Below are 144,179 nucleotides of genomic sequence, written 5' to 3' on the forward strand. Positions count from 1 at the left end.
ACAGAGGTCAGTTAATTCTCAGCACATAGAGACTTTTTCACCTAGATATCACACTATAGAGACTGTGTCTGTTCCCCGAACTAGAAAATACAAAAAACGTCCAAACCAAGTTAATATTAACAATTTAATTGAGGTTCAACAAATAAAAAACAGAAGCAATATGGATAAACAAATGATAAAGCTTGACTTATTGAATATCAGATCCCTTTCTCCAAAAACACTTTTTGTAAATAATATGATCACTGATCATAATATAGATGTACTCTGTTTGACAGAAACCCGGCTAAAACCTGATGATTACATTATTTTAAATGAGTCCACCCCCCAAGATTACTGTTATAAACATGAGCCACGTCTAAAAGGCAAAGGTGGAGGTGTTGCTTCAATTTATAACAACGTTTTCAGGATTTCTCAGAGGGCAGGCTACAAGTATAACTCGTTTGAAGTAATGGTACTTCATATAACATTATCCAAAGAAACAAATGTTAATGATAAATCCCCTGTTATGTTTGTACTGGCTACTGTATACAGGCCACCAGGGCACCATACAGACTTTATTAAAGAGTTTGGTGATTTTACATCCGAGTTAGTTCTGGCTGCAGATAAAGTCTTAATAGTTGGTGATTTTAATATCCATGTTGATAATGAAAACGATGCATTGGGATCAGCATTTATAGACATTCTGAACTCTATTGGTGTTAGACAACACGTTTCAGGACCTACTCATTGTCGAAATCATACTCTAGATTTAATACTGTCACATGGAATTGATGTTGATGGTGTTGAAATTATTCAGCCAAGTGATGATATCTCAGATCATTATTTAGTTCTTTGCAAAATTCATATAGCCAAAATTGTAAATTCTACTTCTTGTTACAAGTTTGGAAGAACCATCACTTCTAACACAAAAGACTGCTTTTTAAGTTATCTTCCTGATGTATCCAAATTCCTTAGCATATCCAAAACCTCAGAACAACTTGATGATGTAACAGAAACTACGGACTCTCTCTTTTCTAGCACTTTAAATAAAGTTGCCCTTTTACGCTTAAGGAAGGTTAAGGAAAACAGTTTGACACCATGGTATAATGAGCATACTCGCACCCTAAAGAGAGCAGCCCGAAAAATGGAGCGCAGCTGGAGGAAAACAAAACTAGAGGTATTTCGTATTGCTTGGCGGGAAAGTAACATATCCTACAGAAAAGCATTAAAAACTGCTAGATCCGATTACTTTTCTTCTCTTTTAGAAGAAAACAAACATAACCCCAGGTATTTATTCAATACAGTGGCTAAATTAACGAAAAATAAAACCTCAACAAGTGTTGACATTTCCCAACACCACAGCAGTAATGACTTTATGAACTACTTTACTTCTAAAATCGATACTATTAGAGATAAAATTGCAACCATTCAGCCGTCAGCTACAGTATCACATCAGACAGTGCACTATAGACCCCCTGAGGAACAGTTCCACTCATTCTCTACCATAGGAGAGGAAGAATTGTATAAACTTGTTAAATCATCTAAACCAACAACATGTATGTTAGACCCTATATCATCTAAGCTCCTGAAAGAGGTGCTTCCAGAAGTCATAGATCCTCTTCTGACTATTATTAATTCCTCATTGTCATTAGGACATGTCCCCAAAACCTTCAAACTGGCTGTTATTAAGCCTCTCATCAAAAAACCACAACTTGACCCCAAAGAACTAGTTAATTATAGACCAATCTCGAATCTCCCTTTTCTGTCCAAGATACTAGAAAAGGTGGTATCCACACAATTATATTCCTTCTTAGAGAAAAATGGTATATGTGAGGATTTCCAGTCAGGATTTAGACCGTATCATAGTACTGAGACTGCTCTCCTTAGAGTTACAAATGATCTGCTCTTATCATCTGATCGTGGGTGTATCTCTCTATTAGTTTTATTGGATCTTAGTGCTGCGTTTGACACAATTGACCACAACATTCTTTTGCATAGACTTGAATACTTTGTTGGCATCAGTGGAAGTGCATTAGCATGGTTTAAATCGTACTTATATGACCGCCATCAGTTCGTAGCAGTGAATGAAGATGTATCCTATCGATCACAAGTGCAGTATGGAGTACCTCAAGGCTCAGTACTAGGGCCGCTACTCTTCACGCTTTATATGTTACCCTTGGGAGATATCATCAGGAAACATGGTGTTAGCTTTCACTGTTATGCTGATGATACTCAGCTCTATATTTCTTCGCAGCCCGGTGAAACACACCAATTTGAAAAACTAATGGATTGCATAGTCGATATAAAAAACTGGATGACGAGTAATTTCTTACTGCTAAATTCTGAAAAAACAGAGGTGTTAATTATAGGACCTAAAAACTCCGCTTGTAATAACCTAGAACACTGTCTAAGACTTGATGGTTGCTCTGTCAATTCTTCGTCATCAGTTAGGAACCTAGGTGTGCTACTTGATCGCAATCTTTCCTTAGAAAGCCACGTTTCTAGCATTTGTAAAACTGCATTTTTCCATCTCAAAAATATATCTAAATTACGGCCTATGCTCTCAATGTCAAATGCAGAAATGTTAATCCATGCATTTATGACCTCAAGGTTAGATTATTGTAATGCTTTATTGGGTGGTTGTTCTGCACGCTTAGTAAACAAACTACAGCTAGTCCAAAATGCAGCAGCAAGAGTTCTTACTAGAACCAGGAAGTATGACCATATTAGCCCGGTTCTGTCAACACTGCACTGGCTCCCTATCAAGCATCGCATAGATTTTAAAATATTGCTTATTACTTATAAAGCCCTGAATGGTTTAGCACCTCAGTATTTGAATGAGCTCCTTTTACATTATAATCCTCTACGTCCGCTACGTTCTCAAAACTCAGGCAATTTGATAATACCTAGAATATCAAAATCAACTGCAGGCGGCAGATCCTTTTCCTATTTGGCGCCTAAACTCTGGAATAACCTACCTAACATTGTTCGGGAGGCAGACACACTCTTGCAGTTTAAATCTAGATTAAAGACCCATCTCTTTAACCTGGCATACACATAACATACTAATATGCTTTTATTATCCAAATCCGTTAAAGGATTTTTAGGCTGCATTAATTAGGTAAACCGGAACCGGAAACACTTCCCATAACAACCTATGTACTTGCTACATCATTAGAAGAATGGCATCTACGCTAATATTTGTCTGTTTCTCTCTTGTTCCGAGGTCACCGTGGCCACCAGATCCAGTCTGTATCCAGATCAGAGGGTCACTGCAGTCACCCAGATCCAGTAATTATCCAGACCAGATGCTGGATCAGCACCTAGAAAGGACCTCTACATCCCTGAAAGACAGCGGAGACCAGGACAACTAGAGCCCCAGATACAGATCCCCTGTAAAGACCTTGTCTCAGAGGAGCACCAGGACAAGACCACAGGAAACAGATGATTTTTCTGCACAATCTGACTTTGCTGCAGTCTGGAATTGAACGACTGGTTTCGTCTGGTCAGAGGAGAACTGGCCCCCCAACTGAGCCTGGTTTCTCCCAAGGTTTTTTTCTCCATTCTCTCACCGATGGAGTTTCGGTTCCTTGCCGCTGTCGCCTCTGGCTTGCTTAGTTGGGGACACTTCATCTACAGCGATATCGTTGACTTGATTGCAAATAAATGCACAGACACTATTTAACTGAACAGAGATGACATAACTGAATCCAATGATGAACTGCCTTTAACTCTCATTTTTTGCATTATTGACACTGTTTTCCTAATGAATGTTGTTCAGTTGCTTTGACGCAATGTATTTTGTTTAAAGCGCTATATAAATAAAGGTGACATTGACATATATGGAATAAACGTTGATATATTCCACTTATATTTATGAGTTTAAATGCATATTTCTCACAGTTCACCTATTTACTAAAGCCACTCGCTGCCGGTGAGCCCGGGTGCGAGGGCCCGTTCATCGCTGCTTGCAGCTTTAATTATTATTATTATTATTATTATTATTATTATTATTATTATTATTATTATTATTATTATTATTATTATTATTATTATTAGGGCCCGAGCACCGATGGTGTGAGGACCCTCTTGGAATTGATCCGTTTATTATTATTATTATTATTATTATTAGGGCCCGAGCACCGATGGTGTGAGGACCCTCTTGGAATTGCTCCGTTTATTATTATTATTATTATTATTATTAGGGCCCGAGCACCGATGGTGTGAGGACCCTCTTGGAATTGCTCCGTTTATTATTATTATTATTAGGGCCCGAGCACCGATGGTGTGAGGACCCTCTTGGAATTGCTCCGTTATTATTATTATTATTATTATTATTATTATTATTATTATTATTATTATTATTATTATTATTATTATTATTATTATTATTATTCTCTAAGATGAATCGCATTTTTGAGAGCCTAAACATGCTCGAAAAGTCATGAAACTTTGCACACACCTCAGAACTGGCGAAAATTTACGTCTGATATGGGTTTCAGAAGTGGGTGTGGCAAAATGGCTCGACAGCGCCACCTATACACGTTCAACGGGGTGCGCCTCGAGCTACGTTTCACGTACATGTATGAAAATTGGTAAACACATGTATCTCTCCAATACCTACAAAAAAGTCTCTTGGAGCAAAATCCGAAACCCAACAGGAAGTCAGTTATTTTTAATTTTATGAGCAAATTTTGTGTCATTTTTGTCATTTCCATGCGTTGTATTTTAATGAACTCCTCCTAGAGATTAATTCAGATCAACACCAAAGTTGGTATGCCTAATCTAAAGGCCTTTGCAATGTTAAATTGCGAAGATTTTGAGTTTTCGTTAAAGGGCGTGTCCGTGGCGGCCTGGCGAATTTCGATGATTCGCCATGAAAAATGAAGTTGCTATAACTCAGACATACAATGTCCAATCTGCCCCACACTTCACATGTTTGATGAGACTCCGAACCTGAACATATTTACATGCCTATATTTAGTTATAGTCATAGCGCCACCTATAGGCAACAGGAAGTGACATATTTTACACTTCGACACACTACTCCTAGAAATTTTTTGACATCAATGTCTTTTTTGTGGTCAGTCTAATCTAAAGGCCTGTGCGATGTTAAGTTGTGAAGATCTTGAGTTTTCGTTAAGGGGCGTGTCCATGGCGCCGTGACAAAATTCAAAGTCTCGCCATGGGAATAAAAGATGTTATAACTCAGGCATAAAATGTCCGATCTTCCCCAAACTTCACATGTTTGATAAAAGTCCTGTCCTGAACAGATCTGTAGGCCAATATTCCATCGGGTGTGGCAAAATGGCTCGACAGCGCCACCTATACACGTTCAACGGTGTGCGCCTCGAGCTACGTTTCACGTACATGTATGAAAATTGGTATACACATGTATCTCTCCAATACCTACAAAAAGTATCTTGGAGCAAAATCCGAAACCCAACAGGAAGTCGGTTATTTTTAATTTTATGAGCAAATTTTGTGTCATTTTTGTCATTTCCATGCGTTGTATTTTAACGAACTCCTCCTAGATATTAATTCAGATCAACACCAAAGTTGGTATGCCTAATCTAAAGGCCTTTGCGATGTTAAATTGCGAAGATTTTGAGTTTTCGTTAAAGGGCGTGTCCGTGGCGGCCTGGCGGATTTCGATGATTCGCCATGAAAATTGAAGTTGCTATAACTCAGACATACAATGTCCAATCTGCCCCAAATTTCACATGTTTGATGAGACTCCGAACCTGAACAGATTGACATGCCCATATTCAGTTATAGTCATAGCGCCACCTATTGGCATCAGGAAGTGACATATTTTACACTGAGACTAACTACTCCTAGAAATTTTATGACATCAATGTCTTTTTTGTGGTCAGTCTAATCTAAAGGCCTGTGCGATGTTAAGTTGTGAAGATCTTGAGTTTTCGTTAAGGGGCGTGTCCATGGCGCCGTGACAAAATTCAAAGTCCCGCCATGGGAATAAAAGATGTTATAACTCAGGCATAAAATGTCCGATCTTCCCCAAACTTCACATGTTTGATAAAAGTCCTGGCCTGAACAGATCTGAAGGCCAATATTCCATCGGGTGTGGCAAAATGGCTCGATAGCGCCACCTATACACTTTCAACGGAGTGCGCATCAATCTATGTTTCACGTACAGGTACAAAAATTGGTACACACATGTAACACACCAATACCTACAAAAAAGTCTCTTGGTACGAAATCCTAATCCCAACAGGAAGTCGATTATTTTGAATTTTCCCTGCAAAATTGGTGTTGTTTTTGCCATTTTCAGGGGTTGTACTTTAACGAACTCCTCCTAGAGATTTATTCAGATGAACACCAAACTTGGTCAGTGTAATCTAAAGGCCTTTGCGAAGTTAAATTGGGAAGATCTTGAGATTTCGTTAAAGGGAGTGTCCATGGCGGCCTGACAAATTTTGATGTTTCACCATGAAAAAAGAAGTTGCTGTAACTCAGACATACAATGTCCAATCTGCCCCAAACTTCGCATGTAAGATAAGACTTCTGCCCTTAACAGATCTACATGCCCATTTTCAATTATAGTCATAGTGCCACCTGCTGGCAACAGGAAGTGACATATTTTACGCTGAGACAAACTACTCCTAGAGATTTTTTGACATTAATGTATTTTTGTGGTCAGTCTAATCTAAAGGCCTGTGTAATGTTAAATTGTGGCAATCTTGAGTTTTTGTTAAAGAGCGTGTCCATGGCAAAAATGACAAAATTTTATGTCTCGCCACAGCAATAGAAGTTGTTGTAACTCAGGCATAAAATGTTTGATCTTCCCCAAACTTCACATGTTCGATAAGAGTGCAGCCCTGAACACATCTGAAGGCCAATATTCCATTATAATGATAGCGCCACCTGCTGGCAAAAGAAAGATTGGCACATATATGGAATATACTTTGATATATTCCACTTATATTTATGAGTTTAAATGCATATTTCTCACCGTTGACCTATTTACTAGAGCCACTCGCTGCCGGTGAGCCCGGGTGCGAGGGCCCGTTCATCGCTGCTTGCAGATTTAATTATTATTATTATTATTATTATTATTAGGGCCCGAGCACCGATGGTGTGAGGACCCTCTTGGAATTGCTCCGTTTATTATTATTATTATTATTAGGGCCCGAGCACCGATGGTGTGAGGACCCTCTTGGAATTGCTCCGTTTATTATTATTATTATTATTATTAGGGCCCGAGCACCGATGGTGTGAGGACCCTCTTGGAATTGCTCCGTTTATTATTATTATTATTATTATTATTATTATTAGGGCCCGAGCACCGATGGTGTGAGGACCCTCTTGGAATTGCTCCGTTTATTATTATTATTATTATTATTATTATTATTATTATTATTCTTCTCTAAGATGAATCGCATTTTTAAGAGCCTAAACATGCTCGAAAAGTCATGAACCTTTGCACACACCTCAGAACTGGCGAAAATTTACGTCTGATATGGGTTTCAGAAGTGGGTGTGGCAAAATGGCTCGACAGCGCCACCTATACACGTTCAACGGTGTGCGCCTCGAGCTTCGTTTCACGTACATATATGAAAATTGGTATACACATGTATCTCTCCAATACCTACAAAAAAGTCTCTTGGAGCAAAATCCGAAACCCATCAGGAAGTCGGTTATTTTTAATTTTATGAGCAAATTTTGTGTCATTTTTGTCATTTCCATGCGTTGTATTTTAACGAACTCCTCCTAGAGATTAATTCAGATCAACACCAAAGTTGGTATGCCTAATCTAAAGGCCTTTGCGATGTTAAATTGCGAAGATTTTGAGTTTTCGTTAAAGGGCATGTCCATGGCGGCCTGGCGAATTTCGATGATTCGCCATGAAAAATGAAGTTGCTATAACTCAGACATACAATGTCCAATGTGTCCAAAACTTCACATGTTTAATAAGACTCCTGAACTGAACAGATTGACAAGCCCATATTCAGTTATAGTCATAGCGCCACCTATAGGCAACAGGAAGTGACATATTTTACACTGCGACTAACTACTCCTAGAAATTTTATGACATCAATTTCTTTTTTGTGGTCAGTCTAATCTAAAGGCCTGTGCGATGTTAAATTGTGAAGATCTTGAGTTTCGTTAAAAGGCGTGTCCATGGCGCCATGACGAAGTTCGATATCTCTCCAAGGGAATAAAATATGTTATAACTCAGGCATAAAATGTCCGATCTTCCCCAAACTTCACATGTGTGATAATAGTCCTGGCCTGAACAGATCTGTAGGCCAATATTCCATCGGGTGTGGCAAAATGGCTCGATAGCGCCACCTATACACTTTCAACATAGCGCGCCTCGAGCTCCGTTTCAAGTACATGTACAAAAATCGGTACACACATGTAACACACCAGTACCTACAAAAAAGTCTCTTGGTACGAAATCCTAATCCCAACAGGAAGTCGGTTATTTTGAAATTTCCCTGCAAAATTGGCGTTGTTTTTGCCATTTTCAGGGGTTGTACTTTAACGAACTCCTCCTAGAGATTTATTTGGATGAACACCAAACTTGGTCAGTGTAATCTAAAGCCATTTGTGATGTTAAATTGCGAAGGACTTGAGGTTTCGTTAAAGGGCGTGTCCATGGCGGCCTGACAAATTTCGATGTTTCGCCATGAAAAAGGAAGTTGCTGTAACTCAGACATACAATGTCCAATCTGCCCCAAACTTCACATGTTGGATAAGACTCTTGACCTGAACAGATCTACATGCCAATATTCAGTTATAGTCATAGCGCCACCTATTGGCAACAGGAAGTGAAATATTTTACACTGCGACAAACTACTCCTAGAAATTTTATGACATCAATGTTATTTTTGTGGTCAGTCTAATCTAAAGACCTGTGTGATGTTTAGTTGTGAAGATCTTGAGTTTTCGTTAAAAGGCGTGTCCATGGCGCCGTGACGAAGTTTGATGTGTCGCCATGGGAATAAAAGATGTTATAACTCAGGCATAAAATGTCCGATCTTGCCCAAACTTCACATGTGTGATAAGGGTCCTGGCCTGAACAGATCTGAAGGCCAATATTCAATTGGGTGTGGCAAAATGGCTCGATAGCGCCACCTATACATTTTCAATAGAGTGCATATACACTTTTAACAGAGTGCGCCTCAAGCTATGTTTCACGTACATGTACAAAAATCGGTACACACATGTAACACACCAATATCTACGAAAAAGTCTCTTGGTACAAAATCCGAATCCAAACAGGAAGTCAGTTATTTAGAATTTTCTCTGCAAAATTGGTGTTGTTTTTGGCATTTTCAGGGGTTGTACTTTAACGAACTCCTCCTAGAGATTTATTCAGATCAACATCAAACTTGGTCAGTTAAATCTAAAGGCCTTTGCGAAGTTAAATTGGGAAGATCTTGAGGTTTCGTTAAAGGGAGTGTCCATGGCGGCCTGACAAATTTCGATGTTTCGCCATGAAAAAGGAAGTTGCTGTAACTCAGACATACAATGTCCAATCTGCCCCAAACTTTGAATGTTAGATAAGACTTCTGCCCTTAACAGATCTACATGCCCATATTCAATTATAGTCATAGCGCCACCTGCTGGCAACAGGAAGTAACATATTTTACGCTGAGACAAACTACTCCTAGAGATTTTTTGACATTAATGTATTTTTGTGGTCAGTCTAATCTAAAGGCCTGTGTACTGTTAAATTGTGGCAATCTTGAGTTTTTGTTAAAGAGCGTGTCCATTGCAAAAATGACAAAATTTGATTTGAAGTCAGTTATTTAGAATGTTCTCTGCAAAATTGGTGTTGTTTTTGGCATTTTCAGAGGTTGTACTTTAACGAACTATATATATTTTAACGATGTCACATGTTTTTTAGGCCAAAACATTTTTTTTTCACATCCAGCAAACATCTCCTCACTATCCGCTAGCTGGCTTTCCCCTGAACACACTGTAAAAAAACGCGGTCTCTCTAGACACCACAGGCTCCACAAACAACAAGAAAAACAAACTGGGCTCACCCGCGTCACGAAACATAACAAACTGTTACAGCCAATAACCGACAAGAAAGATTTGGGGGTGGGGTTTGTGGGGTTAGTGCGTGGATGAGGAGGAGGGAGGGTCTAGCTAGCCTTTGTTTTGTTTGACAACAATTCGAACGTCAACAGGAAGTTACGACTCCCGGCATCGCTTAGAGCACCTTTAACATGCTCAAAAACTCTTGAAAATTGACACACACATTGGAACCTGCGGCCATCAAAACGCCACAGAGGCTGGGTCCCAGGCGTGGCACAGGGGCTCTACAGCGCACCCTGGAACACAGTCAGAAATCTTGAACCATAGCTCACACACACTTGCATGTATTTATATGAAACTCAGTACACTTATAGATCTCATTGAGCCGAACAAATTTCATGCTCTATGTCATAGGCTCCGCCCAACATGAAGTCAGCTATTCAGGGCTGTTTAAAAAAAGCATGTTTTGGAATTTGAAATACTCCTCTGAGGGTTTCCACCCGTTCGCCACGAAACTCTGTGAACATGATCTCAAGACATTGGGGATGCAAAATTGCCAGGGGATTTTTGATATCTCGAACGGTTTGCCCGTGGCAAGGCGTTGAAATTAGGTTGAAAAATGAGAATCAGGAAATGCCTAATGACATCCACATACATTACCTGAGGTTGATCAAACTTCATCAGTTTGTTCAATGTATGATACCGATCGTATATATCTAACTATTAGGAGTCAAAGTTATAGCGTCACCAACTGGCAGCAGGAAGTGTGTCATTTTCAAAATGCTTTGAATACATCATCTTATTTTTACTCTATTTGCTTCAAACTTCATCAGAACATTGACAAAACATGGCCGATGTAAATCTGTTGTGGGGATATTGATATCTAATATAGTGTTGCCATGGCAACATGTCAAACTTGAATATTCTGTTATGGTGATTTTGAGGCAGATAACAAGCTCAGATTTACATTAAAGTCAGAACACATATCAGTATTAATGATAGCTAGACAATGGCAAAAGCTTTTAAAAGGTCGTGAAGGAGGCACTCTATAGCGCCACCTTTTGTCAAAAGTGTGGGGGGGGGGTAGTTTTAGCACCAAACTTGGTAAATAAATTGTTCTTATCAAGACGGACAACTTTCTAATTCACAGTCATAAGCTACAACCAATAGGAAGTCAGCTATTTTGATTTGAATATGTATTTTTGGGAAAATACAGCTGTGAATTAATGCATACTTCTCACAGGGGTAGTACACTATACACACCAAACTTTGTCTACATGATGAAAAAACATTGAGGAACTTAAATTGCGAGTGGATTTTGGATAGCTTGAACGGTTTTGCCGTGGTGATTTTTTGAAATAACAGTAAAAAGGGAAACATTAATTGTCTTGTATTTTTAAATTTCAGCTTCCAAACATTTCAAAACCATTTTTAATTTAGAGAACAAGTGATTCTGAGGAAATATGCATAGTTTCACGACTTTACAACACTGTATGATTAAAAGAAAATTAAGAAACTGTCAGACATCTGATCTCACTCTGTGAGTGCTGACTGAGTGAATATGTGTGTGTGTGTGTGTGAGTGGGGGATGGGCATGAGCTGAGTGGCAGACAGACAGAGAGAGAGAGAGAGAGAGAGAGAGAGAGGGAGAGACTTAAACATCTCTTTATCACCAGAAAAAAAACTATTTTAAATTGGTATTTTTTTTTGTTGCTGTTGCTAATTGTGCTGTTTTCATTACAGCTTAAGAAATCTCTTAGGCCTTATCCTTTTCTGACAGTTTCAGGAATTAAATAAAATTCTAAAAATACTTATTTGTGCTGCAAATAATAATTTCAAACTCATTTGATACTGACCTCAGACACCCTGTGACATGACATTTATCTGAATTTACATAATCTTATGGATGTAACAGTAAAACTGTTCAGCTCACAGATGACGACTAAGCTGTAATGCAAGCAGAACTATTTTACAAATGCTTATAGGTCAATAAAATCATAACAAAACACTTTAAAATTATTTAAGGATTTGGTAACACTTTAAAATAATGTCTCATTTGTTAACATTGGTAAATGCATTGGTAACACTTCATAATAGCTGCACTCATTAGCTAAGCATTAGTAAATAGTCAGTTCATGCATTATATATAGCCTTCTCCCAAAATTAATAGTCATTAGTAAGCATTTTATAAATACAGCTATAATTAAATTGTTCATGGTTTATATGCACATTTATTTTGAGGACATTAAAGGCTGTAATCTTCCTAAAAATAAAGAAAGAAAGAAAAATAAACAAACACAACACTGTACAGAACTCAGAAATATTTATTTCAAGATGCTATAAAAGAAAACTGTACACTTGAATTTATATATATATATATAAAGTAGTTAAGGTTTTGTCCACTGGGTGGTGCTGTGGCTATGTTTAATTAGAGAACCTGAGCAACAAGTGTGTGTGTGTTGGTAATTGGGAAGCACAGTTTTGAGCGCACTGCAGAGTATCGGTCCATAAGGTATGGGTTTGTGTACATGTGAACAAGGAGAGGCCACAAGAAGTTTATATATATATATATATATAAAATTGCATAAGTTTATATTTCATTTCTTTATCAAGTGTACAGCTGTACAGTTCCATTTTTTGCATCTTGAAAAAATATTTCTGTGTTCTTTATCCCTCTGTGTTGTGTTTAACTTTTCAGTTTGGAAGATCAATGATTCTTTAAATCTCCTTTGTGAATGCTTTAAATGTATAAATAGTACTCACTTTAGATAAGCTCACAAAAATAGCTGGCAATTACTAAATGTTTTATAAAAACATGACTTTATCATGAATTACAGCTGGAATATATGTCAATAAAGCAGTTATTAACAAACTGGCCAACTATGATCATTTGTCTAAATAATAAGATTTATATATTTACACTAAAATAGTTCATCATTTAATTTCACTTTCTTAATGATCTCATGAACCACTGACAACTCTTAAATAACTGGTTTGTAAATAATGTAACAATTTATAAATGATAAATTGATCCTTAAAGTATGAAAATGCAATGATTGAACTTTATCAAGAAAAAAACATTTATAGCTGTATTTATGAACAGTTACAAAGTTACAAAGCTCAACGTACAATTCAAAAGGCAAAATTTTATTTAACAAAAATCACTTTTTAAAAACTACAATGAACAAATTGTTTGGACTACAACAAATATTTTCCGGGATTTGTGATATCACAAATATTGACAAATGGGATGAGACTTGGTTGAGCTGCACTAGAGAAGGCAACGAGTGTAATATATATGTAGTTGACCATGAAGGCTGGGAAAGAAAAAAAAACTCCTTATATTCAGGTGTGAAGATTTATTAGGGATTTTTTTCCTTTACTGATGAAATGGGCCAAAAAAAGAGATTTAACTCAGACTGAAAAATCCAAAATTACTAGATCCCCATGAGAAATATTCAAAATTAGAGCAGTACAGTAATTTCAAATTAAAGACATGACTACTGGACAGCAAAATGCTAACTGGGTCAGAAAGGTCAGAAAAAAAAACCGGTGGAGAAGACCAAAAACACGTTAAATGCAAAAGAATTAAGAATTTAAGTGAAGAATTAGGTGTGAAATTATCATGGAGCATTTAGTCTACAGTGCCACCATTTTCCAGAACTGCAACTTTCCTGGACTCTCCAGAATTACAAAGTGTCAGGTTCTGAGAGACTTAAAGATCCCAAAAAATGACTTAATTAGAATACCATGTATTCTGTATTGTGAAACACTCTTGAAGGACTAGCATCACCTCCTCTTGTACGACAGTTTGAGGAATATATCTTCCAGTTCCAGAATTTAAGAGCTCATTTTTATTCCATCTCTTATCCTGAAATAGTTATTAATTCTTAATACTTTTTTGTCGTTTCTTCTTCACTTGTTTTTTTTTTTCTGACACCGCTGACCCAGTCAGCATTTTTTGTTCATTCACTCCCTCCCACCAACAAATCCTACCAGCACCGAGACTTGAACCTGCGACCTTCAGGTTACAAGTCCAAGTCTCTAACCTAGGGCTGTAGTACTCGAGTCCGGTCTTGTTGCATTTGCACTCAAACTTGTCTCGGACTTGTCCATTGGACTCACCAAGTCTTCTAGTTAGTCTCGACCGAGTCCAGCATGTCTCCTTCAAAACAAAACTACATTTGCATGATGTCGCGACTGAAAACGTGTGGAAAACGCTAGGCGCGGCGCTCTCCTTATTTCCAAAGCACTCTGTAGCCTGCGCTTGCGCTCCAGTGGCGTTTGCTGTTGCTGGGCAACCATGACCCACCATCCATGAAGACGCAGAAGTTTCAGCAAAGAATAAATGGATTTCCAGCACTAAACATCCCTTGCAGTAGCTCTGCTAATAGATTCATTTAAAAAATGGCTATCCGTGTACAGCTATGATCATCTGTTCTTAGCTTTCAGTATTGTTCCGGGAAAGGATGTGCATGACCAGCGGTGCACTTACTGCGACCTGAAAAGTTTAGATGTTTCTAATTTAATTTTCTAACGTTACCTGTTAGATTGTGTTTTATTTACGTCTACACCTAGAAAGCCTTAAACGTACCCTTTACAATAATGAAATACTAATTATTGTTGTACAGTATAGGGGTTGCAAGACTACTGATTTCTACTAGTCAATTTTTTTAATGAAAAATGCTTGAGTTACTCGACTACTCATGGTCCATGCTATTGTAAATGAAAACACATTTCGTTTTTTTATCAATAAACGCTTATTAATGTATAGCCTTATGCAACAATTACATATGTAAATTTTAAAAACTTTATAATTATGACATTACATATTTAAATTTTCATGTAACAGCCAGTATTTGTATCTGTAACAATCACAACATTTTTCGTATCTGCATTCGGATACAACATCGTACAGTTACTTGATAAGACCGTTATGACTTTTTTTTTTTCGTAGTTATCACTGAACAAGTATGTCGTGTTAAACTAAAATAATTATTAATTTCTAAAATAATATTTATCATGCAAGCAGAGAGATGTCATGACAAACGTTTAGTGATCAATTGAACACGACTGAATCCATTCAATGCGCACATTTTCATTACGCAGAACACTTTAAGTGAGTCTTAATGTTAATGAACTTCACTAAACAGATGTGTGTGTGCCGCGCAAACCAGCAAAAGGTGAAGATGCAAACATGTAGGACAAGTAGACAATGTATCCGTATCTAAGCTGATTATTACCCTAGTCTTGAGAGAGAACTGATTTGGTTTTTGAGAAACTGAGACGCGCAGCGCTGCTGTTTGATTGGTGAGCACGCTGTACTTATTCCATTCATTCGTTTCATATCGTAGCCTAAGCTTTAAATCATTGCCTTTTAAATATATACAAATACTATAACGTGTATGATATATTAGGTAAATAGGTCAAATTACTCTTGCAACGCTTTGATTTCTGAGAGATGCACAGAGAGGCGACAACAATGCGGTGTTTGATTTGCGCTCTTTTCACTCATAAAGTTTAAATTCATTCATTTCTGGCACTGATCCCCTGGCTAACCTGTTATCTAGCAAACACTAGACTGTGTCAGCTTCAGTCGAGTATCCAGGCAGAATTATTCCTTGTCCGTTATTCGTTTTTTAAGCCATTATCCTTGCCATTCCGAATAAGGTATTCGGCTTCAGGCACAACCCTAATTATTACATTACATATTTTATTTTTACATGCAACATAGATAAGGTCATATAGTAACAGCTCCACGCAATATTGTAATTCTAAAATTCACATCGTACTTGCAAACAGTTTCTATGCATTATGGTTAATGCATGCTGGAGTGGTTGATTGTTTTCGACAGCGCCGAGTAGTCTATGCACTAGTACAGTATGACAAAAATTTCGCTGTATTTATGTGCGCATGCCCAGTAGAGCCAAACGTATCCCTTCTAGCCTTGCTGCGCGCATTTGTCATATTCCAAGCTTTGCGTGTGTCTGTGCACTGTGCCAAGGCATCACTCATATACATTTTTGACCACAGACATAATGTCAGCAAAAGCAGCATTATTAAGAAAATAAAATGCAAATAAAGTACATAAAAATAATTTGACCTTACAGCTCCAAACTCTGTTCTAGAGGGCCAGTGTCCTTTATAGTTTAGCTCCCAGGGTCAGACTGGGGGTAAAACCAGTACTCATTACCAGGGCCCCAAAGGAAGAGAGGGCCCTTGAAAAGTATGAATCTGAAATATATTTTATTTTACCTGGATATTTTCATGGGTGGGAGGCATGGGGGCCCATCAGGACTGCCTATGCATAGGGCCCGGGATCTTGTGTAACGCCCCTGTTAGCTTTAACCCTAATTATGAACACTTGAACCAGCTAATCAAGCTCTTACTAGACACACTAATCTTCCAGGTGTGTTAAGGCCAGTTGGAGCTAAACTTTTCAAGACATTGGCCATCCAGGATCTAGTTTGGAGACCCCTGTCCTACAGAGTTGTTACTTTGCACATGCGTTTTGATCATTACAAATAATAATGTAAAATAATTTTCTTAGAATAGGAGATATGCTGTCTCTCGCATCACATACATTATCAGTAGTTAAGTATGTGGTCTAGAAGAGGACCCTTTTTTCTCTCATTTGGACTCGGTCTTGACTTGGACTCGAAACTTTTGGACTTGGACTTGAACCTCTTTGGACTCGGTCTTGACTCGGTCTCGACTAGTCCTAAACTTGGACTTGACTTGGACTCGACAAAGATGGACTTGACTACAGCTCTACTCTAACCATTAGGCCACAGCTGACCCAATCATCATCTTTTGTCCAATGGTCATGTCTTAACTTTGCAAATCCTGTATTACATTAGTTTTTGATATTTCTCATGGTGATTAAATAATTTTTGACTTTAGTTTGAGTTAAAACTCGTTTTTGGCTTATTTCATCTGTAAAAGAAAACATGCCTAATAATTATGCACACCTGAATATAAGGAGTTTTTCTCTTCCAGCTTTCACGGACAATCATATATGACTCATAAATGATTAAATAAAAAATTAATGGTAGTTATTAAGATTGATATGGTTTGGAAATGTGCTTGGAAAGAATTCACAATAAAACAATGTTTTAATGTTTAAGTTTGAAATATTAACTGACATTAATGGATGCTATATAATTATTGTTCATGTTAACATAGTTAATGTTAATAACGAAACCTTATTGTAAAGTGTTTCTAAAGTTATATATATATTGTTCTGTGTATGTGATTTCAAAGTCTGGATGGTTCGAATTAACCCTTTAACTTCCGTATCCCTTAAAACTGACTGCCTTGACTGCCAGAGGGTTACTGTAAATGCATGTGCCCGCTGGGCACAGTTTACCTGATGCTACAAGGGTGGCATTCGCACTGATGGCTTGAGCCCGCCATCGGATGGTTCGACTAGAGCCCCAGATACAGATCCCCTGAAAAGACCTTGTCTCAGAGGAGCACCAGGACAAGACCACAGGAAACAGATGATTCTTCTGCACAATCTGACTTTGCTGCAGCCTGGAATTGAACTACTGGTTTTGTCTGGTCAGAGGAGAACTGGCCCCCCAACTGAGCCTGGTTTCTCCCAAGGTTTTTTTCTCCATTCTGTCACCGATGGAGTTTCGGTTCCTTGCCGCTGTCGCCTCTGGCTTGCTTAGTTGGGGACACTTCATCTACAGTGATATCGTTGACTTGATTGCAAATAAATGCACAGACACTATTTAACTGAACAGAGATGACATAACTGAATCCAATGATGAACTGCCTTTAACTATCATTTTTGCATTATTGACACTGTTTTCCTAATGAATGTTGTTCAGTTGCTTTGACGCAATGTATTTTGTTTAAAGCGCTATATAAATAAAGGTGACATTGACATTGACATTGACATCGCTGCGTGCAGCTATATTTAGGGCTCAAGCCCGAAGGGGCTTATTCTTATTCTTTTTTTTTCTTTCGGTTTTTGGGGCCCTTAACATGTTAAAAAATTCTTGAAAATTGGCATACACGTTGGAATCTGCGGTCATCAGGACGCCACAGAGATTGGGACCCTGGCATGGCACAGGGGCTCTACAGCGCACCCTGGAACACAGGCAGAAATCTTGAACCATAGCTCACACACACTTGCATGTATTTATATGAAACTGAGTACACTTATAGATCTCATTGAGCCAAACAACTTTTGCACTCTATGCCATAGGCTCCGCCCAACAGGAAGTGAGCTATTCAGGGCTGTTTAAAAAAAGCATGCTCTGGAATTTGAAATACTCCTCTGAGGTTTTCCACCCGTTCGCCACGAAACAAGGTGAACATGATCTCAAGACATTGAGAATGAAAAATTGTGAGGGGATTTTTGATATCTCGAACGGTTTGCCCGTGGCGAGGCGTTGAAATTAGGGCAAAAAATGAGTAACAGGAAATGCCTAATAACATCCACATACATTACCTGAGTTTGATCAAACTTCATCAGTTTGTTCGTTGTATGATACAGATCGTATATATGTGACTATTAAGATTCAACGTTATAGCGCCACCAACTGGCAGCAGGAAGTGTGTTCCTGACACACACAAGCATTTTCAAAATGCTTTGAATTCAGCATCTTATTTTTACTCGATTTGCTTCAAACTTCATCAGAATAATGACAAAACACGGCCAATGTAAATATGTTGTGGGTATATTGATATCTAATATAGTTTTGCCATGTCAACGTGTCAAACTTGAATATTCTGTTATGGTGATTTTGAGGCAGATAACAAGCTCAGATTTACATGAAATTCAGAACACATATCAGTATTAGTGATAGCTAGACAATGGCAAAAGCTTTTAAAAGGGCGTGAAGGAGGCACTCTATAGCGCCACCTTTTGTCAAAAGTGGGGGGGTTAGTTTTAGCTACAGACACCAAGCTCAGTACATATATTGGTCTTATCAAGATGGACAACTTTCTAATTTACAGTCATCAGCTACGACCAACAGGAAGTTGGCTATTTTGACTTGAATATGGATTTTTGGGAAAATCCAGCTGTGAATTAATGCATACTGCTCAGAGGAGAAGTACACTTGACACACCAAACTTTGTCTACATGTTGTAAAAACATTGAGGAACTTAAATTGCGAATGGATTTTGGATAGCTTGAATGGTTTTGCCATGGTGATTTTTTTTAAAATGACCGTAAAAAGGGAATCATTAATTGTATTGTATTTTTAAATTGCAGCTTCCAAACACGTCAAAGATTTTTTTCATACAGATGAAAAAGTCATTCTGAGGAAATATGCATAGTTTCACGACTTTACAACACTGTATGGATAACAGAAAATAAAAAAACTGTCAGATATCTCACCTCACTCTGTCCCTCTGTTTGAGTATATGTGCTTAGACTTCCATTGTCTGAGAGAAATAGCGCCCCTACAGGTGCAATTCCCGGACTGAAAGGGAGCAGACTCTCTTTTAGTTTCACTTTTAAATCGGTTAAAAATACAAATAAATACTTAGATTTAATTCACACTGACAAACTAAACCAATATATATGATTATTACCGGGTCAGGGCTCATTAATAATTGATGTGTGGTCAGTGATACGTGAGAAATATGAGAGATGTATCACCGCTCTGAGCACAAGCGTGTGGAATGACGAGCTCAAAAAAAAACGAGTTTATTCTTCTTTTATAGCTATTAAAAATAAAATATTACAGCGATATCACACAATTCACCAATTAGAACACACCAAGAGCTAAATTCAGATGTTTTTGAACATGTTTGATGTTTAGATGTTTGTGTGAAAATGAAATATTTGTGGCTGCCTATCTGAAATCACCGCCTCCGATCAGCGTGTGTCACGAGCTCAAAACTAATTTATTCTTGTTTAAGAGACCCGTTTAAGTGTGAAAGACTATTTGAAAGCGCGACTGGCAGAATAACATATATCTCTCTCTCGAGCTGCAGGATTCTGCCTTTCGTCGTACGAACGAACACATCACGGACAAGATTATTTCAATATACATAATAGCTTGGCGAATATAAACGAAAACAGCCACGTGAACATAAACTGTTGAGAAATAAATCTGAAGTGGATCTTCTGGATTTGAATATTAAAGTGACCACATTTACCAGCTGCTTCTGTCTTAAATTTGAATCTATATATAGAAAAAGGAAACTCATTCGTCTTGGCTGCTTTTTTTATGTGTGTACGTATTTATTTATTTATTTATTTATTTATTTTTATACATTTTGTATAATTTCATAGTTTATGTATTATAATTATAAAGGGGGCCTTAACATGCTCAAAAACTCTTGAAAACTGGCACACACATTGGAATCTGCGGCCATCAGGAGGCCCCAGAGACTGGGACCCGGGCGTGGCACAGGGGCTCTACAGCGCCCCCCTGGAGTTTTGCCTGAGTTTTGAGAACGTAGCGGACGTAGAGGATTATAATGTAAAAGGAGCTCATTCAAATACTGAGGTGCTAAACCATTCAGGGCTTTATAAGTAATAAGCAATATTTTAAAATCTATGCGATGCTTGATAGGGAGCCAGTGCAGTGTTGAAAGGACCGGGCTAATATGGTCATACTTCCTGGTTCTAGTAAGTACTCTTGCTGCTGCATTTTGGACTAGCTGTAGTTTGTTTACTAAGCGTGCAGAACAACCACCCAATAAAGCATTACAATAATCTAACCTTGAGGTCATAAATGCATGGATTAACATTTCTGCATTTGCCATTGAGAGCATAGGCCGTAATTTAGATATATTTTTGAGATGGAAAAATGCAGTTTTACAAATGCTAGAAACGTGGCTTTCTAAGGAAAGATTGCGATCAAATAGCACACCTAGGTTCCTAACTGATGACGAAGAATTGACAGAGCAACCATCAAGTCTTAAACAGTGGTCTAGGTTATTACAAGCAGAGTTTTTAGGTCCTATAATTAACACCTCTGTTTTTTCAGAATTTCAAGAATCATCTGTTTCCTGTGCACTATAGACCCGCTGAGTGCACTATAGACTACAGACTGTAGTCTGTAGACTACTAGACTACAGACAATGCACTATAGACCCCCTGAGGAACAGTTCCACTCATTCTCTACCATAGGAGAGGAAGAATTGTATAAACTTGTTAAATCATCTAAACCAACAACATGTATGTTAGACCCTATACCATCTAAGCTCCTAAAAGAGGTGCTTCCAGAAGTCATAGATCCTCTTCTGACTATTATTAATTCCTCATTGTCATTATCTGTTGACAATGCGTCAACAGAATCAAGAATCATCTGTTTACAAGCGTAAAGGAGCAACTTTATTTAAAGTGCTAGAAAAGAGAGAGTCCATAGTTTCTGTTACATCATCAAGTTGTTCTGAGGTTTTGGATATGCTAAGGAATTTGGTTACATCAGGAAGATAACTTAAAAAGCAGTCTTTTGTGTTAGAAGTGATGGTTCTTCCATACTTGTAACAAGAAGTAGAATTTACAATTTTGGCTATATGAATTTTGCACAAAACTAAATAATGATCTGAGATATCATCGCTTGGCTGAATAATTTCAACACCATCAACATCAATTCCATGTGACAGTATTAAATCTAGAGTATGATTTCGACAATGAGTAGGTCCTGAAACGTGTTGTCTAACACCAATAGAGTTCAGAATGTCTATAAATGCTGATCCCAATGCATCGTTTTCATTATCAACATGGATATTAAAATCACCAACTATTAAAACTGTATCTGCAGCCAGAACTAACTCAGATGTAAAATCACCAAACTCTTTAATAAAGTCTGTATGGTGCCCTGGTGGCCTGTATACAGTAGCCAGTACAAACATAACAGGGGATTTATCATTAACATTTGTTTCTCTGGATAATGTTATATGAAGCACCATTACTTCAAACGAGTTATACTTGCATGTATTTATATGAAACTCAGTACACTTATAGATCTCATTAAGATGAACAACTTTCGCGCTCTATGTCATAGGCTCCGCCCAACAGGAAGTCAGCTATTCAGGGCTGTTTAAAAAAAGCATGCTCTGGATAATTTTTGGATAAGGTTTTCAAGATAATTCGATATACTTGTCATAGGTTTTTTACTTGACTGCCACCAAACTCGGTCAACATGATCTCAAGACATTGGGGATGAAAAATTGCCAGGGGATGTATGTGTGCTGACTGAGTGTGTGTGTGTGTGTGTGTGTGTGAGTGGGGGATGGGCATGAGCTGAGTGGCAGACAGACAGAGAGAGAGAAAGAGAGAGAGAGAGAGACTTAAACATCTCTTTAATCACCAGAAAAAAACCTGTATTTTAAATTGTAATTTTTTTGTTGTTGTTGCTAATTGTGCTGTTTTCATTACATCTTAAGAAATCCCTTAGGCCTTATCCTTTTCTGACAGTTTCAGGAATAAAAAAAAAATAAAAAAAAAAAAAATTATTTGTGCTGCAAATAATAATTTCAAACTCATTTGATACTGACCTCTGACACCCTGTGACATGACATTTATCTGAATTTACATAATCTCATGGATGTTACAGTAAAACTGTTCAGCTCACAGATGAAGACTAAGCTGTAATGCAAGCAAAACTATTTCACAAATGCTTATAGGTCAATAAAATCATAAACAAAACACTTTTAAAATATTTATTGATTTGGTAACACTTTAAAATAATGTATCATTTGTTAACATTAGTAAATGCATTGGTAACACTTTATAATAGCTGCACTCATTAGCTAAGCATTAGTAAATATTCAGTTCATGCTTTATATAGCCTTCTCCCAAAATTAATAGTCATTAGTAAGCATTTTATAAATACAGCTATAATTAAATTTTTCATGGTTTTTATGCACATTTATTTTGAGGAGATTAAAGGCTGTAATCTTCCTAAAAAAATAAATAAATAAAAGTAAAATGAAAATAAACAAACACAGAACTCAAGATGCAATAAAAGAAAACTGTACACTTGAATATATATATATATATATATATATATATATATATATATATATATATATATATATATATATATAAATTGCATAAGTTTATATTAAAAATTTTTATCAAGTGTACAGCTGTACAGTTTCATTTTTGCCTCTTGAAAAAAGATTTCTCTGTTCTTTATCCCTCTGTGTTGTGTTTAACTTTTCAGTTTGAAAGATCAATGATTCTTTAAATCTCCTTTGTGAATGCTTTAAATGTATAAATAGTCCTCACTTTAGATGAGCTCACAAAAATAGATAGCTGGCAATTACTAAATGTTTTATAAAAACCTGACTTTATCATGAATTACAGCTGGAATATATGTCAATAAAGCAGTTATTAACAAACTGACCAACTATTATCATGTGTGTCAGAGATTAGGAGAGAGGGCCCAAAAGCAGAAGGCGATTTTGACAGTTTAATGAAGATTCTCAATAAGCAGAAGGTAACACAGGTAGCCGTCGAGGCAGTATGATCAAACACAAAGGCTTTGGGTAATAACTCCAACTGATAATAGTCTCAGCCCCACAGGAACAGAGAGTCTTTCAGCTGAGTAGCAACATCAGGCAATAATCTGACAAAGAACAGATGAAGGGAAAGTCTAGAAATAGAGCGTCTAATCAGTGAAGGTAGGAGACAGGTGCGGGGAGAGAGTTGGAATGAGATGATGGAGAGCAGCTGAAGGTGAGTAGGATAATGAGCTAGAGTGTGAGAGCGAGTAATGAGAGGCTAATGAGAGAGAGAGAGAATACCAGGATCATGACAGTACCCTCCCCTCAAGGAGCACCTCCTGGCGCGATGGAGGAGGGCTGACGGGAGCGGTAGAAGTCATCAATCAGCAAGTGGTCCAGGATGTCCCGGGATGGAATGCAACTTCTCTCCTCAGGACCGTATCCCTCCCAATCGACCAGGAACTGGTGGCCACGGAGCGGAATTGTGCGCATACTCTGCCCAGGGGAGCTGTTCTGACCAGGAAGCGGGGTTACGGAAAGCAAGACTACGGAGGATAGGCCCGACTATCTGGTTGGTCCGCTCGGCCTGGCCGTTAGTCTGCGGATGGAAGCCGGAGGAGAGACTAACCGACGCTCCTATTAGGTGACAGAACTCCCTCCAAAAGAGAGAGGAAAATTGGGGACCCCTATCGGAGACGATGTTGGTGAATCTTAAAAATCTGGTTGACGACGATCTGGGCTCTCTCCTTAGCGGACGGGAGCTTGGGTGGCGGGATAAAGCGGGCAGCCTTAGAGAACCGGTCAACGACAGTAAGTATCACAGAGTTTCCCTCAGAGGAAGGAAGACCAGTGATAAAGTCCATGGCGATGTGTGACCATGGACGCGACGGTAAAGGAAGGGGGCGTAGTAAACCCGCAGGGGGCGAATTACCTGACTTAGTCTGGGCGCAAATAGAGCATGAAGCGATAAAACGGCGTATGTCACGTTCACGAGAGGGCCACCAGAACCTTTGGCGGATAGCAGCGATGGTGCCCCTAACGCCGGGATGGGCGAACAATTTGGAGGCGTGACCCCATTGGAGGACGGCGAGACAGGCGGAAGGGGGAACGAATAACAGGCCCTTAGGACAAAGACGGGGAGTGATAGTGTGAGCTAGAGAGCGTTTGACCAATCGTTCGATTCCCCAGACAGCTGTACCCACCACCATGCTCTGAGGAAGGATCTCCTCCTTGGTGGGAACATCCTCTGGCGACGCGAACTGTCGCGAAAGCGTGTCTGGTTTAAGGTTCTTTGAACCGGGACGATAGGAGATAGAAAAGTGAAAGCGGGTGAAAAAAAGAGCCCAGGGAGCCTGTTGAGCGTTGAGTCTTTTGGCCGAACGATTGTACTCTAAATTTCTGTGATCAGTCCAGACAATGAACGGGACAGGAGCGCTCTCAAGCCAGTGACGCCACTCTCTCAAGGCGAGACGGATGGCTAATAGTTCGCGATTACCGACGTCATAGCTGCGTTCGGCAGGGGTTAGGCGATGTGAATAATAAGCGCAGGGATGGATCTTCTCATCAGAGGATGAGCGCTGGGAGAGAACGGCCCCCACGCCCACCTCTGACGCGTCGACCTCAACAACGAACTGTCTGGAGACGTCGGGGTTCTTTAAGATGGGTGCGGATGTAAAAAGGAGTTTAAGGCGATCAAAGGCGGCTTGAGCCTCCTCAGTCCAGAGAAAATGGACCTTGGCAGACGTAAGAGCAGTTAACGGGGCGGTGATAAGGCTATAGTTATGGATAAATCGACGGTAAAAGTTTGCAAAGCCCAAAAACCGTTGAAGCGCTATGCGCAAACCCGGGACTGGCCACTCGGTGACCGCCCTGACCTTGGAGGGATCCATGCCAATGCCCTCTGCAGAAATAATAGATCCTAAAAAGGAAATGGACTGAGCGTGAAACGTACACTTCTCGGCCTTGACGAATAGTTGGTTCTCGAGAAGTCGCTGGAGGACCTGACGAACGTGCTGGTTATGTACTTGGAGAGAGGGGGGAAAAATTTAAATGTCATCGAGATAGAAAAAGACAAAATGTTCAACATATCTCTGAGAACATCGTTAATTAACGCCTGGAACACGGCGGGGGCGTTTACTAACCCGAAGGGAAGGACACGATATTCAAAGTGACCTAAGGGTGTGTTAAACGCCGTCTTCCACTCGTCCCCCTCCCTTATGCGGACTAAATTGTAAGCATTATGAAGGTCTAATTTCGAAAAGATTTTGGCCCCCCGTAGGATCTCGAAGGCGGATGACATGTGCGGCAGAGGATAATGGTTCTTGACCGTGATGTCATTCAGCCCTCGATAATCTATACAGGGGCGTAAAGAACCATCTTTCTTTTTAACAAAGAAAAAACCTGCACCGGCAGGAGAGGAGGAAGGGACGATGTTACCTGCTTCTAGTGACTCGGACAAATACTTCTCTAAAGCCTCGCGCTCAGGAGCAGAGAGGGAATAAAGTCTCCCCCGAGGGGGCGTGGTCCCCGGCAGGAGATCGATACAGCAATCGAGGGTCGATGGGGAGGAAGAGAAGTGGCCCTGGAACGACTGAAAACCGCTCGCAGATCATGGTACTCCTCCGGAACCCCAGACAAATCACCTGGCTCCTCCTGAGAAACAGAGACAGAAGAGACAGGGGGACTTGCAGACATTAAACACTTAGCATGACACGACAAACTCCAAGAATGGATTGAACCCTTAGACCAGTTTATCTGTGGGCTATGTTCAACTAACCAGGGATGGCCTAAAACAACAGGGCTATAAGAGGAATGAAAAATAAAAAATGAAATTGTCTCTTGATGATTTCCAGAAATGGTGAGACTCACTGGAGCTGTGGTAAAGCGCACTCTAGAGAGGATACTACCATCAAGTGCATGGACAGGTGTGCAGTCCCTGCGTTCTATGAGGGGAATCCCCTGCTCACGAGCCCAGGCTTCATCCACGAAGTTCCCCTCAGCTCCTGAGTCAACCAAGGCTTTGCAAGAGGCGGAGGAACCCGGCCAGCGGAGAAGGGCAGAGAAAGTTGTGTGTGTGCGTGACGGAGGGTCTAGGGTTGAAGCGCTCACCAGTAACCCTCTCTCTACTGGTGAGTGCTGGCTTTTACCGGACAGGTAGCGACCCGGTGAGAGGCAGATCCACAGTACATACACAGACGGGATATGATCCGGCGTTGGCGTTCGGCCGCGGAGATACGGAGTCCACCCAACTGCACGGGTTCAGAGTCAGCACTGGGGGGCGGTGTAGAGGCGGAGGAAAGAGGTACTTCCTGGTAGCGACTGCGGCGATGCACCTCAAAGCGCTTCTCCACTCGGATGGCCAAGTCGATCAGAGGGTCCAGACGGGTGGGGACTTCGCGTGCGAGGATCTCATCCTTGATATCGGCACGGAGCGCATCTAGGAAACGGGCGACCAGGGCTGACTCGTTCCAGTCGCAGGAAGCAGATAAAGTGCGGAACTCGGACGAGAAACCTGCTGCAGTTCCCTTTCCTTGACGCAGCGTGGACAGCTGCAGGGAGGCCTCCGCCCCGTGCGCAGAACGGTCGAAGACCCGCAGCATCTCCTCCCTGAAGAGGGAATAACGAGTGAGGCAGTTGGCGTCGGAGTTCCACACGGCTGTTCCCCACTCTCATGCCCGGCCGGCCAGCAGGGAGATGACGAAGGCGATGCGGGAGCGCTCACTGAGATATGTGGACGACTGTAACGAGAATAGCATAAAGTTGGCTTGACATTGGACATTCGAGAGTCTCAAATTTAGGGACCGTCTCTAAAGTTACATGTGATATTGTTATACACTTTTCTAACGTCAGTAGCATTTGAAGAGAATGATTTACAGTCATAAAAACAACTGTAATTGTTCATCTAGGTGACAGCTATAATGCACAATTAAATTAAATGTTTGATATTTATTAAAACAAATTGTAAGTCATATGTAAATTATGCTACTTTTTCACATGGGCTCAAACGCAAATTTATGCAGTCATAAAACAATTGTAATGTGTTCATTTAGGTGTCAGCTACGATGCACACCTTATAAATTTTTTATATATATTAAAATAAAGTGATACTAAAGTTATATATTTTGTTCTATGTGATTTCAAAGTCTAGATGGGTCGGATTAAACCTTTAACTGCCGTATCCCTTCTTCTTCTCCAAAATGAATCGCATTTTTGAGGGCCTAAATGTGCTACAAAACTCACGAATCTTTGCACACGCATCAGAACTGGTGAAAATTTACATCTGATCTAGGTTTCAGAAGTGGGTGTGGCAAAATGGCTCGATAGCGCCACCTGGTAAATTTCAACGGAATGTGCCTCGAGCTACATTTCACGTACATGCATGAAAATCAGTACACATGTGTAACACACCATTACCTACAAAAAGTATCTTGGTACAAAATCCAAAACCCAACAGGAAGTAAGTTATTTAGAATTTCCTGTTAGATTTTTGTGCAGTTTTTGCCATTTCCATGCCTCGTACTTTGACGAATTCCTCCTACAGTTTTAATCGGATTATCTTCTAATTTGGTGAGGGTCATCATAAGACTTTTGTGACGTTAAATTGCGAAGCTTTTGAGTTTTCGTCAAGGGGTGTGTCCCTGGTGGCCGTCAAAATTTGATGTTTCGCCATGAAACAGGAGGTTGCTGTAACTCAGGCAAGCAATGTCCGATCTGCCCCAAACTTCACATGTGTGATGGGTGTTCGGTTTTGAACAAAGACCCATGACCAAATTCAGTTATAGTCATAGCGCCACGTGCTGGTAACAGGAAGTTACATGGTTAACGTTGTTATGGACTCCTAGGCACATATTAAAAAGTGTCAACAGGTGTTAAATAGGCTGGCAACATGCTAGAAACATACCAATACATGCTAGCAACACTTAGCTAAGTGCTAAAGCATGCTAATGATGCAGTGCAAAAGGAATTTGCTGTAACTAAGGCAAGCAAAGTCCGATCTGCCTCAAACTTCAAATGTTTGACAAGAGTCCTGTCCTGAACACATCAACATGCCCGTATTTGATTATATTCATAGTGCCACATGCTGGCAACAGGAAGTGGCATGTTTAACACTGTTATGGACTCCTTGCAAAATAATAAAAGGCATCACCAAGGGTTAAATATGCTGGCAAGATTTTATAAGCATGCTAATACATGCTAGCAGCACTTAGCTAAGTGCTAAAGCATGCTACCAATGCAGTGAAAAAGGAATTTGCTGTAACTCAGGCAAGCAATGTCCGATCTGCCCCAAATTTCAAACGTTTGACAAGAGTCCTGTCCTGAACACATCAACATGCCCGTATTGGATTATAGTCATAGCGCCACCTTCTGGCAACAGGAAGTGTCACGTGTAGCACTTTTATGGACTCCTGGCAACATTAAAAAGTGTCAGCAAGTGCTAAATACACTGGTAACATGTTAGAAACATACTAATACATGCTAGCAACACTTAGCTAAGTGTTAAGCATCATATTAATGCAGTGAAACAGGAAGTTGCTGTAACTCAGGCAAGCAATGTCCGATCTGTCCCCAAACTGCACACGTGTGATAAGTGTTCTGTCCTGAACAAACACCCATGACCAAATTCATTTATAGTCAATGTCAATGTCAATGTCAATGTCACCTTTATTTATATAGCGCTTTAAACAAAATACATTGCGTCAAAGCAACTGAACAACATTCATTAGAAAAACAGTGTCAATAATGCAAAAATGAAAGTTAAAGGCAGTTCATCATTGGATTCAGTTATGTCATCTCTGTTCAGTTAAATAGTGTCTGTGAATTTATTTGCAATCAAGTCAACGATATCGCTGTAGATGAAGTGTCCCCAACTAAGCAAGCCAGAGGCGACAGCGGCAAGGAACCGAAACTCCATCGGTGACAGAATGGAGAAAAAAACCTTGGGAGAAACCAGGCTCAGTTGGGGGGCCAGTTCTCCTCTGACCAGACGAAACCAGTAGTTCAATTCCAGGCTGCAGCAAAGTCAGATTGTGCCACAGCGCCACCATAGCGCCACCTGCTGGTAATAGGAAGTTACATGGTTAACATTGTTATGGAATCCTGGAAACATATTAAAAAGTGTCAACAAGTGTTAAATAGGCTGGCAACATGCTGGAAACATACCAATACATGCTAGCAACACTTAGCTAAGTGCTAAAGCATGTTACTAATGCAGTGAAAAAGGAAGTTGCTGTAACTCAGGCAAGCAATGTCTGATCTTCCTCAAACTTCAAACGTTTGACAAGAGTCCTATCCTGAACACATCAACATGCAAGCATTTGATTATATTCATAGCATCACCTGCTGGCAACAGGAAGTGGCATGTTTAACACTGTTATGAACTCCTTGCAAAATAATAAAAAGGCATCAACAAGGGTTCAATAGGCTGGCAACATGCTAGACACATACTAATACATGCTAGCAACACTTAGCTAAGTGCTAAAGCATGCTACTAATGCAGTGAAAAAGAAAGTTGCTGTAACTCAGGCTAGCAATGTCCAAACTTCATTGGTTTGTTCGATGTATGATACCGATCGTATATATGTGACTATTAGGAGTCAACGTTATAGCGCCACCAACTGGCAGCAGGAAGTGAGTCATTTTCAAAATGCTTTGAATTCAGCATCTTATTTTTACTCAATTTGCTTGAAACTTCATCAGAATAATGACAAAACACAGCCAATATAAATCTGTTGAGCGGATATTAATATCTATAATATTGTTGCCATGGCAACGTGTTAAACCTGAATATTCTTCTCTGGTGATTTTGAGGCAGATAACAATCATAGAATTTCATGAAACTTGAAACACATATCAGCATTAATGATAGTTTGGACGCCCCAGAGAATAAGAACTGGTCGTGGAACAGGGGCTCTATGGCGCCCCCTGGAACACAGTCAGAAATCTTTAAGTATAGCTCACACATACTTGCATGTATTTATATAAAACTCTGTACACTTATAGATCTCATTGAGCCGAACAACTTTTGCTATTCATGCAATAGGCTCCACCCAACAGGAAGTGCATGCTCTGGAATTTGATATACTTGTCATAGGTTTTTTACCCGATTACCACCAAACTCGGTCAATATGATCTCAAGACATATTGCCAGAGGATTTTTGATATCTCGAATGGTTTGCCCGTGGCGAGGCATTGAAATTAGGGCAAAAAAGAGAAACAGGAAATGCCTAATAACATCCACATACATTACCTGAGTTTGTTCGAACTTCATCGATTTTTTCGTTTTATGATACTGATCGTATATATGTGACTATTAGGAGTCAACATTATAGTGCCACCAACTGGCAGCAGGAAGTGAGTCATTTTCAAAACGCTTTAAATTCAGCATCTTATTACTACTCGATTTGCTTCAAACTTAATCAGAATAATGACAAAACACAGCCGATGTAAATCTGTTGTGGGTATATTGATATCTAACATAGTGTTGCCATGGCAACATGTCAAACTTGAATATTCTGTTCTGGTGATTTTGAGGCAGATAACAGGCCCAGAATTACACAAAACTCAAAACACATATCAGTATTAGTGATAGGTAGACACTGGCAAAAGCTTTTAAAAGGGCGTGGAAGAGGCACTCTATAGCGCCACCTTTTGTCAAAATTGGGGGGGGGGGGGGTTCGTTTTATCTACAGACACCAAACTCGGTACATATACTGTTCTTATCAAGACGGACAACTTTTTAAATAACAGTCACTAGCTACGACCATCAGGAGGTCAGGAGGTATTTTTAGTTTTATTGTGGATTTATGATAAAATCAGCCTGTAAATTAATTCATACTCCTCCAAGAAGACACAAGTAGTTCACACCAGACTTTTCCACATGATGCCAATATATTGAAGATGTTAAATTGTGAATGGGTTTCGGATACCTTGAATGGTGTGGCCATAGCAATTTATTAAAATAACATAAAAAATACAATAGTTATTTTACTATAGCGTTAAAATTTTTATGTCTAACTCTTCATAATTTTTTTATATACGTAGAAGTCATCATTTGAAGGAAGCACAGTAAGTTTCATAGCTTTATCATGTTCAGGAGCCAGCATAAAATTAAAACGATCATAACTTATAAATCAAGCTTGCAATTTTTAGTACCAATAATGGGCACCAGATGGAGCCATTGGAATTATTTTTAATTAATTATTGTAGAAACGAGTATGATTTAAATCATTTATAGAAATCTTTCAAAGAAAAATAATATGTATTTTATGTATTTTACTGATAAAATGACTTAATTAGAATAACATGCTGAAGTATTGTGAAATACTGTATATTAATAATAATTCTTTATAGGCTTTATGGACAGATAAGTTCTGAGTGACTCTTGAAGGATCAGCTTAAATGGTTTTGTCGTGGTGATTTTTTGAAATAACAGTAAAAAAGGAACCAGTGCAGCTTCTAAAAACTTTTTAAAAAAAATTACACATAGAAGACAAGTCTTTCTGAGGAAATATGCATAGTTTCATGACTATACAACACTATATGGATGATAGAAAATTAAAAAACTATCATACATCTGATGTCACTCTGTCCCTCTGTCACTGTGGGTAATGTGTGTGTGTGTGTGTGTGTGTGTGTGTGTGTGTGTGTGTGTGTGTGTGTGTGTGTGTGTGTTAAGTGTGTTCTGAGTTTGTGTGAATGTGTGGGGGAGGGGGAGGGGCTGGGTGTCAGAGAGAGAGAGAGGGATAGAAAGAGAGAGAGAGGGAGGGAGACTTAATCATCTCTTTAATCACCAGAATTATAGGTCAATAAAATCATTACAAAACACTAATGAATTATTAAGAGACAGAGAGAAACATCTCAGAGTTAACATCTCTTTAATCACCAGCAGAAAAAAAATCAGTAATTTTGTGTTGTTGTTGTTGTTGTTGTTTTTTTTCAGCATTACAGCTTAAGAAATATCTTAGGCCTCATCATTTTCTGTCAGTTTTAGGGACAAAAAAAAAAACTAGTACAAGTTAATTTGTAAAAATTTATAAAAAAATCCTAAACCAGTTAATTTAATTAATTTACATAACACATTAACTGGAAAAGAATTAAGAATTAAAGTGAAGAATTAGGTGTGAAACTATCAAGGAGCATTTAGTCTCCAGTGCCAACATCTTACAGAACTGCAACTTTCCTGGAGTCTCCAGAATTACTCGGTGTCAGGTTCTGAGAGACTTAAGATTCCAAAAAATGATTTAATTAGAATACCATGAAGTATTGTGAAATACTATGTATTAAGACTTTATATATAGGCTTTATGAACAGATAGGTTTTGAGTGACTCTTGAAGGACCAGCAACACCTCCTCTTGTATGGCGCTTTGAGAAATATATCTTCCAGAATCTGGCATTAAGATTTAGGAGTTCATTTTTATTCCATCTCCTTTCCTGAAAAGGCTGTCCTGCAGAATTGACTAAAAATTAATCTTCACATTAATTCCTAATTCTTTTGCAATTCTTTTTGTCAGTTCTTCTCGCCCTGTTTTTTGTCTTCTTCTTTTCTGACCTCATGACCCAGTCAGCATTTTTTGTACAATGGTCAAGTCTTAACTTATCCATTTCTGTATTGCATTTGTGTTTGATATTTCTCATGGGGATTTAATAATTTTCGACTTTTCAGTTTGAATTAAAACTCTTTTTTAGCGCACTTCATCTGTAAAAGAAAACATGCCTAATAATTCTACACACATGAATATAAGGAGTTTTTCTCTTCCAGCTTTCCTGGCCTATTGTATATCACTCATAAATGATTAAATAAAAAATAATGGTATTTATTAAGATTGATATGGTTTGGAATTGGTAAAATGTGCTTGGAAAAAAATCACAATAAACAATGTAATAATGTTTAAGTTTGGAATATTAACTGACATGAATGAATCCTACATAAATATTGTTCATGTTAACATAGTTAATGTTTATAAATGAAATCTTATTGTAAAGTGTTACTAAAGTTATATATATTGTTCTGTGAATGTGATTTTAAAGTCTAGATGATTCGGATTAACCCTTTAACTGCCGTATCCCTTAAAACCTCACTGCCAGAGGGTTATTGTTAATGCATGTGCCCGCTGGGCACAGTTTACCTGATGCCACCGGGGTGGCGTTCGCACTGATGGCTTGAGCCCGCCATCACTGCTTGCAGCTACATTTAGGGCCCAAGCCAATGGGTGCAGGGCCCTCTTGTTCCCCTAAGGATTATTCTTATTAGGGCTCAAGCCCAAAGGGCGAGAGGCCTATTGTTTTCCTTAGGATTATTTTTTTGTATTATTCTTATTATTATTTTCCAACGTCTCGGGGGCTTTTGGGGCCCGTAACATGCTCAAAAACTCTTGAAAATTGGCACACACCTTGGAACCTGCGGCCATTAGGGCTGTGGAATGCCAGAGCTGCCAATTTTAAAAATAAATAAATACATAAATAAATATACAAATAAATGTAAATAAGAATAAATAAATACATAAATATATAAATAAATATACATAGAAAAGCAAAAAACGAAAATAAATAATTATTTATACATTTATTTCCATATTTATGTATATATTTATTTTTTTCCATATTTATTTATTTATTCTTTTATTTATTTATACATTTATTCATTTCTACATTTATTTATTTATACATTTATTTATTTTTACATTTATTTATTTATACATTTATTTATTTATATATTTATTTATTTCTTCATTTATTTCTTCCTACATTTCTTCCTGCGTAGGGTAATGAGGAGGGCGTGGTTTACCTCAGACATAGCAATCGAGCTCAGAGTAAGCGAAGGCGAAGGGTTGAGGCCACAGTGACGCCTATTGTGTGGCGAAATACAATTAGTATAGCTCACTGACGTTGATACGGTCTGTGACTGCAAGGTATATGGTCAAAATCCTAAATCTTACTGTGTGACATGGATAGGCTACTCTTTATTTTCTGGACATGGCCGTAGAACATCGTTTGGTCTGGATTTGTAAAATGTCCTGGGCTAACAAACATGAAACAGGGACTCTGCAGTGCTTAATTTGTAAATTGCGAGGTCCCGGAACAAAGCGGGTAACGGATACCGGATGCATGTGATTAAAGGAGGGAGAGGTGACGGAGCACTCGCGCAATCACATTGGTCAGCAGTTTAAGTGATTGACTGCATGCATCAGTTGCTTTTAGGGTCTGTATGTTCATGAATAACATGGAAATGCCATGCAATTTTAAAACAACAATTTCCAGGCCTAAAAACGTTTTGAAAAAGTTGTGGAATTTTATTTTACAAATCTCTGTATAATAGAGTCCTAAATTTCGGTGGGGGACTGTGTAGCTATGCCGCATGGTTTTAATAATTCTCGCAGCTTTCAAGTTTATAATGAGGAAAATTCCTGCATTTATTCAACATAGCTTGTAGGTTTGAATAATAAAATTAATCCACGCAAAAATGTAAGATTAAATAATTCATTCGAAACCAGTCTTCGAATCCATGAACTCTCTCGCGCGCTTCTCATCAGTGCATCTCGTCTGCACAGTGACCTGCAGCACGCGCCGACACAAGACTTCACTCGCATCTCGGGACAGCTGACAGAACAGTCACTTGACTAATCGGGTCAGTGTTGCATTGTCACAAAAATGGATAATTTGCACACATTTTTCAGTATTTTAAGCCATATGGTACTCGCGCGCTCCGAAGGCTGTATTATGTGCCCTCGCAGTCACATCCAAAGTTCACGCGTATAAAGCCGCCTCGCGAGTAGCCTATTATATGAGTTATTTTTGTAGTTTGTTGAGCTTAAGCAATCAAATACACACAATATGATGTCTGTTGTGGGTGTTGAAAAACAAAACAATTTCATGGCACACTCTATAGCCTACTTAGACACATGGGGAAAAAAATAAAGAAAAGGGTGAAAAAATCAATAATTAAACAACACTGAGTCGTCAGTGTTGGTATTGTATCGGACACTTGCACTTAACATGGGGCTATATTTAAAACAAGCTCAAATGGAGTAAACAGGTTTTTGCTGGCGAATGAGGAGATCGCATCTGAGGCAAGTGCATCGCATTATATGCTTTCATCAACTCTTACAGGTTATATAACATTTATTGTTGCTGCCATAGTTTGACCAAACTCCCCGCCACAATCTTTCCCTTTAAATAGACACCATAATGGTTTGCCAGCTGATGATGATGATGATAACAATAGCCTAATAATAATAATAATAATACAAATAAAAAGAAAGAAAGAATAATAATAATAATACAAATTAAAAAGTTATGTAGGCTACTAGCTATTTTTTAGTTATGTTTTTGGCAGTTTTTGGCCTACAGAAATCTTTACAAAATGTAACAATAAATAGCTTCGATATTTGATCACTATGGTTGGTTACAAAGACTTTACTATTCTGAAAATAATAGCGAGATACAAACCTGTAAATATTCAATCGACTTTTCTTAAATTCAAAACAAAATAGTAATGCATTCGTAATTTCCATTTCTGAATAGTTGCTATATGGTCACGCAGGTTTGCACATTAAACTCGTGTTCCCGAAAAATAGTCTATCAACAATTATGTTGTTTCCCTGAACATGACCCTTCTCTGCCAACTTTTTGAACATTTGGTCATTTATTTATTATTATTATTATTATTATTATTATTATTATTATTATTATTATTATTATTATTATTATTATTTAAATAACACATAGGCCTAAATAGAAATGATCAGAAACAAATCCAAAGCTGATCCGCTTCAACACGTCGAGTTGTTTTTGATTCGGTGTATTTTAAGGAATCAAACGAGTGTATTGAACGCACACATTAAGACAGTGTCTTTCTGCCACCTGGTGTCTGTTTTAGTTTCATATTAAACGTAGGTCTATCACTTCATTGATTCCATCATGTCATATTTATGTCTTCAAAATGTAAAACACTTCATAATATTTCTATGCACTTGTAGGCGAATTGCTGTGTAAATGCATTAAGATCTCTTCTGTATTGATGGCTCTGATGAAGCTCTGGTTGGATTTTAGTGGTAGGCTAACTGCCCTACAGTCTTATCCTCTAACTGAATTTATCGATGTGGATTAACGTGATGTTCATACATTTAATAAGGTTGCCCCTGGACATAAGTTTATGGAGGTAGGCTAAATATTACCACCGCTTAATAGAATAAAAAAAATTTTCAAAAGCATTGGTCAGTATGCTTGCGTCGACTTCACTGTAGCCTAAATCTGCCCTGCTTCCTTCCGTGAGTTCTGACCGAAAAATGGAAAATATCAAGAGCTTCAGTCTCAGAGTCCAAGGGCTTAATTTGTGCCGCAACACGCCGGATCCCGAACCTCCGAAATCCGATCCGGCACCACATTTTGGCGGATCCCCCTCATCCAGGGGCGGCGTTTCCATATGGCAGACAGAGAATAGCCAGATGTGCCGTGAAAAACTATCCAAAATTCATATCTCTATTATAATTTGTTATTATTATTTATTTTCTTTACTCAAACACTATATCTGTAAAGGCTAATGTTTTTGTGTGTTTGAAGACTGGTTTTTCGCAAGCCAATATAGCCTACTTTTGTACGTTTTAAATGTCCTGTGCATAAGCGCTTAATCGTTTATATCATGAGATTTTGGCCAAGTGAATTAAACAACAAGAAAAACAAATCGCCCATATAGCAACAATAAATGTTATTTAACCTGTAAGAGCTGATGAAAGTGTATAATGCGATGCACTTGCCTCAGATGCGATCTCCTCATTCGCCAGCAAAAACCTGTTTACTCCATTTGAGCTTGTTTTTCATATAGCCTCATGTTAAGTGCAAGTGTCCGATACAATACCAACACTGACGACTCAGTGTTGTTTAATTATTGATTTTTTCCCCTTTTCTTTATTTTTTTCCCCATGTGTTTAAGTAGGCTATAGAGTGTGCCATGAAATTGTTTTGTTTTTCAACACCCACAACAGACATCATATTGTGTGTATTTGATTGCTTAAGCTCAACAAACTACGAAAAATAACTCATATAATAGGCTACTCGTGAGGGGGCTTTATACGCGTGAACTTTGGATGTGACTGTGAGGGCACATAATACAGCCTTCGGAGCGCGCGAGTACATATGGCTTAAAATACTGAAAAATGTGTGCAAATTATCCATTTTTGTGACAATGCAACAATGACCCAATTAGTCAAGTGACTGTTCTGTCAGCTGTCCCGAGATGCGAGTGAAGTCTTGTGTCGGCGCGTGCTGCAGGTCACTGTGCAGACGAGATGCGCTGATGAGAAGCGCGCGAGAGAGTTCATGGATTCGAAGACTGGTTTCGAATGAATTATTTAATCTTACATTTTGCGTGGATTAATTTTATTATTCAAACCTACAAGCTATGTTGAATAAATGCAGGAATTTTCCTTTTTATAAACTTGAAAGCTGCGAGAATTATTAAAACCATGCGGCATAGCTACACAGTCCCCCACCGAAATTTAGGACTCTATTATACAGAGATTTGTAAAATAAAATTCCACAACTTTTTCAAAATGTTTTTAGGCCTGGAAATTGTTGTTTTAAAATTGCATGGCATTTCCATGTTATTCATGAACATACAGACCCTAAAAGCAACTGATGCATGCAGTCAATCACTTAAACTGCTGACCAATTTGATTGCGCGAGTGCTCCGTCACCTCTCCCTCCTGTAATCACATGCATCCGGCATCCGTTACCCTGCTTTGTTCCGGGACCTCGCAATTTACAAATTAAGCACTGCAGAGTCCCTGTTTCATGTTTGTTAGCCCAGGACATTTTACAAATCCAGACCAAACGATGTTCTACGGCCATGTCCGGAATAAAGAGTAGCCTATCCATGTCACACAGTAAGATTTAGGATTTTGACCATATACCTCGCAGTCACAGACCGTATCAATGTCAGTGAGCTATACTAATTGTATTTCGCCACACAATAGGCGTCACTGTGGCCTCAACCCTTCGCCTTCGTTTACTCTGAGCTCGATTGCTATGTCTGAGGTAAACCACGCTCTCCTCATTACCCTACGCAGGAAGAAATGTAGGAAGAAATAAATGAAGAAATAAATAAATGTATAAATAAATAAATGTATAAATAAATAAATGTAAAAATAAATAAATGTATAAATAAATAAATGTAGAAATGAATAAATGTATAAATAAATAAAAGAATAAATTAATAAATATGGAAAAAAAAAAATATATACATAAATATGGAAATAAATGTATAAATAATTATTTATTTTCGTTTTTTTGCTTTTCTATGTATATTTATTTATATATTTATGTATTTATTTATTCTTATTTACATTTATTTGTATATTTATATATGTATTTATTTATTTTTAAAATTGGCAGCTCTGGCATTCCATATAGGGCTGGGCAGAGACTGATACACGGGCCACATGTATGAAAATCGGTACACATGTAGATCTCATCAAACCAAACAACTTTCTTACTGCATATCATAGGCTCCGCCCAACAGGAAGTTGGCTATTTAGGGTTTAGTATTAATATTTTTCATCAAAGTTGTGGGGGCTTTTGGGGCCCTTAACATGCTCAAAAACTCTTGAAAATTTGCGCACACCTTGGAATCTGTGGCCTTTAGGAGCTCGCAGAGGCTGAAACCCAGGCGTGGCACAGGGGCTCTACAGCGCCCCCTGGAACACAGTCAGAAATGTTGATGTATAGCTCACACATATTTGCACATATTCATATGAAACTCAGTAAGTACATTGTACTTATTTTTTAATGTAAGTACATAGTAGTTAAGGCCACCTAATATAAAGTGGGACCATATCTCATTGTGCCGAACAACTTTCGTATTGCATGTCATAGGCTCCGCCCAACAGGAAGTCAGCTATTTAGAGTTATGTAAAAAGGGCATGCTCTGAAATTTGAAATACTTGTCATAGGTTTTTTACCCGATTGCCAGCAAACTTGGTCAATATGATCTCAAGACATTGGGATGAAAAAATGCCAGGGGATTTTTGATATCTCGAACGGTTTGCCCGTGGCGAGGCGTTGAAATTAGGGCAAAAAATGAGAAACAGGAAATGTCTAATAACATCTGCATACATTGCCTGACTTTCATCAAACTTCATCGGATTGTTCATTTTATTATGCCGCTCGCATATATGTAACTATTAGGGATCTTAGTTATAGCGCCACCAACTGGCAGCAGGAAGTGTGTCATTTTCAAAATGTTTTGAATTCATCATCTTATTTTTACTCAATTTGCTTTAAACTTCATCAGAATAATGACAAAACACAGCCAATGTAAATGTGTTGTGGGGATATTGATATCTAATACAGTGTTGCCATGGCAACTTGTCAAACTTGAAAATTCTGTTCTGGTGTGTTTGAGGCAGATAACAAGCTCAGAATTACCTGAAACTCAAAACACATATCAGTTCTAATGATATATAGACAATGTCAAAAGCTTATTAAAGGGCGTGGAAGGGGCACTCTGTAGCGCCACTTTTTGTCAAAAGTGGGGGGTTTCGTTTAAGCTACAGACACCAAACTCGGTACGTAAATTGTTCTTATCAAGACGGACAACTTTCTAATTTACAGTCATAAGCTACGACCAACAGGAAGTCAGCTATTTTGATTTGAATATGTACTTTTGGGACAATTCAGCTGTGAATTAATGCATACTCCTCACAGGGGAAGTACACTATACACACCAAACTTTGTCTACATGATGCAAAAACATTGAGGAACTTAAATTGCGAAGGGATTTTGGATAGCTTGAACGGTTTTGCCGTGGTGATTTTTTGAAATAACATTTAAAAGGGAAACATTAATTGTCTTGTATTTTTAAATTGCTGCTTCCAAACATTTCAAAACCATTTTTCATTTAGAGAACATGTGATTCTGAGAAAATATGCATAGTTTCAGGACTTTACAACACTGTATGATTAAAAGAAAATTAAAAAACTGTCAGACATCTGATCTCACTCTGAGGCATTCTCTCTGTGTGAGGGAAGGGAGAGGGAGGGGGTGGGGTGCTTGAGGGCCTGCCTGAGAGAGTGAGAGAGAGAGAGAGAGAGAGAGAGAGAGAGAGTTAACATCTCTTTAATCACCAGAAAAAATAAACAGTAATTGTGTGTTGTTGATTTTTTTTCATCATTACAGCTTAAGAAATCTCTTTTCTGTCAGTTTTAGGGACGAACAAAAAAGAAAACCTAGTATAATTTGTAGGGCTCAGACAACATGATTTTAAATAATTAGGTTAAGAATTATGTTAATTGCAACATAAAAAAAGATTTTAAAAATACATACACATTGACTTGTATGTATTTTTTTATTCTGATAATAATTAAATTAATAAAATAATTAAACTTATTTGATACTGACCTATTACAGACATTCTGTGACATGACATTTATCTGAATTTAGACAATCTTGCTGATGTAACAGTAAAACAGTTCAGCTCACATATAAGGACTAAGCTGTAATGCAGGCAAAAATATTTTACAAATGCTTATAGATCAATAAAATCGTTAAAAATGCTTTTTCACAGAGTGCATAATAATAAGGCACGTTGAAATTCTGATGACATTTTTTTTCCAAGCACATTTTACCTATTTAAAATCACATCAATCTTAATAAATACTATAGATTTGGTATTTCATGATTTATGAGTGATATATATAATTGTCCTCGAAGGCTGGAAGTGAAAAACTCATATTCAAGAGTGCTGAATTATTAGACATGTCTTCTTGTCATCCATTGTTCATAGAGCTCACTGTAGCGATGCTTCAGGTGTTGAAATAGATTTGTTATACATTATAGAGGTTCATTGTTTGCAGAGTGTATACAGTATGTGTATGTGGTGCAGACGCAGCAGCGAGAGTGCGTTATTGTAACGCAAAAACACATTAAAATAATGCACGAGCATGAATCTGTCCACTTGCATGCACATTTCCTTTCGCTTTGTCACAAAACAGACACGCAAGCTCTGATACATGCTGCTCTCGCTTGGAGAGCGTGCGCGCACTTAAAACCCGTTTCCTCTGCTCAAACTGTGTCTAAACTGTGTTTTAGAAAAGTGTATAGAGCATTTAAATCATTTATAAAAATCTTTCAAAGAAAAATAATATGTATTTTAAAAAGCTAATTAATTTTACTGGTAATATAGTTTTATAATTTAATTATAAATTAAATTATATAATAGTTTCAGAAATGTTTATAGATCGTTAAAAGTATTTTTACAAATGGTTATAGATCATGAAAAGTGTTTGGCAACAATTTATAATAAGCTCTCTTAGGTTTACATTAGTTAATGCTTTAACTAACATGAACTAACAATGAACAATCTATTTTTCAGATCATTTATTAATCTTTTTTTATGTTAGTTTATCCTATCATTAAAAATCTGAATGTTCATGTTATTTCACAGTATATAAACTAATCTTAAAATTGAACTGTAAATAAAAAATGTATTAGTAAATAATGTATTTAAATATTTTTAACTAAGCTTTAATTAATATGTATATAAAAAGAGTCTCTACAGCACCTTTAACGAACTCCTCCTAGAGATTTATTCAGATCAACACTAAACTTGGTCAGTGTAATCTAAAGCCCTTTGCGATGTTAAATTGCGAAGGACTTGAGGTTTCGTTAAGGGAGTGTCCATGGCGGCCTGACAAATTTCGATGTTTCACCATGAAAAAGGAAGTTGCTGTACCTCAGACATACAATGTCCAATCTGCCCCAAACTTCACATGTTGGATAAGACTCCTGACCTGAACAGATCTAAATGCCAATATTCAATTATAGCCATAGCGCCACCTGCTGGCAACAGTAAGTGGCATGTTTTATGTTATAACAAACTACTCATAGAAATTTAATGACATCAACATTTTATTTTGGTCAGTCTAATCTAACGTCTTTGTAGTGTTAAATTGTGGAGATCTTTAGTTTTTGTTAAAGGGCGTTTCCATGGCGCTGTGACAAAATTTGAAGTCTCGCCATGGGAATAGAAGTTGTTGTAATTTAGGCATAAAATGTCTGATCTTCTCCAAACTTCAGATATTTGGAAAGAGTCATAGCCTGAAGACATGTAAAGGCCAGTATTCAGTTATAATCATAGCACCACCTGTTGGCAATAGGACACACCATGCTAGAAGATTGGCAGATATAAATCACTTTGACATATTTCACTTATAATAATAATAATAATAATAATAATAATAATAATTCATTACATTTATATAGCGCTTTTTCTAGGCATTCAAAGCACTTTACATAGTCTGGGGGTATTTCCTCATCCACCACCAGTGTGCAGCATCCACCTGGATGATGCGATGGCAGCCATATTGCGCCAGAACGCCCACCACACACCAGCTTACTGGTGGAGAGGAGACAGAGTGATGAAGCCAATCAGTAGACATGGGGATTGTTAGGAGGCCATGATGATCAGAGGCCAATGGGCGAATTTAGCCAGGATGCCGAGGTCACACCTCTACTCTTTTCGAAAGACATTCTAGGATTTTTAATGACCACAGAGAGTCAGGTCCTCGGTTTAACGTCTCATCCAAAGGAAGGTGCTTGTTGACAGTATAGTGTCCCCATCACTACACTGGGCCGCTAGGACCCACACAGACCACAGGGTGAGCACCCCCTGCTGGCCTCACTAGCGCCTCTTCCAGCAGCAACCTAGTTTTCTCAGGAGGTCTCCCATCCAGGTACTGACCAGGCTCAGCCCTGCTTAGCTTCAGTGGGAAACCGGTCTTGGGCTCCAGGGTGATATGGCTGCCGGCTGATATATTTACAACTTCAAATGCATATTTCTCACCGTTCACTTTTTTACTAAAGCCATTTGCTTGTGGTGAGGCCGGATGCGAGGGCCCGTTCATCGCTGCTTGCAGCTTTAATTAGGGCTCAAGCCCGAAGGGGCGAAGAGCCCTATTGTTCCCCTAAGGATTATTCTTATTATTATTAGGGCTCAAGTCCGAAGGGGCGAAGAGCCCTAAAGTTCCCCTAAGGATTATTCTTGTTATTATTTTTATTTTTTGTTAAACCTTCCGGAGGTTTTTGGGGGCCTTAACATGCTCAAAAACTCTTGAAAATTGGCACACACATTGGAACCTGCGGCCATCAGGACGCCGCAGAGACTGGGACCCGGGCGTGGCACAGGGGCTCTACAGCGCCCCCTGGAACACAGTCAGAAATCTTGAACCATAGCTCACACACACTTGCATATATTTATATGAAACTCAGTACACTTATAGATCTCATTGAGCTGAACAACTTTCACGCTCTATGTCATAGGCTCCGCCCAACAGGAAGTCAGCTATTCAGCTATTCATAGGTTTTTTACTTAATTGCCACCAAACTCGGTCAACATGATCTCAAGACATTGGGGATGAAAAATTGCCAGGGGATTTTTGATATCTCGAACGGTTTGCCCGTGGCGCGGCGTTGAAATTTGGGCAAAAAATGAGAAACAGGAAATGCCTAATAACATCCAAGGTCAAGGTCAAGGTTGTAACGGTGGCTGCCCCAAATAAAATTTGATTTAATAAATGTAAATGTAAGTTAAATTGTTCGGGCACCAGACAAGCAAAACTTGTCAAAAAAAAAAAAACATAATTAATTAATTTCAGTTTCCCCGGAAATAGCTCAAGCCACTGTTACACAACAACAACAAAAAACATTTTAAGAAAGAGAGTTTAAAAAACACTACATGAAGTTAAATTTTCACACCATTTGTATTTGTTTTCGTTACTTCACATATCAAATGACAGAAGAAAGTGTAAACAAAGTAATACGATTGCGGTTCAAGTTCAATTCAAGATTTCATAAACAATCACAAAATCAAGAGAGTCCTTGATTCACGAGGGTCTTGAAGTTCGTTTCTTTTTCCATGTTCAATTTTCAAAGGAGAAAAAAAAAAACAAGAGAGAAGAAAAAAAAACAAAGAAAAATAAATAATCCAAACGAGTGTTTGTGTATGGGTGTATGCGTATGCGTGTGCAATGAAAGTGCATGTGTGTGTGTGTGTGTGTGTGTGTGTGTGGCTGTGTGAAGTCTGTGTAGCGTCCGCTAATCCCGGGCCGGGACAGAGTTTGGAGACTTGACGTGAGGTTAACAAATGATGGACAGCATCACTAGTACCTGAGGCAGGCGAACGAACCAGACTGGACTGTGTTGCCCCAGGCAGGCGACCGAACCATGCAGTAGAGCTCAATTTCTCTGACACTTCGGCGATCGCACCCAGTCAGCGCATGCACAGATTCCAGCAAAGACCAGCAACAACCTTCAGGGAGCGTGCGTCCCATTCCGATACAACCTATACGTGTGTTTTGTTTTTACTTCCCCCTCCTCTTCCGTTTATGACTCATTTTATATTAAATTTCCTCATTGATTTCCGCCCATTAGAAAAAGTGAAAAGCTGGCATGGATTTCTTCCAAATCGCCACACTCTCCCTCCCTGGAGAAAACAGACTATGGTTGTGGAAATATGAAACATATTTAAAATCCAGTGAATTCCTCTTCATCAGACGATTCATTGAATATTTGGCAGAGTCTTTTCTTCTCCTGGCTTTCCAGCTCTTCAGCCATGGGAAAGCATGGTTTCAGGTTGCACACATGCACTATGCGAACATCTTCGCCAGTGGACTCTAGCGCTACTCGATAGTTCAATGGACCCATCTGCTTTATGACACGGTAAGGGCCTTTCCATTTCTGAGCCAATTTTGCAGTGAAGTGATGTTGTGCACTAGACTGGGGAAAAGACCTCATCCACACACGATCCTTTTCCTTGTATGTGACATCTCGTCTATTTTTATTATAATTCCTAAGCTGTCTCTTTTGTGCTTTTTTGCAGCATTCCATGGCGTTGGTCTGAAGCTCAGTTAGATGGTGGACTGTATCGTAAGATAGACAGTCTGGAGTTATATTCTTGCCATGTAACAACTTGTCCATGGGACTTTGCAGTTTCCTTCCCAAATGAAGCTCTGCAGGGGTCATCCCAATCGTTTCCTGGACAGCTGAATTAATAGCGAAACGGAGTTCCGGTAAGTATTGGTCCCATTTCCTGTGATTATTGTCCAGAAATCATGCATTTGAGTGTACGATTTACCCTCTCCGTCATATTTGTTTGTGGATGGTATGATGTCGTTAATTTAGGTTTGATACTCCACTTTTGACAGAGTTCTTCTAACAGTGATGACACAAATTGTGTTCCTCTATCCGACAGAATGAAGTCCGGTACCCCCCAACGGGTTAGAATTTCCTTCCGGAGAAGTAATGCAACAGTCTGAGCTTTAGCGTTGCGCATGGGGAAACATTCCACCCACCGGGAGTAATAGTCTACTACTACTAAGAGGTACTCATTTTGCTGTGTGCTGCGTGGCATTGGGCCCATAATGTCTACTCCAAGCATCTCGTTGGGACGGGTGGTGGTGACTTGTTGTAGTTTGCCCACAGGTTTATGATTTTCTCCCTTAAGAGTCTGGCATTTGACACATTTTTTAACATGGTGTTTTACGTCAGTCCACATTGCAGGCCAGAATGCAACATCATGGATACGCTTGTAGGTCTTATAAATACCCACATGACCGCTCCAGGGATTTGCATGGTAGTGGTGTAGAATGGACGACACGAGGCTGTTAGGAATGTACACTCTGTAATGAATTTGATTGTTCGGCAGGTGAGTTTTGTGATAGAGTTTATCCTCCACCATCTCATACTGATTTTTTAGAGGGGAATCATTTTCTGCAAGTGCTTGAAGTGTTTTGATGATGTGAGGGTCTTTGTGCTGTTCCTCCCAGATTGTGGCTGGAGACATCGGAGGCTCAGCATTCTCCTGCTGGTGTTGGTTGGTGTACAGGTTACTACTGGTACGAATCCGAGACAGAGCATCAGGTGCCATATTTAGTTTTCCTTTGCGATATTCAATGATAAAATCAAATCTCTGAAGTCGCAAGGCCCACCGGATGAGGCGACTCTTGGTTTTTGTGGAAGAAATTACCCATTGTAATGCTGAGTGGTCTGTGATGACTGTGAACAATTTGTGCTCTAGGTAGTGCTGCCATTTTTCCAGGGCCCAAATTACAGCCAAACACTCTTTTTCGGTGGCTGTGTAATTGGTCTCTGCTTTGTTCAGGGTTCTGCTGGCATAAGCAATAACTTGTTCTACACCCTTTTCCTTGCGCTGGGTCAGCACAGCACCAAAACCAGTGTCACTTGCATCAATGTAAACCGTAAAAGGCAATTGAAGGTCCGGATGGCCAAGAATGGGAGGAGAGGTTAGACAGCACTTCAAATGTTCAAAGGCTTGCTGACGTTGACAACGTGTCCCAGAAAGGTTATTTCTTTAAGGCAGAACTTGCTTTTTTTTTAATTAATGGTGAGGCCAGCCATTTGCAGCTTGTGAAGAACAGCCTGGAGGTCGGAGAAGTGCTGGGGTACAGATGGTGAGTAAATAATTATGTGGTCAATGTAGACAAAGCAGATGTTTCCACGCAATTCTCCTAGAACAGTCTCCATTAGTCTTTGGAAGGTTGCTGGGGCATTTTTTAACCCAAACGGCATAACATTAAACTGAAACAGTCCTGATGGAGTTGTGAAAGCAGTTTTTGGTTTACTTTCTTGATCCATGTTCACCTGCCAGTAGCCACTGTTAAGGTCAATTGTGGAAAAGATGGCGGCTCCAGATAGTGACTCTAAGATCTCAGTGATGTTGGGTAAAGGGTAAGCATCATTCTCTGTAATGGCATTAACTTTCCTGTAGTCCACACAAAACCTAAGGCTTCCGTCTTTTTTAGGGACCAAGACGACAGGTGAGGCCCATCCAGAATGTGATGGTTCTACGATGCCGGCAGTCAACATCTCTTCCAGTTGCTCTGTAATGACAGCTTGTTTGGCAGGTGTTGTGCGGTATGGTCTTTGTTTTATAGGTACTTGGTGGGTAGTATATATGTGATGCTGTGTAACTTCAGTACGCCCCGGACGAAGGGTACACACTTGAGGGTTTGACTCGAGGATCTGCAGTAACTGTTGCTTGCCTTCAGGAGGTAAGTGGGCATGCTGTACAGCAGTGTCGATTAGGGTCTTGTCATCCAGAAAGGCTGGTTGAAACATGTCAAGTTGAGGAGGAGGAACAGAAGATAGTAGAGAGAGACTGTTGGAGTTTTTATTTCCAATCTTTCCCTTTGGATGTTGGGAGCTGATAACTGGTACACTGGCATTTGTTGGCTGGAAAGGATAATACTCTTTAGGGTTGGACTGAAATGAATACTTTTGATCTGCCACATTGATCTGTAGCCCACTGGAGAAGATAAAGTCCAGTCCTAACACGACTGCATAGGCCAGGGCTTTGGCTGATAGAACAACAGCAGATATGGTGAATATTTTTTTATGTAAGGTGATTGGCATGTTTATCCAACCTAAAGGAATTTCTGCTTCCCCATTGGCGAGGTAGAGTGGACCCTGGGTCCATGGGTTGAGTTTTTGTGAAGTGAGTTCCTTCCAGAGATTCTCATGTAGAAGGGTGAAACTAGCCCCCGTATCAACAATGGCTTTTCCCTTCCAGGCACCAATACAGAGTGGTATCACTAACTGTTGTGGAACAATTTCAGTAGGTGACGCTTTCTTACCAGTTGTTGGTGACTTCTGAGGAAAGGTGGCAGACACGGAGCGATTGCCAGGTGGACCAGTACCTTTAGAAGCTGGAAATATTGTCCGCTTGCTATTAGAGGAAAGGTGTTTGCTGGTGGACTGAGGTGACTGGGACTGAGAAGAGACAAAGTAAGGACAGCTGATAGGGGAGTGATGGCCTTTACATCGCCAGCATTGCACTAAAGGCTTCTCTGCCGGGTGGTTGGCAATAGGTCTTTGAGGCATGGATAAGGGTTGCTTAGAACTCACACGTTTTTCATATTGCAATTGTTGTTCGTAGTCTTTTTCCAGCTGTTGGCCCAATTTCACAAGTTCATCGACTGTGTTCACCCAACTGCGAATCTGGCTTGCAAGATAGGGGTTCATATTTTTTAAAGTCATTTTCACCAATTCACTGTCCATCAAGGAGGGCTTCCACCTTTTGCAGAGAGCTCTGTACGTAAATGCAAAGTCTCTAATGCTCTCTCTTTCTCCCTGTGTTCTTGTCCTTACCCGCTCAGCCAGCTCATCTTCATAATCCTCTGAGAGGAAAGCAGAGAGGAAAGCAGCTTCAAATTGTTCCCACGTGGTTATTGAGGATCGTGCAACTTCCCACCAGTCCCGGGCAGTACCGTAAAGGACAGTGCGGAAAGTGGCCAGGATGTCAGCATCAGTAAGAGGATGTAACGCTAAGAAATCCTGACATCGAGTTAGGTAGAGCAAGGGGTCCATGTCATCTGACTGTCTCCCAAAAGTAGGAAATGTAATCTTAAGATGATCACTCTTTACAACAGGAGCAGGAAGCAAAGGAGCGGACACTGGTGATACAGCTGAAACTGGAGCATTAAGAGGTAAAGGTGAGTAATCTCTTGTCTGCAGGTCAGTTATGTGTTTCTCTTGCTTTTCGAGTCTTCTATCAAGTTCAGTTTGTAAGTTTTTTACAGTTGCACACAACGTGTTGGTGATTCGGGTACACTGGGTGAGCTCTGTAGACAACTGATCATGGTTTCTTTGATGGGTTACCAGGTAGGATTTGATGTCTTGCTGAAGCTCCACTTGAAGTTGGTCGATCATAAACCGCACTTCAGACACATATGTAGTCTTAGCTTTGTGAAGTTCATCAGAAATCATAACTTTAAGTGATTTAGTGAGTTGATCAGCCTCTTCCTTCACATGCTTCTTACTTTCAGAAATGTGGGTGAGCACTTCTTGTTGATTGTGCTTAAGTTTATCAGCAAGGTTAGAAATCAGGCTGTCTTGGCGTGCAGACAGGTTTTTAAGTTCTATGGCAAGTTCACCAATGGTTTTCTCATGGGTTTGCATATGCTGTGTCAACGTGTCCCAATTTAGAAAAATAAATAATCCAAACGAGTGTTTGTGTATGGGTGTATGCGTATGCGTGTGCAATGAAAGTGTATGTGTGTGTGTGTGTGTGTGTGTGTGTGTGTGTGTGTGTGTGTGTGTGTGTGTGTGTGGCTGTGTGAAGTCTGTGTAGCGGCCACTAATCCCGGGCCGGGGACAGAGTTTGGAGACTTGACGTGAGGTTAACAAATGATGGACAGCATCACTAGTACCTGAGGCAGGCGAACGAACCAGACTGGACTGTGTTGCCCCAGGCAGGCGACCGAACCATGCAGGAGAGCTCAATTTCTCCGACACTTCGGCGATCGCACCCAGTCAGCGCATGCACAGATTCCAGCAAAGAACAGCAACAACCTTCAGGGAGCGTGCGTCCCATTCCGATACAACCTATACATGTGTTTTGTTTTTACTTCCCCCTCCTCTTCCGTTTATGACTAACTTTTATATTAAATTTCCTCATTGATTTCCGCCCATTAGAAAAAGTGAAAAGCTGGCATGGATTTCTTCCAAATCGCCACAAGGTCAAGGTCAAATTTGTTTCTATAGCACCTTAAAACAACATGAATGTTGACCAAAGTGCTTCACAATCTCAACACAGATGCACATACTGTTAAAACATAGCATATCAAATACTTCAAACCAAAGACACGTAAAAGATAAAAATAAAAATAAGGACAAAAGCCTAGTAACGACACAAAAAAGTGCAAATTACATGATCATTTCAAAAATGCATACAGCTTTTAGACGCATTTTAATATGCTTGTGCAAAAAGGTACGTTTTAATCGATGTTTTAAACACTTTTAATGTAGGGGAAGCTCTAATTGATAGTGGAAGTGTATTCCATAGTTTTGGAGCGTAAACTGAGAAAGACCTTTGTTTTCAGACGGGTTTTTGGAACGTTTAATAATAACTTAGATGACGATCTAAGTGATCTCTGAGGAGAATATGAACTTAAAAGTTCAGATATATAACTAGGGGCGAGTCCATTTAGAGCTTCTAGAATATCAAAATCAACTGCGGGCGGCAGATCCTTTTCCTATTTGGCGCCTAAACTCTGGAATAACCTACCTAACATTGTTCGGGAGGCAGACACACTCTTGCAGTTTAAATCTAGATTAAAGACCCATCTCTTTAACCTGGCATACACATAACATACTAATATGCTTTTATTATCCAAATCCGTTAAAGGATTTTTAGGCTGCATTAATTAGGTAAACCGGAACCGGAAACACTTCCCATAACACCCTATGTACTTGCTACATCATTAGAAGAATGGCATCTACGCTAATATTTGTCTGTTTCTCTCTTGTTCCGAGGTCACCGTGGCCACCAGATCCAGTCTGTGTCCAGACCAGAGGGTCACTGCAGTCACCCGGATCCAGTACGTATCCAGACCAGATGCTGGATCAGCACCTAGAAAGGACCTCTACATCCCTTAAAGACAGCGGAGACCAGGACAACTAGAGCCCCAGATACAGATCCCCTGTAAAGACCTTGTCTCAAAGGAGCACCAGGACAAGACCACAGGAAACAGATGATTCTTCTGCACAATCTGACTTTGCTGCAGCCTGGAATTGAACTACTGGTTTCGTCTGGTCAGAGGAGAACTGACCCCCCAACTGAGCCTGGTTTCTCCAAAGGTTTTTTTCTCCATTCTGTCACCGATGGAGTTTCGGTTCCTTGCCGCTGTCGCCTCTGGCTTGCTTAGTTGGGGACACTTCATCTACAGCGATATCGTTGACTTGATTGCAAATAAATGCACAGACACTATTTAATTGAACAGAGATGACATAACTGAATTCAATGATGAACTGCCTTTAACTATCATTTTTGCATTATTGACACTGTTTTCCCAATGAATGTTGTTCAGTTGCTTTGACGCAATGTATTTTGTTTAAAGCGCTATATAAATAAAGGTGACTTTGACTTTGACTTTAAACACATGAGTTAAAACCTTAAAATCAATTCTCTGTTTAACAGGGAGCCAATGAAGAGAGGCCTGGATAGGTGCAATATGTTCCCTCTTTTTTGTCCCAGTAAGGAACCGAGCTGCAGCGTTTTGGACAATCTGCAATTGTGAAATCGATGATTGACTAATTTCAGCATACAGTGCATTACAGTAATCGAGTCTTGTGGATATCAGAGCATGAATTACTATCTCTAAATCATTAAAAGTCAGAATATGCTTCAACTTACGAAGACACTTTAGTTGATAAAAGCTGGCCCTAACTACAGAATTTATTTGTTTGTCAAACTTCATCTCACAGTCAAAATGACCCCTAGGTTTTTAACATAAGAGTTACTTTTTAACTGCGAATTGTTTAAAAAAGCACTGTATTTGTTAATTTGGGTTTTGGAGCCAAACAGGATAACCTCCGTTTTATTTTCATTTAATTGGAGAAAGTTCTTGTCCATCCATTCTCTAACATCCTTTAAACAAGCTAATAGGGAAGAAACAGATTCATTTCCAAAATCTAGTGGTAAATAGAGTTGAGTATCATCTGCATAGATGTGATAGTTGATTTTATGATGCTCAAAAATCAAGCGCAATGGAAGCATGTATAGAGAGAAGAGAATTGGACCCAGGATGGAGCACTGAGGCACCCCACAAGCTATTGGTACTGAGGACGAAGAAAACTCTCCAATTTCAACAGATAAGCTCCTATTTAAAAGATAAGACTCAAACCACTGCAATGCATTGTCACAAATGCCGACCTCATAATTTAATCTCTGCAACAGAATAGAATGGTCCACAGTGTCGAAAGCTGCGCTTAAGTCTAACAAAACAAGGACTGCACAGTTGCCAGAGTCGACTTAAATCAAAATATCGTTAGTCACTCTAAGTAAGGCAGATTCAGTACTGTGTTTAGCTTTGAAAGCAGACTGAAAAGGATCTGAGATGTTATTTACAGTTAAGTACAGAGTCAATTGATTTAAAACGACTTTTTCTAAAACTTTTAATAAAAAGGGCAATTTTGAAATCGGCCTATAGTTATTGATTTCTAAAGAATCAAGGCTAGGTTTTTTTAACAAGGGGTGGATCACAGCATGTTTTAAACAAGATGGAACAGTGCTGCTAGTCAAAGAGGCATTTATAATGGAAAGTACACTAGGTGAAACCACATCCAGTACCTCATTAAAAAGGACAGTGGGAATGGTGTCCAGAGAGAAAGTAGTTAATTTCATTTTAGAAATCAGAGCCGACAAATCGGAGTGTGATATAGTCTGAAAAGCAGACAGACTAGAGGAAGTCAGTAAATTATAACAACTTTCAGATGAAGATGGTAAAATCTGGGACCTAATGCCGGTTATCTTATCTATAAAGAAGCTACAAAACTTCTCACACAGATCAGCACTTGGAGCAAAACTGGATAAGATGGGAGGATTTAACACAGAATTTAATGAGGAAAATAAAGACTTTGGACAATGAGAATTTTTTTCAATCAAATTTGAAAAATAATTTGCCCTTGATAATTTAACGGCTTCCTGATATTGAGACAGACTAGCTTGCATAAGCTGATAGGAAATTTGCAGTTTATCCCGTTTCCATTTTCTTTCTGCCCTTCTACAATTTTTTCTTATAATTCTAATGTCTTCATTTAGCCAAGGTTGCTTATTTCGTTTTCTTTGTTTTACTTTTAGAGGAGCGACTTCATTCAACACCTCGGTACATGAAGCATTAAAATTTGCAACCAGATTCTCGACATCCATATCTTGAGCTGGCAAGTTTGTACGACCAGCTACCGAAGCTACAAACAAATCTTTAAATTTGGAAGCAGTAGCTGATTTTAAGGAGCGTGCGAGAAAACTAGGTGGCTGGTATACAGAGCTGCAAGAGATAGGGAAATCACAGTCAAACACAACAGGCCAATGATCAGACAGACCAGTGTCACTTATGTAAATGTCATTAATGAGGAAGCCAGAGGATAGCACAAGATCAAGTATATGACCTAACTTATGGGTTGGTCCAGATACTGATTGCTTAAGGTTAAAAGAGTCCATTAACTGTACAAACTCATTTACAAGTGGCTTAGTGGGACAACACAGATGTATATTGAAATCACCGACAATTAAGAGATTGTCGTTTCTCGTGACTATATCAGATAAGAATTCAGAGAAATCACTTAAGAAGGCACTTTTAGAATTCGGAGGTCTGTATATCACAGCAATGAGCAGAGAGCAAGGGGATTCAACTTTACATAACATAGCTTCAAAACTGTCAAAACTTACAGCTGGTATTTGCCTACACTTAAAACTGTTTTTAAAAATTACAGCAACTCCTCCACCCTTCTTTGACTTTCTAGGGCAGCTGAAAAAGCCACAATTTGTGGGAAGAAGTTCAGAGATAGGGCTCAAGTCATTTTCAGTCAGCCAAGTTTCAGTGATAAACATAAAGTCCAATTTGTTTGATAAAAAAAAATCATTTAGTAAAAATGTTTTGTTTACCACTGATCTAGCATTTATCAAAGCTGACTTTGTAAGCACTGTTTCTTTTGCTTTCACTTCCACAGGGAGCAAGGACAACTTTGACAGAGACCGTAGATAATTAATGTCTGTACCCCGTCTGGGTGTTACCAGATGCCGGGTCCGTCTGACAGTCGACCATATAGTAGGTATAGAACCCGGTGGAGTAATAGTTGTTGTCCTGGACGAACGAGCTCCTCGATGAACATAACGTGGGCAGCGGATTATCCCAGACTCAATGCATGCCGAGTAAACATCAGGCAACAGACGAAATTCAGAGCGATTGTTCATGAGCAGTAAATCCGAACTTGAATATTTAAAACCCATGATGGTGACGTGGGATCGATAAGCACTGAAAAAACTTTCACTCTTCCAGGTGACGATTTGCCATAGGGCAGATAACAACGCCCAATGCACAACAGGCAAAAGCATAATTCAGTCACTCATCAGATCAAATCTGATTTAAATACCAGGATTTTTTTTTTTTTTTGCTCTGTTAGTCCGATGGAAATTGCAGTGATAGTTCTTTATGTAGATCTTCTCAGAGCAGAAACAAACAGTAAAGATAACTGTACCATGGGGTTTGATCCAGAGATTGTCCCGGGGTTTTAACTCAGCGTAGCTCCAGAAAACTTGCTGTCCTTTAATCCAGTGAGAAAGAGGATCGGACAATAGCTCTTTTGTAGATCTTCACACAGCAGAAAAACAGCAGTGGAAATGACAAAAATACCCCAATAATACTAATTTCTTGAGGCAAGATTTCGTTTCGTTTCGTTCAAAAGCATAACCGGAGAGCAGCGGCAGACAAAAACGCACGGCGTGCACTCAACCGGATCTGTTTCAATATATATTGTTGCCACGGCAACGTGTCAAACTTGAAAATTCTGTTATGGTGATTTTGAGGCAGATAACAACCTCAGATTTACATTAAACTCAAAATACATATCAGTATTATTGATAGCTAGACAATGGAAAAAGCTTTTAAAAGGGCGTGGAAGAGGCACTCTATAACGCCACCTTTGGTCAAAAGTGGGGGGTTTAGTTTTAGATACAGACACCAAACTCGGTACGTATATTGTTCTTATCAAGACGGACAACTTTCTAATTGACAGTGATCAGCTACGAGCAACAGGAAGTCAGCTATTTTGATTTGAATATGGATTTTTTTTTTAAATTGAGCTGTGATTTAATGCATAATCCTCAGAGGAAAAGTTCATTATACTCACCAAACGTTGTCTACATGTTGCAAAAACATTGAGGAACTTAAATTGCGAACGGATTTTGGTTAGCTTGAATGGTTTTGTTGTGGTGATTTTTTTAAATGACAGTAAAAAGGAAATCATTAATTGTCTTGTATTTTTAAATTGCAGCTTCCAAACACTTAAAAGCATTTTTTTCATACAGAGATCAAATCATTCTGAGGACATATGCATAGTTTCATGGCTTTACAACACTGTATGATTAAAAGAAAATAAAAAAACTGTCAGACATCTCAACTCACTCTGTCCCTCTGTTTGAGGAATGTATGTGTGCTGACTGAGTGTGTGTGTGTGTGTGTGTGTTTGAGTGGGGGATGGGCATGAGCTGAGTGGCAGAGAGACAGAAAGAGAGAGAGAGAGAGAGAGAGAGACTTAATCATCTCTTTAATAATCAGAAAAAAAATCAGTATTTTACATTGTTATTGTTTTTGTTTTTGCTAATGGTGGTGTTTTTTTCCTTTCATTACAGGTTAAGAAATCTCTTAGGCCTTATCCTTTTCTGACAGTTTTAGGGATTTAAAAACATCCCAAGAATCCTTATTTGTGCTGCAAATAATAATTTCAAACTCATTTGATACTGACCTATGACATCCTGTGACGTGACATGACATTTATTAATCTCATGGATGTAACAGTAAAACTCTTCAACTGACAGATTAAGCTGCAACGCAAGCAAAACTAGTTCACAAATGCTTATAGGTCATTTAAATCATTACAAAATACTAATAAATTATTAAAGGATTTGGTAACACTGTAAAATAATGTCTAATTTGTTAACATTAGTAAAGGCATTGGTAACACTTTATAATAACTGCACTCATTAGCTAAGCATTAGTAAATAGTCAGTTCATGATTATAAAGCCTTTTCCCTTAATAATAGTCATTATTAAGCAGTAATACATCTATAAATAAATTGTTCTTGGTTTAAAAGCACATATATTACAAAAGAGATTAAAGTCTCAGTTGTCTTATAAAATAAATAAATAAACACAACACAGTTTGATGCAGAATTCAGAAATATTTATTTCAAGATGCAATAAAAGGAAACTGTACACTTGAATAGGTTTTGAGTGATTCTTGAAGGACTCGCATCACCTCCTCTTGTACGACGGTTTGAGGAATATATCTTCCAGATAGTACCGCTGCTCCCTATATGCAGAGTATGCAGTCTTCATAGGTCACCAACTCCCAGAGGGGGCACCATCCCAGTTGCTCAAAAAAAAAAAAAAACATGCGCCATTATCCCATCCGCGCTCGCGACCGCTCGCACCGCATGTTTGCGGCTGAATGTTCGTAATTGATGGATGGACATATATGCCTGGGTAAAGGACATCGGCAATCCAGCACAGATAAAAGAAAACTAAAGAAATTTAAAAAAAAAAAAAACAGGTTGTCTTGACATTGGACATTCGAGATTCTCAAATTTAGGGACCGTCTCTAAAGTTACATGTGATATTGTTATACACTTTTCTAACGTCAGTAGCATTTGAAGAGAATGACTTACAGTCATAAAAACAACTGTAATTGTTCATCTAGGTGACAGCTATAATGCACAATTAATTTGAATGTTTGATATTTATTACAACAAACTGTAAGTCATATGTAAATTATGCTACTTTTTCACATGGGCTCAAACGCAAATTTGAAGCTCAATAGCATTTGAGAAGAAACACTTGCAGTCACAAAACGATTGTAATGTGTTCATTTAGGTGTCAGCTACAGTGCACACCATATACATTTTTTTATGTATATTAAAATAAAGTGTTAGTAAAGTTATATATATTGTTCTGCGTATGTGATTTCAAAGTCTAGATGGGTCGGATTAACCCTTTAACTGCCGTATCCCTTAAAACTTGATTGCCAGAGGGTTACTGTAAATGCTTATGCCCGCTGGGCACAGTTTTCCCGATGCCACCGGGGTGGCGTTTGCACTGATGGCTTGAGCCCGCCATCGCTGCTTGCAGCTATATTTAGGGCTCAAGCCCGAAGGGGCGAAGAGCGCTATTGTTCCCCTAAGGATTATTCTTGTTATTAGGGCCCGAGCACTGCAGTGCGAGGACCCTATTGGAATTGCTCCATTTATTCTTCTTCTTCTTCTGCTTCTTCTTCTTCTTCTCCGTAATGAAGCGCATTTTTGAGGGCCTAAACATTCTCCAAAACTCACGAAACTTTGCACACGCATCAGGACTGGCGAAAATTTACATCTGATATAGGTTTCAGAAGCGGGTGTGGCAAGCTGTGTTTCACGTACATTCATAAAAGTCGGTACACACATGTAACACACCATTACCTACAAAAAAGTCTCTTGGTACAAAATCCAAAACCCAACAGGAAGTAAGTTATTTTGAATTTCCTGCATGATTTTTGTGCAGTTTTTTCCATTTCCATGCCTCATACTTTGACGAACTCCTCCTACAGTTTTAATCGGATTATCTTAAAATTTGGTGAGGGTCATCATAAGACCTTTGTGATGTTAAATTGCGAAGGTTTTGAGTTTTCGTCAAGGGGTGTGTCCCTGGCGGCCTGACAAATTTTGATGTTTCGCCGTGAAACAGGAAGTTGCTGTAACTCAGGCATGCAATGTCCGAACTTCCCCAAACTTCACACATGTGATAGGTGTTCTGTCCTGAACAAACACCAATGAACAAATTCAGTTATAGTCATAGCGCCACCTGCTGGTAACAGGAAGTGACAAGGTTAACACTGTTATGGACTCCTAGGAACATACTAAAAAGCATCAACAAGTGTTAAATAGGCTGGCAACATACTAGAAACATACTAATACATGCTAGCAACACTTAGCTAAGTGCTAAAGCACGCTACTAATGTAGTGGAAAAAGGAAGTTGCTGTAACTCAGGCAAGCAATGTCCGATCTTCCCCAAACTTCACACGTGTGATAGGTGTTCTGTTCTGAACAAACACCCATGACCAAATTCAGTTATAGTCATAGCGCCACCTGCTGGTAACAGGAAGTGACAAGGTTAACACTGTTATGGACTCCTAGGAACATATTAAAAAGCATCAACAAGTGTTAAATAGGCTGGCAACATACTAGAAACATACTAATACATGCTAGCAACACTTAGCTAAGTGCTAAAGCACGCTACTAATGTAGTGGAAAAAGGAAGTTGCTGTAACTCAGGCAAGCAATGTCCGATCTTCCCCAAACTTCACACGTGTGATAGGTGTTCTGTTCTGAACAAACACCCATGACCAAATTCAGTTATAGTCATAGCGCCACCTGCTGGTAACAGGAAGTGACATGGTTAACACTATTACAGAGTCCTATGAACATATTAAAAAGTGTCAAAAAGTGTTAAATAGGCTGGCAACATACTAGATATATACTAATACATGCTAGCAAAACTTAGCTAAGTGTTAAAGCATGCTAATAACGAGTAAAGGAAGTTGCTGTAACTCAGGCAAGCAATGTCCGATCTTCCCCGAACTTCACTTGTGTGAGAGGTGTTCTTTTCCAAGCAAACACCCATGACCAAATTCAGTCATAGTCATAGCGCCACCTGCTGGTAACAGGAAGTGACAAGGTTAACACTGTTATGGACTCCTAGGAACAAATTGAAAAGTGTCAAAAAGTGTTAAATAGGCTGGCAACATGCTACAAACATAATAAAACATGCTAGCAACACTTAGCTAAGTGTTAAAGCATTCTACTAAGGCAGTGAAAAAGGAAGTTGCTGTAACTCAGGCAAGCAATATCCGATCTTCCCCAAACTTCACACGTGTGATAGGTGTTCTGTTCTGAACAAACACCCATGACCAAATTCAGTTATAGTCATAGCGCCACCTGCTGGTAACAGGAAGTGACAATGTTAACACTGTTATGGACTCCTAGGAACAAATTAATGATCATCAACAAGTGTTAAATAGGCTGGCAACATACTAGATACATACTAATACATGCTAGCAACACTTAGCTAAGTGTTAAAGCATAGTACTAATGTATTGAAAAAGGAAGTTGCTGTAACTCAGGCAAGCAATGTCCGATCTTCCCCAATCTTCACACGTGTGATAGGTGTTCTGTTCTGAACAAACACCCATGACCAAATTCAAGTCCAAATTCAAGTTCAAAATTAAAGTCATAGCGCCACCTGCTGGTAACAGGAAGTGACAAGGTTAACACTGTTATGGACTCCTAGGAACAAATTGAAAAGTGTCAAAAAGTGTTAAATAGGCTGGCAACATGCTAGAAACATAATAAAACATGCTAGCAACACTTAGCTAAGTGTTAAAGCATTCTACCAAGGCAGTGAAAAAGGAAGTTGCTGTAAATAAGGCAAGCAATGTCGGATCTACCCCAAACTCCACACGTGTGATAGGTGTTCTGTCCTGAAACACCTGCCCCAAACTCAGGACATTTGACAAGAGTCCTGTACTGAATACATCAACATGCCCGTACTCCGTTATAGTCATAGCACCATCTACTGGCAACAGGAAGTGTCATGTGTAACACTGTTATGGACTCCTAGCATGTGTAACAATGTTATGGAGTCCTAGCAACATATTAAAAAGTGTCAAAAATTGTTAAATAGGCTGGCAACATGCTAGAAACATAATAAAACATGCTAGCAACACTGTTTCTGCTGTGCTAGAAACATAATAACAATGTTATGGAGTCCTAGCAACATATTATGTTGTCATTATGTTGCAGCATGTGATAAATACACTGGCAGCATGCTAGAAACATACTGAAACATGTTAGCAACACTTAGCTAAATGCTAAAGCATCATATTACTGCAGTTAATTAGGAAGTTAGTGTAATTCAGGCATACAGTGTCCAATATGCCCCAAATTGGACAAGTTTGATAAGAGTCCTGTCCTGAACACATCAACATGCCCGTATTCGATGATAGTGCCACCTGTTGGCAACAGGAAGTGGCATTTTTAAAACTGTTATGGACTCCTAGCAAAATAATAAAAAGCATCAAGAAGTGTTAAATAGGCTGGCAACCTTCTAGAAGCATACTAAAACATGCTAGCAACACTTAGCTAAGTGCTAAAGCAAGCTACTAATGCAGTGAAAAAGAAGATGCTGTGACTCAGGCAAGCAATGTCCGATCTGCCCCAAACTTCACACGTTTGACAAGGGTCCGGTCCTAAATAATTCAACATGCCCATTTTCGGTTATAGTCATAGCGCCACCTGCTGGCAACAGGAAGTTTCAGTTTTAACACTTTTATGCACTATTTGCAACACAGTAAAATATGCCATTGTGTGCTAATCATGCTATAAATATTTTCAAACATTCTAGCAACACTTAGTATGTGCAAAATGATGCTAATAATACTATAAAACAGGAAGTGTTTGTAACTCATGCATACAATTCCCAATCTGACCCAAACATCACATGTTTTATAAGAGTACTGGCCTGAATACAACTAAAGGCCAATATTCAATTATAAATATAGCGCCGCCTGCTGGCAACAGGAAATTACTTATTTTATACTAACTTAAACATGACTTGTCTGATCTGCCAGAAACTTTGCATGTTTGGTAAGAGTCCTGGCCTGAAGACATTTACATGTTGATATTCAGATATAATCATAGCGCCACCTGTTGGCAGCAGGAAATGTGGCACAAATATTTATTACTTTATATGCATATGGCCTAACGTTAACTGCTCCTCCTATGGGCACCGAGTGGTGTTGAGCCCGAGTGCGAGGGCCCTTTCATCGCTGCTTGTAGCTTTAATTAGGGCTCAAGCCCGAAGGGGCGAAGAGCCCTATTGTTCCCCTAAGGATTATTCTTATTCTTATTATTTCTATTTATTATTAAACCTTCCGGGGGTTTTTGGGGGCCTTAACATGCTCAAAAACTCTTGAAAATTGGCACACACATTGGAATCTGCGGCCATCAGGACGCCACAGAAACTGGGACCCGGGCGTGGCACAGGGGCTCTACAGCACCCCCTGGAACACAGTCAGAAATCTTGAACAATAGCTCACACACACTTACATGTATTTATATGAAACTCAGTACACTTATAGATCTCATTGAGCTGAACAACTTTCGCACTCTATGTCATAGGCTACGCCCAATAGGAAGTCAGCTATTCAGGGCTGTTTAAAAAAAGCATGCTCTGGAATTTGATATACTTGTCATAGGTTTTTTACTTGATTGCCACAAAACTCGCTCAACATGATCTCAAGACATTGGGGATGAAAAATGGCCAGGGGATTTTTGATATCTCGAACGGTTTGCCCGTGGCGTGGCATTGAATTTAGGGCAAAAAATGAGAAAAAGGAAATGCCTAATAACATCCCTGAGTTTGATCAAACTTCATTGGATTGTTCGTTGTATGATACCGAACGTAAATATGTGAATATTAAGAGACAAAGTTATAGCGCCACCAACTGTCAGCAGGAATTGAGTCATTTTCAAAATGCTTTGAATTCAGCATCTTATTTTTACTCGATTTGCTTCAAACTTCGTCAAAATAATGACAAAACATGGCCGATGTGAATCTGTTGTGGGGATATTGATATCTTATATAATGTTGCCATGGCAACGTGTCAAACTTGAATATTCTGTTGATTTTGTGGCAGATAACAACCTCAGATTTACATGAAACTCAAAACACATATCAGTATTATTGATAGCTAGACAATGGAAAAAGCTTTTAAAAGGGTGTAGAAGAGGCACTCTATAGCGCCACCTTTTGTCAAAAGTGGGGGGGTTAGTTTTAGTTACAGACACCAAACTCGGTACGTATATTGTTCTTATCAAGATGGACAACTTTCTAATTCACAGTCATCAGCTACGACCAACAGGAAGTCGGCTATTTTGATTTGAATGTGTATTTTTGAGATTTTACAGTTGTGAATTAATGCATACTCCTCACAGGGGAAGTACATTTAATTTCACTTTCTTAATGATCTCATAAACCACTGACAACTCCTTAATAACTGGTTTGTAAATAATGCAATAATTTATAAATGATAAATTGATCCTTAAAGTATGAAAAAAATACAATGATTGAACTTTATAGATATGCTCAATAACAAAATATTTATAGCTGTATTTATGAACTGCTTAATAATGCCTATTAAAGGATTGCTATTAGGCTTTTTCACTTTTTCAACTTTAGTTAGTCTGTAATGTTGCTGTTTCAGCATAAAAAAGTTCTGCAAAGTTACAAAGCTGAAAGTCCAATTCAAAAGGAGATATTTTATTTAACAAAAATCACTTTTTAAAAACTACAATGAACAAATTGTTTGGACTACAACAAGCATTTTCCGGGATTTGTGATAACACAAATATTGACGAATGGGATGTGAAAAAAGACTGGAAGAGAAAAAAAAACTCCTTATATTCAGTTGTGCAGAATTATGAGGCACTTTTTCCTTTACTGATAAAATGAGCCAAAAAAAGACATTTCACTCAGACTGAAAAAAACAAAATTATTAGATCCTTATGAGAAATATTCAAAATAAGATCACTACATTAATTGCAAAGTAAAGACATGACCACTGGACAGCAAAATGCTTACTGGGTCGGAAGAGTCAGAAAAAAAAACAGGTGGAGAAGACCAGAAACACATAAACTGCAAAAGAATTAAGAATTAAAGTGAAGAATTAGGTGTGAAACAGTCAGGGAGCATTTAGTCTACAGTGCCACCATTTTCCAGAACTGCAACTTTCCTGGAGTCTACGAATTACAATGTGTCAGGTTCTGAGAGATGTAAAAAGATCCCAAAAAATGACTTAATTAGAATAGCAATTCGTAGGGCACCAACTCCCAGAGGGGGCACCATCCCAGTTGCTCAAAAAAAAAAAAAAACATGCGCCATTCTCCCATCCGCGCTCGCGACCGCTCGCACCTCATGTTTGCGGATGAATGTTCGTTATTGATGGATGGACATCTATGCCCATGTAAAAGACATCAGCAATCCGGCAGAGAGAAAAGAAAAATAAAGAAAGTAAAAAACAAAACAAAAACAGGCATAAAGTTGGCTTGACATTGGACATTCGAGAGTCTAAAATTTAGGGACCGTCTCTAAAGTTACATGTGATATTGTTATACACTTTTCTAACGTCAGTAGCATTTGAAGAGAACGACTTACAGTCATAAAAACAACTGTAATTGTTCATCTAGGTGACAGCTATTATTCACAATTAAATTGAATGTTTGATATTTATTAAAACAAACTGTAAGTCATATGTAAATTATGCTACTTTTTCACATGGGCTCAAACGCAAATTTGAAGCTCCATAGCATTTGAGGAGAAAGACTTGCAGTCATAAAACAATTGTAATGTGTTCATTTAGGTGTCAGCTACGATGCACACCTTATACATTTTTTATATATATTAAAATAAAGTGTTACTAAAGTTATATATATTGTTCTGTGTATGTGATTTCAAAGTCTAGATGGGTCGGATTAACCCTTTAACTGCCGTATCCCTTAAAACTTGATTGCCAGAGGGTTACTGTAAATGCTTATGCCCGCTGGGCACAGTTTTCCCGATGCAACCGGGGTGGCGTTTGCACTGACGGCTTGAGCCCGCCATCGCTGCTTGCAGCTATATTTATTATTATTTTTATTTTTTATTAAATCTTCCGGGGGTTTTTGGGGGCCTTAACATGCTCAAAAACTCTTGAAAATTGGCACACACATTGGAACCTGCGGCCATCAGGACGTCGCAGAGACTGGGATCAGGGCGTGGCACAGGGGCTCTACAGCGCCCCCTGGAACACAGTCAGAAATCTTGAACCATAGCTCACACACACTTGCATATATTTATATGAAACTCAGTACACTTATAGATCTCATTGAGCTGAACAACTTTCACACTCTATGTCATAGGCTCCGCCCAACAGGAAGTCAGCTATTCAGGGCTGTTTAAAAAAAGCATGCTCTGGATTTTGATATACTTGTCAAAGGTTTTTTACTTGATTGCCACCAAACTCGGTCAACATGATCTCAAGAAATTGAGGATGAAAAATTGGCCGGGGATTTTTGATATCTCAAACGGTTTGCCCGTGGCGCGGCGTTGAAATTTGGGCAAAAAATGAGAAACAGGAAATGCCTAATAACATCCACATACATTGCCTGAGTTTGATCAAACTTCATCGATTTGTTCGATGTATGATACCGATCGTATAAATGTGACTATTCAACATTATACAACATTATAGCGCCACCAACTGGCAGCAGGAATTGAGCCATTTTCAAAATGCTTTGAAATCAGAATCTTATATTTACTCGATTTGCTTCAAACTTCATCAGAATAATGACAAAACATGGCCGATGTAAATCTGTTGTGGGGATATTGATATCTTATATATTGTTGCCATGGCAACATGTCAAACTTGAATATTCTGTTATGGTGATTTTGAGGCAGATAACAACCTCAGATTTACATGAAACTAAGAACACATATCAGTATTAGTGATAGCTAGACAATGGAAAAAGCTTTTAAAAGGGCGTGGAAGAGGCACTCTATAGCGCCACCTTTTGTCAAAAGTATGGGGGTTAGTTTTAGCTACAGACACCAAACTCGGTACGTATATTGTTCTTATCAAGCAGACAACTTTCTAATTCACTGTTATCAGCTACGACCAACAGGAAGTCAGCTATTTTGATTTGAATATGGATTTTTTTTTTAATTGAGCTGTGATTTCATGCATACTCCTCAGAGGAAAAGTTCACTATACTCACCAAACTTTGTCTACATGTTGCAAAAACATTAAGGAACTTAAATTGCGAACGGATTTTGGTTAGCTTGAATGGTTTTGTCATGGTGATTTTTTTAAATGACAGTAAAAAGGAAATCATTAATTGTCTTGTATTTTTAAATTGCAGCTTCCAAACACTTAAAAGCATTTTTTTCATACAGAGATCAAATCATTCTGAGGACATATGTATAGTTTCATGGCTTTACAACACTGTATGATTAAAAGAAAAATAAAAAACTGTCAGACATCTCAACTCACTTTGTCCCTCTGTTTGAGGAGTGTATGTGTGCTGACTGAGTGTGTGTGTGTGTGTGTGTGTGTTTGAGTGGGGGATGGGCATGAGCTGAGTGGCAGAGAGACAGAGAGACAGAAAGAGAGGGAGAGAGACTTAAACATCTCTTTAATCACCAGAAAAAAAACAGTATTTTAAATTGTTATTTTTTTTAGTTGTTTTCATTACAGCTTAAGAAATCTCTTAGGCCTTTTTTTTTACATGCATACATACAGACAATAAAAGTCTTGTATGTTTAAATTGCAGCTTCCAAACACTTCGAAGCATTTTTTCATACAGAGATCAAATCATTCTGAGGAAATATGCATAGTTTCACGACTTTACATCACTGTATGGATAACAGAAAATGTAAAAACTGTCAGACTTCTCAGCTGACATGATCTCACTCTGGCCACTCTGTCTGTGTGAGGGAAGGGAGGGGGGAGTGTGAGGGGGTTGGTGACTGTGAATTTTTGGTGACTGACAGTGTGTGTGGATTGTAGGGAGGGGCTGTCTGGCAAAAAGAGAGAGAGAGACCTAATCATCTCTTTAATCATCAGAAAAAAAATCAGTATTTTATTTACATTGTTATTGTTTTTGTTGTTGCTAATGGTGGTGTTTTTTTCCTTTCATTACAGGTTAAGAAATCTCTTAGGCCTTATCCTTTTCTGACAGTTTTAGGGATTTAAAAACATCCCAAGAATCCTTATTTGTGCTGCAAATAATAATTTCAAACTCATTTGATACTGACCTATGACATCCTGTGACGTGACATGACATTTATTAATCTCATGGATGTAACAGTAAAACTCTTCAACTGACAGATTAAGCTACAACGCAAGCAAAACTAGTTCACAAATGCTTATAGGTCATTTAAATCATTACAAAACACTAATAAATTATTAAAGGATTTGGTAACACTGTAAAATAATGTCTAATTTGTTAACATTAGTAAATGCATTGGTAACACTTTATAATAACTGCACTCATTAGCTAAGCATTAGTAAATAGTCAGTTCATGATTATAAAGCCTTTTCCCTTGATAATAGTCATTATTAAGCAGTAATACATCTATAAATAAATTGTTCTTGGTTTAAAAGCACATATATTACAAAGAAGATTAAAGTCTCAGTTGTCTTCTAAAATAAATAAATAAACACAACACAGTTTGATGCAGAATTCAGAAATATTTATTTCAAGATGCAATAAAAGGAAACTGTACACTTGAATAGGTTTTGAGTTATCCTTGAAGGACTCGCATCACCTCCTCTTGTACAACGGTTTGAGGAATATATCTTCCAGATAGTACCGCCGCTCCCTATATGCAGAGTATGCAGTCTTCATAGGTCACCAACTCCCAGAGGGGGCACCATCCCAGTTGCTCAAAAAAAAAAAAAACATGCGCCATTCTCCCATCCGCGCTCGCGACCGCTCGCACCTCATGTTTGTGGCTGAATGTTCTTAATTGATGGATGGAAATATATGCCTGGGTAAAGGACATCAGCAATCCAGCACAGATAAAAGAAAACTAAAGAAATTAAAAAAAAAAAACAGGCATAAAGTTGTCTTGACATTGGACATTCGAGAGTCTCAAATTTAGGGACCGTCTCTAAAGTTACTTGTGATATTGTTATACACTTTTCTAACGTCAGTAGCATTTGAAGAGAATGACTTACAGTGATAAAAACAACTGTAATTGTTCATCTAGGTGACAGCTATAATGCACAATTAATTTGAATGTTTGATATTTATTACAACAAACTGTAAGTCATATGTAAATTATGCTACTTTTTCACATGGGCTCAAACGCAAATTTGAAGCTCAATAGCATTTGAGAAGAAAGACTTGAAGTCACAAAACAATTGTAATGTGTTCATTTAGGTGTCAGCTACAATGCACACCTTATACATTTTTTATATATATTAAAATAAAGTGTTAGTAAAGTTATATATATATTGTTCTGTGTATGTGATTTCAAAGTCTAGATGGGTCGGATTAACCCTTTAACTGCTGTATCCCTTAAAACTTGATTGCCAGAAGGTTACTGTAAATGCTTATGCCCACTGGGCACAGTTTTCCCGATGCCACCGGGGTGGCATTTGCACTGATGGCTTGAGCCTGCCATCGCTGCTTGCAGCTATATTTATTATTATTATTTGTATTTTTTTGTAAACCTTCCGGGGGTTTTTGGGGGACTTAACATGCTCAAAAACTCTTGAAAATTGGCACACACATTGGAATCTCCGGCCATCAGGACGCCACAGAGACTGGGACCTGGGCGTGGCACAGGGGCTCTACAGCGCCCCCTGGAACACAGTCAGAAATCTTGAACCATAGCTCACACACACTTGCATGTATTTATATGAAACTCAGTACACTTATAGATCTCATTGAGCTGAACAACTTTCGTGCTCTTTGTCATAGGCTCCGCCCAACAGGAAGTCAGCTATTCAGGGCTGTTTTAAAAAAGGATGCTCTGGAATTTGATATACTTGTTATAGGTTTTTTACTTGATTGCCACCAAACTCGGTCAACATGATCTCAAGACATTAGGCATGAAAAATTGCCAGGGGATTTTTGATATCTCGAACGGTTTGCCCGTGGCGTGGCGTTGAAATTAGGGCAAAAAAAATAGAAACAGGAAATGCCTAATAACATCCACATACATTGCCTGAGTTTGATCAAACTTCATCGGTTTCTTCGATGTATGATACCAATCGTATATATGTGACTATTAAAAGTCAAAGTTATAGCGCCACCAACTGGCAGCAGGAATTGAGTCATTTTCAATATGCTTTGAACTCAGTATCTTATTTTTACTCAATTTGCTTCAAACTTCATCAGAATAATGACAAAACATGGCCGATGTAAATCTGTTGTGGAGATATTGATATCTTATATATTGTTGCCATGGCAACGTGTCAAACTTCAATATTCTGTTATGGTGATTTTGAGGCAGATAACAACCTCAGATTTACATGAAACTCAAAACACATATCAGCATTATTGATAGCTAGACAATGGAAAAAGCTTTTAAAAGGGCGTGGAAGAGGCACTCTATAGCGCCACCTTTTGTCAGAAGTGGGGGGGTTAGTTTTAGCTACAGACACCAAACTCGGTACGTATATTGTAATTATCAAGACGGACAACTTTCTAATTTACAGTCATCAGCTACAACCAACAGGAAGTTGGCTATTTTGACTTGAATATGGATTTTTGGGAAAATTCAGTTGTGAATTAATGCATACTGCTCAGAGGAGAAGTACACTTGACACACCAAACTTTGTCTACATGTTGAAAAAACATTGAGGAACTTAAATTGTGAATGGATTTTGGATAGCTTGAATGGTTTTGACGTGGTGATTTTTTGAAGTGACCGTAAAAAGGGAGTCATTAATTGTATTGTATTTTTAAATTGCAGCTTCCAAACACGTCAAAGATTTTTTTCATACAGATGAAAAAGTCATTCTGAGGAAATATGCATAGTTTCACGACTTTACAACACTGTATGGATAACAGAAAATTAAAAAACTGTCAGACATCTCATCTCACTCTGTCCCTCTGTATATGTGCTTAGACTTCCATTGTCTGAGAGAAATAGCGCCCCTACAGGTGCAATTCCCGGACTTTTAGTTTCACTTTTAAATCCGTTAAAATACAAATAAATATTTAGATTTAATTCATACTGACAAGCTAAACCAACATATATGGGCTCATTAATAATTGATGTGTGGTCAGTGATACGTGAGAAATACGAGAGATGAATCACCGCTCTGACCACAAGCGTGTGGAATGACGAGCTCAGAAAAAACAAGTTTATTCTTGTTTTATAGCTATTAAAAATAAAATTTTACAGCGATATCACACAATTCACCAATTAGAACACGCCAAGAGCTAAATTAAGATGTTTTTGAACTGTTTGTGTGAAAATGAAAAATTTGAGGCTGCCTATCTGAAATCACCGCTCCGATCAGCGCGTACAGTGTCACGAGTTCAAAACTAACGAATTTATTCTTGTTTAAGAGCTTTTTAAAATAAAATATTACCACAAATGCACACAATACACCATTATAACACAACAAGAGCTAAATGCAGGTGTTTGTGACCCGTTTAAGTGTGAAAGACTATTTGAAAGCGCGACTGGCAGAATAACATATATCTCTTGAGCTGCAGGATTCTGCCTTTCGTCGTACGAACGAACACATCACGGACAAGATTATTTCAAAATACATAATAGCTTGGCGAATATAAACGAAAACAGCCACGTGAACATAAACTGTTGAGAAATAAATCTAAAGTGGATCTACTGGATTTGAATATTAAGTGACCGCATTTACCAGCTGCTTGTGTCTTCAATTTTAATCTATATATAAAAAAGGGAACTCATTCGTCTTGGCAGATTTTTTTATGTGTGTACGTATTTATTTATTTATTCATTTACTTTTTTATACATTTTGTATAATTTCATAGTTTATGTATTATAATTATAAAAACAAAAATAAATTTAGTCACTCACATAGAATATCTTAGGCCTTATCCTTTTCTGACCAAGATTTTAAAAAATCCTAAAAAACCTTATTTGTGCTGCAAATAATAATTTCAAACTCATTTAATACTGACCTATGACATCCTGTGACATGATATTTATTTGAATTTACATGATCTCATGGATGTAACAGTAAATCCGTTCAGCTCACAGATGAAGACTAAGCTGTAATGCAAGCAGAATTTTCACAAATGCTTATAGGTCAATGAAATCATTACAAAACACTTATAAATCATTTAAGGATTTGATAACACTGTAAAATAATGTCTTATTTGCTAACATTAGTAAATGCATTGGTAACACTTCATAATAGCTGCACTCATTAGCTAAGCATTAGTAAATAGTCAGTTCATGCTTTACATAGCCTTCTCCCAAAATTAAGTCATTAGTAAGCATTTTATAAATACATAACTAAATTGTTCATGGTTTATATGCACATTTATTTTGAGGAGATTAAAGGCTGTAATCTTCCTAAAAAAAATAAAATAAATAAATAAACAAACACAGAACTCAGAAATATTTATTTCAAGATGAAAAGAAAACTGTACACTTGAATTTATATATATATATATATATAATTGCATAAGTTTATATTTAATTTTTTTTATCAAGTGTACAGCTGTACAGTTTCATTTTTTCCATCTTGAAAAAATATTTATGTGTTCTTTATCCCTCTGTGTTGTGTTTAACTTTTCAGTTTGGAAGATCAATGATTCTTTAAATCTCCTTTGTGAATGCTTTAAATGTATAAATAGTCCTCACTTTAGATGAGCTCACAAAAAAAGATAGCTGGCAATTACTAAATGTTTTATGAAAACCTGACTTTATCATGAATTACAGCTGGAATATATGTCAATAAAGCAGTTATTAACACACTGACCAACTATTATCATGTGTCTAAATAATAAGATTTATATATTTACACTTAAATGGTTCATTAATCGTTTAATTTCACTTTCTTAATGATCTCATAAACCACTGACAACTCCTTAATAACTGGTTTGTAAATAATGCAATAATTTATAAATGATAAATTGATCCTTAAAGTATGAAAATACAATGATTGAACTTTATAGATATGCTCAATAACAAAATATGGTAACACTTTAGAATACTGTTTCTTACTTACTACATAACAAATAAGGAATTATTGAATAACTAACAGGTGATTATTCATTAACACTTAACTCACTACTGTTAACTACTAAGAAAGATATGTTAACTAATCAGTATGTAATATAATTTTATGATTGTGTTAAAGTAACTAATCTAGCTAATCACTAACTAATATATTCTGTGATACCTCCTGAAGAACTACTATGAAATAACTACTACTGAACAGTTATACGCAAATAATCACTATAATAATCAGGCTGTGTCCCACAAGTACTTGAGTAAAAGTACAGATACCCCAATAAAATATTACTCCAGTAAAATTATAAGTAGGTATGTTCATTTTCAAAGTTACTTGAGTAAAAGGTCAAGTATAAAGTACTACTACGGTAGCAACTTTGTTACAGCCCACTTATTAGCTTATATTGGAAATGAAATATGGATTTTGTTTGCTTCTAAATGTTTAACTTTTGATTATTAAATGTTTGTTAAATTAGTTAAAATGTGGGCAGTATACATGTTAAAATGGAATAAAATATGCTGTATTAAGAAATGTTCTCATCTGAAATAAACATATTTTAGTCAAAATGATGTAGTTTATTATTATTAACTAATAGGTTCACTTTAGAATTCTGTTTCAGGTTCTAAGTAAGTCCTGCTAAATTATCTGATAATTCTTTATTAATTACTAATGGGTTCCCTGTGTTTTTACTTTAAAATAGGCCTAATGTTTCATGTTCAAAATAAGTCCTGAATAATTATTTGATAATTAATTATTAATTACTAATGGGTTCCCTATGTTTTCACTTTAGAATACTGTTTCAGGTTCTTTATTAATTCCTGCAGAATTATCTAATAATTCTTTAGTAATTACTAATGGGTTCTCAACATTTTCACTTTAAAATAGGCCTAATGTTTCAGGTTCAAAATAAGTCCTGCAGAATTATTTGATAATTAATTATTAATTACTAATGGGTTGCCTATGTTTTCACTTTAGAATACTGTTTCAGATTCTAAGTAATATTTCAGGAATTATCTGATAATTCTTTATTAATTACTAATGGGTTCCCAATATTTTCACTTTAGAATAGGCCTAATGTTTCAAGTTCAAAATAAGTCCTGCAGAATTATTTTATTATTCTTTATTAATTACAAATTGGATACCTGTATTTTCACTTTTCCTCAGGCTTTGCCTTACATAAAGAAATTGAATTGATGGTAATGTGGTATATGCTGATGAGGCACACATACAGTACTGTATATAAAATATAAAAACTAAGGTAAGTTACTTTTTCAACTTTAGTTAGTCTGTAATGTTGCTTTTTCAGCATAAAAAAGTTCTGCAAAGTTACAAAGCTCAAAGTCCAAATCAAAAGGATATATTTTATTTAACAAAAATCACTTTTAAAAAACTACAACGAACATATTGTTTGGACTACAACAAGCATTTTCCGGGATTTATGATAACACAAATATTGACGAATGGGATGTGAAAAAAGAGAAAAAAAACTCCTTATATTCAGGTATGCAGAATTATAAGGCACTTTTTCCTTTACTGATAAAATGAGCCAAAAAAAGACATTTCACTCAGACTGAAAAAAAAACAAAATTATTAGATCCTCATGAGAAATATTCAAAATTAGATCACTACATTAATTGCAAAGTAAAGACATGACCACTGGACAGCAAAATGCTCACTGGGTCAGAAAAAAACAGGTGGAGAAGAACAGAAACACATAAACTGCAAAAGAATTAAGAATTAAAGTGAAGAATTAGGTGTGATACAATCAGGGAGCATTTAGTCTACAGTGCCACCATTTTCCAGAAATGCAACTTTCCTGGAGTCTACGAATTACAATGTTTTAGGTTCTGAGAGATGTAAAAAGATCCCAAAAAATTACTTAATTAGAAAAGCACAACGTATTGTGGAATACTATATTAAGACTTTATATATAGGCTTTATGAACAGATAGGTTTTGAGAGATTTTTCAAGGACTAGCATCTCCTCTTGTACGACGGTTTGAGGAATATATCTTCCAGATTGTACCGCCGCTCCCTATATGCAGAGTACACAGTCTTCGTAGGGCACCAATTCCCAGAGGGGGCACCATCCCAGTTGCTCAAAAAAAAAACATGCGCCAATCTCAAGAGCCAAATAATGCTTCTGTTATGAATAAAAAACTTTCATAGTCATTTGTATGTTGAGTTATCATGGCAAATGAGTTATTTATGTTCAAGACACCAAAAGGCACTCTACAGTGATATATGAAACTGAGTACACTTATAGATCTCATTGTGCCGAATAAACTTTCGTATTGCATGTCATAGGCTCCGCCCAACAGGAAGTCAGCTATTTAGAGTTATGTAAAAAGCGCATGCTCTGGAATTTGATATACTTGTCATAGGTTTTTTACCCGATTGCCACCAAACTCGGTCAACACGATCTCAAGACATTGGGGATGAAAAATTGCCAGGGGATTTTTGATATCTCGAACGGTTTGCTCGTGGCGAGGCGTTGAAATTATGGCGAGAAATGAGAAACAGGAAGTGTCTATAACATCCACATACATTTTCTGATTTTGATCAAACTTCAGGAGTTTGTTCTTTGTATGAAGCCGATCGCATAGATGTAACAATAAGGAGTCAAAGTTATAGCGCCACCAACTGGCAGCAGGAAGTGTGTCATTTTCAAAATGCTTTGAATTCATCATCTTATTTTTACTCGATTTGCTTCAAACGTCATCAGAATAATGTCAAAACACGGCCGATATAAAACTATTGAAGGGATATTAATATCTATGATATTGTTGCCATGGCAATGTGTCAAACTTGAACATTCTTTTCTGGTAATTTTGAAGCAGATAACATGATTCATATATAATTTTTATACCTTTGTGTGTGTGTGATAATTTCATTAAACTCAAAACACATATCAGTGTAAATGATAGATAGATAATGGCAAAAGCTTATAAAGGGGTTGGAGGAGGCACTCTATAGCGCCACCTTTTGTCAAAAGTGTGGGGCTTTGTTTTAGCTTCAGACACCAAACTCTGTACATTTATTGTTCTTATCAAGCCGGACAACTTTCTAATTTAAAGTCATTAGCTACTACCAACAGGAGGTCGGCTATTTTGATTTTCATTGTGGATTTATGAAAAATAAGCCTGTAAATTAATTCATACTCCTCCAAGAAGACACAAGTAGTTCACACCAAACTTTGTTAACATGATGCCAATATACTGAAGATGTTAAATTGTGAATGGGTTTAGGATACCTTGAATGGTGTGGCCATAGCGATTTATTAAAGTAACATTAAAAAATACAATAGTTATTTTATTATATCTTTACAATTCTTAATTCTAACTCTTCAAAAAAATTTAGATATGTAGAAGTCATCATTTTTAGGAAGCACAGTAAGTTTCATAGCTTTATCATGTTCAAGAGCAAGCATAAAATTAAAACTATCATAACTTATAAATCAAGCTTGCAATTTTTAATACCAATAATGGCCACCAGATGGAGCTATAGGATTACTTTTAAATAATTATTGTAAAAAAATGCGTATAGAGCATTTAAATCATTTATAAAAATCTTTCAAAGAAAAATAATATGTATTTCATGTATTTTACTGATAAAATGACCCTCGCTTAATTTGAATAACATGCTGCTACAAAGCTTGTTAGTTTGTGGCGATATCGAAAAAATTAAGTTTTTTGAACAGCAGAAAAAAGTTTAAATGTAAAAAAAAAAGAGTCACAGGACTGAAAACATATACTTTGGGCCAAGAGCCAGTATGAAACATTTCGCCGGTTACTTTCGCTTTTTCCGTGCAGCTTTCAGCGGTGGGACTGTTAGAATTAATAAAGAAACGAGGGCTGTGTGATATGGACAAAAACAAAATTAATTGAATTGATTTCGATTTTAATCACGATTTTGACACACACAGACATGCTTTACAGTAATAAATGCATTCAGTATGAATTTGAAACATATTTTCAAAAGAAAACCATTTAGAGCGTCGTCAAAAAGTTGTAAAATGTCTCTAAAACAGAAAACTCAAAATAATCACTAAGTAAAGATGTGACAAAATATCTAGACATATGGCAAAAAAAATCTAATAAAAAAATAAATCCTGTGTCCAGGGACTTTTTTTCCTTTTTTGCCATGCATTGCTCATAGAACTCGTTTTAGCGGTACCTCTGGTGTTTAAATAGATTTGTTACATTATACAGATTCACACATACTCCTTCTGCAGTGCGTATACAGTCTGTGTATGCGATGCAAAAGCAACAGCGAGAGCGCGTTATTGTAACACAAAAGCACATTAAAATAATGCACGAGCGCGAATCTCCCCGCTCGCACGCAGATTTCCTTTGCTTTGTCACAAAACCAGACACGTGCGCTCAGATACACGCTCCTCTCGCGTGGAGAGAGTGATCATGGCCACCACCAGATGGAGCTATAGGATTACTTTTAAATAATTGTTGTAGAAATGTGTACAGAGCATTTAAATCATTTATAAAATATTTCAAATAAAAATAATATGTATTTTAAAAAGCTAATGAATTTTCCTGGTAATATAGTTTTATATAATCATTTCACAAATGTTTTTAGATCATTAAAATGATTTTTAAAAATGGTTATTGATCCTGACAAGTGTTGGCAGCAATTAATAATAAACTCTCTATGGTTTACATTAGTTAATGCATTAACTAACATGAACTAACAATGAACAATCACTTTTTTTCTTATCATTTAATCATCTTTTCTTATAATGTTAGTTAATCCTATCATTAAAAATATTCATGTTCATGTTATTTCACAGTAAATAATAATGTATTAAAATATTTTTAACTAAGCTTTAATTTACATTTTATATATATATATATATATATATATATATATATATATATATATATATATATATACATTTTGATCATAATATTAACAAAGATTCATAAATGGTATATATATGTTCATGTTAAATAATATAATGTTAAAAACTAAAACCTTATTGAAAAGTGTTACAATTATTTTATATATTATTCTTTGTGTGTGTGTGTGTGTGTGTGTGTGTGAGAGAGAGAGAGAGACTCACATTAATAAATGCCATATAATTATTGTTCATGTAAATTAATATAATCAATGTTAATAATTGAAACATTACTGGAAGTGTTACCAAAGTTTTAGATATTGTGTTGTGTGTGTGTGTGTGTGTGTCTTTTGATGATTCGGATTAACCCTTTCGTTGCTGTATCCCTTAGATCCAAACTGAACAGAAGTGCCCAATCCTGTTCCTGGTGATCACTGTCCTGCAAAGTTCAGCTCCAACTCTAAATCAGTCACACCCTTTAATTTTTTAGCGATCCTGAAGACCTTAATTAGTTATTTCAGGTGTGTTTGATTAGGGTTGGAGCTAAACTTTTAAGCACAGTCGATCGCCTTTAACAGAGTTGGACACCCCTGTGCCAGAGGGTTACTTTGTATGTACCCACTGGGCACAGTTTTCCTGATGCCACCGGGGTGGCGTTTGCGCTGACAGCCAAACAATTTTCCTGCTCTATGTCATAGGCTCCGGCCAACAGGAAGTCGGCTATTCAGGGCTGTTTAAAAAAAGCATGCTCTGGAATTTTAAATACTCCTCTGAGGTTTTCCATCCATTTGCCTTGAAACTCAGCAAACTCAAGAGATTGGGGATGCAAAATTGCCAGGAGATTTTTGATATCTTGAACGGTTTGCCCGTGGCAAGATGATGAAGTTATGGTGAAAAATGAGAAACAGGAAGTGCCTAATCACATCCCCATACATTTTCTGACTTTTATCAAACTTCAGGGGTTTGTTCGTTGTATGATGCTGATCGCATATATATAACTATTAGGAGCCAAAGTTATAGTGCCATCAACTGGCAGCAGGAAGTGTGTCATTTTCAAAATGCATTTAATTCAGCATCTTACTTTTACTCGATTTGCTTCAAACTTCATCAGAATAATGACAAAACACGGCCAATATAAAACTGTTGAGGGGATATTAATATCTATAATAATGTTGCCATGGCAACGTGTCAAACCTGAATATATTTCTCTGGTGATTTTGAGGCAGATAACATACATAGAATTTCATGAAACTCAAAACACATATCAGTATTAATGATAGTTAGGACGCTGCAGAGTCTGGGACCCGAGCATGGCACAGGGGCTCTACGGCGCCCCCTGGAACACAGTCAGAAATCTTGAAGTATAGCTTACACATACTTGCAAGTATTTATATGAAACTCTGTACACTTGTAGATCTCACTGAGCCGAACAACTTTTGCTATTCATGTCATAGGCTCTGCCCAACAGGAAGTCGGCTATTCAGGGCTGTTTAAAAAGTGCATGCTCTGGAATTTGATATACTCCTATGAGGTTTTCCAACCATTTGCCTCGAAACTCTGTTAACATGGTCTCAAGACATTGGGGATGCAAAATTGCCAGCGGATTTTTGATATCTCGAACGGTTTGCCTGTGGCGAGACAATGAAGTTATGGCGTGAAATGAGAAACAGGAAGTGACTATAACATCCACATATATTTTCTGATTTTGATGAAACTTCAGGAGTTTGTTCTTTGTATGAAGCCGATCGCATAGATGTGACAATAAGGAGTCAAAGTTATAGCGCCACCAACTGGCAGAAGGAAGTGTGTCATTTTCAAAATGCTTTGAATTCATCATCTTATTTTTACTCGATTTGCTTCAAACTTCATCAGAATAATGTCAAAACACGGCCGATATAAAACTATTGAGGGGATATTAATATCTATAATATTCTGTGCAAACTTCATATAGCCAAAATTGTAAATTCTAGTTCTTGTTACAAGTATGGAAGAACCATCACTTCTAACACAAAAGACTACTTTTTAAGTTATCTTCCTGATGTAACCAAATTCCTTAGCATATCCAAAACCTCAGAACAACTTGATGATGTAACAGAAACTATGGACTCTTTCTTTTCTACCACTTTAAATAAAGTTGCTCCTTTACGCTTAAGGAAGGTTAAGGAAAACAGTTTGACACCATGGTATAATGAGCATACTCGCACCCTAAAGAGAGCAGCCCGAAAAATGGAGCACAGTTGGAGGAAAACAAAACTAGAGGTATTTCGTATTGCTTGGCGGGAAAGTAACATATCCTACAGAAAAGCATTAAAAACTGCTAGATCCGATTACTTTTCTTCTCTTTTAGAAGAAAACAAACATAACCCCAGGTATTTATTCAATACAGTGGCTAAATTAACGAAAAATAAAGCCTCAACAAGTGTTGACATTTCCCAACACCACAGCATTAATGACTACTTTACTTCTAAAATCGATACTATTAGAGATAAAATTGCGACCATTCAGCCGTCAGCTACAGTATCACATCAGACAGTGCACTATAGACCTCCTGAGGAACAGTTCCACTCATTCTCTACTATAGGAGAGGAAGAATTGTATAAACTTGTTAAATCATCTAAACCAACAACATGTATGTTAGACCCTATACCATCTAAGCTCCTAAAAGAGGTGCTTCCAGAAGTCATAGATCCTCTTCTGACTATTATTAATTCCTCATTGTCATTAGGATATGTCCCCAAAACCTTCAAACTGGCTGTTATTAAGCCTCTCATCAAAAAACCACAACTTGACCCCAAAGAACTAGTTAATTATAGACCAATCTCGAATCTCCCTTTTCTGTCCGAGATACTAGAAAAGGTGGTATCCTCACAATTATATTCCTTCTTAGAGAAAAATGGTATATGTGAGGATTTCCAATCAGGATTTAGACCGTATCATAGTACTGAGACTGCTCTCCTTAGAGTTACAAATGATCTGCTCTTATCATCTGATCGTGGGTGTATCTCTCTATTAGTTTTATTGGATCTTAGTGCTGCGTTTGACACAATTGACCACAACATTCTTTTGCATAGAATTGAACACTTTGTTGGCATCAGTGGAAGTGCATTAGCATGGTTTAAGTCGTACTTATATGACCGCCATCAGTTCGTTGCAGTGAATGAAGATGTATCCTATCGATCACAAGTGCAGTATGGAGTACCTCAAGGCTCAGTACTAGGGCCGCTACTCTTCACGCTTTATATGTTACCCTTGGGAGATATCATCAGGAAACATGGTGTTAGCTTTCACTGTTATGCTGATGATACTCAGCTCTATATTTCTTCGCAGCCCGATGAAACACACCAATTTGAAAAACGAATGGATTGCTTAGTCGATATAAAAAACTGGATGACGAGTAATTTCTTACTGTTAAATTCTGAAAAAACAGAGGTGTTAATTATAGGACCTAAAAACTCCGCTTGTAATAACCTAGAACACTGTCTAAGACTTGATGGTTGCTCTGTCAATTCTTCGTCATCAGTTAGGAACCTAGGTGTGCTATTTGATCGCAATCTTTCCTTAGAAAGCCACGTTTCTAGCATTTGTAAAACTGCATTTTTCCATCTCAAAAATATATCTAAATTACGGCCTATGCTCTCAATGTCAAATGCAGAAATGTTAATCCATGCATTTATGACCTCAAGGTTAGATTATTGTAATGCTTTATTGGGTGGTTGTTCTGCACGCTTAGTAAACAAACTACAGCTAGTCCAAAATGCAGCAGCAAGAGTTCTTACTAGAACCAGGAAGTATGACCATATTAGCCCGGTCCTGTCAACACTGCACTGGCTCCCTATCAAGCATCGTATAGATTTTAAAATATTGCTTATTACTTATAAAGCCCTGAATGGTTTAGCACCTCAGTATTTGAATGAGCTCCTTTTACATTATAATCCTCTACGTCCGCTACGTTCTCAAAACTCAGGCAATTTGATAATACCTAGAATATCAAAATCAACTGCGGGCGGCAGATCCTTTTCATATTTGGCGCCTAAACTCTGGAATAACCTACCTAACATTGTTCGGGAGGCAGACACACTCTTGCAGTTTAAATCTAGATTAAAGACCCATCTCTTTAACCTGGCATACACATAACATACTAATATGCTTTTATTATCCAAATCCGTTAAAGGATTTTTAGGCTGCATTAATTAGGTAAACCGGAACCGGAAACACTTCCCATAACACCCTATGTACTTGCTACATCATTAGAAGAATGGCATCTACGCTAATATTTGTCTGTTTCTCTCTTGTTCCGAGGTCACCGTGGCCACCAGATCCAGTCTGTATCCAGATCAGAGGGTCACTGCAGTCACCCGGATCCAGTACGTATCCAGACCAGATGCTGGATCAGCACCTAGAAAGGACCTCTACATCCCTGAAAGACAGCGGTGACCAGGACAACTAGAGCCCCAGATACAGATCCCCTGTAAAGACCTTGTCTCAGAGGAGCACCAGGACAAGACCACAGGAAACAGATGATTCTTCTGCACAATCCGACTTTGCTGCAGCCTGGAATTGAACTACTGGTTTCGTCTGGTCAGAGGAGAACTGGCCCCCAGACTGAGCCTGGTTTCTCCCAAGGTTTTTTTCTCCATTCTGTCACCGATGGAGTTTCGGTTCCTTGCCGCTGTCGCCTCTGGCTTGCTTAGTTGGGGACACTTCATCTACAGCGATATCGTTGACTTGATTGCAAATAAATGCACAGACACTATTTAACTGAACAGAGATGACATCACTGAATTCAGTGATGAACTGCCTTTAACTATCATTTTTGCATTATTGACACTGTTTTCCTAATGAATGTTGTTCAGTTGCTTTGACGCAATGTATTTTGTTTAAAGCGCTATATAAATAAAGGTGACTTTGACTTTGACTTTGTTGCCATGGCAATGTGTCAAACTTGAACATTCTTTTCTGGTAAATTTGAAGCAGATAACTTGATTCATATATAATTTTTATACCTTTGTGTGTGCGTGATAATTTCATTAAACTCAAAACACATATCAGTGTAAATGATAGATAGATAATGGCAAAAGCTTATAAAGGGGGTGGAGGAGGCACTCTATAGCGCCACCTTTTGTCAAAAGTGTGGGGCTTTGTTTTAGCTTCAGACACCAAACTCTGTACATATGTTGTTCTTATCAAGCCGGACAACTTTCTAATTTAAAGTCATTAGCTAACACCAACAGGAAGTCAGCTATTTTGATTTTTATTGTGGATTTATGAAAAATCAGCCTGTAAATTAATTCATAATCCTCCAAGAAGACACAAGTAGTTCACACCAAACTTTGTTAACATGATGCCAATATACTGAAGATGTTAAATTGCGAATGGGTTTAGGATACCTTGAATGGTGTGGCCATAGCGATTTATTAAAGTAACATTAAAAAATCTTTACAATTCTTAATTCTATCTCTTCAAAAAAAATGTAATATGTAGAAGTCATCATTTTTAGGAAGCACAGTAAGTTTCATAGCTTTATCATGTTCAAGAGCCAGCATAAAATTAAAACTATCATAACTTATAAATCAAGCTTGCGATTTTTAATACCAATAATGGCCACCAGATGGAGCTATAGGATTACTTTTAAATAATTATTGTAAAAATGCATATAGAGCATTTCAATCATTTATAAAAATCTTTCAAAGAAAAATAATATGAATTTTACTGATAAAATGACCCTCACTTAATTAGAATAACATGCTGAAGTATTGTGAAATATTGTATATTAAGACTAATTCAACATATGCTTTATGGACAGATAAGTTTTGAGTGACTCTTGAAGGATCAGCACCACATCCTCTTTTACCACAGTTTTTTAAGAATTTATCTTACAGAACAGGCTGTGACAATCGTTGCCCAGAGAGACACAGGGAGAGCGAGAGATCCAATTGCAGGTATTTATTTATACAGCATAATCCAAATCATGGTCAAACACAGTCCAAGGTCAACACCAAAAATCAGTCCAAAAACAAATGAACAAATAAACAAAAGAGGGAACAGGAAAGGAAAAGGTACGGGAACTCGGAGGACGAGAATACAAGGAGGAATCTCGGAAGACGAGAAGGCTGAACATACGAACGGAAAGGACTCCATACAAACAACAGGGAAAGACAGGTATTTATAAGGAGGCTAATGACAATCAAGTGACTGTACCTGGTGCAATTAACAGGAGTGCAATTACTGTGAAGACAGGACCAGACTAGAGGAATTCTAGTGCCTACGGTGAAGTGCCTAAGGGGAAGTGAGCCCACTAGTGGACACCCAGGGAAACAGAGACTAGACAGCGTGACATTACCCCCTCCTCCACGAAGCAGCTGCCAGATGCTCCACCCGAACCCAAGGAAAAACCAAAACACAAAGAGACCAGGAGGGAGATGGAGCGGCAGAGGACCAGGGGGAGGGACGGAGGGCCAGGTCCATAGGAGGAAGACAGAAGGAAAAAACAAAAAAAAACAAAACACAAAAACAAAAGTCCAAGAAGGACATCACGTGAACAGAAGACCACCATAACCGTGTGGTCGGGACGGACGCCCCCCCAGGGCGGAGCAGAAGACCACCACATCCTTGTGGTCGAGGCAGAAGGACCCCAGGGCGGAGCAGAAGACCACCACAACCATGTGGTCAGGACGGACGCCCCCCAGGGCGGAGCAGAAGACCACCACAACCGTGTGGTCAGGGCAGAAGCCCCCCAGGGCGGAACAGAAGACCACCACGTCCGTGTGGTCGAACCAGACGCCCCCCAGGGCGAAGGAGAAGACCACCACATCCTTGTGGTCGGGACGGAAGCCCCCCAAGGCGGAGCAGAAGACCACCACATCCTTGTGGTCGAGGCAGAAGGCCCCCAGGGTGGAGCAGAAGACCACCACATCCGTGCGGCCGGACCAAAAGGAGGACAAGTCTGGTTGGGCAAGTCTGAAACATAGAACATGAACATGTTAAGGGTAGCCTCCGTGGCCACAACAGGAACAGTCGGGTGCTCAGAGAGTTCGACTGAGACATGACGAGTCTCTGGAAGTTCCGCAGAGGCGAGGAGAGACTCTGGTAGTTCAGCAGAGACGTGGAGAGGCTCCCACAGTTTTTTTTTTTTTTTTTAAATAGTCGTTGAGTTTGCGTCACCTGCTGGGGAAGGCTGAACAGAGTGTACTCAGTGTAACGACTAAATGCGATCGTAAACTCGGAAAAAGAAAGTAATTGGGAAGAAAAGGGGTTTGGGTTTTTTAACGTGACTGAAAAATCCCCACAATCTATTTTGTGGTTCGAATCAGAAGAAAGCAGGAGGGAAAGGAGAGACGATAGATCAACGTCCGCACCTGATAGAATCTGGGGCACTTGGGGGGGTTCAGCGGCGATGTCATTAGGTGGGGCAGCCATGGGTTTGGAAGAGAAAAGGGAGTATGTGGATTTTGCCTGGAGAAAAGAGTTGCTGGTGACTAGTGGCGGGGCTGGGTATAGCAGTGGATGCGGCCTAGCGCTTGCTTGAGCTGCGAGCCCCGAGCTGGAAGGGGCGGGCGTCGGGTCTATGTTTGGCGGCCATTGCGGATTAGCGCTTCCTTGGGCCGCGGACCCCGAACTAGTGGTGGCTGGCGGCGGGGCTGTGTGGTACAGCCAGTACTGCCAAGCTCTTGCTTGGGCTGTGGCATCGGGACCAGAATGGGCAGTCGGCGGGGCCTTGCGACCGAGCGCTTCCTTGGGCCGCGGGCCCCGGGCTGGTTGTGGCTGGCGGTGGGGATGAATGATACAGCCAGTGCTGCCAAGCGCTTGCGTGGGCTGCGACATCGAAGTCGGAAGGGACTGTGTTCGACGGCCATTGCGGCTGGGATGTCGGATTTTATCAAAGCTCGCCTCAGACTCGACACGGTGCATTTCCCTATGGGGGGGATATTTTGCCCGACATAGCGATAGGAGAAAGCCGGGGAGACTGCTGGTGATCTCTAAATTTTATTTTCAGAGTAATTTCTCCAAATTTGATGGGCAATTAGTTTAGATTAATTAATCACCACATCATGTAATTAATTAGATTAAAAATTTTATAAATATGTATATATATATGGTGTAGATTTAAGTAGCAAATGAAAATCACTAAATTTAATGATTATATGTTGAGACAAAGTTCTTGATGATTTTCAGTTTTAAGAAATTTAAAACATCAGCTTAGAAAAAAAAAAGGTTTATTGAAAAAAAGGCCAGGTCGGGGGTAAAAGGCCCCCCTTGCCACCTCATACAATTTATACCTCGTACACTCAGACAGACCTGTAGAAGGGCTAGATGTAAGTGGAATAAGGATAGATGACAACTTTCCTATGAAATCCTAATAGACTCCCTCTCTGCATTTCATCGAGCTGCTAATGTATATATCTATCAGAGTTCATTTTAAGTAACACTACTAGGCCTAAATCCCTATTCACAATTATTGATTCTGCTCTCAGTCCCTCTATTAATAATTTTTCCTGTTACATCTGTTTCTCTTTGTGATGATTTTAATATTGATATATTAATGTTAAAATATTTTAATGATAAAAACTCATAGATTAAATCTTTATTGTCTTTGTCAGCCTATACACCACTTGATGTTCCTCTCTGATGTTCCATATGGTCTGTCTTTGAGCCTATCACCTTGGACTCTCTTAATGAGATTGTTGCTGGTTTAAAACCTTCTAGATGCCCTCAGGATATGATTCCCACACATTTTCTTAAGCACTAATTTGTTGTCTGTTTTGAATGATAACAATATACACAAGAAATTTCAGTCTGGTTTTAAAACCCATCACAGCACCAAATTGGCCCTCTTATGAGTCATGAATGATGTAATGCTTACCACTGATACTGGGCAGTCTGTGGCTTTGGTCTTGCTAGACCTTAGCTCTGACCTGGTTGATCACAGCATTCTCTTATCACGTCTAGAATTATGTGTGGGCCTTTTGGGTACGGTGCTCTAATGGTTTCGCTCATATTTAACAAATAGGAATTACTCTGTCTGCCGTGGGCACCATTCTTTCTCTGATAAACAGTTAAGTTCTGGTGTCCCTCAGGGCTCTGTTCTTGGCCCGATACTGTTTAATATCTACTTGCTACCTTTGGGTTCTATTTTATCTAGATATGGTGTATCTTTTCATCTGTACGTTGATGACACACAAATGTATCTGCCTATAAAGCATAACAATAAGCTTGCCTTTAAGCCTATATTAACCTGTGTTCTGAATCTGGAGGTTTTGCTTGATAACAGTCTTAAATTTGATAAGCAAATATGTGCTGTTGTTAGGTCTTGTTTCTATCATCTTCGTCTTTTAGCAAAGGTTAAGTCCTTTTTGTCTGGTAAGAATCTTGAAATTGTAATGCATGCATTTGTAATATCTCGACTAGACTATTGTAACTCTTTGTACATTGGTGCCTCTCAGACTTGTGTCACACACTTACAGTTAGTTCAAAATGCCACAGCTCAGCTCCTCAAAGGGAAGTGTAAAAGTGATCACATTACACCGTGTGACGAGTGGGGCGGGGCCGAGGGACGTGGGAACAGGAGCGAGGCCGGTGGAGTGATTGGAGATGAGTGACACCTGCGACACTCGCCGGTCTCGAGTCCCACGGAGGAGATGGAGGTATATAAAACCGGAGCGACGACAGTGACGGACGAGAGAGGACCAGGCCTGGATTTTATTTTGTGTTTTGATTTTTATTTCTGCGAAACAGTCGTCCGCGAGGGGCTGTTGCGCTGTTTTGTCTTTATTTTGAACATTAAAGTTTCCGTTGATTGTCCGCCGGTTCCCGCCTCCTTCTTCCCATAGTTATGGAGTTTATACCATTACAGTGGTGCCGAAGCCCGGGAGAAGGAGGGACGCGCTGCTGAAGATCCCTCGCCGCTGTGGTGAATCCGCGGTGCCATCGAGCAGGCAAGGAGGTGTGCCGCCATGGATGCTCGAGGCGGTGGGCTGGAGTGAGTTGCCGGGGACGGGCGAGCTCGCTGCCGGCCGCCCGTGATGTGGAGGAGCCGTCGCCGTCCACCGGGCGGCGGAGGAGTGTCGTGCCGTCCGCCAAGGGCCGTCCAGTGCCACCGCCAGGCACCGCGGAGGAGATCACCCAGCTGGTGGAGGGCCGAGCAGCAGTGCGTCTGGGAACCTGATTTTTTTTTTTCCCTCTCTCCCCTCTCTCGTCTCTGTCGCTCCTCCTTCCATCTCCTTTTCTCTCGCCTCATCTGTCCTACCCCCAGGTTCCCGCAGGTCCCCATGAGCGCCCCCCCCTCCGGGAGTAGAGCGCAGTCTCGGGAATACCCCCCGGCCTGCGAGGGGCGATGGGGGTATGTGACGAGTGGGGCGGGGCCGAGGGACGTGGGAACAGGAGCGAGGCCGGTGGAGTGATTGGAGATGAGTGACACCTGCGACACTCGCTGGTCTCGAGTCCCACGGAGGAGATGGAGGGATATAAATCCGGAGCGACGACAGTGACGGATGAGAGAGGACCAGGCCTGGACTTTATTTGTGCGCAACAGTCATCTGCGAGGGGCTGTTGCGCTGTTTTGTCTTTATTTTGATCATTAAAATTTCCGTTGATTGTCCGCCGGTTCCCGCCTTCCCATAGTTATGGAGTTTAAACCATTACACACCGGTTCTAATTTCACTTCATTGGTTACCAGTCAAATACAAATACAATTGATTTTAAAGTTTTGTTATTTGTTTTTAAGTCTTTGCGGAACCAGGCACCACAGTAACTATCTAATAGTTTTTCAGCCTACATGAAAACATACTTTTTTCCAAGGCTTTCAATATCCCTTGACTCATATTGGCTTTAATATCTTTTGATACTAGCTTTTCTCCTCTATTTAATTTTTTTGAATTTAATTGTTTCGCTAGTGATTAAATGTTTTGTGTCATTATTGTATGTTTCTTTTAGCCTTGTAAAACACTTTGGTCAACACCAGTTGTTTTTAAATGTGCTATACAAATAAGCTTGTATTGTATTGTATTGTATTGTATTGTATTATATAATATTTTTTAACAAAACAAACGACTGGTATGATTTGTTGAAAAAAAAAATTGTTGCTCCATATATGTTGTTCCATATATGTTATAAATTTTTGGCACAGTGAATAGCAATTTTTTTTTCTTAAGGTATGCCTTTAGCCCCATTGTACCCTACATGTTAAATAAATTACATTTAGCATGTGATGTGATAGTTGTGGATTTGAACTGACTTTTTTTTTTTTTTCAATAAACCTAAAAAATAAATTACAAATTTAGTTCTTCGAACAGAAGATAATTTCATTAGAAGTTGAATACATAAAGTATACACCATGGTATAATGAGAACCTAAAGAGAGCATCCTGGAAAATGGAGAGCAGCTGGAGGAAAACAAAACTAGAGGCATTTTGTATTACTTGGTGGGAAAGTACACTATCCTACAGAAAAGCATTGAAAATTGCTAGATCAGATAATTTTTTTTTGTCTCTTTTAGAAGAAAACAAACATAACCCCAGGTATTTATTCAATATAATGGCTTAATTAAAAATAGAGCATCATACAGCCATCAGCTACAGTATTCCATCAGAGCCCCTGAAGAACAGTTCCACTCATACTCTTCTGTAAACAGTAAAAAAACGTTGGGTTGTTTTTTTTTTAACCTAACCGTTGGGTTACACATATTGGGTCAATATCTTGGGTTATCTTAAAATTTGTTGGGTCATTTTTTTTTCGTCGTTGGCTTATTTTTAGTTATAACCCAAGTGTTGGGTTAAATATGTTTCCCGCTTCACTCCATTCAAATTTTAACGGTCCAGTCAGCGACTCAGCGCGGACATCAGTGGCAGCCTGAAATGAAAGGTAAGTAACTGTTAATATAATCGTATGATGTATATAACTGTTATAACATTAAGTAATGTGTCTGATACGTTAATTATTATTTTTTATACGCTAAAAAAAAGTTTTAATTCCCTTTAGTCCGTTTGTTTCCCCCAGAGAATCAGATCGATTGTAAATGAATGCTATTCCTGTTTGTTCACCAGCATTAATACATTAAAAGATTAGACAAGTATTACTTAAAGTTAATAAAAATGTCTGGTGAAATGTGAAAGTGTGATGAAATCATTAGAATTAAGCTAGAAAAGCTGCACGTACCATTTATCAGATTGGACCAGTGAATGAAGATGCTCAAGCGAACTGAGCTCACACACATCAGTCATGCGACAGACAACATATTCCTTGAGAATCGTTTGAATGAACCTGCAATTTTCTGTTATTATAAAGTTCAAAACCCAGACAAAAGAAAAGCGCGCAGTCGTGAGGCAATCCGCTCTTTCAGCAAAAATGTATACCAGTGCGCAGGGACGGACTGGGAATAAAAAACGGCCCTGGACTTTGACTAAACCCGGCCCAAAGCAATTGGCGCGCGGAAACTCGACAACAGTCTGTCTGCGCCATCTTTGTGTGCTGTTGATTTAAACACTCTCTGTACTGTCAGGTATTTTGTCTTCTTCTGAGGGTGGTTTGACAAAAAAAAATACCTCTAGGATGTGACTATCTGACTTGGGGCACTTAAAAGAAATTTAAAGTTGAGCAGGAGTGGAGTGTTATAACAGCATTTTATACAATCTATTCCATGCTGTCTTAAAATGAATTTATTACTTAATAATCTGCATAATTAATTTATGCAGTAATTAATCTTACTGCACAAATAATAATACCACATCTAAATGAAAATACACCATTACAAATGTAACTTCTGTATTCAAAATCTTCAAAGTTGGTAAGCATTAACTGTAACGTTACCAAGATTTTAAAAAATAAAAGCACACAATTTTTCTTAATATTAGCTACTGCATGTGGCATTTAACAGCTAAAATGTTGAAGTTTAGCTGTTTTAACTACTTTAATCATTAAAAAATGTAGCAACCTGAATATCACTTCCTAACAACATCCCTAGCAAGTAACTCTTTCTCCTCATGTTCCATACTTACTGTATTTTCCGGACTATAAGTAGCACTTTTATTTCATAGTTTGGCTGGTCCTGCGACTTATAGTCAGGTGCGACTTATTTATCAAAATTAATTATTGACATGAACCGAGAGAAATGAACCAAGAGAAAACATTACCGTCTACAGCCGCGAGAGGGCGCTCTATGCTGCTCAGTGCTCCTGTAGTCTACCACTGAAAAAAATAGAGCGCCCTCTCGTGGCTGTAGATGGTAATGTTTTATCTTGGTTCTTGGTTCTAAATAAATGCGACTTACAATCCAGTACGATTTATATGTTTTTTTCCTCGTCATGACGTATTTTTGGACTGATGCGACTTATACTAAAGTGCAACTTATAGTCTGAATGAGGTGATGACTGTGTGCGTGGTGGTTGGTGGGCCGGCCCGCCGGCCGTCCTGGAGTACCAGCCATTTTGTGATTCTCCAGGTCACACAGATGGCCAGTCCGCCCCTGCCAGTGCCCCAAATTTACATAACGTTACTCCTACAACCAACCTTTCGGAGGGGAGAGTAAAACAGAAGCCATATCCATCTTATCGCACCAGCACTAATTAATTGTACAGTAAAAGTGTTTTAATGGTTTATTCATATTGAGTATTGTTATGCATCTATTAGAATACCCTATAATTACAGCAATTTCTCTTATGAAGCTAGATTGATTGACATGTTTTTTAAATGTGTTGTACTAAATGTATTTATACTTATGTTTTAGACAATGGACTTTTTCGTGAAGGAAAAATTGCAATAGAATTTCTGCCTGTTAACTGAAACATTTCAAGGTAAGTAACCTATTTAAATTAATGATACATAAGTTTTCAATTTTACTTAGACCTATGACTTCCAAAAATTATGAAAAAAGACAAATGAGGTGAAATAAGTGTATTGTCACATTTCATCCAACAAAGCTTCCTTTCATTTACAGAGTACTTTTGTTCTTCCCAACAAGTCCAAATCAGTTAAAGGGTAAAGGGTGGTAAAATGTACTCACATTAGCCACAAATTTTATTGAGGGAGTGAAAACTGGTTTAGTCTGTCTCTTAGTGCAAATAGATCCCCAGAAAGACTGTAAAAATTTAAACTGTAAGCTTTTTTTTTTTTTTAACTTGTGCTTTCTCTATACGTTTGTCATTTAAAGGCCTTCATGCAGAAACTGTCTTTAAAACCCTTCCTGCCCTCTGCACCATACCACACAAATGGAAAAATGGTGTGCACATCATACATGGAAATGAAGCGGACCTTCATTGACATTCAACCTATAAGTAAAAGCAAAACTTAAAATTACAGTGCTCTGTGTAGTCAAGTCACCTTTATTTATTTTGTATAAGACACACGTTGTACAATACAAATCGTTCCAAGAAGATATTTTGGAAAAAAAAAAAAAGATGACAGAATTTTCATTTTTGGGTGAATTATCACTTTAACCAATTTAAAATCGCTATAGCTTTTAACTCATTTAAATTCACTCATTTGTAAAGTGAGTGTATAAATGAAATATCATCACAATGCATGTTAACTGAACTTTTTTTTTAAAAATTCTTTTAAGGTTGGCAATAATTAGTGCTGTACTTGAATCACGAGACGAGCCAGAATCCACATGTCCTGGTGCTTGGTGACAAGGAAAACTCCTCCCAAGTTTTTATTATTTTAAACAGGGAGGCGATGGAACAGAAGACGATATTACAAGCAGTCGATCTGTGTTTCAAACTTTTGTGTATGACATCTACTACCTAAAGCCCTCTGCTCCCATTTGAGAGTTTTTGGAACACACAGTCTTTAATAGTTTCTTCTGCACACTGTCTCCTCCTTAAAAACTTTGTATTTAATAATCAGTAAAAAACTTTTTTATTTTATTGATCATCAGTAGGTCCAGCAGCTAGTATATTTTTTTTTATTATTACTTGATTTTATGATTATTTTTTGTTTTATTATTATATGTTATGTTCATTTTATTTGAAAGTAGTAACATTAGCCAAGTGTGGTAAACCATTTTGGCTTGCTCAAGGGCACTTCAGCCATGGGTATTGAGGGTGGAAGAGAGCGCTGTTTATTCACTCCCTCCACCTACAACTCCTGCCACCACTGAGACTCAAACCTGCGACTTTCGGGTTACAGGTCCAACTCTCTAACCAATAGGCCACAGCTGTGAAATGTATTTGCATATTTGTGTGTTTTGATATGAATATGAATTGACACATTTGTACATCTTGAAAATGTCAGTTGTATTTTTACACATTCTTGTACATTTGAATAAAATATATTTGTAAATGTGTTATTTGCATATTAAAATAAAATCTGTAATTTACAACAAAGTAGTTTCAAAATATGGTTGTATTAAGTAATTTTTTATATAAATACTGATGTTAATTAATGTAAATAATTAACTCAACTGTTGGGTAACTTTTAACCCAACAGGATTTTAACCCAATGGGTTGGGTTGAAATAACCCATAGATGGGAAGGTGCTGTACCAACCCATAGTTGGGTTACAGGTTGGGTTATTTTTAACCCAACATTTTTTAGTGTGTAGGAGAGGAAGAATTGTATGAACCTGTTAAATCATCTAAACCAACAACATGTATGTTAGACCATATTCCATCTAAGCTCCTAAAAGAGGTTCTTCCAGAAGGCATAGATCCTCTTCTGACTATTATTAATTAATTATTGTCATTAGGATATGTCACCTTTATTTATTTTATTTATATAGCGCTTTAAACAAAATACATTGCGTCAAAGCAACTGAACAACATTCATTAGGAAAACAGTGTCAATAATGCAAAAATTATAGTTAAAGGCAGTTCATCATTGGATTCAGTTATGTCATCTCTGTTCAGTTAAATAGTGTCTGTGCATTTATTTGCAATCAAGTCAACGATATAGCTGTAGATGAAGTGTCCCCAACTAAGCAAGCCAGAGGCGACAGCGGCAAGGAACCGAAACTCCATCGGTGACAGAATGGAGAAAAAAACCTTGGGAGAAACCAGGCTCAGTTGGGGGGCCAGTTCTCCTCTGACCAGACGAATCCAGTATTTCAATTCCAGGCTGCAGCAAAGTCAGATTGTGCAGAAGAATCATCTGTTTCCTGTGGTCTTGTCCTGGTGCTCCTCTGAGACAAGGTCTTTACAGGGGATCTGTATTTGGGGCTCCAGTTGTCCTGGTCTCCGCTGTCTTTCAGGGATGTAGAGGTCCTTTCTAGGTGCTGATCCACCATCTGGTCTGGATACGTACTGGATCCGGGTGACTGCAGTGACCCTCTGATCTGGACACAGACTGGATCTGGTGGCCACGGTGACCTCGGAACAAGAGAGAAACAGACAAATATTAGCGTAGATGCCATTCTTCTAATGATGTAGCAAGTACATAGGTTGTTAAGGGAAGTGTTTCCGGTTCCGGTTTACCTAATTAATGCAGCCTAAAAATCCTTTAACGGATTTGGATAATAAAACCATATTAGTATGTTATGTGTATGCCAGGTTAAAGAGATGGGTCTTTAATCTAGATTTAAACTGCAAGAGTGTGTCTGCCTCCCGAACAATGTTGGGTAGGTTATTCCAGAGTTTGGGCGCCAAATAGGAAAAGGATCTGCCGCCTGCAGTTGATTTTGATATTCTAGGTATTATCAAATTGCCTGAGTTTTGAGAACGTAGCGGACGTTGAGGATTATAATGTAAAAGGAGCTCATTCAAATACTGAGGTGCTAAACCATTCAGGGCTTTATAAGTAATAAGCAATATTTTAAAATCTATGCGTTGCTTGATAGGGAGCCAGTGCAGTGTTGACAGGACCGGGCTAATATGGTCATACTTCCTGGTTCTAGTAAGAACTCTTGCTGCTGCATTTAGGACTAGCTGTAGTTTGTTTACTAAGCGTGCAGAACAACCACCCAATAAAGCATTACAATAATCTAACCTTGAGGTCATAAATGCATGGATTAACATTTCTGCATTTGACATTGAGAGCATAGGCCGTAATTTAGATATATTTTTGAGATGGAAAAATGCAGTTTTACAAATGGCCTTGAATATGTCCCCAAAACCTTCAAACTGGCAGTTATTAAGCCTCTCATAAAAAAATAAAAAAAAAAAAAAAATTAGATCCCAACGAACTAGTTAATTACAGACTGATCTTTAATCTTTCTTTTCTGTCCAAGATACCAGATAAAGTAGTATCCTCGCAATCATATTAGAGAAAAATGGAATCTGTGAGGATTTCCAGTCAGGATTTAGACTGTATCTTAGTACTGAGACTGCTCTCTCATTTGAGTTACAAATGACTTGCTCTTATCATCTGATCTTGGTTGTATCTCTCTATTAGTGCTATTGGATCTTAGTGCTGCGTTCAACACCACTGACCACAACATCTTCTTGAATAGACTAGAAAACTTTGCTGGCATTAATGGAAGTGCATTAGCATGGTTCAAATCGTACTTATCTGACCGCTATCAATTCATTGCAGTGAATGAAGAGATATCATATCCTTCACAAGTGATGTATGGAGTACTAGTTCTAGGGCTGTTAATTTTCATGCTTTACATGTTACCCTTGGCACATATTCCAGGAAGCATAGTGTTAGCTTTCACTGTTATGCTGCTGATACTCAGTTGTATATTTTTTCGAGGCCCAGAGAAACATACGAATTAGAAAATTTAAAGAATGCATAGATGATATAAAACCTGGATGAGGAGTAATTTCTTACTGCAAAATTTTGAAAAAAAAACAGAGGTGTTAATTATAGGACCTAAAAACTCTGCATGTAACCCACATAGCAAACGGACTGGGCCCAAATGTGGCCTCAAGCTGGCACTGCTGGCCTCCTGTCGGCAATGGCATGTACCCTTTCAGCCAGAGCTTGGCCATGTGTGGCAATGACGGCACAGCAGGGATCCGGCAAACAATATCCGGGCCGATTTTTGGTGGGAGGAGTGTGGCCCAGATCATTCAGGTGATATGTGGCCCAAATCAGGCTAAGATCTGGCAGCATATTATGTGACCCATGATAAACAAGATAAATACAAAACTGCATGATAATGGTTAAATGATCACAGACATTTTAATGAAGTGTAGTATTGTTAAAATGTAGTCTTTGAAATGGCAAGTCAAAACAGAATGAAACATTATCATTTCAAAATTAAGCAAATCAGTCAAGTGCATTAAACTGCACTTAATTATAATTTTATTAAATTTTATATTATAATTCTTGGTACAAATAATCTTAGAATCCTTACATGAAGAGAGAGAAAGAGAGAGAGAGAGATCATTTAAAACCTCTTAGCCCGCACCCCGACGCCCTCGTCTTGAAAGCCACTCAACTTGCACATGTCAGTGTTTATGAATAGATTAAATGAAACTGGACAAATTTAATCTTGACAAACTTTGTATCATTATAAAGATCTTAGCCTCAAGCATCGACGACAGATCGCTGTTTTTCAATGGAAAGCTTATAAAGACTGTATTTGCTAGGGATGCACCGGTTGACTGGCCATAAATCGGAATCGGCCGGTTTTTGGTCTTTTTTCGGCCGATTTTTCCAGAAGTGTGCTCGCGTGCACAGACTACATTGTAATGGTTCGCTATGTCATTTGTGTGGAAGTATTTCAAAATCTCTGTGCAGGACACGGGCAGCCGTTCAGCACTGGAAATGCAGAGCTTCATGTCTGAGGCACAGATAGCAGAAAGCGATCAGCTGTTGGTGTACTGGCGCACAAATAAGAGTCCCTTTTCGGCGCGCACTAAAGCTGCGCGAGCGTATAGATACAGACGGTTGATCTGGGAACGCCCCTGGGAACGCCCCGTCACGTGATGTGAATTTAGCCCGTGGGGGAAAACATTGCCATGGCGCCAATTGAAATGCACAGGACAATCATGCCGAAGAGTTTTTGTGTCGTTTTCTGTACCTCCAATAAACAAACAAAATATGAATTGAAGTTCTACATCCTTCCTAATAAACATACAGAACTCGAAAGGAGGACAAAATGGCTACAATAAATTGTGAGGATGATCAAGGGAAGTTGTGGAATCCCAAGACTAAGCATGTGTATGTGTGCAGTCGGCATTTCATCACAGTAGGCTACGTTAACATTGTGTTCATTATTAACGTTATCAAAACTGTGTAAGGTTGTTTCAGAAAGTGGCAAGCATATATAATTAGCCTTATCATTCTACCTGAAGCAAAACTATATAATGTTAGCCTAGTGTTGAACTTTAACTTGCATGAAAATGCGTCTGCTAATAGGTGTAGTCTACGTGATATGCTGTATTCCCACTAGAAAAGGCCAAGGATTTCCGTATACCCACTTATAAAAGCGTGAGGATAAGTAACAACTTAGTTTTGTGTCTAAACTTTTACACTTTCATTCATAAATTCACCCTGTCTGTGTTTGCGAAAGGACACGGATAAAATCACGTCAAAAAATGACTGATTACAGACTGATCTTTAATCTTTCTTTTCTGTCCAAGATACCAGATAAAGTAGTATCCTCGCAATCATATTAGAGAAAAATGGAAACTAAAGCAGAACGTCACGGAATTTGGCAATTTTTTTTATGAATACATCTACAGTAGGGCTGTACAATGAATCAAATATCGATATGGACTAGTGTATATGTATAATAAAGTTAAAAGAGACAATTGTACAATTGTTCTACACATCTCTGAGAATTAGCGCTCAATATGTGCATTTTTGTCATTCAAATACACACGATGTTCTCTGTATTTTCCCCCATGCTGACTCCGCCCTCACCACGCCCCCAACTATGACTAGATGCCAACTGTATGTATACTGTACCGGTCCGCGCCCTGAACACGAGTAGACCGTGAAGAGATGTTCAGATCAACTTCTCACGTGTTGGATGAGAAACGAATCGGACTAAACTGTGACAAAACTGAAATGTTTTTTTTTGTTTGGAAAGTAGAACTTGCATACACGTTTGAAAAGCCAGAAGTAAACATCAGCTCTGCATTAGGATGATTATTTTTTTATTTTACCTTGAAATTACATTGACTTAATTTGATTTAAAAATCACCTGCTGTAGCACACTCAAAAAAAGTGTTAAAAAAAATTAAAATTAAATTTTTTTAGGGTAATGATTAACATCTAGATTTTTTTTACTTGAGACAATAAATTATTTATTTTTCATTGGCTCAAGTAAAAAAATATAGATGTGAATCATTACCCTAATTTTTTATTTATATTTTTTATTGGATGAATGAAAAACTTTTTGCATCTTTGTTTTATTCGCACCGACATTATTTGATTTTAACATTTTGGAATTATGTATTTATATAGCATACTTTTATTTAGTCTCACTGGTAAAGACCTTTTTTTTTATTTAAAAGCAAATTTAAAAACTAAAACAAATACTGAACACTGATTAAGAAACATCTTATTGAATGTGTGTTGATTTTGTTGTTTGGATTGTAGAACTATGCAGTTATTGCCTTTAATTTCACATGGTTACAGTTAATCTTTTAATTTAAGACCATTTCTCTGTAGTTTCAACACAATTCAAAAACAAAAGCTAAATGCTGATGTCTGTACCATCTATGTTTGTATTAAATGTAGGCTACTGTGCAGTTACTGCCGTTAATTTCAAATAAACATCTTGTTTATGCACACTTTCCTTCTTTCTTGTTTGTTGCTTAAAGAAAAGAAAATAATATCGGAAATCGGTATCGGAATCGGCCAGTTTGCTTGTAAAAAAATCGGTATCGGAATCGGCCATGAAAAATCATGATCGTGCATCCCTAGTATTTGCTACATTTGTGTAAGCAGTACACATAAAAAAACATGAACATTAGGAACGCTGTACATACCAGATCCGTCGTAATAACGAGTCATAAACACATCCACAGCTGTAAATCCCGGTTTAGTTAGAAAGGTAAGGGTCCACTGAACGACATCTCATGAAGCACGTTTAGTCCAACGAAGCAATAACGTTGTAATATTGATCATAATTCCTTTGTTTACGTTTCAGTTCTTCAGTAACAGAACTGTTTGCGTCCGTTATGGAATAACTCATAGTAAAAAAATGGCATGGTTTTGCAGCGTACAGTGTCACAACACAATGAGACGATCCACCGGAAAAAAAATTAATGAAAGATAGGCGAAAGATAGTTTATTTGAATTTTGGCGCTCCCTTGTGACCCACTCTGACGCACCTGTCAGCTGATGGAGGCGGAACTTATAGTAATCGCCTTTTTCTTTGTTTGTTTTATTTTTCAACTGTTTTTATATATGTGAGAGTGTGTTTTATGTTGAATGTGAATGTATCTGCATGGTTACATCAGCCCGAATCAGCTCGCTATTACTGTATGATCACTGCTATCCTGATTCAAATATTCCACCAACGTTTAATAGTAATGACTTTATGAATTTATTCACTGATAAAATAGATAACATTAGAAATACAATAGCGAATGTATATTCTACAGCGTCTAACACTTCAGTTTCATCCATCGCACCCAAAGATAAACTGCAGTGCTTTACAAATATAGGACAGGAAGAGCTAAACAAACTTATCACTGTATATAAACCAACAACATGTTTATTAGATCCTGTACCCACTAAATTACTGAAAGAGTTGTTACCTGTAGCTGAAGAACCGCTTCTCAATATTATTAACTCGTCCCAAAACCACTCAAGCTGGCGGTTATTAAGCCTCTTATTAAGAAACCAAAACTAGATCCTAGTGAACTGGCAAATTATAGGGCTATTTCAAATCTTCCATTTATGTCTAAAACTTTAGAAAAAGTTGTGTCTTCTCAATTGAGCACCTTTCTGCACAAAAATGATCTGTATGAAGAATTTCAGTCAGGTTTCAGGCCCCACCATAGCACAGAAACTGCACTTGTTAAAATTACAAATGACCTGCTTCTTGCGTCAGATCTAGGCTGCATCTCATTTCTAGTCTTACTTGATCTTAGTGCTGCGTTCGACACCATAGATCATGACATACTCATAGATCGATTACAAAACTATACAGGAATTCAAGGGCAGGCTCTAAGATGGTTTAGATCCTACCTGTCCGATCACTACCATTTTGTTTACTTAAATGGGGAGTCATCTCATTTATCATCAGTAAAATATGGAGTGCCACAAGGATCCGTCCTAGTTCCCCTTCTGTTTTCAATATGCATGTTGCCTCTCAGCTATATATCTCAACGAGACCAGATGAAACTTCTAAATTGTCTAAGCTAACAGAGTGTGTTAAAAATGTAAAAGATTGGATGACCAATAATTTTCTCCAATTAAATTCGGATAAGACAGAGATATTAATTATTGGATCAAAAAACACTGCACAGAATCTTGTAGATTATAATCTGCAACTAGACGGATGTACTGTTACTTCCTCTACAGTCAAAAATCTGGGTGTTATATTAGACAGCAACTTGTCTTTTGAAAATCATATTTCCCATGTTACAAAAACTGCATTCTTCCATCTTAGAAACATTGCCAAGCTACGAAACATGTTGTCTGTTTCTGATGCAGAAAAGCTAGTTCATGCATTCATGACCTCTAGCCTGGACTATTGTAATGCACTTCTAGGTGGTTGTCCTGCTTCTTCAATAAACAAGCTACAGGTAGTCCAAAATGCAGCAGCTAAAGTTCTTACCAGGTCAAGAAAATATGATCATATTACCCCAATTTTACAGTCTCTGCACTGGCTACCTATTAAGTTCCGTATCAGTTACAAATTATCATTACTTACCTATAAGGCCCTAAATGGTTTAGCTCCTGCGTACCTAACTAGCCTTCTACCACGCTACAATCCATCACGCTCCCTAAGGTCACAAAACGCTGGACTTTTGGTAGTTCCTAGGATAACAAAGTCCACTAAAGGAGGTAAAGCTTTTTCACATTTTGGCTTGGGTTAAACTAATTAATTTTACTTTGTTGGATCAGCAGATATGCTAATGATGTCTCTATTTGTTTCTATGTTTTGCCACGGGTAGGATTTACACAAGCTCCAGTCTGGATCCAGAACACCTGAGAAGAGATGATGCTGACCCTCAGAGGACCTCAGATGATGCTAACCCTGAATCAACAACAGAACTAACAAATATTGCTACGAGTGTGACTGCATCATATAATAATTATTAATAATATTAATAATGTTCATCATCTGGCTGACTAGTTCTTGTATTAATTTTTCTTACGTGCACAAACTGACAGTCACCACTTATAAGCTATTACTAAATATTGTAGAAACATAATTTTCTGTAAAGTTGCTTTGTAACGATTTGTATTGTAAAAAGCGCTATACAAATAAACTTGAATTGAATTGAATTGAATCAAAGTCAAGTCAAGTTAAGTCACCTTTATTTATATAGCACTTTAAACAAAATATATTGCGTCAAAGCAACTGAACAACATTCATTAGGAAAACAGTGTGTCAATAATGCAAAAGACAGCGGCAAGGAACCGAAACTCTATCCGTGACAGAATGTCAGAGGAGGTCAGAGGAGAACTGGCCCCCCAACTGAGCCTGGTTTCTCCCAAGGTTTTTTTCTCCATTCTGTCACCGATGGAGTTTCGGTTCCTTGCCGCTGTCGCCTCTGGCTTGCTTAGTTGGGGTCACTTAATCTACAGCGATATCGTTGACTTGATTGCAAATAAATGCACAGACACTATTTAAACTGAACAGAGATGACATAACTGAATTCAATGATGAACTGCCTTTAACTATCATTTTGCATTATTGTCACACTGTTTTCCTAATGAATGTTGTTCAGTTGCTTTGACGCAATGTATTTTGTTTAAAGCGCTATATAAATAAAGGTGACTTGACTTGACTTGACTTGAATACAGACTGGATCTGGTGGCTATGGTGACCTCGGAATAAGAGAGAAACAGACTAATATCAGCATAGATGCCATTCTTCTAATGATGTAGCAAGTACATCGGGAGGTATGGGAAGTGTTCCCGGCTCCGGTTTACCTAATTAAAGCAGCCTAAAAATCCTTTAACGGATTTGGATATCAAAAGCATGTTAGTATGTTATGTGTAAGCCAGGTTAAAGAGATGGGTCTTTAATCTACATTTAAACTGCAAGAGTGTGTCTGCCTCCCGAACAATGTTAGGTAGGTTATTACAGAGTTTAGAGTTAAGGGAACACAGTGATAGCAGTCTCAGCCGATCTGAATCTTCGTGCCAGTTTCTCTGGGCACAACAGGTTTTCTTCGCTGTTGGTACAAACGTAAAATGTAATTGATCAAGCTTTTAAAACACTCCCATTCAAATTACTCTCGGACACACGCAGTGTTACACGGGATTGCATTCACTTTGTGAACAGACAAACATTATTCTCTAATGTTTAACTTAGATTCGGCAGTGGAACACGCGTTTGCAATCAAACTATATGAAATATGAATACGGAGGCTTTGATAAATAGATTGAGGAAAACACTCAAACTCACCCTTTTCTTTATTCACCGATTTATATCCCTTTTGGATCACTACAATTTAGCTCCATTCAGCGAACGGTGACTGAGAAGCATTGTTGGGGATAACGAGTTACAAAGTAACGGATTACAGTAACTATATTAGAGAGGATCCAGTATGGCTTGAGTCAAAAAATTTGATTGATGAGGGTCATAAAAGCCATCTGTTCTGGACACCTGTTTGTACACCCCCCCCCCCCCTCCCTGTACACCCCACAGTGACCTAAATATGAACTTATGAACCCAAGAAGGAATTTCGGAGGGGGAGAAGTGTTGGGAAGCTATGTGCTTTTTTTTAAACTCTGAAAAGGGCGAAATCATGAAAATGGTGTAAGGGAAGATTTTATTAAGGTTTTAAGTGCACAGTGTATTTCATGAAAAAGGTTATAAACACATAGCAGCAATGGAAACAATGTAATGATCGTTTTCGTAGTTGGAAAAGTGTAAAAACATTGTTAAAGTTGTTACAAATGAAATAAAGAAAACTAGGTTACTGGTTATTCATCTAAAACAACCAAACAAGTCAAAAACTATCAGATATGTTTTCGTTAAGCAACACGTGAAAAAGATGTGAGAGCTTGTAGCATTACAATTTAAAAATGGTGTTTTATTACCAGCTAGAAAATAAAGAAAACTAGGTAATAGAGTTTTAGCATTTGTACCTTACCTCAAACTGAAAAAAAGAAACGAATGTAAAGAAGCGATACAAACCAGAAAAGTCAGAGTTTTGTAACGATGTTAGAGAAAAGTTAAAACAAAAGAAAAAAGATGGTAGGCATTTACGCTGATCTCAAAGAAAATACATCGGACCCCGTCTTTAAAACACCAGCACAAGATACTTGTCAAAACTATGTTGTACTTTACCACTAACTAAAATTTTACTGACAAGAGTTAAACAAAAGAAAAAAAAGAATTCACAGCAAAGTGTTACGACGTCTCCGGTAACGTTAGATCGACTCAAACAAAAAAAAAGAAGCTAACGTAAAGCAATGTTATAAACCAAGAAAGTAGGCGTTTGTCACGTCGGGTGAAAAGTTAAAACAAAAAAAAAAGGTAACTTAGTCATTTACGCTGATCTCAAAGAAAATACATAGGACCCCGTCTTTAAAACACCAGCACAAGATACTTGTCAAAACTATGCTGTACTTTACCACTAACTACAATTTTTAAAATCTAGACTGTTAAACGAAAGAAAATAAAAAGATCCTCCGGCAGAGTTGCGAAGCCTTCCGTAAAACAACCTCCCGGCACCGATGAACAGTTAGAATGAGGCTCGGGAATGCTCCGGAAATAAACAACGCATCCAGCGCTAGAGAGGGCAGGGCAGGAGGCGTGATAGCAGCATCAAATAGATTTAAATGATACAATAATTAAACTAAGTAGTTTTTAATAAATAGATATCAGTCCTTAATTAGTGAAAACTTTATATCCGTTTAAACATATGGTAAATTTTTACTTTTTAAATGATGTAGGCCAATAAGATTTTTATTTACTTTTAGGCTAGTCTTAAAAAAAAAAAAAAATTGTTGAAAAAAGCGTTATTTTTTTTTTTTTTACTTAATGTGTTAAGTTAATTACTTTAATCTACGACTAGTCTAAATCTAGACTATCTCCGTGGATAGATCTTTTATTTTTGTCAATTAACACACACACACAAACACACTTTCCTTCTGTAAAGCTTGTGTCGTGTTATCTAGTAAATAAACCAGACGTCATCTCAAGCATCGAAACGTGACCGTGTCCGGCGTCTGGTGTCTGTGTGATTACAGACGCCTGCATATCAGTTAGACATCAAGCGGTAGTAATAACATCTAATGGGTTTTGAAATGCTTGTAACTGGCTTGTGAAACTAACTAATTTCAGAGGGTGTTTTATATATATATATATATATATATATATATATATATATATATATATATATATAGGATTTTTATTTTAATTACATTTATTATTTTTATTCACAAGGTGATTTTTAAACACAAATGCAAGCATCAATGCAAAGCCTCAACACACACACACACACACACACATACTTTCCTTCTCCCACGCTTATTCTGTGAAACATTTCTATAGCCACATCTTTATTTAACAAAATCTAAAATGAGATCTGATTTATTTCTATATTAAGTGCTTCTGTAAGTTGTAATCTTTCGTTGTCATATCTTTTACATTTTATTAAAATAGGTTCAACTGTTTCACAAGATCACATTTAACACAAAGTCCAGACACATGTATTTCATCTTATAAATAATGACTGATTAAGTGCAATGTGTCCAATTCTATGGCGAGATCTTCCCTTCTATTCCCAAAAATTCTCCTTTCATTTCCAACTATTCTTTGAATAATATATAAATGCCATCCTTTTATTCTAACCAACCCATTTAATTTGACACGTATCTTTTTAAGGGGAAGTCGTGGCCTAATGGTTAGAGAGTCAGACTCCCAATCGAAAGGTTGTGAGTTTGAGTCCCGGGCCGGCAGGAATTGTGGGTGGGGGGAGTGCATGTACAGTTCTCTCTCCACCTTCAATACCACGACTTAGGTGCCCTTGAGCAAGGCATCGAACCCCCAACTGCTCCCCGGGCGCCGCAGCATAAATGGCTGCCCACTGCTCCGGGTGTATGCTCACAGTGTGTGTGTGTGTTCACTGCTCTGTGTGTGTGTGCATTTCGGATGGGTTAAATGCAGAGCACAAATTCTGAGTATGGGTCACTATACTTGGCTGAATGTCACTTCACTTTATTTTTATTTATTTTTTAATTAGACCTTTTATTTCTAATTTACTCATTGGAGTATTAAATACGAAGTCTAACATTTTAATGCTTTTATCTGGTCCACTACTTTCATTACCTTCATTACCTATATGTGTGGGTATCCATACAAAATAAATATTTGTTTTGCTTGTATTCTGAACAAACTCTGTAAAATGACTGACAAAATGTCTTGTCTAGTAGAAGCTTCACCACTCTTTAAACTTGATAGTACTGAAAATGAGTCTGAACATATGACTACTTTAGATATATTAATGTGTTCAACCCCACTGAAGAGCCAAAAATATGACAATCATTTCTGTAGTATAAACAGACGGATGATTAGATGTTCTTTCTGGTATTCTATATATATATGCTCTTTATTTTTAATCTAAACAAAATCCTTGATGTTTTATTTTATTTTAATAAACCACTCACACTTACTTTAGTAGCCTTAATCATTGAATATGTCTTTTATTTGTTAATATTAACTTCTGGCACGGAATTCTACATTCATAAATGTATGTTTTTCAAAATTCCACCACGTTTAGTGGCGTTTAAAGAGGAATTTGTGATGTATTTGGAGACGTTAAAAGGAATGAAAAGGCCCAAAGCAAGATTTTTGTATTCTTCATTAGAGGACTTTGGTTCCTTAATGTGAAAATCTGTTATTCCCCCCTACATTTTCTTTATCATTATATTTTTATTTTTTCTTAAGTGTTGTTTTATTTATTTTACATTTATTTTGTTTTATTATGTACAGAGTGTGAACAAAAATTGAGTGTAATCTCAGACCATATTTGTAAATCTACCAGTAATGTACGTCTTTATGTTTTTAATGTTTAAAGCATCGAATAAAAAATAAAAAACACACACTAACACTTCCCCAACCACCCTAATAACGTTGGTCGCAAAGGTTTAAATGTATGTTAAAAGAATTAAACAAAGTAATGTTTTTAATAACAACACGTCAGTTCTCATTTGATGAAAACATTCTACCTGGTTTTAATATTAGACCGATGTTTTTACTTTAAAATTAGGTTTACCTATACGGTTTAATTTTTTCATCTCAACAAAATTCCTTGTTGGAAAAAAGTGTTGTTTTATTTAATTTTAATAAGTCACTCACACATACTTTAGTAGTCTAAATCCTTGAATACATCTTTTATGTTGTCAATATTAACTTCTATCATTGCTATATCGTTGCTATATCAATTAAAACATGCGTTTAGGCAAACACAAATATTAAACAGGAATGAATGTGATATGTCAAGATGGGCTTTTCTTGCCAAAGAAACTTTTACAACATTACAGGAAAGGGTAAATATTTCATCTCAAGTAGTGTGTAGAAACGCTTCTGGTGTCTTTGTGTGTATTGTTACGACCATGTCAGCGAAGACTGTAAAACATCTAAAGGTTTTTGGGGCTTGCAACTCAACTGTAATCTAATTAGTTTTCCGGGGTTCTGGTGTTGTAAATGGTGTGCTGCTGGTCAGCTAAAGTAAAAAAAAAAAATGTTTGTGTATTCAGTGATCAAAGGGTGACAATTTCGACTTTATGACTTAGGTCTGTTATCGCAAAGTTAGCTGAAAGTTCATTTACTGGTCAAAAGGAAGTCAGACCATAGAAAAAATGTAGTTTAATTCGAATTAATTTAGTTTATTTTAGTTACATTTATAATTTTTATTAACCCCTAGATCTTTCAACCTCAACATAGACGTACTGAGAATGCAAACAAGTACACAAACACAACCATACAATCATAAACACACACACACACACACACACACACACAAATGTAAACATACAGAAAACATGAACATGTAACCAAACAAATACAAATATACACTCAAACAAGTACATACATACACAAACAAACAAAATAGGTCGCAAACACGAAAATACCTATATTAGATTAAAAATGAGTTGTCATAAGTTTTCTTTGAAACCAAAAGTGTTTGTTGCTACAAATGTCTCACAGAACTTTATACAATAGATTAGACGTCCTTTCTCACTTTCCAAATGGTGTTGTTAACCATGATGTTTAAAATAGTTTAAAAAATATATTATTTTTTAGCTTTCGTGTAGGATTCATGTCAGTACTCAAATGTTTTTAGCAACAGTCCAGAGACAGATGAAAATAGATGCGTGAAGAAAAAAATGTAAGAGTTTTTAATGACAGACTAAATGCTTTAGGTTGTTTAAATCAATTGAGTTTATGCATTTCTCTTGAATGTGTGTACGGTAACCGTTGCATACATGAAGCAGAAGAAATACATAAACGCATTGTGGTTGATATTAAACAATAAAAAATATTATTTATATATCATAACTTACTTTCTTTTCAAAACACAATAAACAATCTTATGACTTTTTTTAAAGGCGAACAACCGGTTTGGTTGGAAAATAAAAAATAAATAAAAACATATTATGTTTCTTAGTTAGAATGCTTATAGTTTGTAGTAAAATCACATATATAAGATAAAACATATTTCTTTCAAACCACACGGTTTTCACACACACACACACACACACACACACACACACACACACACACAAACTGTCAACAAGGACCTTAAGTTTTTGTTTTAACGTTTAGCTGTAGCTGAGACCTTGATGGAATTATTTTACGCACAGTTTTGAGGAGGTTACTATGAACTTTGTAATAGCTTATAGATCACAAATGACCCTATTTAAAATCTAAAAGGTTGTGCAACTATATCAATTTCTTTAAAAAAGTAATGTAACTGATAACATTTTATTACATGTTTTAAGACTTGTAATGTTTTCAACCGTTAATCTTTTGAAACATGTAAACAGGACATTAGAGCGCTCGACAACTAATGACCGTCAGACTTTTCAAAATCCTTCATCACTTAAATTAGGATTGTGATCGTGATTTCATTTTAAAGCACAACCACCACAAAATCAGATTTGCTTGGAGATTAAATACATAGAATAGTAAGAGTAGTTAAAGTGGTTTATGAAATATATCAATTAAATCTGTACGTGTGTGAAAAAATATTCAGCTGTAACATTTTTATAATTAACCGCAATTTAATTATTTTTTCTCAGTGACTGTAACTGATTACATTTATTTTTGTAATCAAAGGATATAATTTAGCTGTATGTAACTAGTTGATCCCCCCTAACACTGATTATGCGTTCTAACAATAATAGATGGTGAAAGAGTTCATTACCCTCTTTAACTTTAAAAATGCGGACAGTGTCGCTTAACACTAGTTTGTCAAACAAGGGTTTGCTCTTAAAACAACCCCAGACCCCAACTTGAAAGCACCGTAACAAGTATAGCCATTGCAGAAATGTATTATAGAGATGCAGTAAGATAAACTCTGAATGCACGATTGACCGACTTATGACATGTTTACCATATTATTACAAGGCCCTGCTTACCTAGTTTTATGATGAAATATGTCTGTAAAAATAAACAAACATACACACAATCTCCAGAATGGGGTCTGATGATGGGGGTTTATCATTTCATGATAAAGACAGACTGGATATTCAGACAACAGCAGCAGGACACGATTGTCTTTTTCTAAAGATAAAGACAATTATTTGGTTTCACTCCATTACAACATAGCCAACCCTATTTTAGCCTGTTTTAGCACATGTACAGTATATCGTATTATTCTTGAATATAGTCGTTTAGTATATCGTATTATTCTTGAATATAGTCGTTTAGTCTAAATATGTGTTAACAGTTATTTTATTGTTGTTATATGTATTATATGTTTTTGTTTTACAAAGGGGTTCAATTTAATACGTTTAACTAATACCTCATTCAAGCTATGTAGATCTTCAGGTCAGGGAACTACAATACCCATCATACACCTCAGGCTTCAAACAGGCCGTCGTGGATATTGTATGTGGCAACGCTCTAAATCATTGGACATCTGATTAAACGCATGCGCAGATAACCTAAATAAAGTTGTGAAGTATACGCACCTTCCTTGTTGTGATGTTACAAACCTCTTTTTTGTGATCTGTTTTAGTGATGCAAAGTCAGATTCACTTCTGAAAAATGACTCATTTGGACTGTTTGGTTCAATGAACCGATTCATAGAGCCCTTAAGTCATTTTCGCAGTTATGTCAGTACACATTTTTCTCTTCTAACAACTCAAGAGTCATTTTATTTCCGTGAATCATCTAAATAAATTTATTGTGTGAACACATATTGGTGGTTATTATCATCTGTTCATTTAAGTTAATGCTGAATCATCTAAATAAAGTTAACTGTGTGGACACATATTAGTGGTTATTGTCTTTTGTTCATTTAAGTTAGTGATGTTTGTGTTCGCAGTTTTAGGCACAGTGCCTCAGTCGGTTGTTTAGCATAAACCACAGTTTTTAGTCAGTTACAAAGGTGTCAGGCATTAAGTTTTTGTATTTTTAACTAACCTTATTATGACAGAGTTACAGGTTTCGGGTGTTTTTGGTGAGTGTAAGCGGTGAAAACTTAAATGTGACCGTCGAGTAACGTTAGCTACTCAAACAAAGACAAATTGTGTAAGTGTTCATTAAGATGCCGAAATGAAAATAAGCGTACAAATATTCGTAATGACAATAAGTACAATATACCCTAAAAACACAATAGCCCCCTGCTAAGTACACCTAAAATTTGCTAGAGTGGTGAGATATTTACGTTTACATTTATTCATTTAGCAGGCGCTTTTATCCAAAGCGACTTACAGATGAGGACGGTGGAAGCAATCAAAACAACAAAAAGAGCAATGATATATAAGTGTTATAACAAGTCTCAGTTAGGTTAACACAGTACACGAAGCATGGGCTTTTAAATAATATAATAAATAAAAAGAAAACAGATTGAATAAAAAAAGAATAGAGCAAGTTAGAGAACTTTACACACACACACACATATAAATAGATATAAACCGCATTGTTTTTCATAGCGTTACACTTTGAAACCAGAACGATATGTTACCATGATTTTGTTTCTGTTTGAATCTGTTTACTGCGGTTTCCTAATTGCAATGGTTTGGTCTTACGCTTGGGGCCTTATACGATTCCTTTTCTTAGTTTTTGCTCTCGTATTAGTGGGTCTCTTTGTTCATACAAAGCAATATTTCTGTGAATTTGGGTATTAAAATATTGCTTTAAACATCGTCTTCATTCGAGACGTTTACTTAACATCATTATATTATCCTTTATAGATATAAGATATGTTGTTTATTATTATTGAATTGTTAACAAACAAACAAAAAAATCACGGCCGACTCGAGTGATCATCTTGGGCAATCATCTTGATCATCTTGGGCGGAGCCATCTTGGGCGTGACCAATGCTTCCACCGTCCTCATCTGTAAGTCGCTTTGGATAAAAGCGTCTGCTAAATGAATAAATGTAAACGTAAATATCTCACCACTCTAGCAAATTTTAGGTGTACTTAGCAGGGGGCTATTGTGTTTTTAGGGTATATTGTACTTATTGTCATTATGAATATTTGTACGCTTATTTTCATTTCGGCATCTTAATGAACACTTACACAATTTGTCTTCGTTTGAGTAGCTAACGTTACTCGACGGTCACATTTAAGTTTTCACCGCTTACACTCACCAAAAACACCCGAAACCTGTAACTCTGTCATAATAAGGTTAGTTAAAAATACAAAAACTTAATGCCTGACACCTTTGTAACTGACTAAAAACTGTTGTTTATGCTAAACAAACGACAGAGGCACTGTGCCTAAAACTGCGAACACAAACATCACTAACTTAAATGAACAAAAGACAATAACCACCAATATGTGTCCACACAGTTAACTTTATTTAGATGATTCAGCATTAACTTAAATGAACAGATGATAATAACCACCAATATGTGTTCACACAATAAATTTATTTAGATGATTCAAGGAAATAAAATGACTCTTGAGTTGTTAGAAGAGAAAAATGTGTACTGACATAACTGCGAAAATGACTTAAGGGCTCTATGAATCGGTTCATTGAACCAAACTGTCCAAATGAGTCATTTTTCAGAAGTGAATCGGACTTTGCATCACTAAAACAGATCACAAAAAAGAGGTTTGTAACATCACAACAAGGAAGGTGCGTATACTTCACAACTTTATTTAGGTTATCTGCGCATGCGTTTAATCAGATGTCCAATGATTTAGAGCGTTGCCACATACAATATCCACGACGGCCTGTTTGAAGCCTGAGGTGTATGATGGGTATTGTAGTTCCCTGACCTGAAGATCTACATAGCTTGAATGAGGTATTAGTTAAAGGTATTAAATTGAACCCCTTTGTAAAACAAAAACATATAATACATATAACAACAATAAAATAACTGTTAACACATATTTAGACTAAACGACTATATTCAAGAATAATACGATATACTGTACATGTGCTAAAACAGGCTAAAATAGGGTTGGCTATGTTGTAATGGAGCGAAACCAAATAATTGTCTTTATCTTTAGAAAAAGACAATCGTGTCCTGCTGCTGTGGTCTGAATATCCAGTCTGTCTTCATCATGAAATGATGAACCCCCATCATCAGACCCCATTCTGGAGATTGTGTGTATGTTTGTTTATTTTTACAGACATATTTCATCATAAAACTAGGTAAGCAGGGCCTTGTAATAATATGGTAAACATGTCATAAGTCGGTCAATCGTGCATCCAGAGTTTATCTTACTGCATCTCTATAATACATTTCTGCAATGGCTATACTTGTTACGGTGCTTTCAAGTCGGGGTCTGGGGTTGTTTTAAGAGCAAACCCTTGTTTGACAAACTAGTGTTAAGCGACACTGTCCGCATTTTTAAAGTTAAAGAGGGTAATGAACTCTTTCACCATCTATTACTGTTAGAACGCATAATCAGTATTAGGGGGGATCAACTAGTTACATATAGCTAAATTATATCCTTTGATTACAAAAATAAATGTAATCAGTTACAGTCACTGAGAAAAAATAATTAAATTGCGCTTAATTATAAAAATGTTACAGCTGAATATTTTTTCACACACGTACAGATTTAATTGATATATTTCATAAACCACTTTAACTACTTTAACTATTCTATGTATTTAATCTCCAAACAAATCTGATTTTGTGGTGGTTGTGCTTTAAAATGAAATCACGATCACAATCCTAATTTAAGTGATGAAGGATTTTGCAAAGTCTGACGGTCATTAGTTGTCAAGCGCTCTAATGTCCTGTTTACATGTTTCAAAAGATAAACGGTTAAAAAAACATTACAAGTCTTAAAACATGTAATAAAATGTTATCAGTTACATTACTTTTTTAAAGAAATTGATATAGTTCCACAACCTTTTAGTTTTAAAATAGGGTCATTTGTGATATATAAGCTATTACAAAGTTCATAGTAACCTCCCCAAAACTGTGCGTAAAATAATTCCATCAAGGTCTCAGCTACAGCTAAACGTTAAAACAAAAACTTAAGGTCCTTGTTGGCAGTTTTGTGAGGTGTGTGTGTGTGTGTGTGTGTGTGTGTGTGTGTGTGTGTGTGTGTGTGTGTGTGTGTCAACTCGGTTGACATCCATAGTTTTAACGACATCACACACCTCCGTGTCACCGAAATTGTCTGATGCAGAAGACAACGGGGTGAAATATTTCGTCTTTTTGTCCACCACTGAAAAGGGCGCATGTGAAGTAATCCCAGACGAATTACGGGAAATGCTGCTGCCATTAGACCTAAAAGCTTTGAAGCGCCGCACGCATGACACAATCGACTGAGTGCGCGGGAGAGAAAGCTTTGCTGTCATCGCGCGAGAGTCCAAGTCTATTCCCAGAAAGGTTATCCGTTGAGAGGGAATTAAAACACTTTTCTGGAAATTTGTGCGTAAGCCCAGGCTGCTTAAATGATCCAGCACAAGATCCCGATGAGAGTGTGCTTGAGTCTGCGATTGCGCTAACACCAGCCAATCATCCAAGTAGTTAAAACACAAATGCCCTGGAGCCGCAACGGGGCCAGAGCTGCGTCCATGCATTTTGAGAAAGTGCGGGGAGCCAGAGCTAAGCCAAAGGGAAGAACGCGGTACTGATACGCTTTGCCCTCTAAAGCGAATCTGAGGAACTTCCTGTGTCTCTTGATGATCTGAATATGAAAGTATGCATCCTTCAGATCGATCGTGACAAACCAGTCGTTTGGTTGAATTTGAGGCAAAATAGACTTTACCGTCAACATCTTGAATTTGCTCAGCCTGAGTGCAAGATTCAGACGGCGTAAATCCAGAATGGGCCGCAACCCGCTATCTTTTTTTGGTACCACAAAATAACGGCTTTCCCAGTTAGAAAAGTCATAAGAATGTTTATTTTGTTTTGAAAAGAAAGTAAGTCATGATATATAAATAATATTTTTTATTGTTTAACATCAACCACAATGCGTTTATGTATTTCTTCTGCTTCATGTATGCAACGGTTACCGTACACACATTCAAGAGAAATGCATAAACTCAATTGTTTTAAACAACCTAAAGCATTTAGTGTGTCATTAAAAACTCTTACATTTTTTTCTTCACGCATCTATTTTCATCTGTCTCTGGACTCTTGCTAAAAACATTTGAGTACTGACATGAATCCTACACGAAAGCTAAAAAATAAAAAAAAATGTTAAACTATTTTAAACATCATGGTTAACAACACCATTTGGAAAGTGAGAAAGGAGGTCTAATCTATTGTATAAAGTTCTGTGAGACATTTGTAGCAACAAACACTTTTGGTTTCAAAGAAAACTTATGACAACTCATTTTTAATCTAATATAGGTATTTTCGTGTTTGTAACCTATTTTGTTTGTTTGTGTATTTATGTACTTGTTTGAGTGTATATTTGTATTTTTTTGGTTACATGTTCATGTTTTCTGTATGTTTACATTTGTGTGTGTGTGTGTGTTTATGATTGTATGGTTGTGTTTGTGTACTTGTTTGCATTCTCAGTACGTCTATGTTGAGGTTGAAAGATCTAGGGGTTAATAAAAATTATAAAAATATAAATATTTTTATATTATTTTTATATTATATAAAAATTAAAATGTAAATGTAAAATAAACTAAATTAATTCGAATTAAACTACATTTTTCTATGGTCTGACTTCCTTTTGACCAGTAAATAACCTTTCAGCTAACTTTGCGATAACAGACCTAAGTCATAAAGTCGAAATTGTCACCCTTTGATCACTGAATACACAAACATTTTTTTTTTTACTTTAGCTGACCAGCAGCACACCATTTACAACACCAGAACCCCGGAAAACTAATTAGATTACAGTTGAGTTGCAAGCCCCAAAAACCTTTAGATGTTTTACAGTCTTCGCTGACATGGTCGTAACAATAAACACAAAGACACCAGACGCGTTTCTATGCACTACTTGAGATGAAATATTTACCCTTTCCTGTAATGTTGTAAAAGTTTATTTGGCAAGAAAAGCCCATCTTGACATATCACATTCATTCCTGTTTAATATTTGTGTTTGCCTAAACGCATGTTTTAATTGATATAGCAACGATATAGCAATGATAGAAGTTAATATTGACAACATAAAAGACATATTCAAGGATTTAGACTACTAAAGTATGTGTGAGTGACTTATTAAAGTTAAATAAAACAACACTTTTTTCCAACAAGGAATTTTGTTGAGATGAAAAAATTAAACCGTATAGGTAAACCTAATTTTAAAGTAAAAACATCGGTCTAATATTAAAACCAGGTAGAATGTTTTCATCAAATGAGAACTGACGTGTTGTTATTAAAAACATTACTTTGTTTAATTCTTTTAACATACATTTAAACCTTTGCGACCAACGTTATTAGGGTGGTTGGGGAAGTGTTAGTGTGTGTTTTTTATTTTTTATTCGATGCTTTAAACATTAAAAACATAAAGACGTACATTACTGGTAGATTTACAAATACGGTCCCAGATTACACTCAATTTTTGTTCACACTCTGTACATCATAAAACAAAATAAATGTAAAATAAATAAAACAACACTTAAGAAAAAATAAAAATATAATGATAAAGAAAATGTAGGGGGGAGTAACAGATTTTCACATTAAGAAACCAAAGTCCTCTAATGAAGAATACAAAAATCTTGCTTTGGGCCTTTTCATTCCTTTTAACGTCTCCAAATACAGCACAAATTCCTCTTTAAACGCAACTAAACGTGGTGGAATTTTGAAAAACATACATTTATGAATGTAGAATTCCGTGCCAGAAGTTAATATTAACAAATAAAAGACATATTCAATGATTAAGGCTACTAAAGTAAGTGTGAGTGGTTTATTAAAATAAAATAAAACATCAAGGACTTTTGTTTAGATTAAAAATAAAGAGCATATATATAGAATACCAGAAAGAACATCTAATCATCCGTCTGTTTATACTACAGAAATGATTGTCATATTTTGGCTCTTCGGTGGGGTTGAACACATTAATATACCTAAAGTAGTCATATGTTCAGACTCATTTTCAGTACTATCAAGTTTAAAGAGTGGTGAAGCTTCTACTAGACAAGACATTTTGTCAGTCATTTTACAGAGTTTGTTCAGAATACAAGCAAAACAAATATTTATTTTGTATGGATACCCACACATATGGTAATAAAGGTAATGAAAGTAGTGGACCAGATAAAAGCATTAAAATGTTAGACATCGTATTTAATACTCCAATGAGTAAATTAGAAATAAAAGGTCTAATTAAAAAATAAATACAAATAAAAAGATACGTCAAATTAAATGGGTTGGTTAGAATAAAGGATGGCATTTATATAATATTCAAAGAACAGTTGGAAATGAAAGGAGAATTTTTGGGAATAGAAGGGAAGATCTCTCCATAGAATTGGACACATTGCACTTAATCAGTCATTATTTATAAGATGAAATACATGTGTCTGGAATATTTGTGTTCAATGTGATCTTGTGAAACAGTTGAACCTATTTTAATAAAATGTAAAACGAAACGAAAGATTACAACTTACAGAAGCACATAATATAGAAATAAATCAGATCTCATTTTAGATTTTGTTAAATAAAGATGTGGCTATAGAAATGTTTCACATAATAAGCGTGGGAGAAGGAAAGTATGTGTGTGTGTGTGTGTGTGTGTGTGTGTGTTGAGGCTTTGCATTGATGCTTGCATTTGTGTTTAAAAATCACCTTGTGAATAAAAATAATAAATGTAATTAAAATAAAAATCCTATATATATATATATATATATATATATATATATATATATATATATATATATATATATATATATATATATATATATATATATATATATATATATATATATATATAACACCCTCTGAAATTAGTTAGTTTCACAAGCCAGTTACAAGCATTTCAAAACCCATTAGATGTTTTTACTACCGCTTGATGTGCAGGCGCCTGTAATCACACAGACACCAGACGCCGGACACGGTCACGTTTCGATGCTTGAGATGACGTCTGGTTTATTTACTAGATAACACGACACAAGCTTGACAGAAGGAAAGTGTGTTTGTGTGTGTGTGTGTGTGTTAATTGACATAGCTTGAGAAATTAAGCTTGACAAAAATAAAAGATCTATCGACGGAGATAGTCTAGATTTAGACTAGTCGTAGATTATTTTTTTTAAGACTAGCCTAAAAGTAAATAAAAATCTTATAGGCCTACATCATTTAAAAAGTAAAAATTGACCATATGTTTAAACGGATATAAAGTTTTCACTAATTAAGGACTGATGTCTATTTATTAAAAACTACTTAGTTTAATTATTGTAACATTTAAATCTATTTGATGCTGCTATCACGCCTCCTGCCCTGCCCTCTCTAGCGCTGGAGGCGTGGTTTATTTCCGGAGCATTCCCGAGCCTCATTCTAACTGTTCATCGGTGCTGGGAGGTTGTTTTACGGAAGGCTTCGCAACTCTGCCGGAGGATCTTTTTATTTTCTTTCGTTTAACAGTCTAGATTTTAAAAATTGTAATTAGTGGTAAAGTACAGCATAGTTTTGACAAGTATCTTGTGCTGGTGTTTTAAGGACGGGGTCCTATGTATTTTCTTTGAGATCAGCGTAAATGCCTAAGTTACCTTTTTTTTTTTTTTTTACTTTTCACCCGACGTGACAAACGCCTACTTTCTTGGTTTATAACATTGCTTTACGTTAGCTTCTTTTTTTTTAGTTTGAGTCGATCTAACGTTACCGGAGACGTCGTAACACTTTGCTGTGAGATCTTTTTTTTCTTTTGTTTAACTCTTGTCAGTAAAATTTTAGTTAGTGGTAAAGTACAACATAGTTTTGACAAGTATCTTGTGCTGGTGTTTTAAAGACGGGGTCCGATGTATTTTCTTTGAGATCAGCGTAAATGCCTACCATCTTTTTTCTTTTGTTTTAACTTTTCTCTAACATCGTGACAAAACTCCTACTTTTCTGGTTTGTATCGCTGCTTTACATTCGTTTCTTTTTTTCAGTTTGAGGTAAGGTACAAATGCTAAAACTCTATTACCTAGTTTTCTTTATTTTCTAGCTGGTAACAAAACACCATTTTTTAAATTGTAATGCTACAAGCTCTCACATCTTTTTCACGTGTTGCTTAACGAAAACATATCTGATAGTTTTTGACTTGTTTGGTTGTTTTAGATAAATAACCAGTAACCTAGTTTTCTTTATTTCATTTGTAACAACTTTAACAACGTTTTTACACTTTTCCAACTACGAAAACGATCATTACATTGTTTCCATTGCTGCTATGTGTTTATAACCTTTTTCTTGAAATACACTGTGTACTTAAAACCTTAATAAAATCTTCCCTTACACCATTTTCATGATTTCGGCCTTTTCAGAGTTTAAAAAGAAGCACATAGCTTCCCAACACTTCTCCCCCTCCAAAATTCCTTCTTGGGTTCATAAGTTCATATTTAGGTCACTGTGGGGTGTACAGGGAGGGGAGGGGAGGGGGGGTGTACAAACAGGTGTCCAGAACAGATGGCTTTTATGACCCTCATCAATCAAATTTTTTGACACAAGCCATACTGGATCCTCTCTTATATTACTTTTTGGGGTAACGAAGTAAAGTAACACATTACACTAATAATATTGGTAACTACACTACTTAACTATACTATAGGAATGCGCTTTCCTGCGTTACACATGCCGTGTTTGCCTGTGTGTAAAGTTCTGGCTGGGGTTTCCCGATAACGATTGATCTTAGCGCTTAACCCTCAAAGACTCATTATGGATATTCAGAGGCGCCGTAGTGTATGTGATTACGTCATCGCATTTTGACAACATTGATTCGTCAGAAGAAACCAATGCTTTCGTTCCTCTGAGCCAAACAGAAATGATTGTTGACACTTAGTCCCACCCCCGTGCGCAGATTGGTTCAAACTCTCCCATATTAAACCAATAAGTAGTCTTTTGAACTACTACTTAACATAGCCTATTGCTTTGGAAAATGAACGAAAACAAAGTGAAAGTAAAGTCTGTCATGAGTGCTTGAATACAAACACACAATAACACATTTGCATGAGAAAACTCAGAAAAAGCACAAAAAACACTCGACAGAGTACTTTGACATAAAACAAAACAAAAACAAGGATGAAACACATATCTGATAAAGCACTGGGATTTATGTCTTGGGTCGTTAGGTGATGTCCCAGTAAAATCGATTCTGACACAGATTACAGCCAACGAATCGATCATTTATAATATGTATCTTATGTATACTAAGTAAATCATTATATAATTATACAGTTCATAATGATAGTTGCACTATTTTTTTCTGTTGCACTCTGAATATTTCTCACTCATTTTGTGTGTAGTTTGTTAATCATTTGCACTGTTATTGCACTGTATTGTTGAAGAAAATTTGTGCAATTGTTTTTACTATATGCTGCATAGTTTGTGTTTATTGTTCATACTCAGATTGAAAATATATTTCTGAGAAGAAGAAAAAAGAAATGCAATTTATCTTTAAAATAAAATCTAAGTTTGTTTTGTTTTATGCCTTCATTTGATAACCAGAAAAATGTAAATACACAACAGAATTTCTGAGGGGAAAAAAAACATTTCATAGTTGCTTTTATGCATTTAAATAATTACACATGCTAAAAAAAATAAAACATATGGTGAAGAAATAAAACATTTCATAGGGCCCTGAACATTTATTTTTTGTTAAACTTTTAATAAATTGCTGTGAAAATGTATGTGTTATGAATTGAATGAATTAGACATGCTTTTTGATGAATACAATTAAATGTAACCATTAAAAAGGAGTTGAGAAAAATAAAAAGTAAAGTAATAAGTAGTGAAGTTACTTTTAAAATGCAGTAACTAGTAAAGTAATCTCATTACAATTTACAGAAGTAACTAGTAACTAGTAACTAATTACATTTTTTGAGTAACTACCCCAACACTGCTGAGAAGATAGTATAGCTTTTGAGAGGCACTGAAACACGCAGTGAAATCAAATCAGCTATAAACAAGGCATTACAAAAATGAGGAACACACTCAATTTCTACCTTATTTTACGATCTCAGCTGTTTACTTTTAAGTGAAGAGGTGGACTCGAGTTACACAGTCTCCTCGGCGTTCATTCATTTAAGCGGGCACACGCTGCTTACGTCACGGGTCACACACATGTCTCGTCAGCTTCTCATCTTTCATCCGCAGCAAAAGAAAAGATTAAATAACTTGGTTTATGCTCACAATTTAGATTAAACTGCCTGCATTCTCCACCATAATAATGTAAGGGAAACAGGTCAATTTAACTTAAAGGGAATCATTTAAGATTTTAAAGGGAATTTGAACAGAATCACTGTTTCACGGCTGATCACTGAGACGCCCTGCGTTTCACTGAACGAGCCGTTTAACATCAAATCTGCACTGGATATTAATATCCAAACTATAGTGAAAACACTATTACTTAGCACAGTAACAAGATTGCCAGTTTAAGACATTAACTTGTAAGCACAAAACACAAGATACTTCTCTTTTCAGTATGGATAAGGCTTTATTAGATAAATCTAAGACATATAAACTACAGTCTAACACATAAACGCACACACTCACACATTCACACAAGTTGCAGGAAGATCGAATGTTAGGGAAAGATGAGTTTAAGAGAATGGAAATGTGGAATCCCAAGTTTACAGCAATACGTTAAATTGCATAGACATGAACAACCATCAGTCACATAATTTAGCCCTCGCATTCCTCAATGAGGTTAAAATTATATTAGATACACCAGTAAAGGTCAGAGTCTGGAAGTAAAGATACTTGCGTCTCCTGTGTAAAGGGAGTTCCCTTTGTTGTTGTTAAAAGGGGGTTTCCTGATGTTGCTGATTGGCTGGAAGTTCAGTAGTCGCTGAAGTGATGTCTTGGGAAGCCCGTGGTTGGGCGTTGGCTGACGATGCAGAGTTGTGTGGGCTGGTTGAAGTTGAACGGGCACTCGAGGTCTGACTCGGAGACACGGCATTAAGGAACTTAACTCAGAACATGAAACTCTCAAACGGAAAAGAAAATAAGTAAAATTTGACGAGACTAGGTGGTGTTTCTTCTCATCGTGGCTAAGTAGCAGCAGGCGTGCAGGCCGAAGCACGCTGGAACCGCGCTCAAAATGCGCTAAAAGTGATGACTAAAAGCATGGCTAATAGCAAAACTAAAAGCTAAAAGCAAACTAAAAGCAGACATGTATGGTGTCCTGAGTATTTAAACTGGGCTGTTGACCACACTTCAAATGTTGTAAAGCCTCTGGCTTGCTTAGCTGGGGACACTTAATTACCAGCGATTTCATTGACTTGATTGCATACTTGATACTACTTGCATACTTGCATACTTGACTTGATACTATTTAAACTGAAATGAGCTGGATGATGACATTATTGAATTTAATGATGAACTGCCTTGCTTCATTGACACACTATTTTCCTATTTAATGCTGTTCCGTTGCTTTGTTACAATCTATATTGTAAAAAGCACTACAAAGGCAACTTGACTTGGCTTAATCAGATTCCTTATTTTCCTTCCCCAAATTTAAGACCTCTTAAAGTTGCAATTAAAATGTTTTATATACTGTATGTATATTATTTAAGATTTTTTTTATACCTTTAATATTCAATGAAATCTGTTATTTTTAAGGACACTTGAGGATGAGTGAAGCACTCACATTGTCAAGCCCTTCCTATTTTAGTGTCCTTTTCAGGAATATATATTTTTTGTACTTAAGAAACCTCAGAAAGCACATTGTACAACTGTTGTTTCAAGTAGTTGAATGTTTAGTTACTTATCATGTATCAGAGGATGTATCAGAGTTCTCAAGTCAAATTGGAGGACCTCCTTAATGTGCTTATGGCTTCCTACTCTATTCCCTTCAGCAAAAAGAGACTTCATGCCATATGCACAGCTCCAGTGAGAGCTGTGCATATGTCCTGGCTCTTGATGTTCACTGAGAACATTGCAGAAATTGCATTAATTCCTCGCCATAATCCTTGGTGTAATTTTCTTGATGAATATATTCATAAAGCACTTCAGTTGATGAAAAAGGGGAATAATTTAACTATTTTTAGTATTGAGCGTCATTTTTTTCTCTCTCTCTGTATTAACTGTTTACCATTGTCAAAGAAACATTTCGTCCTTTATGCTGTGACAGTCATACTCTTTTGTTGTGGATTTCTTGTTCATGTGCTGCCCCTGTTGCCAGCCTGAAGACATTTTGAATCTATTATAATGTTTCTTCATGTGGCGGACTGCATGACTATCTTCCTCAGGCTTTAAGTAATTATCCCAACCATCTGCCTGCATCTCTACCACAGATGGGAGGATCTTGACAGTCTTGTGTTCTGCCTTATCTGGATATCTTTGAGCCCCAGGAACACAATACTTGCATGCTGCTTTGAAGACATTAGCAGAGTTACTCACAAAGTCATGAGCAAAAATAAAGTGTCAGGTTGGATGACAATGTAAACCAGGTGAGAATTTATATATATATATAGTAAATTATTATTATTATTATTTTGCTATAGTTTAATTTAATAAATCAATAAGACTTTGCATTATTCATGCAGATTTGTACAAATCAGATAAGACAGTACAGACCAGATATTGACTAGAATAAGGCCCGGATAGGCTAATCAAGAGCACTGGGAGGATTCCCGGTGGGCCGGTCTGTTTTTGGGGCATGAGGTTTGGGCTAATCATTCTTTTTGTGCAAATCACTGTTTTATATGTGAACGTAGGCATTGAAGGAATGCTTTAAAATGCTTTAAAAAAAAATTAAAGTGTAATTCTCTGCCGGCTGCTCCCACTTCACAACGAGCGGGACTCACGCTAATCGCTCCCACTTTTTTCCGCTTTTTTTAACTTACAAAATCAGTTGTGAATGCAAACAACTTATTGATCATGAGACCAACATCCAGCACGGCAGGAAAACATTTAATCTACTTGAGGAAAGACGTCTTTCATTGTAAGTTAATGCTGTTAAATAGAGAGGGGAAAAATTATATATATATATATATATATATATATATATATATATATATATATATATATATATATATATATATATATATATATATATAAAAAATATTAAAAAAAATAAATAAATAAATAATAATAATAAACAAATTCCTTCTAACATATACAATTTTTTAAAGTTGGACCTCATTATTGAAGTACAAATCCAAGCACCAGAAGCAGCCCACAATCTCTAAGTTTTATTTAATTGAAAAATATGCATTTTCTTTCATTCAGAGGCTGAAGTACCAATAATATTTTAGTTTAAAAATGTAAGTACCATTGGTTAAAAAAAAATACAATAAAAATGCTTCATTAACTGATGCCTCATAGACCTTCAATTGTTACGCTTTCAAATGTCGTGCCAGTTGTAATTTCACAGTATTTTCACCTTCTAAATTACACGTGTGAAGTCACAATTCTATGATGGTACAGTTTACTCTGATGACTGATGACATACTTTGTATGACATTAAAAACTTTTAAGAATAACTGTACATAAATAAGTTAAGCAAAACACTTGTTTTTATTTCAGAAAACTTTTTAACTGCAGGCAGAATTCAGAGTCCATAGGTTGACATTCCCAAAACATGTGGAGAAAAGTACCTGTTGATACAGTTTTACAGATAAGGCAGTTATAGGTCGATTGCAACTTCACTTGTAAGGAGTAATGTATGTTCTATGGATGACTTTGAAATGGATTTCCAATTTTTTAGAAATTAAGATTATATTAGACCACACCCTCTCCCAGGCGACCGATAAGTCAAAATCTGTTTATTCACAATTCCATATTAATACAAAGAGACTATGCAGTGTGATCATTAAGTTAACTATATATTAGAGAAATAGATGGCCGACCAGAGGATGGTGTGATCCAATCCCACATAGGATGAGAGGAAATGGGGGATGTCCAGGGAACTCCATAGGCCTTGACAGCAGAGCGTAGCTGAAAAAATACAAAATATGATGATGCTGGTAAACAAAACTTAGTTCTTAATTCTTGAAGCGAGCAGAGACCTTGGTTATAATATAATTGTTTGATTTAGGATTTATAGCTGGATCGATTTGCACTGACCGCTACAGTATTCTTGTCAGAGATGATGATGTCTCAATGATAGCCTTTTAATGATTGCTCTGGCATCAGTACAGATGGACATGTACAAGGTTGTTCTAGAAAACCTTGTACATGTCCATCTGTACTCCTGCCGTGCTGGATGTTGGTCTCATGATCAATAAGTTGTTTGCATTCACAACTGATTTTGTAAGTTAAAAAAAGCGGACGGTGGGAGCGATTAGCGTGAGTCCCGCTCGTTGTGAAGTGGGAGCAGCCGGCAGAGAATTACAACCAGAATTCCGGAAAAGTTGGGACGTTTTTTAAATTTCAATAAAATGAAACCTAAAAGACTTTCAAATCACATGAGCCAATATTTTATTCACAATAGAACATAGATAACATAGCAAATGTTTAAACTGAGAAAGTTTACAATTTTATGCACAAAATGAGCTCATTTCAATTTTGATTTCTGCTACAGGTCTCAAAATAGTTGGGACGGGGCATGTTTACCATGGTGTAGCATCTTCTTTTCTTTTCAAAACAGTTTGAAGACGTCTGGGCATTGAGGCTATGAGTTGCTGGAGTTTTGCTGTTGGAATTTGGTCCCATTCTTGCCTTATATAGATTTCCAGCTGCTGAAGAGTTCGTGGTCGTCTTTGATGTATTTTTCGTTTAATGATGCGCCAAATGTTCTCTATAGGTTAAAGATCTGGACTGCAGGCAGGCCAGGTTAGCACCCGGACTCTTCTACGACGAAGCCATGCTGTTGTTATAGCTGCAGTATGTGGTTTTGCATTGTCCTGCTGAAATAAACAAGGCCTTCCCTGAAATAGACGTTGTTTGGAGAGAAGCATATGTTGCTCTAAAACCTTTATATACCTTTCAGCATTCACAGAGCCTTCCAAAACCTGCAAGCTGCCCATACCGTATGCACTTATGCACCCCCATACCATCAGAGATGCTGGCTTTTGAACTGAACGCTGATAACATGCTGGAAGGTCTCCCTCCTCTTTAGCCCGGAGGACACGGCTTCCGTGATTTCCAACAAGAATGTCAAATTTGGACTCGTCTGACCATAAAACACTATTCCACTTTGAAATAGTCCATTTTAAATGAGCCTTGGCCCATAGGACACGACGGCGCTTCTGGACCATGTTCACATATGGCTTCCCTTTTGCATGATAGAGCTTTAGTTGGCATCTGCTGATGGCACGGCGGATTGTGTTTACCGACAGTGGTTTCTGAAAGTATTCCTGGGCCCATTTAGTAATGTCATTGACACAATCATGCCGATGAGTTATGCAGTGTCGTCTGAGAGCCCGAAGACCACGGGCATCCAATAAAGGTCTCCGGCCTTGTCCCTTACGCACAGAGATTTCTCCAGTTTCTCTGAATCTTTTGATGATGTTATGCACTGTAGATGATGAGATTTGCAAAGCCTTTGCAATTTGACGTTGAGGAACATTGTTTTTAAAGTTTTCCACAATTTTTTTACGCAGTCTTTCACAGATTGGAGAGCCTCTGCCCATCTTTACTTCTGAGAGACTCTGCTTCTCTAAGACAAAGCTTTTATAGCTAATCATGTTACAGACCTGATATCAATTAACTTAATTAATCACTAGATGTTCTCCCAGCTGAATCTTTTCAAAACTGCTTGCTTTTTTAGCCATTTGTTGCCCCCGTGCCAACTTTTTTGAGACCTGTAGCAGGCATTAAATTTTAAATGAGCTAATTAAGTGGATAAAAGTGTAAAATTTCTCAGTTTAAACATTTGCTACATTATCTATGTTCTATTGTGAATAAAATATTGGCTCATGTGATTTGAAATTCCTTTAGTTTTCATTTTATTAAAATTTAAAAAACGTCCCAACTTTTCCGGAATTCGGGTTGTACACTTTAATTTTTTTTTAAAGCATTTTAAAGCATTCCAATCATATAATACAGAGAGTAATTCACGTGCGGTAAATAGGTTACGTTAATATACATAAATAAACTTAGAAACAGTATCTGCAACAACTATACTTGCAGTATAACATTAATATTCAAATAACACTGGACTTACTTGTCCGTTACTCATATAATGTCGTTATAATGCAAGCAATCCAGAGAACTTCCCGATCAGATCGGCTGATGCAACTCTCTAGCATTACGCTTATTCTCAGTCTATTAATCAGCGTAGGCTCCGCAACTGTTGTGCACTATACCATTATGGGCAGCGCCAATTCTGTATGCATCTTTGTCACTACGCAAAACATGGAGAATTGGGAACAATAATGTAGACCAAGATGGCTGGACAAATGGCTGATTTCAACATAAAAAATTTAAGTAGAAAAATTTAAGTTACAAAGTTTTAGATTGCATGGGATGAGTGATAATAGTCTGTAGTTAGAGCAATCTAACAGATCTTTACCCATTTTAATAAGCAATGATATCAAAGATGCTTTTTGGTCTCTATTAAATGTACCATGCTCAATTGTGAAATTAAATTAATTGAGCATGAGAGAATCGGTATTCACTACCAAAGCACGATGGATGCTGCCCCTTCCAGTGCCTCTTTTTGGTATAGGCCGGGGCTCACAACAAGTAGCTCCACTCACCATTGTCAAAGCACTACCCACTCAGTGAGACTGGATAACACTGCGAAAACATACCTGTTCCACTTGGAATAGGGATGCTGCGGAAGCTCCATCCTTCTTGAAGGAGGTTTCGGGAGCAAATAACATATGAACATCCATTTAGGTGCATATCGGAAAAAGGAGGTGATTGAAACCTCTTGGAATAATGGCAGAAGTCTGCTGGGGAAACACGGGCTCTAAGGCTATACCGTGGACTTTATACATATGGGATCCACTTAGTTCTCTCATATGGAACCCAGCCTTCTATAATACTTCTAGTTGGGTGAACTCGCAACCTGAAAGGGCTGGGTCTGCCTCCTCCAATGGCAGCGCTTGCAGGTTCACCACCTGATCCCTGAAGGAAGTAGTGGGAACCTAGGGCACATACCCGGGCTGTGACCTCAGGATAACCTGGGAGTGAGCCGGTCCAATGCAAGCTGGAGCAGTGTTTTCAATGAAAGAAACCTTAGCTCGACTGAATGCAAAGGCTCAGATGGGCCCTGCTGTAGTGATTTAAGCACTAGAGACAGGTCCCAAGAGGGTATGGGGGGGTATCAGAGAAGGATTTAATGTCCTGGTCCCTCTAAGGAACCTGATGACCAGATCATGCTTACCCGACGACTTCCCTTTGACGGGGGTCATGGTATGCAGCAATCGCAACAACATGGACCTTGAGGATGGAGGGTGACAGCCTTTGCTCCAGCCCTTGCTGCAAAATGGAAAGCACGACCACGATTGAGCATCTCTGGAGGTCTTCTCGACGAGAAGAACACCACTCGATGAACAGGTTCCACTTCAATGTTTAAGCATGTCTTGTAGACGTTGCTCTCGCCGAAGTGATGGTGTCAACTACGTTCTGGGGTAGGTCACCTAGAACCTCCACGTCCCATCCAGGGACCAGGCATGAAGTTTCCAGAGGTCTGGGCACGGGTGCCATAGGGTGCCCTGTCTCTGAGACAGTCGATCCTTCCTCAGAGGAATCCATCAGGGAGGGGCTGTTGCAAGGAGCACTAGTTTGGGGAATCAGGTCTGAATGGGTCAATACAGCACCACAAGCAATACCTGCTATTCGTCTTCCCTGAGCTTGCACAGTGTCTGTGCGAGAAGGCTCAAAGGGGGAAAAGCAAACTTGTGCACCCCGCATCCAGCTGTGTGCCAGTGCGTCCATGCTGAGTGCTACCTCGGTAAGGGAGTAGAACAACTGGCATTGAGAGGTCTCTGGAGAAGCAAACAGGTCTACCTGAGCAGCTCTGAAACGTCTCCAAATCAGCTGGACCATCCGGGGATGGAGTCGCCACTCTCCCGGGAGCGCAGCCTTAGACAGCTCATCGGCTGTACAGTTGAGCAGACCCAGAATTTGAATGGCACGAAGTGACCTCAAAACATTCTGACTCCAAAGCAAAAGGTGCCAGGCGAGTTGTGAAATGCGATGGGAGCACAGACCACCTTGCTGATTGATGTTTGCAATGGTCGCTGTGTTGTCCGTTTGGGCCAGAATGTGCTTGCCTCATAAGTGTCATTTGAGGCACTAGGCAATTGTTATACCTGTGCAGACAACTGTTTTTCTGCAGCAACATCTTGAATGGTAAACGATGAAGTGCCCAGTTCAAAACTAACAGGTCCAAGATTGGCTGTTACCCATCGCCTTTCTTGGGTACAATGAAGTAAGGGGTGTAAAACCTCATCCTTATATCGGCTGGAGGGACCGGTTCTGTTGCGTCCTTTCCCAGTAGGACTGTGATCTCCACCCACAAAACAGGAGCATCGGCCTCCTTCACTGTTTTGAAGCGGATGCCGCTGAACTTGGGGGATCACCGGGCAAACTGAATCGCATAGCTGAGGCTGATGGTCCGCAGAACCCAGCACGATGAGCTGGGTAGCGCTAACCAGGCACCCAAACACTGTACAAGTGGGACCAGTGGATCTACAATCGTACCTGCAGTGGGGCATCGAGGTGAAATGCAGGGACCCAACTCTGGCGACTTGTGAGCGGAGTGGAGAGGGTTCCACAGGTTGGCAGAGGGTGTTTGAGTAGGGCCTTTGTTGACGCTCTCGAGCCACCTGCTGCTGCCAGCTGGCAAAGGAGGAGGATGAGTGAGGTCCAGAACTGGGCTGTCCGCAAATCTCTGTGCTGTCCTTAGACCCAGGAAATGTAAAAACTTCTCTTTTGTCGAGAATTTTGGTGCCGTTGACTGTGAGGCAGATGGTACCACATTGTCGAAAAGGCCAATCTGGGACACAGGGGCGTTGAGGAACCAGACCTTGTCAGAGTCCCTCATGTCAGCCAGACACAGCCAGAGATGGTGTTCCTTTGGACAGCCAGAGATGGCGTTCAATTGCATCGCTACCAACTGCTGCACCGGGGGGAATCGCTGAATACCCCTTCGCTGCACCACCATCGAGGCTGGTTTCTGGCAGTAAAAAAAGGTGTCATCCACAACCTGGTGAGCTGCTCATGCACTTTTGGGAAGAAAGGCATTGGGGTCGGGGGCACTGAGAACCAGCATGGGCCACCCCGAGAAACCGATCATCAAGCCTGGAAGGCTCGGGGCACGGTGGAGGTTTCGACTCGAGCCCTACCTTCTCGGCGGCCCAGGAAAGAATCGCTGTCATCTCTGGATTCAATTTGGGCATTGCCACCATCCCCCTGGAGGTAGCGAAGCCTGGTCCGCAGCTCTGAGATGTTCATCCTATCGCAGTGGGAACATGAGTCATCCATGAAAGCCACCTCATTGTGCTTAATACCAATACACGTGAGGCAGAGATCGTGACCATCACCTGGTGGCAAGTAATGACAGCATCCAGAAAAGCATGGGTGAAATGGCATCCTTATGAGGATGATCTGTTGTCTTTATAAAGACGCACCCAGAACCGACTGCTTGCAGCACAACAGGGGTTGCTGAAGCGCCATACCGCCAACACCAGAAGTCCTTAGATGTTGTATTCTGGATTCTCCAAAGATCGATTACATTAAGTTCTGTGATAAATTTATTCAGTAACTTAGAGGATGGGTTAGCTGTAGTATCAGGGTGAAATTTATCCAGTGCAGGATTTAAGACTGCATTAAAATCACTACCCATCACTAAAGGACAATCAATCTAATCAAATAATATATTGGAAATTCGGGCAGTAAATGGAGAGCAATGGTAACTTGTCATTATGTTCTTTACAGCGTATAAAAACAAATCTGCCCTCATTATCATTCTCGCCCTGTTCAATAATTAAATGTAACCTTCTATCGACTAAAATAAGCACCCCCAAGTTTTATTGCAAGCACTAGAGAAGGCTGCCAGTTTGTCATACTTGTTTTGAAAACATCCCACATCGCATTTTTTAAAATGGGACTCTTGTATCAGAGCACAGAGGATAATTTTTGCCATTTACTGTATGTTGATAATATATTTAGAACATGCATTGTGTGCTTGCAATGCCAAGATTGTCTAAGTGAAGCAACACAAGACCATACTGTGACGTGTAGACGTAAGTATGTATCCTAGATACTAATCCACCTAGATCAGTGTTGGGGGTAACGAGTTACAAAGTAATGGATTACAGTAACTATATTACTTTTTTGGGTAACGAAGTAAAGTAATGCATTACATTAATAATATTGGTAACTACACTGCTTTACTAGACTATAGGAACGCGCTTTCCTGCGTTACACATGCCGTGTTTGCCTGTGTGTAAAGTCCTGGGCCGGGTTTCCCGATAACGATTGATCTTAGCGCTTAACCCTCAAACATAGAGACAGCCGCCCGCGACTAAAAATAACTGTTGTTTCTTAATGTTTAATAACTTTTGAACCGCTAACCCAATCTGAATGCTTCCACGTTTCAGAGATATCCTATTAATCTCATTATGGATATTCAGACGCGCTATAGTGTACGTGATTACGTCATAACATTTTGACAACATTGATTAGTCAGAAGAAACCAATGCTTTCGTTCCTCTGAGCCAAACAGAAATGATTGTAGATGCTTAGTCCCATCCCGTGCCCAGATCGGTTCAAACTGTCCCATATTAAACCAATAAGTACTGTAGTCTTTTGAACTACTACTTAACATATTGCTTTGGAAAATGAACGAAAACAAAGTGATAATAAAGTCTGTCGTGAGTGCATGAATACAAACACACAATAACATATTTGCATGAAAAAACTCTCAGAAAAAGCACAAAAACACTCGACAGAGTACTTTGACAAAACAAATCAAAAACAAGGATGAAACAGTGGTACATATCTGATAAAGCACTGGAATTTATGTCTTGGGTCACTAGGCGATGTCCCTGTAAAATCGATTCTGACACACACAGATTACAGCCAACGGATCGATCATTTATATTATGTATATTATGTATACTAAGTAAATCATTATATAATTATACAGTTCATAAAGATATTTGCACTATTTTTTTTCTGTTGCACTCTGAATATTTCTCACTCATTTTGTTTTTAGTTTGTGAATCATTTGCACTGTTTTTGCACTGTATTGTTGAAGACAATTTGTGCAATTGTTTTTACTATATGCTGCATAGTTTGTCTTTATTGTTCATACTCAGATTGAAAATATATTTCTCAGAAGAAGAAAAAAGAAATGCAATTTATCTTTAAAAGAAAATCTAAATTAATGTTTTATGCCTTCATTTGATAACCAAAAAAATTTAAATACACAACAGAATTTCTGAGGGGAAAAAACATTTCATAAGGTTATTTTAAGAAAAAATTTATAAATCAAGTTGTTTTTATGCATTTAAATTATTACACATGCAAAAAAAATAAAACATACGGTGAAGAAAAAATAAAACATTTCATAGGGCCCTAAACATGTCATTTTTGTTAAACTTTTAATAAATTGCTGAGAAAATGTATAAGTGTTGATTTAAATTAATTAGACATGCTTTTTGATGAATACAATTATTCATCAAACAGATTTTATAGGGCCCTAAAAAAGTAAAGTAATAAGTAGTGAAGTTACTTTTCAAATGCAGTAACTAGTAAAGTAATCTCATTACAATTTACAGAAGTAACTAGTAACTACCCCAACACTGACCTAGATGCATAATCCTTTTAAAAGAGAAGCATAATAAATAAAAGTATGATGTCTGTTAAAGATTATTGAATAAAAATGGATATGAAAACAACTATGTACAAAATCCAAAGCATACAGCACAGTACCGAGATTGTAGGTCTGCATAAACAAAATAAACATATGTTGATGCGTGACCAGTCCACTTCAACACAAGACATGTCCCTAAAAGGCCCACTTAGTTAAAAATGTAATAATCGAACCTGCTCTCCATTAGCCCCAAAGATAATAATAATAAAAATAAAAATAATAATAATAAGTATTACAAAATAATAATAATAATAATAATAAGTATAAAAAAATAAAAATAAAAGTAGTCAATATTATTTACCAGCCAGTGGACAAGTGTACAGAACAAGGGCAGGGTTCCAAAAATAGATTAACAAGTGCCCCTGGCCATCTTGTTTTTATTGTTCTCTTCAGGGCAGTTAGTATCACCACAGACCTCATCGCTAATTTTCCCTCTTTGAACTGAAAGAATGAAGACAGAGAATGGAGAATGGAGAATGGATCCATTGCCTTCCCTCTGCTTTGTAGTACTGCAGAATACGTTTTCTGTGACAGTGAAGTAACTATATCCTCCACCTTTTCAGGAGAATCGAACATCATGTGCTCACCTCTGGCCGTAGTTTAATTACTGCCGGATAGGTGAGGAAGAGCTGTCATCTTCTTCAAAACTGGATTAAAGCTCTTTATCTTGGTAGTTGTGACTGGACTAAAGTCGGGAAAAATAGTAGGGTGAAATTGTGCTGTGTATATTTCACCAGATACGCCTGCTGAGCACCTTTCAGGATCGCTGACCTGTCATGCCATCTTAGTACATGGAAGATGAGAGTACGCGGCCAATCAGAGTTTTTGCTTCAGTCATACACTTGATGTGCCTGGTCAATTTTGATGTCACATATAAGCAGATAAGCTCTGAGGAAGCCAGCTGCATCGGAGCCCTCCGCCACCCCACCAGTTGTATGTTATTTCTCCTGCACCTATCTTCAATGTCTGTCATTTTTTCGGTGAGTTGTTCAAGCTGATTTCTTAAGTTTTTGACTGTCTTCCTATCCTCACGTGCAGCAGCTTGAACAGAATCAACCCAGTTTTTCAACTTCTGATTTTAGCTCTTTTACAGAATCGTTGGTTGTTTGTATATATACAAATGAAGTGTAATGGAGTGCTGGGGTCAGTACAGAGTCTATTGCTTTTCTTACAGTTGAAGCCACAACTGAATCGAGTGCACTTTTTTGCTCTTTGAGTGCTAGATTAATACGGTTAGCTATAGCAACGTCGAGAGCCTCTCTGGAGAGGGTGGAATCTTAGATTTTTTCTTTATTGCCAGTTGTTCAATCTCTCTTTTCTGGACTTCCTTGACTGCTGGGGTACTCATAGTGGGCTAGGTAAGTGTGGTTCAAAATTTACTGACATGATTACTGACATTTCTGACAAAGTGAGCAGAGCGAAGGACTATGCATGCATTGCTGCTGAAGTGTCATGTGATCTCTCTCCATAAACACTATTTTCTTAAAGAATAAGATAAGGAATCCCAATTGTTCCTTATTTTCCATTTCTTAAGTTAATTGGCAATAATGACGTAACGTTTTGAGTCCCCTGACAGTGGCACCTTGCTCAAAAAAGAAAGTTTTGCAGACATTCACACAAAGACCAGTCACTAGTCAGGTGGATATAATTACACAGAAAATTGAGAGGCCGTGTAGCCTTTGACATTTGGATTAACAAAAATCATTTCAGTTTTAAGGAGTGTTTTCTTAACATTTCAACATTACATCAACTAATGATGAACATACAAAGGACGAGCGTGATTTCACCTAGTACAACATGTTCCTGGATCAACATCCTTGTTGATCCTGGAACAACATTCCAATCAATCAATCAATCAATCAATCAATCAATCAATCAATCAGAATTGAGATATAACTTTTCAGAAAATATCTGTTTTAGGTTTACAACCAGAGTTAGTTGCTTATACACCTTTGTTAATCAGATATCACTCCCCACTGATTTTATGAATAAATTATGGGTAGGGTTAAGTTTAGGGGTAGGGACTGGGTTAAGTCTATATTTTTGGACAATAATGTTGATCCAGGATCATCAGAAGATGTTGATCCTGGAACATGTCTTACTTGGCAAAATCAAGGCGACCACATACAGAGGGTTATTTAATCATGTTTTACTTTGTCTTTGGAAAGCTTTTGTCTTTCAAACACATTAAACCTTACAAATTCACATTATTTCTTATTTACATGCAATGAAAGGATTCCCTTTTTTTGTCAGCCAAATCTCTTTCACCTAATACATTTACTTGAAGGACCCCTGATATTTTAAAGGTGCCATAGAATGCAGAAATCACTTTTATAAGGTGTTTAAACAAACTTGTGTGGCCGCAGTGTGTGAAAATAACCATCCTATAATGGTAAAAATACATTCACTCATTGTTTTATAATCCCAAAAAAGTCTCTCCACACAGGCAGTTCCAGACTATGATGACATAGTCGGGAAAGTCCCGCCCATTTTTGATGCTCTCTGCCCAATTAGCATATTAGCCATTACTGTTCTCTTCACTGTTCATCACTGTTCTAGCACCAAAGAACCGTTAAAAGTATTGTGTGTTAAGATGCACCAATGAACATCCTCTCAATAGTTTCTTGCTGTATAAGCTATGTACAGTGTGTTACTGTAGAGTTGGTTGTTTTCACAGTATTATATTGTATTCTCAACTGTTGAGTACTGTGTACACGGTTGACAGTATTTTATATATGTGAGAGTGTGTTTTATGTTGAATGTGAATGTATCTGCATGATTACCATCTGTTTGAGTGCAAATCAGCCCAAATCAGCTCGCTATAACTGCATGATCACGGCTATCAAAGTGAACGCGTCTATATGAATAGAGAGAGTGGATTATTTACTTTATGGCGCATTTGAGTTATTACCATCTGTATAAGTGGCCATCACCACATCAGCACTTATTTGCATCGTAATTCATTGTAAATGCTGAATTTCTAGCAATCTCAGGATTTTCTGTAATTGGCAAACAAAGTTAAATCTTTCTTGTTATTCTTATTTTTCTTACTCAAATTATTCTTTTCTAGTCCTCAATTAAATCTCTTTTATGATGTCTAAGTTTCTGACTAGAGTTTTATAATTGAAAAAAACTATACAGTGGTACTGTTACAATTATAAGTTAGGTATAGCACTTTCAGCTCTGAGTCCCATAATGGTGGGTGCTGGCTAACAGGTTAAGTGCCACTTCAGAGATGGGCTGAGAAAGTTCCACCATGGGTATCTTAAGTCTTTTAGCAACTTTAAAGTCTAGGAAATTACCCTCCGCACCCGAATCTACCAAAGCCTCACAATCAAAAGTTATTGCATGGTTAAAAAGGATTGCTGGTTAAAAAGTCTCATAATTCTGCCGAACTCGCTGGATCCATTCTGGTTGGTTCATTCTGTCACAATGATCGAGTCACGAGATCAAAGTGAGAGGTAAAAATGGTTTATTTGTAGCTCAGATAGCCAGCAATGAGAACGTAGGAAGACGATGGCATAACCCCAGATGAATCACGTCCAGACCACTCAAGCAGCAGTAACTCAAACCCAGCGCAGGAATCCCAAGCGGGCGAGGAATAAGGTCCAGATCGTTCAAGCTGCAGTAATATACTCAAACCCAGAGCAGGAATCCCAAGCAGGTGAGGAATAAGGTCCAGGGAATTCCAACTGGAGGATCAGGAGCACAATTAGACAAGAGAAACAGATGAGAAATCAACGAACCAACAACACGAACAGGATGCCAGCCAAACTTAAAGGCAGCGCAAATGAGTTGCAGCTGGTGCTCATTACCGCAGCTGCTGCTAGTTAATAGACGCATACAAACAGACAGAGACGCAAGATGAATGCACTGACCCATGAACCGTGTCACCCGGAGCCGTGTGGAGTAGATCTATGACGGATGAATCTGTATGGAGACACTTTCTTCAGCTTCATACTCCTTGGTCCCATTCACTGCCATTATAAAGGCTCGAATGCGTCAGGCTGGCTTGAGTGTGAGTAAAGCTTGTGGTAATTTTCATGTGAAAGTGAACTAATCCATTAAGGTCCACACTAACAAAAAATGCATTGAAAATAATGCATTATAAACATGTTTGTCAACATGCAAGCTTTTGTGAAGCAAATCAATTGCCAGAAATCGGTATCTATTGGGCATGATTCAAGTTAAAAGTAAAATAGCAGAAATATGTTATTTAGTAAATCTTACTGAAAATATATGATAAATACATCTACAGTGCCGACGGAAAGTTTGTGAACCCCTTGCATATTCTGTGAAAAAAAAAAAAAAAAAAATTTGATATATATATATATATATATATATATATGTATACACCGTATTTTTCGGACTATAAGTCGCACCCGAGTATAAGTCGCATCAGTCCAAAAATACGTCATGATAAGGAAAAAACATATATAAGTCGCACTGGACTATAAGTCGCATTTATTTAGAACCAAGAACCAAGAGAAAACATTACCGTCTAGAGCCACGAGGGGGCGCTCTATGTCTTCAGTGTAGACTACAGGAGCACTGAGCAGCATAGAGCGCCCTCTCGTGGCTGGAGACGGTAATGTTTTCTATTGGTTCATTTCTCTCGGTTCATGTCAAATTAATTTTGATAAATAAGTCGCACCTGACTATAAGTCGCAGGACCAGCCAATCTATGAAAAAAGGCTCGACTTATAGTCCGGAAAATACGGTAGCATTAACGAGACCTGACAACACTGAACAGAAAGGGAGCAAACAAGGATAATTAACTAGACACCTGAATACAATGACACAATCAAGACAATGAAGGGGTACAGTACAAAAGGGGAAACAAAGTCTGTGTGGTTGTGACACACACATACACACACACACACACACACTCATATATATATATATATATATATATATATGCTATAACTATATAAACTATAACTATACAAATAATATATGAAAATGATAAAACAACAAAATTAAAATAATAAAACGAAAACTGTAAATATTAAATATTAAATTAAATGTTATAAACAGTACAATAATAATAATAGTGAAATAACACTTGTCTGGATGTTTTTGTAAAGTCATCCACTTCTTCACATCACCTCTTCTCTACACCTCACACCATTCCATAAATGGACCCTAAAACACCAACATAATTGCATGACTAATTCAACTTTATTATGTTATGTTAAGCATTTAACTATATAAGTGGTTTACATAATGAAAAGGGAAGTGCTGAAGTATAAAAAGCCTTAATGAGTAGGGTGACTTTAGGCTTTGTTTGACTACAATGGACATATGTTGTTCAAAAATATTCCACTACTGTCCTAAATTTAAAAAGAAATGGTGCATATCAACATCACAATTTATTGTAATTAATCAAAATACTCATTTATTGTGGTTCACATTTGCTTTTGATGTATAGTTACACATTTTTTACCTTGAATAATGATTGCATCACATTAATGTGATTTATTATTTAAACTTATGAATAATTTCTCTATGACAGATATTGTATGGAAGTATTATAATTTAATAAAACTACAATGATTATTCACATTAGTGTATGCCAAGAATAAGGTTCACTAAAATATGCCAAAAAGACTAAACAATTTTGTATTGTTTTGTAGAATCCACAAGTACCATGAACCCAGCAGAAATGGTCTCTAAGCTGTGGGCTTTTATGTGATTTTCTATTGTGATTAAAGTGTTTGCACTCAATAAAGAGCTTTATAAATGTTTACCCCTCTAAGCAAAGTAAAAGAGTGCCTTGGCACGGTCTTCCAGGGAGAACACAGGTGTCAGTCTACCTTACCTGAGGCTATGTCTACAACAAGAAACCAGTGAAGCACAGAAAAATGTGAGTGACTTCTGTAAGTAGAAACAGAGTATCAATGGAAACCCACTTCTCAGCATTCTGTTTTTAAACAAGGCATCCTAGAGCAATCTAAAAATTGTAATTTGCAAAATGGCCTCACTGGTACTGTAAGCCCTTTGAATAACAAGCCTAGTATGCAAATAGGCATGGATTTTTATATTTGGCATCAGTGCTAATGTAAAATTGATGGTTTATTACAGCTGAGGTAATAATGTTAAGCACCAAAATAAAAATAAAAAGTAAAAAAAAAAAAAAAAAAGGGGGCACAAATAAGTATATATCAGGCGTATTGCATGCTTTCTGTTAAATCTTGATGTTTAAAGCTTTACAGGTTAAAAAATGTATGCTTGTGTGCATGTACCTTTTTAACACATAGACTGATTCCACCCTCCTGCCTGAATAGCTGTAACTTTCCTGTTTCCTGCATTGACATGCCTGAAGCGGCAAGGAACCGAGAAGGTGAGTCATGTCTCATTATTCTCAAGAATGCAACTTCAAAGCTGCCATGGCAATATGTTATAACCTCTATTCAACATCCTTTAAACAGAGCCGCCTCACATCTCAAGTCATTATTCATCAAGTCCTAAATCTAAAAATTGATAAGTGTATATAATCAGAGGCAAGTAGAGAGTTTTTTCAAAATGTTCCTATCTGCCTGGTAGTCAGGGGAATGTGCAGAGCACCATTTCTAATCTGTTAAAAAATACTTCCTGTAATTGCAATACTGCATCTATTTAAACTTATTGGGGTGTTATGTGATTTTATATGATTAATTCAGTGGCAGTATTTTATTCTTTTGCTTCATATAAGAGAATGTAAAGAATTCATAGTTCCCTGCAGCTATCTCATTTCACTATCAGGGGCATTGGGTAATACTGTGACATTCCTGAATAAATGACCTATTAGATTTTTTTCCCCCAGAAATCTCATCTTGAACATTTCATGCTTAAAAGAGTCATACATAAACATACTTGTATCATATATACTTATATTCTTGTAAACTTATATTTTAGTTTGTTGTACTGGATATCTTGTTAATATTGTTTTCTTTTAAGTTTAAGTATTACAAAGTGGCAGCAGTGGTTTCAGAGGTTTTATAGCTACACTAAAATAAAAAAAACTTTAACTATTGTTAGTTTTACTACACTCACCCTTGTTCACAGTACATAAAACATAAAAGTAACTAATTTTATTTCTACAAAAAATTTGTACTGTAGACTTTACTTAAGGGTTTGATTGGCCAACTTTTTTGCATTGTTGAATAAAACGCAAAACCCCATATAATTGTATCTTTGTGGATACCGTAGCTGCTCACTAGGAGGCGGAGCAACAGAACAGAACGGAAGACAGACGAAAGCGCGAAGCATGAACTACACCGAGGAGGAGAAGATGGTGACTTTGTCAGGTATGAATATTTCATAATTCTTTACCATCCTGTTAAATTTCCCTTGGAAAAAGTGACGTGGGTGTTCACAGAGTTATGTTAATTTATATTGTAACGGTGGGGGCTCAAGCTCAATTTTTTTAAGAAAATGTTCGGGCGCCGGACAAGATAAATTCTGTCAAATTATACATAATACATTATTACAATAATAATAATAATAATAAAAATAATAATAAACAGTCCAAGGAACATTTCACAAGAGAAATTTATTCCATAAGTCCATGAAAGAAAAAAAATCATCATGACAAAAGGGCATATAAAAAATAAATAAATAAAAATTTCACAGCTTTTCCCTTAACACGTGAACTTGGCGATTGACGTAGAAAAACGCGTCATTCAGGTTTGCAAATGTGAAGGAAGCTGAGGTTGCACGTCGTCATCAGACACTAGGCCAGGAGGATAAACGGGCAGCTTTTCGTTGGATATTTCACCCATATAGACGGTCTGGAAGCGTCACGCTTAAGTTTAATCAAACTCCATGCTGCTCAAACATTACTTACAGGGAACAATACTCCAAGCGGCCATATTTTTTCTCTTCACTGGAATTCATTAACTCTGAAACATGCAACTGTAAACCTTCCACGCAAACTTTGATGACACACCTCTCTCGGGTACGTCACATCTCCTTTATATCCTCCATCCTTCCACCGTTAATTAAAAACTCCGCCCCAATCATTTCAAGTGAAAACAAAAGTAAACTTAAAGATACGGTGGCCGAAGTTTTTTCACTGCCACACTCTCCCTCCCTTGAAGAAAACAACCCATGGTTGTTTAAAAGAAAGAATTTATTAGAAACCAAGAAATTCTTCTTCCTCATCAGAGGCTTCTTGAAACAGGTCAAAGAGTTTTTGTGTTTCCTGGGAGTCCTATTCCTCGGCTGTTGAAAAACTCATTTTTAAATTACACACATGTGCTGTATGGACATCTTCTCCGAAGTCTTCCAGGGCTATTTTATAGTTCAAAGGACCCAGCTGCTTCAGAATACGGTAAGGTCCCTTCCACTTTGGTGCTAGTTTTGCACTAAAATTATGTTGTGCACTGGACTGTGGGAAGTTACGTAACCATACACGATCCTTGTTCTTAAAAGTTAAATCTATTCTATTTTTGTTGTAATTTCTCAGTTGTCTCAATTTTTCTTCCTACTGTTTTCTTTGGCTTGGGCTTGTAAGTGATGAAGATGATGGACCACATCATAGGAAGCAGCATCTGGGGTTAAATTAGCCCCATGGAGCATCTTGTCCATTGGACCTTGAAGTTTTCTGCCAAGCTGTAGCTCTGTAGGGACAGTCAAGTGGTTTCTTGTATGTCTGAATTTATGGCGAATCGAAACTCAGGTAAGAACTGGTCCCACTTCTTGTGATTTTCACCCACATAAGCTGAAATCATATTCTTGAGTCCGATTTACTCTTTCAGGCATGTTGGTTTGCGGATGGTATGCTGTAGTCAGTTTGGGAGTAATTTGCCAATTCTCACACAGTTCTCTGAACACAGAGGAGACAAACTGAACACCCCTGTCTGAGAGGAGATAATCTGGAACACCCCATCGAGTCAGAACTTCTTTTCTGAAGATAGAAGCCATATTCTGGGCAGTGGATTTGCGCATGGGGAACAACTCAACCCATCGGGAATAATAATCAACAAACACAAGAAGGTACTCATTCTGGTTTGTACTTCTTGGTAGGGGTCCCATGATGTCAACTCCCAGCATTTGGTTTGGGTGAGTGGTAGTGGTTTGCTGCAGTTTCCCAGCAGGCTTTTGATTGTCATGTTTTATTATTTGACATTTCACAAAGGTTTTCACATGATGTTTTACGTCAGACCACATGCCTGGCCAGAATGCTACTTCTTGGAGTCGTTTGTATGTTTTGTAGATTCCTCCATGGCCACTAAGAGGACTGGAGTGGTAGTGCTGCAACAGACGGGGCTGAAGACTACTGGATACATACACTCGGTAGTGCAACTGGTTATTTGGTAGGTACGTTTTCTGATATAATTTGTCCTCAACAACTTCATATTGGTCCATCAAACTTGCACGGTTGCTTGCATGGTTGCAACTGCTTGCAATAGTTTTGTAACTTCAGGGTCTTTGTGCTGTTCCTCCCACAGGACAACATCTGACAATGGCATGTCTGACTCCTTTTGGCTGGTGTACAGACTGCAGCTCGAGATTGGTGAAGACCTAGATAACGCATCTGGGGTTAAATTATGTTTCCCTTTTCTGTACTCAATGATAAAATCTAATTTTTGCAGTCGCAGGATCCAACGGATGAGTGGGCTGGTGGTTTTGGTGAAACCCATGACCCATTGTAGTGCAGAGTGGTCAGTGACAACTGTGAAGTGTTTGTGTTCCGGGTAGTGTTGGCATTTTTCCAAAGCCCATATGACTGCCAGACATTCTTTTTCTGTTGCTGTATAATTAAGTTCAGCTCCTGTTAGGGTTCTACATGCATAGGCAATGACCTCCTCTTTGCCCTGTTCGTTCCGTTGGGCCAGAATAGCACCCAAACCAGTGTCACTGGCATCGGTGTAAACTGTGAAGGGGAGCTGAAGATCTGGATGGCCAAGGATGGGTGGTGAAGTGAGGCATGACTTTAACTGCTCAAATGCTTGTTGGCATGGAGTTGTCCATTCAAACCGATGTGCTTTCTTTTTTAGTTAGTTGAGGGGTTTGGCTATCCTTGAAAAGTTCGGGACAAACCAATGATACCACCCAGCCAGTCCAAGAAACCTTTGAATCTCCTTCAGGTTTCTGGCGCGGGGTAGGCATGAATGGCCTCAGTCTTACATGGGTCTGCTGAGATGCTGTGAATGCTTACAACATGTCCTAGGTAGGTGATTTCTTGAAGACAGAACTTGCTCTTTTTCAAATTAATAGTTAGACCAGCATTCTCCAATCTGTGGAGGCCAGTCTGAAGGTCATGAAAATGTTGAGTGATTGAAGGTGAGTGAAGGATTATATCGTCTATATAGACAAAGCATATTTTTCTCCTTAGTTTCCATAAGTCTCTGGAAAGTGGCCGGAGCATTTTTGAGACCAAACGGCATAACATTAAACTGAAAGAGACCTGCAGGAGTGATGAAGGCAGTCTTGGCTTTGCTATTGGGATCCATTGCTACCTGCCAATAACCACTGTTGAGGTCAATAGTGATAGCCGATCCAGAGAGTGACTCCAAGATTTCTGTAATGTTTGGAAGAGGGTAAGCATCACTTTCAGTTACAGAATTAACCTTTCTGTAGTCCACACAGTATCTAAGTTTGCCATCCTTTTTCGGTACCAAGACCACTGGGAAGGCCCAACCAGAGTGGGATGGCTCAACAATTCCTTTCATCAACATCTCCTCAAGCTGTTCCTCCATGGAAAGTTGATTAACAGGGGACAAACTGTATGGTTTTTGCTTAATGGGTACCTGACAAGTCGTATAAATGTGGTGCTGCAGAACATCAGTGCGTCCAGTCTGGAGAGTACATACCTGAGGGTTGTTTTCAGGATGTGGAGAAACTGTTGTTTACCATCTGGAGGTAAATGAGCTTCATTTACTGCATTTTCGATTAACATTTTTTCGTCCATAAGGTCAGGTGGGTGTATTAACATTTGGGGAAATGGAGGTGGAACAGAAATCAACAGAGACAGATTCTGTGTGGATTTCTTCTGTTGCAGGTATTCACATTGGGGACTCACAATTGGCACACTGGCATTACCTGGTTGAAAGGGGTACTTATTTGCAGGGGCAAACTTGAAAGAATATTTTTGATTGGAGACATTAATTTGCATTCCACTGAAGAAAAAGTCCAATCCCAGGACTACAGCATATGCGAGGGTTTTTGATGACAAAACAACAGCAGGTATAGTGAAGTCTTGGTCATGGAGTTGTATGGTGGTATTCATCTATCCTAATGGAATCTCTGTTTCTCCATTTGCTAGGTAGAGAGGACCACGAGACCATGGATGAAGCTGATCTGGTGATGTGAGCTGTTTCATGAGACTTTCATGAATGAGTGTGTAACTTGCCCCAGTATCAACAATGGCTTTTCCAGTCCATGCAGCAATGCTAACCGGAACAACCAACTGCTGAGGTACTGTCGTCGCAGCATTAAGGTTTGTGGTGGTAGAGGCTTTGTTGTTTTTACTTGGAGGCTTCTGCATTTCTGTAGCAGTAACGGAGTTGTTAGAAAAACTGACCTCTTGTCTGAGGAGATGAATAGGGATATTTACTGCTGGTAAATTGGTGTGCAGATGACTGAGGGGACTGTGGAGGGATATAGTGTGGACACTTGCCTGGAGGATGCTGTCCTCGGCATCTCCAGCACTGAACTGGGATTTTCTCAGCAGTTTGGTTCGATGAGGGTCTTTGTGATGTGGGTGGATGCTTAGGGCCCATTCGACCTTCCTATTGAAGCTGTTGCTCATAATCTTTTTCCAGTTGGTGTCCTAATTTGACTAATTCCTCTACAGTACTCACCCGACTACGCAACTGACTGGCAAGGTAAGGCTTGATGTTCTTAAGTATCATCTTAACAATTTCACCCTCAGTTAGGTCTGCCTTCCATCTTTTGATGATGTGCATAGTTGCATGTTATCCACTGGGGGTGCCCAGGTGACTGTTTGCACAGGAGTGCTGCCAGCCAGCACAGGAGAAGCCATTAGCATACGGGACACAGGATGCATGGGGCTGAATAGAATAGGGGTGTTGTTCACTGCAGAGACACCAGGTGGAGCTACTGGTGGCATCAGAGGTTGCACTGCTGGTGGCCATACAGGAGTTGAGATGTCTGGAGGTGATTCCATTTTGTATAAAAGTGGATGGGGAAAGAGGGGGAGTCACATGTGTGTTGTGCTTGTGTGGGTGAAGAAAATGTTGGGCAGGATATCAGTAAAATGTATATGTAAATCAATAAATGTGTTTGTCAGTAAGCACCACACTTTTCACAAAACAGCAATTTTACAATTTCCAGAAATACACTTTCCAGAAATGGCTAGATAATATATTTTACCCCCCAAGACCAAGATCTTCCAAACCAAAATGGCGGCAGGTGCGCAAGGTGTGTTTTGAGCTCTGATAGCAGTATCAGTCTATACTGTGTTTTTAAGCAGTTTTGGTTACGTTTTAAAAATTCAAAACAGGGCTTCTAATATGATGCCTTTATGCACCTGAAAATCGAGCGTTTAGACAAAGATTGTCATCTGTCAGTAAATGCTGACAAACTTTGTGGATACGACAGTGTTGCCTTGATCACCTGGCAGGCAAAAGCCGCTTTCAAAGCAAGTTCCAGAGGAACCCAGCCACCCGATGCCTTCCGCAAAATATTATCAATTTGCCTACTGCTTTCGGGAGATATCCATCAGTGTCCGGGCCCTATTAACTCTGAAACTGCGGATTACCGGCAAAATAAGTTTTCCATCAATTGCTGCCCTAACTGCGGAAAGGTGGTAAGAGCAAACGCCAAAGCAGTTGCCTGTGACTTGTGTGACATTTTTGTTCATATAAAATGCGGGAATATTGCTCCACAATTGTATGACCGGGCAGTAAGAACTAAGTTGGATATCCCGTTGGTTTTTAACCGGTGTTGTGTGCGGGAAATGTGCGGCGTAAATGTCTTTGATGACACAAAGTAATTGCGAACTTATGATGACGACAGTATGGATGAGAGACACTATGATTAACTCTGTCCTTTAAATCAGAAAGGGACGCATTTTATTCATGTTAATGCAAGGAGTCTGTTACCCAAACTGGATGAAATCGGCCACCTTGCGTTTATATCTAAGGCTGCTGTGATCACTGTATCGGAGACCTGGCTAGACTGTTCTATTCAAGATTGTGAAGTTGGGCTTACAGGTTATTCTATCTACCGACGCGATCGAAACAGACATGGAGGAGGAGTGTGCCTTTTTATAAGGTCTGATATAACTTTCAATCCCCGCCACGATCTGCAGGTGGATGGCTTGGAGGCAGCTTGGGTGGAGTTAATTCTTCCTAAAACCAAGCCCATCATTGTTGGTGTATGTTACCGTCCTCCTAAGCAAACTGACTTTTATGAACTACTTGAATCTGTCTGTTGTAAAAGCAATGTATGCCTAGAGAAAGAATGCATCATTATGGGTGATTTTAATACAAATCTATTATTGCCACGGAGTAGCTTGAAAAAATCTCTCTCATGTCTTTGTAGGGTGTCTGGTTTACAGCAATTAATTACAGAGCCTACTAGGTTGTCTATAAATAGCCAGTCCCTTCTTGATTTAATTTTGGTATCTGACCATGAAATGATAAGTCAATCAGGTGCGTGGGATGTGGCTTTTAGTGATCATAATGCAGTTTTTTGCACCCGCAAAAAAATGAAATCTCAACCAATAAATGAGCACTGTTCTATCAAATACAGATGTACCAAACAGTACTTTGCTGAGGTGTTCAATCAAAGGCTGTCGGAGAGAGGCTGGTCTGATGTGTTTGAATGTAACGATGTTGATAAGGCTTGGAATTTGTTTAAACAGCGTTTTATTGCAGCTCTTGATGAAGTCGCTCCTATGAGGGAAACTAGAATTAAGCATAGAAGTGCATGTTGGATGACATCTGAAACTATTGACATGATCAAAGTCAAAGTCACCTTTATTTATATAGCGCTTTAAACAAAATACATTGCGTCAAAGCAACTGAACAACATTCATTAGGAAAACAGTGTCAATAATGAAAAAATGATAGTTAAAGGCAGTTCATCATTGAATTCAGTTATGTCATCTCTGTTCAATTAAATAGTGTCTGTGCATTTATTTGCAATCAAGTCAACGATATCGCTGTAGATGAAGTGTCCCCAACTAAGCAAGCCAGAGGCGACAGCGGCAAGGAACCGAAACTCCATCGGTGACAGAATGGAGAAAAAAACCTTGGGAGAAACCAGGCTCAGTTGGGGGGCCAGTTGTCCTCTGACCAGACGAAACCAGTAGTTCAATTCCAGGCTGCAGCAAAGTCAGATTGTGCAGAAGAATCATCTGTTTCCTGTGGTCCTGTCCTGGTGCTCCTTTGAGACAAGGTCTTTACAGGGGATCTGTATCTGGGGCTCTAGTTGTCCTGGTCTCCGCTGTCTTTAAGGGATGTAGAGGTCCTTTCTAGGTGCTGATCCAGCATCTGGTCTGGATACGTACTGGATCCGGGTGACTGCAGTGACCCTCTGATCTGGACACAGACTGGATCTGGTGGCCACGGTGACCTCGGAACAAGAGAGAAACAGACAAATATTAGCGTAGATGCCATTCTTCTAATGATGTAGCAAGTACATAGGGTGTTATGGGAAGTGTTTCCGGTTCCGGTTTACCTAATTAATGCAGCCTAAAAATCCTTTAACGGATTTGGATAATAAAAGCATATTAGTATGTTATGTGTATGCCAGGTTAAAGAGATGGGTCTTTAATCTAGATTTAAACTGCAAGAGTGTGTCTGCCTCCCGAACAATGTTAGGTAGGTTATTCCAGAGTTTAGGCGCCAAATAGGAAAAGGATCAGACAACGTAATAGATGTTTCAGAAAGTTTAAGAAGTCTAAACTCCCAGCGGACTATAATTCTTATGCTTATCTTAGAAATCAAGTTAATTGCAAGGTACAGCAAGCTAAGTCTAAATTTTATACTGATTCCATTGCTGCAAATGTAAAACAGCCTAAAAAACTGTGGAAAATTCTCAATGATATGGGATCAACAGCAAAGGCAAAATCTAAGTCTGGAAAAGCGGGGCTTATTAT

Source organism: Carassius carassius, chromosome 20 (assembly GCF_963082965.1).
Source record: "Carassius carassius chromosome 20, fCarCar2.1, whole genome shotgun sequence".
Taxonomy (NCBI): Eukaryota; Metazoa; Chordata; class Actinopteri; order Cypriniformes; family Cyprinidae; genus Carassius; species Carassius carassius.